General features: G+C 45.8%; 3 protein-coding genes, 2 long non-coding RNA genes and 2 pseudogenes across 23 annotated transcripts in view; 3 read left to right on the forward strand and 4 right to left on the reverse strand.

Annotated features, from left to right (window-relative positions):
• The first annotated feature begins 10,947 nt into the window (after positions 1–10,947).
• Positions 10,948–19,111, forward strand: LOC122217301 (zinc finger protein 501-like). 2 transcript variants are annotated; one of them, XM_042934127.1, is made up of 8 exons: positions 10,948–11,542; positions 12,334–12,420; positions 13,199–13,365; positions 14,090–14,216; positions 14,934–15,029; positions 15,552–15,634; positions 16,075–16,115; positions 18,912–19,111. In XM_042934127.1, exons 3-8 carry the CDS (start codon positions 13,228–13,230, stop codon positions 18,925–18,927), a joined length of 501 nt encoding a protein of 166 aa, XP_042790061.1. In that variant the 5' UTR covers positions 10,948–11,542; positions 12,334–12,420; positions 13,199–13,227; the 3' UTR covers positions 18,928–19,111. The 2 variants fall into 2 exon arrangements, with proteins under 2 accessions (XP_042790061.1, XP_042790060.1); XM_042934126.1 differs by having other exon boundaries at positions 16,075–19,111.
• A 14,597-nt stretch (positions 19,112–33,708) lies between these two features.
• On the forward strand, positions 33,709–35,308 carry LOC122217232 (annotated as a pseudogene).
• A 3,089-nt stretch (positions 35,309–38,397) lies between these two features.
• On the reverse strand, positions 38,398–48,758 carry LOC122217303. Of its 3 annotated transcripts, none has more exons than XR_006201390.1 (3): positions 48,671–48,758; positions 46,071–46,127; positions 38,398–41,332 (listed from the first exon to the last, which is right to left on the reverse strand). It is a non-coding gene; the product is annotated as an uncharacterized LOC122217303 (long non-coding RNA). The 3 variants fall into 3 exon arrangements; XR_006201389.1 differs by lacking the exon at positions 48,671–48,758 and adding an exon at positions 48,459–48,508; XR_006201388.1 differs by lacking the exon at positions 48,671–48,758 and having other exon boundaries at positions 46,071–46,499.
• Positions 48,759–57,148: 8,390 nt separating this feature from the next.
• On the reverse strand, positions 57,149–75,904 carry ZNF596 (zinc finger protein 596). Of its 3 annotated transcripts, XM_042934123.1 has the most exons (7): positions 75,653–75,899; positions 75,321–75,549; positions 66,675–66,735; positions 64,499–64,625; positions 63,673–63,768; positions 63,121–63,203; positions 60,360–62,686 (listed from the first exon to the last, which is right to left on the reverse strand). In XM_042934123.1, the coding sequence occupies exons 3-7, from the start codon at positions 66,708–66,710 to the stop codon at positions 61,442–61,444; spliced, it is 1,587 nt and encodes a 528-aa protein (XP_042790057.1). In that variant the 5' UTR covers positions 66,711–66,735; positions 75,321–75,549; positions 75,653–75,899; the 3' UTR covers positions 60,360–61,441. The 3 variants fall into 3 exon arrangements, with proteins under 3 accessions (XP_042790058.1, XP_042790057.1, XP_042790056.1); XM_042934124.1 differs by lacking the exons at positions 60,360–62,686; positions 63,121–63,203; positions 75,321–75,549 and adding exons at positions 57,149–57,215; positions 58,710–58,810 and having other exon boundaries at positions 75,653–75,904; XM_042934122.1 differs by lacking the exon at positions 75,321–75,549.
• A 7,735-nt stretch (positions 75,905–83,639) lies between these two features.
• Positions 83,640–112,038, forward strand: LOC122217302. 4 transcript variants are annotated; one of them, XR_006201387.1, is made up of 3 exons: positions 83,640–83,678; positions 103,211–103,267; positions 108,006–112,038. It is a non-coding gene; the product is annotated as an uncharacterized LOC122217302 (long non-coding RNA). The 4 variants fall into 4 exon arrangements; XR_006201384.1 differs by lacking the exon at positions 83,640–83,678 and adding an exon at positions 96,042–96,129; XR_006201386.1 differs by lacking the exon at positions 83,640–83,678 and adding an exon at positions 100,544–100,667.
• Positions 112,039–113,860: 1,822 nt separating this feature from the next.
• LOC122217233 lies at positions 113,861–115,455 on the reverse strand (annotated as a pseudogene).
• A 15,424-nt stretch (positions 115,456–130,879) lies between these two features.
• Positions 130,880–131,338, reverse strand: part of LOC122217299 (zinc finger protein 596-like) — a 17,907-nt gene continuing 17,448 nt past the window's right edge. For all 11 annotated transcript variants that reach the window (XM_042934117.1, XM_042934115.1, XM_042934119.1 and 8 more), the window contains one exon: positions 130,880–131,338. This exon is cut by the window's right edge. The gene's annotated coding sequence lies outside the window, so the exon portion shown is untranslated.

The following is a 131,338-nucleotide window of genomic DNA, read 5'->3' on the forward strand; positions in this document are numbered from 1 at the left end:
AGGATATTCATCACTCCCTTTCACTTACTCCGTCTTTCCAGGTCCATTAGACAACCTACATCCTGTATTTCAGCTTCTTTTTCCAGTGGGCCACGGGAACAGTGAAAACAGCAGCCAGGGCATTTTGACCCATCAGAGCCACGGGGGAAGGGGGGAGGATCTAAGTCAAGCCAGGAACCACTTTCTGTGGTTACTGTGGACCCCCGCGAACTTCACCTATGCTCTGCCTGACTCTGGAAATATTCTAAGTGGCCATGAGGACCCAAGAGCCACTAGTGTCTGCCTGGTAAGGTGGGAGACGGTGTCTATGCTACTGAATTCCTATCCAGAACTTCCTAGGTTACTTCAGGAGCACGGGAAATGCCACTGCCCCAAATGGGACTCTCAAGGGAAGCTTTCTAGGCCTGCCTGGAAAGGCTGCTGCAGGACTAGAAGCCGCTGAGAAGGTGATGCGCACACTGAAAAACGACAACAAATTTTCTAAGTCCTGAGGGGAGGGAGGGGGAGGCAGGGAACAACTTGTACCATCCCTGAACATTTGTACAAAAAGGACACAGGAAACTTGAAAATGCAGTTGGAAACCTTAGCTCACGGCCAGCTCAGTCAAAAGATGACAAGAACGACGAGAAGCTGTTAGACTAGTTCTGTTAATGTAACAAATGATCAATATCCTCACGGAGTGCACATGAATTGGTGTAAAATTACTTAGGACCCAACAATATTTTCAAAATGTAACGAAGGCTGGGAAAGCACGGAGACCTCTAGCATGACCCTCACACAACAAGGTTAAAAGGGAATGCATTTGGGATGTGCCCCCTGCTACCCACCCCACCCCACCCCCGCCCCTCCGCCAGCCCTCCGCTGCTCCCGCTGGGTCGAGCCCGGGCACTCCCGTCCACTAGGACCGTTTCCCGCAGTGCACAGGACCCCCCACGTGGCATCCTCTAGGCTGCTCATTTTACTCACTCTCCCTTCGCGGTCGCCCGGCGTCTCCCTCCCGGTCTTTCTTCCCTCAAGTCGCCGCCCACTCGGCACTCGGCGACCGAACGGATGCCGTCTACGTCCTAGCAGCTCACTTTCCAGTGGGATATCGGGAATGTAGGCACACTCTGGCAGGTACGGCCGGGGGAACAGGTTTGGGGACAGAACAGCACGAGGTGTCACACAACGGGGTCGTCCCCTTCCCCAGCCCGGGGCCCAGGGGCCTCGCCCACAAGGTGACCGCGAATGGAAGGCCTGGCCACGGCAGGGCCTCACTGCAGGAGGAAGAGAATGGCTCGGAGGTGGGTCTGGGAGAGGAATGGGGTCAGGCCAATATCAGGGCCAGGGGCGGAGGCGGCGGCCCCGGCGGTAGCAGGGCGTGGGGGGAACGTGAAGAGCAAGAACCCAGGTCCGAGGGAGGACATGGCGTGGGCGGGGACTAGGGAGGGTGAGCAGAGACCAGGAGGAGACGTCAGCGGAGGGGCGGGGCCGGTCAGGGCGTAACCAGCGTGGGGCGTGACTTAGGAAGGTGGGCAAAGACCAGGATGGGCGTCAGCTAAAGGAAGGGGCCATCTTGGGGCGTGGCTAGCGCGGGACAGGGACTAAGGAGGTGAGCAGAGGGAGGGGACGGAGACATCCACTGAGGGGCGGGGCTGCTGTAGGACGTGACGAACGTGGGGCGGGGCATAGGGAGGGTGAGCGGGAACGGGACAAAAGCCGAGGGGTAGGGCCGGGGAGGACGTGAGCAGCGTGAGGCGGGGACTAAGGAGGTTGAACAGAGACCAGAAGGGGACCTAAGCGGAGGGGCGGAGCCAATGCAAGAGGTGGGCAGAGCGAGGAGGGGCCTAAGGGAGGGTTAGAGGAACCAGGGCGTCAGCGGAGGGGCGGGGCGTGTCTAGGACCTGTCCAGCGTGGGGCGCGGCCTTGTGAAGTTGAGCGGGGACGGGGCGTCAGCAGCGGGGCGACGCCGGCCACCGACGTGGCCAGCGTTGGGCGGGTCGCAGGGAAGGTAAGCAGAGAGGGTACCGCAGGGGAACGGGGCGGCCGGTGTAGGACGTAGCCAGCGTGGGGCGGGGCCTAGGGAGAAAGAGCGGGGAAGGAGCGTTTGCCAAGGGGCCGGGCCGGCGTAAAACGTGTCCAGCATGGGGCGGGGCTTAGGGAAGGTGTGCGAAGAGCGAGAAAGGCACGTCATCTGAGGGGCGAGGCCAGTGCTGGACATGTCCCCATTGGGGCGGGGTCTTGGAAGGCGAGGAGCGTCCGGGCTGTTGGGGGAGGGGTCACCCCCCACCCCCGCTCCGCCCAACCCTCCGGACCCGCCCCTCCTTCCATCCCACACGCCAGTAGGTTGGTTGCACCTCTCGGTTTGGGGGTGTTTCCGGTCCGAGGGAGCTGGCTGTTACTTCCCTAACTGCCATGACTGTTTCGAGCAGTTCCAGGTGAGACTCCGAGTCCTGGAGCCTCTTGCACTGAACGCGCCGATGTGTCCCCGTTAGGGTGACAAGTGTGTGCATATCCCCTGTTGGCTGGACACACCGGGCTGCGAGCGCGGGTCTCGCGGGACCACGGCGGCCGCGGCGGCCTCACTTGGCGCGGGATAATGGAACGAGCAGGGCAGGCAGGGTCTATGCTAGTGGCGGAGATCCGGCGGGATAGGCTGGACGTGGCCCAGAGCAGAGGGTGCTCAACGGGAGGCTGAGTGTACGGGACTTGGGGAGAAGCGTGGTTGTCACCGAGAATCGCCTTAGGTCGTTAAGTCGTCGTTGTATTGCAGCTTCACGTTTTCTTGGGCGACTTCCAGAATTATCTGAAGATTTTTTTTTTTTTTGAGAAGTATGGGATATTCTTTTCTTTTTGTTGTATTTAGAGAGTGCAAGCGGGGGAGGGGCAGAGGGAGGGACAGAATCCCAAGGAGGCTGCACATCCAGCGCCGAACTATGCAGCTCTGGATGCCAGACCCTGGGATGATGACCTGAGTCAAAGTCAAGAGTCTGATGCTCAACCCTCTGAACCACCCAGGCGCCCCGAGGTGTATAGATATTCTAATCACTGTTTTTATTTTAATGTTTTAAGTCGTTGGGATAATTAATGAGGCTTGTATAATTGGTACCATTTAGGAAGCGTATTTTGCTTTCAACTAATGAAAAAGTAATTTTTCAATATGTGAGGACATTGGATATCTGAGGGATGTTTCTTGTTTGCCATTGTTAACCTTAAAAACAAAACTGCCACGGGGCACCTGGGTGGCTCAGTCAGTGAGTGTCGGACCCTGGATTTCAGCTCAGGCCTTGATGCTACTAGGGTCATGGGATTTAGCCACAGATCAGGCTCCACGATGAGCGTGGAGATTGCTTGGATTCTCTCTCTCCCTGTGCCCCTCTACCCTCCCCTGCGCGACAGCGAATGCTCGCTGGCTCTCTTTCTCCCTCTGTCTTAAAAAAAAAAAAAAAAAAAAAGTAGAACTGCCTGTTATTTTAGCAGCAACTGATGGGGTTATTTGGGAATGAATAAAAGAGAATTGCAATCCTGGACAAACAGGCTTTAGAAAAACTGTAGGGAACCATGGGAACCAAGGGGAGGCTTGCTTTTTTAAGGAGAAAAGGGGTAATTTGGGAAGGTTGCTGTGAACTAAAAGTCCATTGGAGTAAACAGAGTTTGAAGTGTGGTGGCTTCTCACTGGCTGAACTGTTGTTCTGGGGGCTGAGGAAAAGGTCTCTTCCTCCTGCTGGACTTGTTGAGTAGTATCCACGTGCAAGGCCAAGTCCCGGAAGGGTCCAGTCCCTCTTCCTGTTGGGTCTGCAATTGACTGTGTGTTCTAGGGTGTGAAAGTTTTCCCTGCCACATCTGCCCACTCCATTTTAGGGAGGTTTCCTATTACTAGGTTTCACACCATAAGCATTAAAAATCAGTAAGGAAATTAGATCTTCAAATTTCAGTATCTTCATTTATACCTTTTTAAAGTTTTTATTTATTTATTTTGAGAGAAAGCATGAGCAGAGAGAGGGAAACAGAATCCCACGCAGGCTCTGCTATGTCAGCACAGAACCCAATGTAGGTCTCGAACTCATCATGAACTGTGAGATCATGATCTGAGCCAAGAAATCAGGACTTGGATGCTCAAACCACGGAGCCCTCCACATGCCCCAATGTACACTCCATAAACTTTAACATGAAAGTTTAACATGAAAGCGTTAACATCTCTTTTTTATATTTCCTTTGGAAATGTGATCCTGGTTGGAATTTGGCAATACCTGATTCCAGCCACTCATGCTGCATAACTTCTCAAAGATTATTTACAAGAGAAGACACTCTTCTGGCTTTCTTAAAACTTTTTTTTTAATTGTTTTAATGTTTATTTTTGAGAGTGAGCCACAGGGGAGGGACAGAGAGAAAGACAGACAGGATGCAAAGCAGGCTCCATGCTGACATCAGAGAGCCCAACGTGGGGCTTAACCTCAGGAAACATGAGATCATGACCTGACCCGAAGTCAGATGCTTAGCCAACTGAGCCACCCAGGTGCCCTCTTTCTCAAAACTTTTAGGTTGATTTAATATTAGTATTTGAACTCAAATCAATTCAGAATTTGGAAGACATATTTCTTTTAGGTAACAGAACAGTAACCACTATGGAGTTCCTTAAAAAACGGGACCCAGTGCTCCTCCAAGTCTCCAAATCTCCATTCCCCCGAGCTCAGCTTACTCCACTCAGACCTGCTGGGAAGTGGACTCTGATTAAGCAGCCAGGACTTTACACCACTGGTGGCTAAGTGGCCTTGACAGTTGGACTCTCTGTTTGCTTTTCTTTATCCCTCTCTGCTTACCTAGGAGTCCAGTGATACAATTCTGTCTGTGACCCATCCAGCCTGCAGACCACCTTCTCCGTCAAATCTTCGATGTTTAGGTGTTTACATAATATGTACTTGAGAGTCCCCACATTAGATGGAGTGAGTTTTCTTGGGTCTATGTGGAGCACATATCCCTATGAGAAGCTGAGCCCATAAGGTAGGTATCTTGAGTAAAGCAAACTGTATACACAATGTCTTTGAGTCTCTGTTATCTTGTGTCCCTTTTTTTCCAGGAGAAAATTCAACCCTACACGAATAAGTATTGTTTATTATAATGGAAATATTCTTAAACCACTTTTCATTAAGGTTACAAATTATTTCACGGGGCACCTGGGTAGCTCAGTTGGTTGAGTGTGTGACTTTGGATCAGGTCATGATCTCGTGGTTCACAAGTTCAAGTCCCGCATCGGGCTCTGCTGACAGCTCAGAGCCTGGAGCCTGCTTCCAATTCTGTCTCCCTCTCTCTCTGCCCCTCCCCCACTCACACTCTGTCTCTCAAAAATAAATAAATGTTACAACCTTTTTAAAAAATTATTTCACATAACTATGTGAATTTTGACTTGTGCATTGGCTTTTTCATGTGTGAATCTGCATGTTATCAAAACTCTCTGAAGAAAGAGCTCTGAACACATGGCTACAGAGCATACACACACAAACCACTGGTAGCGTTTGCTGAAATGTAGTAGCTGGTCAGGCCTGGAGCTTTATTGATTATTGATCAATATTATTGATTAATATTGATTATTGATGCTTTAATGGCATGGAGAACAATGATGAGTGATGTCAGCTGATTCAACACATGACAAATCACATTGGTGATCTGTAAAGACTCAAAAGGATGACTGAACCTGATAGGTTGAAGATAGCATCTCCTCTCTCACCTGAATGACCATTGTCCTGTGACTGAATGTTAACACTCGACTGCATAACTGAGACAAAAATCAGGATGTCAGAACTTCAAATGACCCACCACTCCTGTACTGAAACCTTGAGCCACTCTGCCTCTTCCTGACACCGCGACATAGCAGCTGTCTCTCAGTCACATTGAGCTTCCATCAAGGAAGCTTGCCTTTTCCATTAGAAGCCCTGTACGTATCAAAGATGAATAAAACATTGCAACATAAGAACTAGGATATCCTGGGAAATCTTTGCGAATTATATATCAACAGGGCAGAGCCTAGGGATTTGATATTCTCTTATTGTTTTCCAGGTTGAACGCTGCTCATGTTCTGTCTGATAAACACTAATTATCTTGCACTGCTAAGTTAAAGGGCAGAAGGGGGGCGCCTGGGTGGCTCCGTCGGTTAAGTGTCCGACTTCGGCTCAGGTCATGATCTCGTGGTCTGTGAGTTCGAGCCCCGCGTCCGGCTCTGTGCTGACAGCTCAGAGCCTGGAGCCTGTTTCGGATTCTCTGTCTCCCTCTCTCTCTGCCCCTCCCCTGTTCACGCTCTGTCTCTCTCTGTCTCAAAAATAAATAAACGTTAAAAAAAAAAATTTAAAAGCGCAGAAGGAACCACCGGCTCCTGGGTGGCTCAGTCAATTGAGCATGCCACTTTGGCTCAGGTCAAGATCTCATGGTTCGTGAGTATGAGCCCCATGTTGGGCTCTGTGCTGACAGCTTGGACCCTGAAGCCTGCTTTGGATTCTGTGTCTCTGCCCTTACCCTGGTCCCACTCTCTCTCTCTCTCTCAAAATAAACAAATCATTAAATAGTAGTAATAATAATAATAATAATAATAATAATAATAATAAAAGGGATAGAAGGAACCAGCACTAGGAAGCCAACTATCAGACCCAATTTAAGTATGTCAGTCTTTTAACTTTAAGATTCGTGCCTGCCTTCTCCACTCTGCCTCAGGTATCATTGTATTGGGATAAATGCCAACCAGGCATATAAGGAGCTCTGTCTCAGTAATTGTATATTAATGCTTCTATCCATTTTCCTTTCAAAACAAGCTTCCATATTGTCTTTTGTTTCCTAAAAATTACACAAACTGATTCTAATACTTTTTGCCAGTGATGAATACAGCACAAAACAAATGATACTTAATATTAAAACTTACCTTTTACCTGTCACCCAAGGGGGGTTACTGTGACTCTCTATCCCAGTGCCAACATCCACTTGCTAATTACAGTCCTGTTTGGCTTGTCCCACCTCAGGGCATTTGCACTTGTCTTTCTCTGTATGACTCTTCCTCTGATCTCCTCATGAATGATTGCCACGATCATTTCTCTACTTTCTCAGAACCATATTCTCTGAACATGTTTTTAAAACAACTTTTGTTTTCTAACAACAGATATTTTCAGGATTTATTCAACTATGCCATATTTACAACTGTGCCTCGGGCCCCCTGGGTGGCTAAGCCAGTTAAGTGTCTGACTTCAGCTCAGGTCATGATCTCACAGTCTGTGAGTTCAAACCCCATGTTGGGCTGTGTGCTGACCGCTCAGAGCCTGGAGCCTCTTCCAATTCTGTGTCTCCCTCTCTCCCTGCCCGCCCTCTCTCTTTCTCTCTCTTTCACAAATAAATACACATTAACAAAAAAAAAAAGTGTGCCTACAAGTTAAAGAGGGGAAACTCTTCTGTTTTTAGATTTTTTTTCTTATAGAGATCTTTGTAAGTTTTTATTCCTGTATAATTTATCAACATTCTGGGTCTTGAATCCATATGTCTGACCCCACTGACCCTGCCATTCTGCAGAATGGATGTCGTGTTAGCAGGCATGAAAACTACAGTAATCTTATTGTCCATTTCCATCAGAACTCTTGGGTGACCAAATGCATTGTCAATGAGCAGTGATATTTTGAAAAGGATTTTTTTTCTGAGCAGTAGGTCTCAACAGTGGGCTTAAATACTCAGCAAACTACATTGTAAAGAGATGTGCTATCATCCAGCCTTTGTTGTCTGTTGATGGAGTTCAGCCAGGGTAGATTTAGTATAATTCTTAAGGGCCCCAGGATTTTCAGGATGGTACATGGGTGTTGGCTTCAACTTAGTCACCAGCCGCATTAGCTCCTAACAAGAGAGTCAGTCTGTCCTTTGCAGCTTTGAAACCACCCGCTGACTTCTCTCTGGCTATGAAAGTCCTGGATGGCATCTTCTTCTAACAGAAGGCTTCCAGTAGATTTTCCAACTTAAAAGCTGTTGGTCGGTGCAGCCACCAGCATGAATTTGTCTCAGCCAGATCCTCTGGATAACTGGCTGCAGCTTCTGTATCAACACTCGCTGCCTCACCTTGCAGTTTTACGTTATGGAGACGACTTCTTTTCCTTACTCCCACCAACCATCCTCTGCTCGCATCAGATGTTTTTCTGAAGTTTCTTCACCTCCCTCATCCTTCAGAGAATTAATTGAAGAGAGTCAGGGCCTTGCTCTGGATTAGGCTTTGGCTTCAGGAAATGGTGACCTTCTATACAGACCACACAAACCTTCTCCATATCTACAATAGGTCTGTTTCAGTTCACTGTCTTTTTTTTAATGTGTATTTATTTTTGAGATAGAGACAGATCATGAGCAGAGAGGGGCAGAGAGAGAGACACACACACAAAATCCTAAGCAGGCTCCAGACTCTGAGCTGTCAGCACAGAGCCCGACACAGGGCCGGATCCCATGAACCGTGAGATCGTGACCTGAGCCGAAGTCGGACGCTTAACCGACTGAGCCACCCAGGCTCCCCTCACTTCACATTCTTATCACCCATGTGTTCACTGGAGTTGCACTTTTAATTTCCTTCAAGGACTCTTCCTTTGCATTCACAGCTTGGCTGACTTTTTGGCACAAGACACCTAGCTTTCAGCCTGTCTCTGCTTTCAGCGTGCCTTTCTCACGAAGCTCATTCATTTCTAGCTCTTGATTTAACGTGACAGACCTTGAACACTTAGGAGGCCGGTGTAGGGCTGTCTCATGGAAAAGAGGCCCCAGGAGAGGAGAAGGGGGACAGCTGGTAGGTGGAGCAGTCAGAATACACACAACACTTACTGATTAAGGTAGCCCACACCTATGGGCACAGCTCGTGGCACCCCAAAACAATTGCAATAGTAACATCAAAGATCACTGAGCACAGACCACAGTAACAAATATGATAATGAAAATGTTTTAAATATTGTGAGAATTCCCAAACTGTGACACAGAGATAATGTGAGCAATTGCCCTTGGAAAAATGGCACCGAGCAACATGGCGTTGCCACACACCTTTGTGAAAAGCAGTATCTGTAAAGCACAATACAACAAAGTGTGCCTGCCTGTAGTTAAGACCTGGAGGAGAAGAGGTTCTCTATTCTTCTGGGCCCAGGCCACCACCTTCAGCAGCCCCCTCCTCTTCATCTCCAGGCAAGCAAATGAAATCCTAGAGCAGACCCTTCCTCTTCTCCAAGTCAGATTTAGTTGACATGCTACCGACTGCCATGCTCTACACGCACAAAATATGATAGGTTCCATGAATAAATTATACCTTCAATGTTCATTTCCCCATACATAGGATGTGTTTCAACTATTTTTGAATAATACGAAAAAGTATATACGTCTTAGGATCTGTCTTCATATATAAAAGAATAAATTACTTGTGAAGGAAAATCAGGCAATGTATTTTCATTTCAGGCACTGGCATTTGGTTCCCAAAAGAACAGTTTGTCCTTTTTTTCTTCTTAATGTGTTTGTATCAAATATAAAAGTGAACCTATAGTAACTCTCAAAAGGGAGCATAATTTTTACAGCGGGAATTTAAGGTAATCAGGTTCTCGTTTCCCTGGTTCTCGGACACGTTCCTGTCTTGCCAGCCTCGTCACACTGCACCATCCTTGAGGCAATGAGGGCTTCTGCTCATCAGAAAGGAGTGTCTGCGGTAGGAGACTGTGGACCAGGCTTGTGCCACACAGAGAGTGGAGCTCTATTAGAGAGTAAAAAGGATACGTGGTCAGATCCTGCGTTGTTTAAGGGCTCATTTAGAAGAGATCATTTAAAGAAATTTTTAAAAAACAAGAAAACTTTGTGTACAGAATCTCAAAGGATATATCTTTTAGGAAAACTTGTAGTAGAAAATACAGATGTTTTAGTCAGTTTCCTAAAAACTTATTTGAGCAAAGCCTTAGGACTCCCCATGGAGGTAGGCAGGAGCACTATTCGAGACTTTCCCCCCTCCCCTGGTAACAGAACTTGTGTAAAATTGCTGAGAGAAGCCAAACCATTTGTGTCCCAGGGGCTGAGAGCAAACTACAGTCGGGTGAGTTGGGTGGACTGGACGGGGAGGCAGGCTAGTGGATTTCTGAAGATGATGGCAGGTCTAAAGGTCCTACTTGTAAGGCCAGTGAGAAAGCAGGGAAGAAGTTAAAGCTGGAGAGTGTTAGGAATGAAATGTGTGCTTGTAAGTGATATTAGCCCCACCCAGCAGCCTCTGGAGAGGGGAGTGGTTGCTGGAGGTTGAGCTCTAGAAACACTCTTGAACACTGGAGACCAACCTGCAGGCTGGTGAGAGCTTCCATCTGCTGGAGGGTAATCCTGCCCACCTCCATGGGGACTGATGGATCCTGCCCTGGGGACCCTTCTGGACCTCACCCGTGTACCTCTTCATCTGACTGTTCATCCTTGTAATAAACCAGTAAAACTGAGTCAAGTGTTCTCCTAAATTCTAGGAGTCATTCTAGAAAATTGCCAAGCCTAATTTGAGGGATTGTGGGAACCCTTGAATCCACAATGCTCTCGGCAGAAAATGTGGGCGGTCTGGGCACTACATTTATGGTTGGCATCTGAAGTAGAGGAAGTCTCATGGGGCTAAGACTTTGAACTTGCGGAATCTGATGCTGACTCCAGGAAGATGGTATCCAGAATGAACTGAATCCTTGGACACCCAGGCAATGTCAGAACATTAGTTGTTGGGGTGAAGAAAACTATTTATACGAATTTTTAGATTTTGAGCAATCCATGACTGTTGTCTGTCACAGGGTGTTGGTCGGTAAGTGGGTGGAAGAAATGGACGTATAAGGGAGGTAAGAAGGCAGAACTAACAAAACAGGCTTTTTTGTCTCAGATGTTATTGAGCACGAGCCATGTAACCAGGCATTGGGATAGGTCCCGTGTATGCAGTTGGAATAAAGTTGCCTTTTTTTTTTTTTTTTTTTTTTGGTCCTGCATGCATGCAGAAAAGAGTGCATGGGGATTGAGGTGGGCAGTAAAAGGGATGGAATTAGGGGCTGATAGACTTTAAGTGGTGTCAGTGGATGAGCTGGAAAGAGAGAGGCTCTGATTGCTGGAGGGATCTCCGGTTCTTCATCTGACAGGGCATTCCTGGTAAGACCTGGCAGGGGGCTATACCTCTTAAGAGGACCATGTTTAGAAATCTGAGTTTGGGAAACAGAACACAACTGAAATCCTAGCTGTATCATTCCTTAGCCATGTACTTTCCTCATCTTGCTAAAGTTTCCTGAAACTGTGTCACGTGTCCATGTCATTCTGGGCTGCAATAATAAAATACCACACATTGGTGGCTTAAACAACCGACATTTGTTTTTCACAGTTCTGGAGCCTGGGAACTCCCAAGACCAAGGTGTCAGCAGATTCAGTATCCTTGCTGTGCCTGCCTTCTCACTGGGTCCTAACTTGGTAGAGAGAGAGAGAGAGAGAGCTGTGGTGTGTTCCTCTAAGAATTACTCCAGTCCCTTCATTGGAGACCTCCTCTCAAGACCTCATCTAAACCTAATTACCTCTCAGAACGCCCCACCTCCAGGTACCATCACATGGGGAGTTAGGGCTTTGACATACGGACTTGGGTGAGGCTGGAGGGGACATTGCCATCCGGTCCATAACAGTGACTGTACTGAAAACAGCAGGATCTATTCTGAGGATTAGTTAAGTGAATGTTCTTAAGTTTCCAAGCAGAGAGTCCTATTGTTAAACTTTGAATTTGTCTTCCTTATTTTTTGGACTCCAGGTGTAAGGAGGTGAGTTTTGTCTACTTTTGTTTGTGATACAATATCATTTTTCCGTGAAATACATTTAAGTACAAACAAAATTTTGTTAAGAATTCAGACTTTACCAATATGTTTAAATATACGATTTATGAAATGCTGGGGTCTCATTTGTGGTGATGACTGATATACGACAATATTCCAGTGACAACTTTACTAAAATGTCAGATTGAACAAATATATTCCCTCATAAAACAAAACCTCTGCATTGTACGTTTTCTAAGTCAGGCACTTTTAGGTTTGGGGTTCAGGGAGGGAATTAAATATCCCTATGAAAAGTTGGCAGTTAACTTAGAAATAATGATTTTCATTGCCTTGTCTGAAAATAAAAAAAGAATATTTCTATCTTATTGACGAGCAGCAGTAGCCAAAGCCTTGTCACTTCTGACCCAAGCAGAAGTGAGAGCTCCCGCAATTGTCTCAGGGCATGTGGCGTGTTCTTGTAGGGGGAGCTGGGGGGTTGCATGCAGGCACATCAGGGATTCATGACCAGGGGGTCTGGGCATTGTGGGTAAGACTGGAGTCTCTTGGCTTCTCTCTCCTTGCCCAGCTTTTCCTGCATACGGTTTGCATTCTCTGTGAGTGGAAATCCGGAGGAAGAGACGTGGTGGCCGAACTCTTGATGATGCAACTGCAGGTGGGTGGATATGCGATCCTTCTCCTGAATGATGCCTCTGTTGCCTGTGGCTGGGAAGGCTTCTCTTGGCCCAAGTCTTCGAAGTGCATCCAGGCAGTTTTCAAGGGTCTGGGTTCTAGTTCATTGTTGCCAGGACGCGCAGATACTTTTTGTTGGTCAGGGATGGATCAGGAAGGAGTCTCCTTTCCAGCATTTACACCAGTGCATCTCATGCTCCTTAAGGATGTCCTTGCAGAAAAGAAATATGCAGAGTTTTCCTTCCTCATGCAGTGTATGGGCTTGGTTGGGGGGTGATTTACCCGTGGGCCATGGTAGTGGCTGCAGTGACCTCGGCACGTGGTGACAGGTGCTAGAGATGAGCAGGACCAGCAGTTTACACTCCACTGAGGAGGCGGGCCTTTGAGCAGGTCAGCTCTGCAGTTTTCCAGAGAGTACAAGAAACTTTTGTGTGAGAGAAGAAATCAGCCATCATTTCTTTTCCCCTCAGTTTTAAGCTTACTAAAGGTTTGGTAACATACACTTGACTAATCTGGAAACTTCCAAAGATGACTAAATCCTCTTTACTACCCTTATCCCTTTTCACCCATTTTCCCCGTTATAATTAAACTTTTTAAAATTGGAAATCTGAAAACAGTGCCTAGGGAGTATTTTTCAAAAAATTAACTCTGTATTTGGCAGAATGTGGATAAAACTAGAGTCAAATTTAGAATCCTGTTGCAATTTTAGAAGGATTAGAGAGGCTACAAGTAATCGAGAGGATTCTATTGCCTTTCAACAGAAAAAACAGGATTACCATAGGGAGGATTGATGCAGTCATCATTGTTGTTAAGAATGGAGAGCTCACTGCAGGAGAGATCACTGTGGGGCCATCCTTCGGACGAGCCATCTCAGGAGCCCCTAACCGGACCGCAGGACCTGTCTGCCCTGATACCTTATAAAGAACAAGTGAGTTTTTAAGATGAGAGGTGTGACTTGTTGACCCCAAATTCTGCATGAGAGTTGTTCATCCTGCAGAATGCTGGGCATTGCTTCATAGGTGTCTACCTTTAATGTTTATATACCTACACTTGTACATATGAAGTGTTTGCTGTAAAAGAAGCAACTGCACATTACCTCATTGGAACTCTCAGTATATATATATATATATATATATATATATATATATATATATATGCGCGCATGTATATCTGCGTGTGTATATATATATATACATATATATACATATACACTTACATATACATATACACACAAATATATTTTTTTCTTTTTTTAGTAATTTCTACAGCGCGCATGGGGCACACACTCATGACCCTGAGGCCAAGAGTCACATGCTCTTCCAACTGAGCCAGCCAGGTGCTTCTCACTACTATTTACTATTTAACCTAGGTTATAACTGCCACCCAGGACATCAAAATTGCCATCTTACTGGAAAATTTCCAGGTTATTTCCTATTGACATTCCTTTATGATAAAGTAATTGTGTGTGTATTTCTGTTTGAATGTGTCTGAAGGGCAGGAGGCAGATCGGCACAGTAGAACATTTGATTTGAACCACAAATGGAGTCAGTTTTCTATACATACAGCTCCCCCATCTGCTATCACTATCGTGTGACAGCTGCCCCTAGGGATTGTTCAGCCTGGCCCTACTGAAACAATATCTGATATTTTAGGAATCTGTGACCTACAAAGATGTAGCTGTAGACTTTACCCAGGAAGAGTGGGCCCTGATGGACACATCCCAGAGAACGCTGTACAGAGATGTGACACTGGAAAACATTAGTCATCTGGTCTCTGTGGGTGAGTCGGTCACATGTGTTCATTCATCCATCCTTCCATACATCTGTCCATCTTTTTGTTTATTAACCTTGTATCCAGGAGAGCTTCCACATATTCTAATACAGCTGTCTGCTCTAACTGATTTTTTTTTGTAGCATTTCTGAATACTAGATGGAATTTGTAACTTTCTTTACTTTCATCATGTGTGTTACATGATAATTTGAATACAGACTTCTTGGCCACGAGTGTGTATCTACTGCACTTTCTCCAAGACCCAGAACAATGCTGGGAATACAGTGCATATTTTTTGAATGAATAAACATCCTAAATATTTTTCTCTCCTAAGCAGTGTGGGAATGGTGAGCATGGTAGAAAATATAACATCTTGTATCACTTTCCACATAAAACTCCACAGAATATTCTGGTGGAGCTTATGTGTATTGTATCCCTTTGAAAATAGTAATCCCCTTGTGAGAACATTTAATTCCTTCTGGATGCAAACACTAAGCCTTCTGCTCTCTCTCAGCTTGGGCAGGAGCATCAGCAACCAGAGATCATACTGTCTTTGGGTGCAGTGTCAGGCTGAGAGCCTTTATCAGTGTTTTTAGTGTTCAAGGTGTTATTCTCTGGGCTGTTCTTCCACACTCATGTTCTTCCTCAGCTGCCTGTACAGTAGAATATCAGGTGCTGTTCTCGACACGGAACTGCAAATTCACACACCATTCTCCATTGATATAGGGTGTCATTTCTTCAGATCAGATGTGATCTCCCCGTGGGAGCAAAGAGGGGAGCTGTGGAGGGAAGAAAGAGGACCTCCCCAAGGCTGGAGTCCAGGTGAGCTGCAGACATGCGCTCAGTGTGAGAAGGCTAGTGAGTAAGCAGGGTCTTATTGATGTCAGTGCAGATTTCCTTGAGTGAACGACAGCTTCAGAAACTGTGAGTGGCCAGTGAGACAGCATTCCTCAGATTGTGTCATTATTTCTCCCACATCAGTTTCTCTTCATATACCTGTACTTAACATTTCACCTCAGGCAAGCAATGTTCCTGTCCTCGTTGGAGGTGAAATTTCACATTGTGTTCTGTGTCATGATTTCTAGTGTCCTTCTTTTAGGATTTCCACTCTGATATTCTCTGCAACAGCCCATCATTATTTTATTTTTCTTTCACTTAAACATTGAGTTTTGTTCTAACTGATACTGTTCTAAAATGTATGTCTATTCACCAGTATTTTCCTCAATTTCACATTATTTGGTCATGTGTGCTTACCTGGTCTTGTGAGCTTGTCAACACTTTAATTCCCCTAGTCTACTCAAGGTGTTTCTCAGGTTTATTTCTTTTTTTCCTCGATTTTTTTAGGCATGAAAAAAAGCCATAACAAGCAAGAAATAATATCTATGCAAGATATCTACCTGAAGGACCCACCTAACTGCTGGACAATAGTAAGTGTCATGAGGAGGAACCTTGCCTATTCATGTTCAAAGACCTGGGTGGAGCCTAAGTCATCAGTTGTAGAATCACATAACAATTAGTATAAGTACCTTCTCACAGAATGTGATTGACAGTTTAAATCTGGGGAAGAAATTAGCCTGGATTTAAGCTATAATTGTTCTGAGAAATGGATAATTGCATAACCATGGTTTATTGGCATGACACATAATGATATCTTCAAAAACACTCAGCCCTCCAATAAAGATGCTACCAAGGGTAAAAATGTTTGTGCATGTCAGTGATGAACACCCCGTGTGCATGTAAGTGATCTGGGGAAGGTTTTAGTTGGAGATTACCACTGAATGGCCAGCCTGGAATTCGTAGGTAGAGAACTGGGTGTATGCATGTTTGGGAGAAGTCCTATAACAGTCTCTCATCTCTTTCCCAACAGCAGAAACGTCATGCAGGAGAAGACCTCTCTGTATATAGTGGGTATGAAGTTTTCATTCACACCTACACACTTACGCAACATATCTTAACTGACACTGGACACAAACCCTATAAGTGTAATGAATGTGGAAAACACTTCACCCGAAACGCCAACCTTCATACCCACAAAATAAGTCACACAGGAGAGAATCCATTTGTTTGTAATCAATGTGGGAGGCACTTCAGGTATTTTTCATCTTTAACTAGACATAAGCGAATTCATACTGGAGAGAAGCCTTATGAATGTCATCTATGTGGGAAAGCCTTTGTTCGTAGTTCCCTTAAACAACATCAGAGAACACACACTGGAGAGAAACCATATACATGTCCTCTATGTGGAAAAGGCTTCGTTACAAGGTCTAATCTTCGAGAACATGAGAGAACTCACAGTGGAGAGAAACCATATACATGTCATCATTGTGGAAAAGCCTTTGTTCAAAGCTCTTGTCTTAGAAAACATGAGAGAACTCACAGTGGAGAGAAACCATATAAATGTCATCTATGTGGAAAAGCCTTTGTTACAAGCTCTAATCTTCGAGACCACGAGAGGACTCACACTGGCGAGAAACCATATAAATGTCATCTGTGTGGAAAAGCCTTTGTTCAAAGCTCTTGTCTTAGAAAACATGAGAAAACTCACACTGGTGAGAAACCATATACATGTCATCTATGTGGAAAATCCTTTGTTCAAAACTCTTATCTTCGAGAACATGAGAGAACTCACACTGGAGAGAAACCATATAAATGTCATCTATGTGGGAAAGCCTTTGTTCGAAGCTCTTGTCTTAGAAGACATGAGAGAATTCACATTGGAGAGGACCCATATACATGTCATCTGTGTGGAAAAGCCTTTGTTACAAACTCTGATCTTAGTAAACACAAGAAAACTCACACTGGACAGAAACCGTATACATGTCGTCTATGTGGAAAAGCCTTTGATCATACCTCTTGTCTTAGAAGACACGAGAAAACTCACAGTGGTGAGAAACCATATACATGTCATCTATGTGGAAAAGCCTTTGTTCAAGGCTCTAATCTTCGAAAACATGAGAGAACACACTGGTGAGAAGACATATCATTGTCTTCTGTGTGAAAAAGCCTTTGTTCAAAGCTCTTGGTTTAGAACACATGAGAAAACACACTAGAGAGAAACCATAAACATGTCATCTATGTGGAAAAGTCTTTGATATAAGCTCTGATCTTAGAGACCATAATGGAATTCACTCTAATTCTAGTGAATGAATATGGAAGTGCCTTCAGCCACATTACTAATGTGAAACCAGCCAGAGGACTCAGGTGGGGGAAGTTCCATGGTCATATTCATTACAGAAATGCCTTCATTTTTAACTCCTCCTTACACAACATGAGTAAACTACATTTGGATGAACCCTATATTTATAATCAAGGATGAAGACACATTAGCTGGTCTCTGGTCATAGGTAGCACAAGAACATCCAGTATGAATACTAATCTAAGTATTAGATTAGTGGGAATTTTTAAGTGGGAATTTACACAGGAAAATCTTTACAGATGGAGGTCACTGTAGGAGAATAACAGAAAAATTAATGCTGGAGAAGTTATTCATTGTTACATGCATGGAAAAAAACTTGACTAGTAGAAAATCTATTGTAGGCAAGTGAAGCTTCACACTGTGTATTATAGTAAACGAATGGCAGCCTAAGTGATTTTTAATTCCTTAGTCAACATGTAGTTTCTCACACTGTATATATAGCATTACTAAAATCAGATGAAAGGTTAGACTTTGCATTAGAAATCCCTGAGTAGGAGAAACATTTATCAAGAAAGTCCTAGCACACAATTTAGACATTAATTTATAATTCTGCCTAACAGCCTATTATTATAAAAATGTAAGAAGGGTAGCATTGTGACATCATCTGGGAATTCTAAATTCAGAATTTTGTAACTTTTTTTTTTTGGTTCCTGGAACTGCATATGAAGCAAAGTTGTTGCTTAAAAAGCCATTATGTTGGTCAGGGTCCTATTTTTCATGCAGCAATAGTAATTATGATGATTGGATTCAACTAGAAAGTGTCTTTGAATATTAACTGAAAAACATAGAACACAAGATGATGCGTCATTACTACATATTGTTAACCACATATGTAGGTCGTAATGATGAATTAAAGATTCTTATATAGTTTGTGACTGAACCCTGTATAAATTTTCATTTTAAAATGCCATTATTGAAACAAAGAAGGGTATTACCTAACAATAAGGGGGTCCATTCAACAACAGGATATAACATCTGTAAATATTTATGCGCTCAACATAGGAGCACCTACATATATAAAACAAATACAAACAGATGTCAAGGGAGAGACAGTTATGCAGTAGAAGGGGGATGTTAATACACACTTTCATCAATGAATGAATCATTCGGACAAAAATCAGATAACATCTACCATAGGTGACACGTTAGATGAGATGGACTTCACAGAGGTACACCGCACACTTCATCCCAAAGCAGCAGAATAACATACTCTTGGCAAGTTTCCATGAGACATTCTCCAGAATTGGTCATAGTTACTGCCTGTTAGTAGCAATGAGTAATTTTTTTTTCTCTTTTACCCAAGCCATGTAATTGCCCCTCTTCCTCGCTCTCCTATAAAGCCCTTGCTTCACCCCACAGATAAGACACTTTTCTGTTTACTGCTGGAATTGCTGCTCCCCAAACTGCAAATCTTTAATTCCAAGTAAACACTCATCTGCCTCTCGTTGCAGCTCTTGTTTTCAGGTGGCAATGGGGACAAGTAATGTTTCTTTTCCTTTCTTGGCCAGGGGCTACAGAGCGTGACCTGGGAGAGCTGACTTTGGAAGGAACTCTATTCTGGCTCTCCCAGTTTTCAGGATCCAACCCGCAGCTCCAGAATGAGTGTGATCACTCTGCCACTGCCTCAAAACGTGCCATCATAGGCCACCAAACGATTGAAGAAAAATAATAGTTTAAAAAAAACTTTTAATATTTATTTATTTTGGAGAGGGAGAAGGGGAGAGAGCATGAGCAGGGGAGGGACAAGAGGGGGAGAGAGAAAATCCAAGCCAGGCTCTGCGCTGTCAGTGCAGAGCCCGATGTGAGGCTCAAACTCACGAACTGAGATCATGACCTAAGCCAAAATCAAGAGTCAGATGCTCACTCGACTGAGCCACCCAGGCGCCCCTCCATTACATGTTTTGATGACTGCCCCGCACCGGTGTGTTCGAACTCAACAACTCTGCCACTCACAGCCCCCATCACTGGTGCGCACAGATTTCCCCATCTCTGAACCATTCAGACCCTGGATTCCAGTTTCACACTGGTCAGGATCTGGCCTTTCCTTCACCACGGCCCTAACAAGTCTCACAGGCCTGATGCCACGATGCTACTTTCCCTTCTCCCAGGCTCCCCAGTGGCCTGTGGGCCTGTAGTGGACTCGCTGGTGCTCCGGGGTTTGACTGTTGCCAGGCAGACCTTGCTTTTCACCTCCTGCATGCACTGATCCCACGGTGAACAAAACGCCCTCGACACACACACACACAATCTGATAACATGTTCTGACAATCACATGTAGACCTTCCACCCTGACCACACTCTCAACGGACACAATTATGGCCAACACCCCCACAGTCAGACAACGCAGGGACACACAACTGTGTACAGATTATATGACTATATACTTTCTGACCACACAGAATTGGTGACACACATATAGTCATCATATAAAGGGAATCTGGCTGTGCATGTGTGTTTTGGTGTTGAGGCGTTTCACATGTTGCCATCAACATGACAACCCAGGGCTTAGAGGGGAGAGGCTCAAGGCACAGAATGTGTGCTGATGCCCATCAGAGCCTGGCAGTGCTCGTTCTTGGTATATTGTGTAAGAGGCAGGTGGAGCCTAAGGATCTGCATACTAAGTGTTTGATACAAACATACCAGCCAAAAAAATTTTTTTTGGTAGAAAAAAATGCAGAAAATTTAGCCAGGGTCCCGTGAGAATGCATGAAGGATTCAGTATGAGTCCAAACTGTCAGCTGAGGATTTTTCCTCAGAAGATTCATATTGCTCTTAAAACTTGCATATAAATGTTGTATACGTATAAACACTGAAGCATTCTTTGCGTTAAAATATTTCAAGTAGGGGTAACCTGGATGGCTCAGTCGGTTAAGTGTCCAACTTTGGCTCAGGTCATGATCTCACAGTTAGTGGGTTCGAGCCCCACATTGGGCTCTGCACTGGCAGTTTGGAGCCTGGAATCTGCTTCGGATTCTGTGTCTCCCTCTCTCTACCCCTCGCCTGCTTGTGCAGGCTTGCTCGCTCTCTCTCTCTCCCAAAAGTAAATTTAAAAAAAATAAAATATTTGGCGTGCCTGGGTGACTAAGTCGGTTAAGCGTCCGACTTCGGCTCGGGTCATGATCTCACGGTTCATGAGTTCGAGCCCCACTGACAACTCAGAGCCTGAAGCCTGCAGCCTGCTTTGAATTCTGCGTCTCCCTCTCTCTCTGCCCCACCCCCGCCTGTGCTCTGTCTCTCACAAATGAATAAACGTTAAAAAAAATTAAATAGAAATAAAAAATATTTGGAGTAAAAGAAGTTCAGTTTCTGCCATGACTGAGTAGATTTTATTGGTCTTACCCATAAAAAGCAACATCAAAACCTGATTAAAATATACAGATCTTTGAAGATTTGTCATGTTACCTGTTTAAACAGGAGTTTTTGAGGTACAATCCATGAGACTAGGGAAATCCAATGAGATGATTGGCACATCCACACTGGATTTTCTACTGAGGCAATTGAAAATTAGCGGGGTGGGAGAATGAAATTCCAGGAAAAAAGATGGAGCCTTTCTGGGCTTGGTAGAAATAAGTTTGAATTTTGTGCATGCAAAATATTGGGGCTTTTGCTTCCAGATAAGGTGTGAGTAGAGGTGGAATAACAGTAGAAATTAAATATTCACTTAAAAGGTGTATTTGTTAAAGTCTAAAACGTTGTGGAACCAGAAAGGATTACCTGAACTGAGATTCCACCCGGGGAAAAGCCTTCGTTAGTGGAGGTGAGATCACCAGACATTTCCACACCTGAAGAAATTGCTTAGTATGGACACTGACAGTCTCAGGGAGAAAGACATGACCAGGGAATAAAAACAAGCTGATAGGCACATAGACTGTCGTGGCAGCTTGAAATCAGCAAGAGTCCCCCCAAACGGGGCTGCTTTTCTTTACAGGCTATTAGGTCGGGACTGGCAAGAAAGGTGGTGTAATACAATCCCATGGTTTTGGGAGATTACTTCCAACAGCAGGAAGACATCCGCAGTGATTTTAGAAGAATGAACCTGAAGGCATGAAGGTCAGATTCACTCCAAATCAAAGTGGCAACACAGGCAGAGCGCATTCCGATTACAGAATGGGGAAAATGTGATGTGTCCCAATTCTATCTGCCTAAGGAAGGGGATAGTCACCATCTCTATGTAAAACAACATCAGTGCCAGCGTCTCCCTTTTAGAAGATCTCAGAGCAGCGCCCTGCCGGCTCAGTCGGTGGAGCATGCAACTCTTGATCTCGGGGTTGTGAGTTCAAGCCCCATGTTGGAAATCAAGATTACTTAAAAGTAAAGTCTTCAAAAAGAAGGAGAAAAAGGAGAAGGAGGAGGAGGAGAAGAAGAGGAAGAAGAAAATCTCAGGTATACAAGAAAAAAGTAAGGAAACGTAATGGGAGGTGGGAGTAAAGGACAAATATAGACAAGACCAAAAAACCCATGCATATTTTTAGATTGGAGTCACAAAGAAAGGAATTTACAATAATTATGTTAAATAGAGTAAAGTAATAAAAATATATTTAAATAGAGACAAGTGCAATGGCTCTGGTTTTAGCGAACTCTGGTCTATAAGTGAAATTAATGGAGGAGGTTAACAGGCTTTACATAGAAAACCAAATTAGTGGGGCGCATGGTGGCTCAGTCAGTTAAGTGCCCAACTCGGTTTTGGCTCAGGTCATGACTCACAGTTCGGGCTGATGGCGCAGAACCTACTCGGGATTCTGTCTGTCTCTTTCTCTGTCTCTCTGCCTATCTCTGCCCCTCCTCTGCTTATGCTCTCTCTCTCTCCCTCAAAATAACTTTCAAAAAGTTAAAAAAAAAAAAAATAGAAAACCAAATTAGTGAACTCGTGGATGTTTATATGAAATATTCACACAAAAGCCCAAGAGATAAAGTGGGGGAACTGAGAAAGACATTGTAATACCCTTCAAAAAGCACAGGATAATTAGATTCTCAGTGTTCCCACATATGAAAGAGGGATATTAGTCATTTCTAAATGAACAGTAGGAGCCAGTTACTGCCTTGTCCTCCTGAAAGAGGAGAAGCCCTCTCTCTCTCTCTCTTTCTCTCTCTCTCTCTCTCTCTCTCATCTCGGACTTCTACATGTATTTATGGGAGGGACTAATATGGGACTCATTCCCATTTAGTGATTTGGGGATTCATGGCTGTTGAGAAAAATCAGATTTTCATAGCTTCTTTCTGCGCTATGAGTTTTGCCAAACAGTATACAGCCTGTCACTAGAAGAGATGATGATTTTTTTACATGATTATTTAGATTCAAGTTAGTTGACATATAGTGCAGTACAGGTTTCAGGAACAGAATTTAGTGATTCATCACTTACATACAACACCCAGTGCTCAACACAAGTGCCCTCCTTAGTGCCTGTCACCCATCTAGCCCAACCCCCCACCCACGTGCCTCCATTCATCCTCAGTTTGTTCTCTTTATTTAAGATTCTCTAGGGGCACCTGGGTGGCTCAGTCAGTTGAGCGTCTGACTTCGGCTCAGGTCATGATCTCACGGTCCGTCAGTTCGAGCCCCGCATCGGGCTCTGTGCTGTCAGCAGAGTCTGGAGCCTGCTTCAGATTCTGTGTCTCCCTCTCTCTGCTCCTCCCCCCACCCATGCTCTGTCTCTCTCTCCCTGTCAAAAATAAATTTTAAAAAGATTCTCTTATGGTTTGCTTCCCTCTCTGTTTTTATCTTTTATTTCCTGTCCCTAGGCATACCTGTTTGGTTTCATAAATTCCACATATGAGTGAAATTATATGATGTTTGTGTTTCTCTGATGACTTATTTCGCTTAGCATAATACACTCTAGTTCCATCCACGTTGTTCCAAATGGCAAGATTTCATTCCTTTTGATTGCCGAGTAGTATTCCAGCGTGTGTGTGTGTGTGTGTGTGTGTGTGTGTGTGTGTGTACACACCAACTTCTCTTTTATCCACTCATCAGTCGATGGACCTTTGAGCTCTTTCCATAATTTGGCTATTCTTGATAGTGCGGCTATAAACATTGGAGTGCATGTTCCCCTTAGAATCAGCACTTTTGTACTGTTTGAATACCTAGTAGTGCAACTGCTGGGTTGTAGGGTGGCTCTATTTTTTAACTTTTTTGAGGAGCCTCCATAGGGTTTTCCACAGTAGCTGACAGTTGGCATTCCTTTCAATGATGCAAAAGGGTTCCCGGTTCTCCACCTCTGTGCCAGCACCTGCACCTGTTGTTTCGTGAGTTGTTAATTTCAGCCATTCTGACAGGTGTGAGGTGGCATCTCCTTGTGGTTTTGATTTGTACTTCCTTGATGATGAGTGACGTTGAGCATTTTTTCGTGTGTCTGTTACCCATGTGGATGTCTTCTTTGGAAAAGTGTCTATTCATGTCCTCTGCCCATCTCTTCACTGGATTAGTTGTTTGTTGGGTCTTGAGTTTGAGAAGTTCTTTATAGATTTTGGATACTAACCCTTTATCTGATATGTCATTTGCAAATATCTTCTCTCATTCCGTCGGTTGTCTTCTAGTTTTGCTGATTGTTTCCTTTGCCTTGCAGAAGCTTTTGATCTTGATGAGGGTCCAATAGCTCATTTTTGCTTTTGGTTCCTTTGCCTCCGGAGTCAAGTTGAGTAAGAAGTTGGTGCGGCCCAGGTCAAAGAGGCTGTTGACTGTCTTCTCCTCTAGGGTTTTGATGACTTCCTGTCTCACGTTTAGATCTTTTGTCCACTTTGAGTTTATTTTTGTGTATGGTGTTAAGAAAGTGGCCCAGGTTCATTCTTCTGCATGTCGCTGTCCAGTTTTCCCAACACCATTTGCTGAAGAGACTGTCTTTATTCCATTGGATGTTCTTTCCTGCTTTGTCAAAGATTAGTTGGCCATACGTTTGCGGGTCCATTTCAGGGTTCTCTATTCTGTTCCATTGATCTGAGTGTCTATTTTTGTGCCAGTACCATATTTTCTTGATGATTACAGCTTTGCAATACATCTTCAAGTCTGGAATTGTGATGCCTCTAGGCTTGGTTTTCTTTTTCAGGATTGTTTTTGACTATTAGGTCTTTTCTGCTTCCATACAAATTGTTTGTTCTAGCTCTGTGAAGAATGCTGGTGTTATTTTGATAGGGATTGCACTGTATATGTAGATTGCCTTGGGTAGTATCAACATTTTAACAATGTTTGTTCTTCCAATCCATGTCCATGGAATGTTCTTCCTGTGTGTGTGTGTGTGTGTGTGTGTGTGTGTGTGTGTGTGTGTGTCTTCTATTTCTTTCATAAGCTTTCTATAGTTTTCTGTGTATAGATTTTTCACCTGTTTGGTTAGGTTTATTCCTAGGTATTTTATGGGTTTTGGTGCAGTTGTAAATGGGATTGATTCCTTGGTTTCTCTTTCTGCTGCTTCATTATTAGTGTCTAGAAGTGCAACCGATTTCTGTGCATTGATTTTTGTCACAGACTATGAGTCTGGAGTTCTCTCTTGTGCAGCAGAAGAGTGGACACAGAAGTGAATACAAGAGAGGCTAATTCCAGGAGGAGACGAGAGCCCCAAGCAGGGGTTTCGTCTCCATATTTATTGAGCTCACGAGATATTACCCGTGCAGTGAACGTGAAGAAAACAAGATCTTACACACGTGAACCCAGAGCAAACAGTCACATAGTAATCATTAACTTGTGTGAGTAAGAAGCAAAGGGTCTGGGGGGCATGTGGAGTTTGTGATCAAGGTACATTGGCACCAGATGGAAAGTAATTTCCTTCAGGTGATATAACAAGTTTCCTTCGTGATCCCATTACAGTATCTCACTAGCTAACCTCGGGCGTTTTCGCCCCGTGGTGGTGGCTTTCCTCCCTAAGCATTTTTCTATCCCATTACGTAAATAGAATCTATTTCCCCAAGATTTTAAATCCTGCGACTTTGCGGAATTCATGGATCCGTTGTAGCAGGTTTTTGGTGCAGTCTTTTGGGTTTTCCACATAGAGTATCCTGTTGTCGGTGAAGAGTGACAATTTGACTTCCTCCTTGCTGATTTGGATGCCTTTTATTTCTTTGTGTTGTCTGATTGCTGAGGCTAGGACTTCCAACTCTATGTTGAATAACAGTGGCGAGACCTTAGGGAGAAAGCATTTCTGTCGCCTTCCTGACCTTAGGGGGAAAGCTGTCAGTTTTTCTCCCATGAGGGTAATATTAGCGGTGGGCCTTTCGTATATGGCTTTTATGATCTTGAGGTATGATCCTTCTATCCCTACTTTCTTGAGGGTTTTTTTTTTTTTTTTTTTTTTTTGGTCAAGAAAGGATGCTGTACTTTGTCAAATGCTTTCTCTGCATCTATTGAGAGGATCATGTGGTTCTTATTATTTCTTTTATTAATGTGATGTATCACATTGATTGATTTGTGGACGTTGAACGAGCCCTGCATCCCAGGTATAAATCCCACTTGATCCTGGTGAATAATTCTTTGAATGCCTGTTGGATCCGGTTGGCTAGTATCTTGTTGAGAACTTTTGCATCCATGTCCATCGTGGATATTGGACTGTAGTTCTCCTTTTTAGTGGGGTCTTTGGTTTTGGAAACAAGGTAATGCTGGTGTTGTAGAATGAGATTGGAAGTTTTCCTTCCATTTCTATTTGTTGGAACAGCTTCAAAAGAATAAGGGTTAACTCTTCTTTAAATGTTTGGTCGAATTCCCCTGGAAAGCCATCTGGCCCTGGACTCGATTTTTGGGAGATTTTTGATTACTAATTCAATTTCATTACTGGTTATGGGTCTGTTCAAACTTTCTATTTCTTTCTGTTTCAGTGTTGGTCACTTAGATATTCCTAGGAATTTGTCCACTTCTTCTGGATTGCCCAATTTACTGGCATATAACTGCTCATGATATTCTCTTACTTTTGTTTGTATTTCTGCAGTGTTGGTTGTGATCTCTCCTCTTTCACTCGAGATTTCATTTATTTGGGTCCTTATTCTTTTTGATCAATCTGGCTACGGGTTTGTCAACTTGTTAATTCTTTCAAAAAACCAGCTCCTGGTTTCATTGATCCGTTCTACTGGGTTTTGTTTTCATTGTTTTTTTTTTCCTTGATATCATTGATTTCTGCTCTAATCTGTATTCTTTCCCATCTTCTGCTGGTTTGGGGCTTTGTTTGCTGTTCTTTTTCCAGCTCTTTAAGGTGGCAGATTAGATTGTGTAGCTGAGACCTTTCTTCCTTCTTTAGGAAGGCCTGGATTGCTGTATACTTACGTTTTATGACTGCCTTTGCTGCATCCCAGAGGTTTTGGGCTGTCGTGTTATAATTTTCATTGGCTTCCATGTACCTTTTAAAAATGTTTGTTTATTTTTGAGAGAGAGTGCGAGTGGGAGAGGGGCAGAGACAGAGGGAGAGACAGAATCCCAAGCAGGGTCCAGGCTCTGAGCTATCAGCACCAAGCCCGACACAGGGCTCAAACTCACGGACCTGAGACGGTCACGTAACCGACTGAGCCACCCAGACACCCTGGCTTCCATGTACTTTTTAATTTCCTCTTTAATTTCTTGGTTAACCCATTCATTCTTCAGTAGGATGTTCATTAATCTCCGAGTATTTGTGGCCTTTCCAAATGTTTTCTTGTGGTTGATTTCAAGTTTCATATCATTGTGGTCTGAAAATACACACCGTATGACCTCGATCTCTTTGTACTTGTTGAGGGCTGATTTGTGTCCCAGTATGTGATGTCTTCTGGAGAATGTTCCATGTGCACTGGAGAAGAACGTATATTCTGCTGCTTTAGGACGAAATGTTCTGAATATATCTGTTAAGTACATCTGGTCCCATGTGTCATTCAAAGATATTGTTTCCTTGTTGATTTTATGCTTAGATGATCTCTCCATTGTTGTAAGTGGGGTGTTGAAGTCCCCTACTATTATGGCCTTATTATCAGTGAGTTTCATTATGCTTGTGATTATTTGATTTATATATTTGGGTGCTCCCAAACTGGCGGTATAAATGTTTACAATTGTGAGATCTTCTTGGTGGATACGCACCTTCACTATGATATAATGCCCTTCTTCATGTCTTGTTACAGTCTTTATTTTAAAATCTAGTTTGTCTGATATAAGTACGGCTACTCTGGGTTCCTTTGGCGACCATTAGCATGATAGATGGTTCTCCATTCCCTTACTTTCCATCTGAAGGTGGCTTTGCGTCTAAAATGGATCTCTTGTGGGGCACCTGGGTGACTCAGTCAGTTGAGCGTCCGACTTCGGCTCAGATCATGATCTCGCGGTCTGTGAGTTCGAGCCCTGCGTCGGGCTCTGTGCTGACAGCTCAGAGCTTGGAGTCTGCTTTGGATTCTGTGTCTCCCTCGCTCTCTCTGCCCCTCCCCCGCTCATGCTCTGTCTCTCTCTCTCTCTCTTTCTCTCTCTGGCAAAAATAAATAAACATTAAAGAAATTGAAAAAAAAATAAAATGGATCTCTTGTAAGCAGCCTATAGATGGATCTTGTTTTCTTATCCATTCTGATACCCTGTTTCTTTTGATTGGAGCGTTTAGTTCATTGACATTTAGAGTGACTACTGAAAGATATGAATCTATTGCCATTGTGTTGCCTGTAGAGTTTGGAGTTTCTGGTGATGTTCTCTGGTCCTTTCCAGTCTTTGTTACTTTTGGTCTATTTTGTTTTGTTTCATCCTTTCTCCCCTCAGAGAGTTCCCCTTAAAATTCCTTGCAGGGCTGGTTTAGTGGTCATGAACTCTTTTATTTTTTGTTTGTCTGGGAAATTCTATCTCCCTTCTATTTTGGATGACAGCCTTGCTGGAGAAAGGATTCTTGGCTCCATATTTTTCTGATTCAGCACATTGAATATGTCCTGCCACCCCTTTCTGGCCTGCCAAGTTTCTGTGGATAGGTCTGTTGAGAACCTGATCTGTCTTCCCATAGAGGTTAAGTGTCATAGACTCTGGGTCTGGAGTTCTCTCTTGTCCAGAAAGAGAGCGGATGCAGGATTACAATGAGAGACAGGCTAATGTTCGGGAGGAGACAAGAGCCCCGAGTAAGGTTCCTTGCTCCATTGTTGTCAGGATCAGAGGCTTACAAGCATGATGCATGTGCACAAAGGGACAATGAAATCGTGAACATTAACTCATGGGTGTGAGGGGAAGGGGATTTTGAAGATATGTGCTGTTAGGGGTTTGGGTCAATACGAAACAAAATCCTGGCACTGGCCAGAAGGTTGTTTACAGCAGATGTGAGGCACCACCTCTGTTTACCTAAACTGGCCTAGGGGATAAGAAAGACAGAGCATGCTACCTCAGGGTCAACAAGGCGTCTTTCTTTTGCTAATTAGCTCAGCTCTGGGCAATTTTGCCCTTCTGTGGTCTAAAGTCCTGTTTTCCTCTTTTTGTCCTTCCTTCCTTCCTTCCTTCCTTCCTTCCTTCCTTCCTTCATGTGAAAGCAGCTTTCTGCTATTGTACTAGATCAGGGGGCACTTCCGCCCTGAATACCTAACCTTATTTCCCCAATCTTGGATGTTTTCATCTTGAGATTTCCTATTCCTACACCTTTGTCCTATACTGGGGGCCTTTGCCCTGTTTACCTAATCTTGTTTACCTAATCTCAGAGGCGTTCATCCTGTGGCTTTCTATTTCTTTATGCCTTGTTAACCCATTGGTGTAAGATCAGGGAATTCCTAAGCTTATTCCCCACAGTTAAGGACTTTTTTCCCCTTGCTGCTTTCATCACTCTTTCCTTGTCTGTATATTATGTGAAGTTGACTATGATACACCTTGGTCATGGTCGGTTTTTGTTGAATCTAATGGGAGTTCTCTGTGCTTCTTGGATTTTGGTATGTCTTTCCCCAGATTAGGAATGTTTTCTGCTATAATTTGCTCACAAAAACCTACTACCCCTTATTCTTTCTCTTCATCATCGGGGACTCCTATGATTTGGGTGTTACTCCTGTAAAAAAATTTTTTTAACAGTTTATTTATTATTGAGAGACACAGAGAGACAGAGCATGAGCGGGGATGGGGGGCGGGTAGAGAGAGAGGGACATACAGAATCCAAAGCACGCTCCAGGCTATGAGCTGTCAGCACAGAGCCCAACGCGGGGCTACAACTCATGAACCGTGGGATCATGACCTGCCGACTGAGCAACCCAGGTGTCCCACGGTTATAGCATTTTTAATATCGTCCTTACTAGCTTTTACTTCTTTTACCCCTGCAGAAAAGGATTCTATGCTTTTTTTCAGCCCAGCTAGTATTCTTATTATCGTGGTTCTATATTCTAGTTCAGACATTTTGCTTATGTCTGTATTGATTAAGCCTCTGGCTGTCATTTCTTGCTCTTTCTTTTGGGGTGAATTCCTTCGTTTGTCATTTGGCAGGAAGAAAAAGAATTAATAAAATGGAAAAGTTAAAAATTAAAAACAACACAAAAAATCAAATAAAGGAATCTAGACCCTAGGTGTGTTTGGTCTGGTTGCTGAAAGAAGCTTGACAAAATAGAGATAAAAGGGAAAGAAAAAAAAAAAAGTAAGAAAAAGTTTAAAAACTACAAAAAGGATATAAAATAGAATAAAATGAAATGAAGAAAGAGAAAAAATTACCAAAACATAAAAAAGCATAGTAAAAAGAATTTCAAGAAAAATTTAAAGAAAAATGAAAAGGAGCTTTTCTCTTGCTTTATCCAAGAAAAAGAAAAGGGGGAAAAAATAGCAATTTAAACAAAAGCAGGAAAAAAAAACCACAAATAGACCAGTAAACAGAATGAAACCCAAATGAAGTTACCTCAGGTTTCCCCTAGGACTCAAACTATGAAGCACTCGATAGTCTGTACACTAAGCAGCGGGAGTGACTTCTGGTGGTCCATCAGGGCTTGGTCGGTGCAGTTGGGCGGGGCTCGGTGTAACTGCTCCGTTCTCCACTAGGAGGCGCTGCTTAGCTTACTGCTGCGGACCCGTGTGGTGCGTGTGCGCATGTATGCACATGCACAGGAGAGGTGTAAATGGCTTCACCCAGCCTCCTAGTTTCTGGCACAGGAACTCTACGCTCTCACCGACCCTCAATCAAACACCCCTTCTCTGTCTCCAGCTTCCGTCCACTCCCTGCTTCTATACTGCCCGTGTCCAAGCTGTCAGCCTGCCAGGCAGGACCTCCCTCCTGAGTTTTACCTCAGATGAGGCTGTGTTTCCAAACCCTTAACTCCTGAGGCCCCTGCAGCTTGGACCCACTCTGACTCTCTGGGGCAGGGTCTTGCAGAGCAATGGTCAGGTGCCACCTTGCCCCAGAGAACATTCGCGTGATTGCGCTGCAGCAGAGGTTCAGAGACTGTGGCCAGGTGCCTGCTTGCCCCAGAAAAAGTTCATGCAATCGCACAGCAGCAGAGGTTCAGAGATTATGGCAATTCACGACACACAGCCCGCACCAGGTTTTACTGAACTCTGGCATTTTTGTTCTAATACCAGCAAACGTGGCTGTTCTCCGGGGCTCACTGGGATCTTTGCCTGTGGGGAAGCCATATGGCCTCTACCACATGCCCTCCAAGCAGGGGAACTACTTCTCTCCTTGTGGCCCACAGACTCCTTGGAGTCAACTGCCTGTTCCTGGGGATTCACCCCTCCTCCCCACCAGAGCATGGCCAGGCACTGACCTCTGAAACCTCAGACTCTGCACGCCCCTGTCTATAGAGTCGTAATGGTATTAAAACACTCTCCTTTCTCCTTTTCTTGTTCAGTCCCTGGTGAGTGTTTCTACTCTTTTTCTCTAGCTACTTTTGGGTGGAGTGCTTTCCCTCTACACTCCCCCCACCCCCCGCCCCTTCTCTGTCCTCTCTCCACAAAAACAGCTCCCTACCCTCCGTGGCTTCTCTCTCCCCCAGTTCACCTCTCACACCAGGTACCCGCCAAGTTCTGTGGCTCAAGTTGTGCAGATTATTGTGTTAATCCTCAGATCAATTACCTATGTGCCCAAAATGGTTTGGTGCTGACCTAGCTGCATTTCAGGGATGAGAGAAGCTGAGAACTTCCATGCTGTTCCGCCATCTGGGAACATGAGGTTTAGTTCACTTAAGTGTGTGTGTGTGTGTGTGTGTGTGTGTGTCTGTGTGTGCGTGTGTGATGCCGATGTCAATTCAAGAAGAGAAGGTTGGATACCAATATTTCTACAGGTTGACTTATATTTGTGGATATTTCTGAAGCTATTTCCTTTATGGCTAATGTGCACTGCTCTGTGGGCATTTTCCCTAAGATTCTGCTCAATTTAGATAAAATAAAAAGTAAAACTAATTTCTTTTGATTAAGTCTTCAAGATCCAAAATCCATTTAGTCAATTTGAACTCTTTCAATTACAAAAATGAAATATCATGAAGGGTATTCCACTTAAGACATCTTATTGATCTCCAGAGGTCGTATAAGCAATTACCAAAAACTTGGTGGCTTCAAAGGAGAGAACGTTATTCTCTCACAGTCTGGAGATGAGAAGTCAAAATCAAGATGCTATTCAGGCCACATTCCCTCTGAGGCCAAGTCAGTGACAAGGGCCAGGCAAAGTGCTCCTATATTTCTTGGCCTCTATTTACCAAAGAGGAGAAACAGACTTTGGTGTCTTCTCTTCTTAAACTGTAGCTCCTCTTCCCAAGTGTTATGACTTCCAGATATGATATTTTTTTTTTGGTCATTGCAAATTACATGGTGCACCAGCATTACTCGTTTTCTAAAAGGACCTGATCATCGTAACATGTGTGAAAGAATTCTCTTGTCCACTCAAAAATATATCGAATTTAATAAACCAAACAGAAGAACACAGGGGAAGGGATGAGAGAGAAAGAGAGACAGAGAGACAGAGAGATAGAGACACACAGAGAGAAGCAAACCTTAAGAGGCTCTTAACTACAGGGAACAAACTTAACTGATGGAGGGCAGGTGAGGGGGGGTGGCGGTGGGCCAGATGGGTGATGGAAATTATGGAGGGCGCTTGTGATGAGCACTGGCTGTTGTATGTAAGTGATGAATCACTAAATTCTAATCCTGAGACCAATCTCACCCTACCTGTTAAGTAACTAGAATTTAAATAAAAACTTGAAGTCAAAAAGCAAACAAACAAGGGGAGCCTGGGGGGCTCAGTCAATCAAGCATCCAACTCTTTTGATTTCAGCTTAGGTCATGTTTTCACAGTTTATCAGTTTGAACCCCACGTTGGACTCTGCACTAACAGCATGGAGCTTGCTTGGGATTCTCTCTCTTTCTTCTCTGCCCCTCCTCGGCTTGCCCACGTGGGCTCTCTCTCTCTCTCTCTCAATAAACAAACAGTAAAAAAATAAAAACAAACAAACAATAGAGGGGGAAAAACACAATTTCGGTGGACCCTGCCGTTCTGACACCTGGTTGAGTGAGAGATACTGACACATTACAGCCACAGCTTAAATGAGGGCGCACTGTTCCCTGCATTTCCAAATTCCAACCTCAAACTGTGTATCAATGTCACAAATCCAAAACAAACGTGTCCTGAAACAAGTGAACCTAAAACTACCTTGCAGTGTAATGTCCCAGTAGTACCAGTTAAAATATGGCAAATAAACGATGGATATAGGATATGTACTCATATTGGGAAGGGAGCTAAAAAAAAAAAAAAAAAAAAGATTTTACAAAGCATGAAACCAGCCACAGGATGTCTCTTGTTAGCATTTCTAGGCCACACCTTGATAGACAAATAGGTTGATAAAAACCTTCATGATAGTTGTATATACGGACCATATGGAGAGAGTTCAGGAAGTTTAGAAGCACAGTGATGGACAGCAATCATCCCCAAAGAATTTGCTGGTGCCACACACATTCTGGCTGGTGGGGAAGAAGTCCTCCTACATGACACCCGAGCTCAATTGGCAAAATGATCTTCCACATCCTAGGAAAAATAATATCCATCAGTGCTTGACTCACTTGATATTACTCTGAAAGGAAAGTGGACACTCAAAAAGGACTTCCACGGGGAAGTTGGAAACTCTCAAGTCAGTCTGTCCAGAAAGGGAGCAATGGAAATGAGGGAGGTGGAGAAAGTGCTGAAATGTGTGTCTATCCATTGAGGGAGGCAGGGGAAGGAGACAGGCTGGGCTGAGTGGTCTCTCTGCAGAAGAGTGACCACACCTTAAAACCCTTAATCCCACCTCGAGCCTGTGGCTGATTGGATGACGTGTTCCTAGTCTCGTGGGTGGGGCGAGCAATAAAGGGGCTGGGGAGAGGGCCACAGCTATCATTCTGAGACAGGTCTCCTGAGAGAAGCATCGCTCTGCAACGTGAGGCTCCACATGGGAGATCCTATGAAAGCTCTTTCTGGAGACATGAGGGCTGTTTTGTCCTACTGCCAAGAAGAGTTTCAGTTCAACGTCTTTCCCAAACTCAAATCTTGCTGCTCAAATATAGGTGGTGCTGAAGTGCACAGGGGACCCACTCTACCTCAGAAGCCATCACCATCATCGCAGACACTCTGCAACCTGCCTAACGGTTGGGCTCCCATGTCAATAGGTCTGCCCCCCGCAAAGAAACCCGTGAGTTGGAGGAGACCTTCTGTGGTTGGGGCCGGCCTGCAGAACCTGGGGAACACGTGCTATGCGAATGCGGCGCTGCAGTGTCTGACGTACACACCACCCCTCGCCGGCTACATGCTGTCCCAGGAGCACTCCCGAAGCTGTGGGAGGCAGCCATTCTGCGTGCTGTGTGCTCTGCAGGCTCACGTGACCCGGGCCCTCTGCCGCCCTGGAGATGTGATCCGGCCCCGCCAGAACTGCTGGCTGCCTTCCACACACACAGGCAGGAGGATGCCCATGAGTTTCTGATGTTCACTCTGGATGCTATGCAGCAAGCACGCTTGCGTGAGGACAAGACTTCAAGAGCCCCTCTGTCTGAGGACCTCACCCTCATCTGGCAAATCTCTGGAGGGTACTGGAGGTCTCAAATCCAGTGTCTCCACTGCCCTGGCGTTTCCAGCACTTTTGACCCTTACCTGGATGGCAGGGCAGCTCAGAGTGTGAGCCAAGCTTTGCTCCAGTTGGTGAAGCCTGAAAAGTTGGATGGTGAAAACGCCTATCATTGTAGTACTTGCCTAGACAAGGTACCTGCTTCCAAGACGTTAACTTTGTACACTTGCCCCAAGGACCTAATGCTGGTATTGAAATAATTCTCAGATTCCACAGGCAGCAAACTGGCTAAGGAAGTGCAATATCCTGTGCGCCTTGACCTGCGACAGTGCGTGTCTGAGCAGAAGGTGGGATTGATAATTTACCTGCTCTATGCCGCGCCGGTGCATCCGGGGAGGAAATGTCACAGCGGACATCACTTCTGTTACATCAAAGCTGGGAATGGCCAGTGGTACAAAATGGATGACACCAGTGATGTGACTTCTGCCCTGAGCCAACATGCCTATGTCTTCTTTGACACCCAGACGAGTGAATTGGAAAGAGACCATGGGAGTGAACCAGGCAGTGGGGAGACCACATCACTCCAGGGTGACCATGCAGACATGGCTGTGGCCCAAGGGGGGGGTGTGGGGGGGGGGCTCACACAGACCCCAGCATCAAAGTTCCAGAGGTGGAGGACCACGTGGAAGAGACACCAGTGCAACCAATCACGTTGGACCAGTGGAGAGTCTTCCAAGAAAGCCACCATCCCAAGTCTGAATTCAACCTCAGGAAAACAGAATTTGTTCTTCCCGCCCAGGCAGTCCTAATTCACCAGTCCAAATACAGAGAGGAGACGGAAAAGGATCATCCTGAACAAAACATCTACCGGCTCAACAACTTAGCCAGGGACATCCCACCTCAGAGGGCAACCAACATCGGCAAAGTCCCTTGTCTCACAGGCAGAGCCCGAGCTTCCAAGAGGAAGAACAAGAAGGGACAGAGGTCTTGGGAAGCAGTCCAGGGATCTGAGTGCAGGCTTTAATGCACACACCTGCACACATACACACTCAGCCACAAACATTCCCTCACGGCCCCTTGTAGGACATTATGTGTGATCTGGACATGTGGAGGGGCCATCTATCTGGCTGTGTTCATGACATATGGCATTCAACTTGACCTGGAGAATACTGAGCTATAAGGCTGGCTGTCTATGATGATGTTATTGGAGAGTTTTAGGTTTGTTACTGGATATTGGGAGGATTTCTCTCCTCCGTCAGCACCAAGGAGCACTGGGGAGCTATCGGAGCCTGAAAGGGCCAGAGGAAGTGGCCAGTCGGGCATGAAGGGTGGAAACAAGGCTGAGCACCTGGAGACCCTGTGAAAATGCCTGATACTCACGGTTCTATCATCCCATCCCTTACTCTCTGTTTATTTCTAAAGTACATCTGCCCAAAGATATTCACGTGTGGACGCTAGGTAAAGATGCGTTTGGAAATATCCAAACATGCACCGACAGAAGAAGGAGTTTGAAACAAACTCAGTGCTTCCACACAGAGAAATGGCAAACGACCAAGAAACTGGATGAACTACAGCTCCAACTGAAGGCAGACAGACTTTTCAGGAAGTTTTTGTGTCAAAGGGGAGGAACAGAAGTAAACAGCAATTGATTAATTGTGCAAAGTTTTTACTTGCATAAATAATATATATTCTGTAAAGTCTACACATGTCAACGTGAACATTGGCTAATTGCTTGGAAATGGTAAGCAGCAAATAAATGCTTGTTTTTCAGGAGATAAGTGGGTGAAGCCTTATTGGCTCGTGTTGATTAAATTAGGCTCCCTTAACAATCACCCTCCCATGAGCCTGCAGAGAAGATGGTGGAAAGGAACCTTCTCCCACCTGTAATCGCTCAGCCACCAAGCAGCTGTATCCTGTCCCGCAGAGTTTGCTACCATCCCCCATCTGACAATCTCCTACACATGGGAGGAGGCACGGGGATTTCCGGTCGGTTCCATTACAATCTCGGTCCTCAGTTGTACACCTCAGAAAAACAGTCCCAAATGGACACCTAGGCAGCGATGTGGTATTCAAGGTCAGGGTATGGATGGATGTTCTAAGTCATAATTATATTTCTTGGGAGAGAGAATGACTAAATACGTTGTTGAATGGGAAATTAGTGCATGATCCTTAAATTCCTCCTATGTGAGTGGGGCCACATAGGAGCAATCTGGTCATTTGACAAGGGCATTGAAAGGTAAACACTTGCTTTGTTCAGTCTGTGTTAAACATAGAGATGTCACATTTATTAGAAACTAATGTCAGCAGTTGAACTTTGTACAGGAAATCCTATTTAATTCTAGATTCTCAAATATCATAGCTGACAAAGGTAAAAAGATACCCTTTTTTCTTTTACAATATATTGTAAAATTTTAAGTCCAAGTTAGTTAATAATTAGTGCAGTCTTGGTTTCGGGAGTAGAATTTAGTGATTCACTGGTTACATGTAACACCTAGTGCTAATCCCCACAAATGCCCTCCAGAAAGCTCATCATCCACTTACCCCATCCCCACACCCATTTTCCCTCTAGCAACCCTCTGTTTGTTCTCTATAGTTAAGAGCCTCCGGGGGCGCCTGGGTGGCTCAATCAGTTAAGCGTCTGACTTTGACTCAGGTCATGATCTTGGGGTTCATGAGTTCGAGCCCCGCATAGGGCTCTGTGCTGGCAGCTCAGAGCCTGGAGCCTGCTCAGATTCTGTGTCTCCCCACCTCTGCACATGCTCTCTCTCAAAAATAAACATTAAAAATTAAAAAGAAAACACAAAAAGAGTCTCCGATGGCTTGCCTCCCTCTCTGATTTTATCTTACTTTATTTTCCTTTCCTTTCCCCTATGTTCTTCTGTTTTATTTCACATATGAGTGATGCCGCTTCACTCTTTAATTAAAAGAGTTCAACTGGGCTAAATGGATGTTAGAGCCCGGATGACTTTAACCAATGAAATCCATTTTTACTTTTGATTTGACTCTTAATTGGGCAGAATCTTAGGTAAAATGCAAATAGTAGTGTATGTGCACCAGAGCCATAAAGGCAAAAGCCTCAGAAAACTAACCACTCTAGGTCAACCTGTGATTTTGGTATCCAACCTTCTCTTCCTGGATTGACCACTGCATCTCACACACACACACACACACACACACACACACACACACTTTGAGCTGGATCTCATGATGGCATCCATAAGCATCCTTTGAGCTCCCAGGACGACTATGGCCAGCTCCTCCTGGCTGACCTTCTGCCATGTGTTCCACCCACACCCGAGGAAGTCCGCACACCTGGCTTTGCAATTCACAGGGGAGGTCACAAGACAGAGTGTTGCACGGTGCTTTCTGACCAGAAGGGGGCGTCACTGGCCAGCACAGGCATTACATAGGCTTCCAGGAGGACCTGACATTGGACAGTTGCTCAGCCTGGCAGGTCTGAGTCTCTATGCCTTGCACTGCAGCCTGGGCATTCTCTGGGGCATAAAGGGTACCATGAACATTTACAGAAGGTCCGGTGGGCCCAGGATTCCCTCCTTGTGACTCTTAATTTTGGCCATGCTGGACTCTGGACTTTGAGCTAACGTAGAGAACACTGAGCTGCTCAGGCAGCTGGTGATATGTTTTCCCACTGTTACAGAAACTTTTCTTCCAAAACATAAATCCAATTCAGTCATGATATTAAATAATCAAAATGTTGACAATTAGCAAACTGAGGTTGCATATGGGAAAACCAGTAGGTGCCCTCACTTGAGAGGATGACGGGACAATTTCGGCAATAGGAACGCTGTTACTTGGCCTTGCCAAATCCAGCCAAACTAAACTTCTGGATTTCTCAGGGAAATCTTAATTCACAGATTCCACCCTTCAATTTATAAGGGTATTAATGAGGCTACAGAAAAAGCAGTATGTCTGTATTTTTACATGTTCATGTGAGCGCATACGCATCCCTAAAAACTATGCCTGAATAGCGAACATTTCATTGTTCGTGAGATTAAAATAAAATGATGTGTTTCCTAAAAAGTGCATCTTTGACATAGCTTTCAATCCGCAACTGAAACAAAATATTCAGAAGGAGAGAGCAAAAAACGGGTAAAAGAGTTAAACTACATTCTATTTTCAAAATTAATATAATCTGTCAAAGAATCCAGGATACAAACATAATGACAACCGTGAACTTAAAATATACTTAGAAAACTAAACAATTATGGGATGTGATCCACATTTACCTCAAAGGCATTTGAATTTACATATCACTAACAAAGTATGGAAGAGGATGGAACAATATAAGTAAGAGGAAGACACTCCGTAAGTAGACAATAGATACACGAGGAAGACAGGAGAGATAGATGATAGACACATAGATAGAGATGACAGAGAAATAGGTGGCGTAATGGTCCTTTTGAGGCAATTTGCCAGCCTGACAACCCACTTGGAAGATCCTGGGCTGGTCTGAGCTTTGGAGACTGTGGGGAAATAGGTTCCACTTACACAAACGCGTTAGAAAAAGGCTTAGAGCGGAAAGCTGCCACCACGGGGCGAAAACGCCCAAGGACAGCTGGAGAGATGGTGTAATGGAATCACAAAAAAAACTTTTATGTCACCTGCAGGAAATTGCTTTCCATCTGGAGCCAATGTACCTTGATCACAAACACCACTCGTCCCCCGGACCCTTTGCTTCTTACACACACAAGTTAATGATTACTGTCTGATGGTTTTCTCCACGTTCACATGCGTGAGATCTTGTTTTCTTCACGTTCACCACGTGGGTGATAGCTTGTGAGCTCAATAAATACGGCGACGAAACGAAAGCCCTGTTAGGGGCTCTTGTCTCCTCCCGACATTAGCGTCTCTCGTATTCGATTCTGCATCCCCACTCTTGCCAGACAAGAGGGAACTCCAGACTCATAGTCTGCGACAGGAGACCAGGAGAACCTGGGGTGTCATTCCAGTATGAAGGCCGGCAGTCTCAAGACCCAGGAGGAACGGACATGTCAGTACCAAAGCATTCAGACAGGAGCAGGTGTCTAGTCCTGGGAGATGGGTCAGCTTTCTGCTCCAGAAAGGCCTCGAATTGACTGGCTGAGGTCACTACACTGAGGAGGGCAATCTGTTACCCCAGTCTAATTATGTCAGAGATTCAAATAATGTCGAAAACTTTCCATTAAAACCCAGAAATTTTATAAGAAAAGAGGAAAGCCTAATGGAAACCGTAATCCTTGAGAAACCATGTCCAAACTTGCTGTGTGCCAATGGATATTTTAAGAAGAGCAAAACACGTGGTTTTTCCCTGGCCCCCACTGACCCCCCTGCTCCCCAGTATCAGCTCTGCTCTACTCTACTTGGGGAGAGGCCCTGAGAGTGAATGGTGCCACACTGGCCGGGTGGGAGGGGAGAGCCTGCCTGGGGGTGAGGTGCAGCCAGTTGAGGCATTAGGGGATTGGGAATGGGTGTGATGATGGGTGGGACAGGGAAAAGGATGGTGGGTATAAGGGTGTGGCAGTGGCCTCGTGCCTGGGAGACTGAGTGAGGCCGGGCTGAGGCTGGAGGAAGCTGTGGGCGGGGCTGGAAGGCACCAGGCTGGGACTGGGCCGTGGCTTTAGGGACATGGACAGAGGCCACGGGAGCAGCCTCCTGGGGAAGATAGGCGAGGCAGATTCAAAAGTCCATACGATGTCCAATACACACCAATCTTCAAGTAGGGAAACTACCCAGAGTGCCGACGGCATTGCAAATGGAGGCCCTCCACCTAGGCTAGTGGGGGCGGTTAATTGTTGGACAGCTCTGGAAGAAAGATGTTCGCATGGATTACAGTCAGGAATGCCCAGATGATAGGATTCCACCTTTCCACTGTGGACTGGCTCTTAAAGATCACAGAGACATCTGCCTGACACCGTCCATGGCTGATGGCAGGCCACAGGACATGGTGGAAATCACACCAATATGAAACAATGGGAGGAAAGGCTAAAAGGGAAAGTCCTAGTTGATGGCCAGGGATGGAAGAATGGATCCAAAACTAGGAGACTAGAAGACACAGAGCCCCACGGGTCAACGTGGGCACTGGCCGGAACAATGACTGGGTCACAAGACAAAGTGCCAAAGAAGCTAGTCCCAAGGGGGCACCTAGCACAGGATAACATTCCTCTGAATGTCCTAGCATAGTCAACATCTGAGAGACAGAAGGGGGAACATGGAGGGCAGGGTGTGTAGTGAAGGACACTGGAAATATGCCATGGTTTGACACATGGTTTCAAAATGAGAAGCCTGGACATGGAGGGTGCTGATGAGCTGACAACAGTGTGAATGTACATGATGCCAGGGGACCCCCACACTTCTGTGTAGGTAAACAAGGAAAACTAGGTTATGAATGAAACAGGCATACACAGACATGTCTCTTTTTCCTAGAGTAAATGAGCATTCTGAAAAGTCTATCTCCATATACACACTATTTAAAAATGCATGAGAACGCTAAAGCACAAGGATTAGTTCCTAGTGTCTACAAGTGAGGACCACAAAGCTGACTGGATTAAAGTGCCTGAGAGGTCACGTGACTTTGGGTCAGGGAGGGAGGGAAGTGTCCCTTACTGACCGTTCCTCGGGCACGCTGGACGCTGAGTCTCCTCCACTGGAGTCTGCCTGCTTCCCACCTGTCTGAGCCTCTACTGACAGACAGGAGGAGCACATGTGCGTTTCAGGCAGGTTTCTGGACAATGTGAGCCTCACATTTAGCCGTCACAGAAACAGGACAGTGAGGCAATTGATGCTGTGATGTGCGTTTACTCACCAGGTTAAGGACTCCTTAGTGCTGAACAGTATTCTGACAACAGAGGAGGATGAAAGGCATGGGCTCTAAATGTTCCTGATGACATGAGGCTCAAATTCCAAAGGAACGGAACCCCAGAGTCTGATTTGTGTGGAGTCATGAAGGAGCAGTGACAGCATCCAGCTCAGTTTCACTGTGGGGACTGAAAGCCTGAAGTATTAGCTCGTTTACTGGAAGTTAAGATCCTTGTGGGTTCAGAGTGGGGCCCTGAAAAGAAAACATTAAGTAAAAAGAGTTCAGACCCTCAGTTGGGAAGCTTCCAATTGAGTAGAGGAGAACCTAGGTTTTTGGAAGTAAATTTGTACTTGAAAATGGCTTCCTCTTGTGTCAAATGGGAAATTCAGATGTTGTTTTTAATTTTCTTTCCCATTTATTTATTTCTGAGAGACAGAGAGAGACAGAGCACGAACAGGGGAGGGGCAGAGAAGAGAGAGACACACAGAATCCGAAGCAGGCTCCAGGCTCTGAGCTGCCCGCACACAGCCCTACACGGGGCTCAAACTCACAAACCTCGAGATCATGACCTGAGCCGAAGTCAGACGCTTAACTGACTGAGCCACTCAGGCGCCCCAGAAATTCATCATACTTCCTTTTCCACATTCAACTCTGTGTGCCACAGAGGGTGTTGCCATAGCATCGATTCTGGTGTCCGTCGGGGTTAGGACTTTGTGTGACTTTGCTTCCGGAGTACATTGTGACAGGCTTCATGGAAGTCTCCCCAATGAGTCGTTCAAGACCACCTCACTTGCCTTGCCTGAGGGTGCCCTCCTGGGGTTGGGTCCTCGGGAGAGTGTGCAGGACAGGCAGGAAGGAGAGGTCACACAGGGCGAGGACTCTGTTTGACCTGGTGGTTATGGCTCCCCCTCACGCCTCCTGGGAGAAGAAGGCACATGAAGGAGTCCTGTGTCTGTGTGAATGACTGTCCTTTTTCATTAGACTCAGGAAATCCAGAAATCTGTATCCGAGGGAAGGCTGACGTGAACCTCCAAGGAGGTGGGGCAGATGGCGGGTGGTCACTGTGGACCAATTCTCCTAAAGTTCTTTGTGCGATCCCATTTCTCCATTCATAATTAAATGATGGTGCCACTCAGGAATCTGGTGCTTGGCAAGTGCTTGGATTTCAGCATAAGAAACCTCAGGGAAGGACAGCATCTCCTACAACACACATGCTTCTCTTCATCTGCGTCTGGGGATGAGCTCCTCTCCAGTTGATTCTGCTGAGATCCCCTCCCAGGGGGAGAAGACGGGAAAACCCTGAAAATGCTTGTCCAACTCTGACACAGTGCCCAGTGCTTTCCTGCCCCTAGCACTTGTCACTCTCCCTCCAGCCCAAGGGTCTATGAAAATGCCACACCTTTTGTTTGGGGTTTCCTCAACAGTGAGACCAAGCCCACATTTGTGTTCACCCGATCCGTGATCTGTACAACATCCCAGGTGATGAGGAATAGAACGGGGTGGGGGGTGGGGGAGTCAGAACTTCTGCGGCTAAGGCTCTTGCTTGTGCCACCACAGTAAGTCATTATAGGCTTAACTCTTTCATTTTTGACTTGAGGCTTTGTCTGCTACTCTGACACCTGGCAACTCAGATGTCTCTCCCCAAGGTCAGCTCAGCTCCTGCCAGGAGAAACACATGAACTGTCCTGGGCCGTGGGGATGAAGAGACGGTGAAATGAGTTCCATGATGGGACTGTGAAAAGGGATGAAGCATCACGTGGGCTGGCAGAGGGTGCAGGCACAGGGAACGCAGACTTTTGAGACTGTCAAGAACTGCTGGCAGAGGGATTAGAAAAACACCATGACGGACATGGGTCACGGGCACAGGGGTTGTAAATACACAGAGGAGGACAGGGCGTGGCGATACTGGAGAACAGATTTGGGCTGCGGGCACATGGGGTGGAGGCCCCGGAGGGCACACACGGCCGGCAGGCACAGGATTTGAGGAGACAAGAGGGAAGACGTAGGACTCAACTAAATCAGTGCTTAGGCGTCCATTTAGAGACTGACATGGACACGGCTGAATACAGGCAAGACTCAGATCCGTCATGTCGGTTTCCTTCTCAGGAAGTAAGAAAAAAAAAAATACAAACGCTGGAATAATACAGAAGTAAGAACATAATAAAGAGGATAAAATAATGACACAGAAAGAGACAATATGAAAATAAACAAGGGGGAAGTTGTTATGGTTAATAATAATATTCATAAACCGGTAGCAAACGTGCTAAGGAACAGAAATGGAGAGTAAACCAAACTACTGATACTAGGCAGTCCGGATATTCTCTACAGAGCCTACAGACATGGACAAGACCAGGACACATTCTGCCCATAACCAGCCCACTTCCCTGCAGGGTCCCTCTCATGGAGCACCGCTTCTTCCCAGGCCACAAGCCCAGGATCCCCACGTAAATGCGCAGTGAAAGGGCACACCCTTGCCAAGTTCCCCCATATCATGTTAAAATCTATCTACAACATGACTCTTTGATATACATACATATATACTGTGATGGATTCCCACAGTCAAGCTAATTAACACACAGACCACCAGTTGGAAATCCGAGGAGAACTTTTGACTTCCCCAAAACTGAGCTACTAATAGCCTAGTGTTGCCTGGAAGCCTTCCCGATAACATAATCGGTCAGTTATCACGTATTTGTAGGGTATGTGTGTTACACACTGTATTTTTACAACGAAGTAAGCTAGAGAAAAGAAATTGATATTGAGAAAACATAAGGAAAATATACTTACAACGTTTTACCGTATTGAAAAAAAGCCACGAATAAGTGGTCCCATGCAATTCAAACCTGTGTTGTTCAAGGGTCGACTGTGTGTGTGTACACACATACGTACACACATACATAGGTACATACACGTTTGCGTGTACGTGTGGGGTCTCCTCCCACAGCATCCAAACAGGCCTGTGCTTGTCTACGCAACCAAGAAGACATCTACCCTGGGCCCTATTCTCACAAGTCAGCTGCCGGGAAAGAAACCTGGTATGAGACCCATGCGCCCTACAGGGTCTCCCATCAAAAAACCTGAACTGAGCTTCACCTCACTTCAGGGACAAAAAAATAAGACAGGAAGTGGCTGTCACTGATGCCCTTCTGCCAGCATCCAAGCACTTTGGCCAGGATCCTGCCCTCATCATCATGCTGACACACAACAGGCCTCAAGTTTGCTCCCGTGACGTTCCCCTGGCTGCCTCTAAACCACGTAGCCTGAGCCAGTCCTAACCCAACAGACACAAATCAAGTGTCATAATATGCCCTCAACACTGAACTCCCATCCTGCTGCATGTATACGGGGCCAGGACTCTAAGCTCAGCCTCGAGGCATCCGGCAAGAGATTTGACCAGATGCCCGTCCAGACGCGCCTTAAGCCCCCAAATAAAGTAAGACACATTCCATGCCAGATCACCCAGGAGAGCACTCAGACACCTGATCTGGAGGCTGTCCAGACTCTCCAGTTTCTGTCCACTACAAATGGACTTGGACCAAAAGCAACACCCCACATGACCAGGAAGACACCAGCCCAGGTCCTGATCACTGACCTCTGGCCTCCAGGCAACAAGGCCTCCCCTTGAATGCTGTCTATACCTGTACCGTGCCTCCTCCTCCTTCACCACCCAGCCATGTTCTTGGCCGTCCCTCAGGATGGTCTTCACTGGATAAGACAACGGTTAATGGAGCTCCAGATTCAATGGCGGCTCTCATTCCATCCTCCTGGGAAGCAGGAGCCCTCAGTTTCTTGTTTGCAGACACTGTCCCTCTGTCCCCTCGAGGGTCCTCTGTGACGACCTCTGGTCTCCTCTCTGAGAAGGACTGGGAGCGAGTGACTCGAGGGGACTGTGAGCGAGTTGACAGGAGGAAGATCTACGAACAGCTGTTTCTGGTTGTTCAGTGCTTCCTCAGCTGCGGTATGTGTGCAAATGGCGGAACACTGCAGATGATGCTTGGGGGACACGCACACAGACACTGCATATTTAGTCACGTAAACTTAAATTGTATGTATGTAAACGGAACTTATTAAACTGGCATATAAGTTATTTTTAAATTAATGAATTTTATTAAAAATGAGTCAAGTTGTGTGAGTAGGGTTTCAGCTGTAATGTAAAGAGAACACTATGAAATTCACCTGCATGGGGTCTGCAAATGATTAAATTTTGATACAATCTGGGAAAAGGACCCATCTATATGGTGTGCATCTTTTCAGCAGTGTCCTCTCCAGAGACAAGAGTTTTTGACTCTGCTGAAGTGTTTCAGTGGAAACCATGGTGGGGAATACTCTACTGTCTGGTACATTTTGATTATTAAACACCATTGAAACTGTGTCTTTTAAAAGTTATTTCACTATCAATAAAATTCTTACAAATACGATACACTGTACAAGTATTTTAACTTTGAAGCATTGGAGATCATTTTGTAAATCATTTTCATTCATCAAAGTTTATTTATCTGAGAATAAAAAGGAGCTTGGTAGGACCTGTGTCTTATTAAAAACACTAAACCTTAGGCATAATTCAGCCCCAAGGCATCAAGATATGCATATAAACAATATCCCTAAGTGGATCTTACGTATATTAAATTGTGAAAAGCACTGTGTGCAAACCGACTGGCAGTTTTTCTCAAATTGCAAACAGTTGTTGGGTTTTAAAACTTTTTGTTCCCTAGGCACTGCCCTAAAGATACCAATCATTTGTTGTTGGTTTGTTTGTTGGTTTGTTTTGAGGCCTGGGCCTTGAGGTTTGAAGTCTCCACATGATGGTTCGGGCAGCAAAATTGGAGAACCACTGGAGTTGGTGGTGAAAATACTGCAGCACACGCATGCTGTCTATATTTTCTAACTTTGGAAAATCCCTAACGAGCATCAAGAAAAGTTGTATGGCTCTGGATGACAAGGATCTCCTTCTGAAGAGCAAGTAACTTCTTCCTCCCTGTCTAGCACTTACCTCAAAGGTGCTTTGGTCTTTGGACGGGAATCTTGTCCATCGAGTGCAGGCTGCCTCCTGTAGAACAAGAAAACGTCCGTGAAAAACACGGGCAAAGGAAAGAAACCCAAGGCTGGACCAGCCCCAAATCCACTGTAACCCATGCAATGGTCCAGTCCCCACGTTGCTTGGGTCACGGGCTGTCTATTTTTCGTGCTAGACCGTGCTCTCGTCGTCTAAATCCTGCCTCATTACCGTTTCGCAGCTTTTCGCAAAAACAAAGTAGCATGGCTCTTCATTTCGGGCAATAATGAAAGGGTCTGGAAAAGCACAGGAAATTCCTCTCCCTTCTGCAATCTTTTAACGACCACTGGAGTTAAAGCATTTTAGGGTCTGGTTGGCTCAGTCGGTTAAGCGTCTGACTTCAGCTCAGGTCATGATCTCACGACTCATAGGTCCGAGCCCTGCATCCGGCTCTGTGCTGACAGCTCAGAGCCTGGAGCCTGCTTTGGATTCTGTGTCTCCCTCTCTCTCTCTGCCCCTCCCCCACTCACACTCTGCCTCTCTCTTTCTCAAAAATAAATAAACATTAAAAAAAAACTTGAAGGGGCGCCTGGGTGGCTCAGTCGGTTAAGCGTCCGGCTTCGGCTCAGGTCATGATCTCACGGTTTGTGACTTCCAGCCGGGTGTCCGACTCTGTGCTGACAGCTCAGAGCCTGGAGCCTGCTTCCAATTCCGTGTCTCCCTCTCTCTCTGCCCCTCCCCCACTCATGCTCTGTCTCTCTCTGCCTCAGAAATGAATAAACATTGAAAAAATTTTAACAACAAAAAACAAAAAAACCTTGAAATGTTCATGTAAAAGAATAGACATCCATAACAACTATGCCTGAACTACTGAAAAGCTAATGTTTCCTTAGTTAACAACAGAGTGACTTATTTCCTGAAAAATACATACTTTCAATGTCTCCATACGAGACACACAATATTCAGAAATAGAGAAAAAATCATAAATATCTCATATATTTCAAATTATAATAATGCGAGCAAAGATATGAAAAGATTAAAATACTTCAGAACGGTTCAAGCAAATTGTGGAATGCCATCATCATTCCTCATTTAGAATTCACAAGTCACCTGTACAAGTTCTTTTTCAATACATTTTTTCTTTTTTTTAGTGTATTTTTGAGAGCGCTAGAGCGAGCTATGTGTGTGCACACACAAGTGGGGCAGGGGGAGAGGGAGAAGGAGAGGAGGATGGGGAGAGACAGAGAATCTCAACCAGACTCCGCACTATCAGCACAGAGCTCCATGAGGGTATCCAACCCACAAACGGAGAGGTCATGATTATCAGCTGAAATCAAGAGGCTGAAGCTTAACCAACTGAGCCACCCAAGCACCCCATCACCTGTACAAATTCTAAACAGGATAAAGCAAATGTAGAGAAGAAAGGAGTTCCAGGCCATGTAGGAGCCCCGGGCAGTGCTTCTGCCTCCTGCGTGGACACGGAGTCTGGTTCCACAGTCTCTCAGCCTGGGCTGCTGTCGGGAGGGTTGTTGGGGGGGGGGGGGGGGGGGGGGGGCGGGTGTGCTCACAAGCTGCCTTTTCCCACCCCCCCCCCCCTCCCGCTCTACCTGCTCCATCCCCTCGCCCACTGGCTGTGGCCACCAATGTCCCCCTGTTCTACCCCTGGTGCCCCCGTGGCCCAGGCCACAACCGACAGCCCTTTACGCTCTTCCTGCTGGATGCCCCTGTCCACCGGGGTCCCGAGCCACCACAGACCCCCTGCTTCTCCTGCTCCACGTCCCCACCCACCAGGGTCCCCGGCCCCCACAGCCCCCCTTCTCTCTACCGCTCCACGCCCCCGCCCTCCAGGGTCCCCGGGCCCCACAGCCCCCCTTCTCTCATCCGCTCCACGCCCCGCCCTCCAGGGTCCCCGGGCCCCACAGCCCCCCTTCTCTCATCCGCTTGACGCCCCCTCCCACCCGGGTCCCACGCCCCCACAGCCCCCCTTCTCTCATCCGCTCGACGCCCCCTCCCACCCGGGTCTCACGCCCCCACAGCCCCCCTTCTCTCGTCCACTCGACGCCCCACCCACCCGGGTCCCCGGTCCCCACAGCCCCCCTTCTCTCATCCGCTTGACGCCCCCACCCACCCGGGTCCCCGGTCCCCACAGCCCCCCTTCTCTCATCCGCTCGACGCCCCCGCCCATCAGGGTCCCCGACTACCAAACCCAGCTGCTCTCAACCCACTCGCAGCAAACACTTAGAAAAGGCAGTTTGTGACATAAACCCTTTCCAAGCGGTTGAGAAAGAAACATCTCAGCCCTTAGTACGTGTCCTCCTGACTGCACGCTTTGGCTTGAAAGTAGCTGAAGTACTTCACTTGCAGAACAGAAGCGGCCCGGCACACCTGCGTGGACGCCCTGAGACTCCCCGCGCGGGACGGGACGGGACGGGACGGACCGGAAATGCCGCGCCCGGAGCGGAAGGAAGTGCCGAGACCGCACGCACGGGCCCCGCCCCCTCAGCTCGCCCAGACCCGCGACCCCGCGACCCCGCGACCCCGCGACCCCGCGACCCCGCGACCCGGCGACCCGGAGGCGCTCTCTGGCAAGACCGCACCTGCTCGCGAGTGTGAGCTTGTAGCCTCTGGCTGAGCTCCGCGCTTCGCGGCCCCGTCCCGCCTGAGTCCTGGGCTGGGAGAGGCGAGGGTCCCGGATGCCTTGCCGCTGGTTATGCCTGCTAGGGTGTGTTTACGTTCCGGCCGGGAACACTCCCCTCGGGGGACTGTCTTGATTGTGTCCCTATGAACGCGGGGGTGGGGGCGGGACTGAGGGGACCGGGCGGGGGAGGGGGTATGGAGGGGTGACCGTCCCTGTGAGTGTGGTGACGCGCGCTGGAAAGGGAGGGGGTGGAGGAGGGGCGATGGGCCCCCGTGAACCTGAGGGCGGGGAACCGGGCGGGGGCGGGGGTGAAGAGGGGGGACGGGTCCCTGTGCACAGAGGGGTGGGCGCGCGCGGGGTCTGGGCCGGGGAGGGGGCGAAGAGGTGTGAAGGGTCCCTGTCAGCGCCGTGGTGTGCACGGGGAAGGGAGGATGGACGGCGTGGGGGTAATGAGGGGTGACAGGTTGCAGAGCATGCTGGTCCCCTGGTCTCGACAGCACACTTGGATAGCAAAGGGCAGGTGAAGTGAGCAAGAAGCAGTGGGTTCGGTGAGAACAGAAGGAAAGGGCATTGGCGTAGTCACGGAGTGGGGACACTAGGAGAAGGGGAGACGGAAGGAAAGGAAGATAGGTGCCAACATCTTTACAGTTTTTTACCTTCCACATTTACTGTGTCACACTCAGGTATGAGGCGTCAACAGTTACCTGCTCTTTCTGGTGAAAATGTTCTTTGGAACTTAATTTTACACTGTTTCAGTGTGCATGTGTTAAGGATAGTGACTTTTATATTTTTAGCTTTATTTATTTTTGTGTGAGAGAGAGCGCTTTCGTGACCAAGGGACAGGCAGAGAGAGAGGGAGAGAGAGAATCTCAAGCAGGTTCCAGGCTCAGTGCAGAGCCCGAATTGAGGCTTCATCCCACGATGGGGAGATTGTGACCGGAGCTGAAATCAGGAGTTGGAAGCATAACTGACGCGGCCAGCCAGGTGCCCCTAGTTTTTATTTTTGTATAAACAGTCAAAATTCTGTTTAACCAGCTTGTATAAGAAATTTCCTTCATGTGACCTTTTTAAAAATATATATATTGATTTAAATTCAAGTTCATTAACATACATTGTAGCCTTGGCTTCAGGAGTAGAATCCATTGATTACTCTCTTACATATAACACCCAGTGCTCATCCCAACAATTGTCCTCCTTAATGCCCATCCATGTATCCCATCCCTCCTCCCACCTCCCCTCCAGCAGACTTCAGTTTGTTCTCTTAATTTAGGAGTTTCTTATGGTTGCCTCCCTCTCTGTTTTTATCTTATTTTTCCTTTCTTCTTCTATGTTCACCTGTTTTGTTTCTTAAATTCCACATGTGAATGGAGTCATATAATATTTGTCTTTCTTTGACTTATTTCCCTTTGCATAATACATTCTAGCTCCATCCACATTGTTGCAAATGGCAAGATTCTTTTTGATGGCTGAGCAGTATTCCATTGTATGTATCTACCACATCTTCTTTATCCATTTGTCAGTTGATGGACATTATGCCTCTTTCCATACTTTGGCTATTGCTGTTAGCACTGCTATAAACTTTGGGGTGCACGTGCCCCTTCAAATCAGCATTTTTGTATCCTTTGGATAAGTACCGAGTAGTGCAGTTGGTGGGTCATAAGGTAGTTCTGTTTTAATTTTGTGCGGAACCTCCATATCGTTCTCCAGAGTGGCTGCACCAGTTTGCATTCCTACCAAAGGTGCAAAAGTGTTCCCCTTTCTCCACATTCTGACCAACTTTTGTGGTTTCTTGAACTGTTAATGTAGCCATTCTGATAGTGTGAGGTGGTATCATTGTGGTTTTGATTCGTATTTTCCTGATAATGAGTGACATTGAGTATCTTTTCATGTGGCTGTTGGCCAGCTGTATGTCTTCTTTGGAGAAACGTCTATTCATGTCTTCTGCCCATTTTTAACTGGATTATTTGTTTTGGAGGTGTTGTGTTTGATATGTTCTAAATTTTTTTTTTAAAGTTTTAATTTATTTTTGAGACAGAGAGAGAAAGAGCATGAACGAGGGAGAGGCAGAGAGAGAGGGAGACACAGAATCTGAAACAGGATCCAGGCTCTGAGCTGTCAGCACAGAGCCCGGCGCGGGGCTTGAACTCACGGACTGCGAGATCACGACCTGAGCTGAAGTCGGACACTTAACCGACTGAGCCACCCAGGCGCCCCGATATGTTTATAGATTTGGATACTAACTCATTTGCAAATATCTTCTCCCATTCCGTTGGTTGCCTTCTAGTTTTGCTGATTGTTTCCTTTGCTGTGCAGAAGATTTTGATCTTGTTGAGGTCCCTATAGTTCATTTTTGCTTTTGTTTCCCTTGTCTCCAGAGACATGTCTAGCAAAGAAATTGCTGGGGCTGAGGTCAAAGAGGTTGCTGCCTGTTTTCTCCTCTAGGATTTTGATGTTTTCCTGTCTCACAGTTAGGTCTGTCATCCATTTTGAATTTGTTTTTGTGTATGGTATAAGAAAGTGGTCCAGTTTCATTCTTCTGCATGTTGCTGTTCAATCTTCCCAACACCATTTGCTGAAGAAATTGTCTTTTTTTATCCTTTCCTGCTGTATTGATGATAGTTGACCATATAGCTGTAGGTCCATTTGTGGGTTCTCTATTCTGTTCCATTGATCCATGTGTCTGTTTTTGCACCAGTTTCATTCAGTCTTGATGACTACAGCTTTGTAACATAGCTTGAAGTCCAGAATTGTGGTACCTCCAGCTTTGGTTTTCTTTGTCCACATTACTTTGGCTATTTGGGGTCTTTCCTGGTTGCATACAAATTGTAGGATTGTTTGTTCTTGTGCCACAGCTGTGCTCCATCTTTTTCTTTGGTGTATGGCTGGGTTTCAAAACCCAGTCTTAAAGTACCTGGCACTCGCGTGGATCCACTCCCCTCCTCCACATTAGAGCCTCTCCATGATGCTTGATGAAAGGCCTTTGGCTGGCACCTGCAGGGTCTTTTTTCCTTAGGGAGGCAAAAAACCCTCTTCCCAAAATACTCCAGGAAGGGGACCATTTTCTCCTAGTGTACACCTGGATATCTCTACACCATGCTATATGCTCTGGGGCCAGCTCCCTTCTCTGCAGGAGTGCACAGCACAGCTATGCTCTGGAGAATGTTGCTCACTTCCAAAAACTTCGAGTTTGAGCTCCAAGCACAGTTTGGAAAAAAAAAAAAAAAAAAAAACAAAACCTGGGATGCTCAGCACTTTCTGCTCCCCATTCCATGGTCCAGAGAGGTTTCCTTCTTGTGCTAACTTGATACTGCACTTTTTAGCCCCTCTCTCTTTCTGTCCCTTTTGTCTCTCCTTACAGAGTGTTCCCTCCCTCTGTGACACCGCAGGTTTTCTCTCCCCCGATTCCCATCTATGCACTTCACATGTGCCATGCCATCTCCCTCAACTATGGAGATAAGCCAGACTGCAAATGTATTTACTGGGTGGTCCAAGTGATCAGACCTCAACAGAACTGTGTTTGAGGGATGAGGAAAACCCAGGGTCTCCCTACTTCTCCACCAGCTTAACTCCTTCTCCCCTTTATGTGATCTCTTAAATTTGTGGGCTGTGAATTAAAGTTTTCAACTAAGTATATGCTCCCTTTATCCTTCCTCTGCAAATGTAAAGCATGGTCTCAATTATACCTATGTTTTGTTCTATCAAAGCCCATCTGTTCAAGAATACCTCTTGTAGAGCTATTTACTTTGGTGGCTATCCTTTATGATTTCCAATGCTAAGAATTAGTTTTTAACTTCATATGTTCTGATGCTTTAATATGTTGTTTTAGAAAAAAAGAAATACTTGAGATCATTATGATTAAAACCATGAAAGAGAAGTTGCTTTTGCTGAGGAGTAAGAGTAAGGAGTAATCTTTGGAAGTAGGGGTGAGAAGAGAGAGCCTGTGCCCGTGGCATTCAGGTCACATTATTCCTGTTAGGGTAGTGCTGGTTGCATTCTGCTGGCTTTTACTGACCTCCTTGCATGTCCCAACACCTGTGAACAAGGTTCCAAGGCAGATGGGTAGGAGAGGACCAAGACTGTTTAAGCACAGAATGCAAGTGTCTGTCCCAAGAAGAGGAGCATCTGGCAATGTGAACTGGGCTTGGGCAAGGAAAAGAAGAGTGCTGAAAGGGATTGAAGAGCCTGGAATGGGTGGGACACTTGGAAGCCCTGAAATGGAGAAATTAAAATCTCTGCCCATCCTCACCTGGAGATCCTAAGCTCAGCATGTATTAGAAGTGTCTTTAGTGTCTGATTTCATGTGAAAGTCAGTTCCTATCATGTACCTACTGTTGCCAAGTGACATGTGGATTTAACTAGGGTAGGAAGCCTTTTTGAACAAATGAACAGAAACAACAAACTTTAGTTCTCCATGTTGAAGATTATTGTCCACATAGGAGTTCCTGTGGAGGATGTCCCAGTGTTTCAGTGGAAAGCAGAGGACTGCATATCCGATGGTGAATTCCTCCGTATGTGTATGCTTGAGGCACAAGAAGGGGCATATTGATTCCAAGACCTTAAAGGCATAGTCTCAACACTCAGTAGTGAGTTCAGAGTGATCTTGCCTGAGAAGGAAGCTCAGACAAGAAGGAAGATGAGCAGGAGTCAAGAATGCCTCTTTCTTAGGAAAAAAATATATTCTCTGTTGATATGTTCTCTCCCTCCTGAAATGCTTTTTTAGGACCTACTAATCTTCAATTCTCAGGTATCCTACCTAACAACATTTGCTTTCAATCATTCATGGTGTTTTCTGAGCCCTTTTCCATCTCCAGATAGATTCCATCTCACTATGAACCATTGACATCAAACTTTGGAAAGTATCTCCATTTGAGGGTGAATCAGTGGAAGGGCTTCAGGATATATCTATGAATAAGGATTAAAGAAACTGCACAGATAAGTTGTTTATTAATGTGCAGGAATTGCTGGAGAACCCTAAAAAAATAAGATTGATAATGGAAAACCCGAGCTCCTTGACTTTATAATGCATTCCAACATTAGCAAAGTGAGTCAGTGTGGGTCTAGCCTCAAAATAGTAATTATTTGGAATGAATTGGGAGAATGTAGAAACTGACTATGAAAATCAAGGTTGCATTTAATCCACATGATGGGATGGGTTTTATTCCACAATTTCTTTTTAAAAATGGAATCAACTTAAATGTCTTAGAGTAGGTGTTTTTAAAAAATAGCTCACAACACCTACATTCGAAAGAGACATTCGTGGATTTGTAAAGGATCTTCTAGTTGTTGCCTCTGAGCATGACTTCTCTGAAGATGTGTGCATGCTTCTATGCTTTGAGCAAGCTGGTTTGAAGTACGGTGCATTCATGTTTTGATAGATTCTGGCAAGATCGCCCCTGCTTAGAGTTGCAGTGATGTTCTTAACAACCACAATGTGGGCTTTTTACTCAACTGTAAACAGGACTCAATATTACATTCTTTATTTTTATGTATATAAGGAAAAATATGGGTCTTATTTATATCTCACTGATTACTAAATGTTGCTAATACAGTTGTGTTTCATAGACATGTCCCTGTCAATTAGTTTTCCTCCTTGGCTCATTTTTCATGTAATTTTACATATTTTATATTCTGTAGTTTTATCACGCACACAGTCATTTACACAAACATGTGCACTTTGATCTATTTTAGTTATAATTTTTATACACTGAAATATAAATCTTCATGTTATCACCTTTATCTTCCCCTGTTCTGTTATTATAAAATATTCTGTTGATTTTAGTCTGAGTATTATATCATTTAATATACTTACACGTTATATTTTCTTGATGAACTCATCTCTGTGTCGACACATAATAGTCTTGTTTCTTGTTACAGCTTTTGAGTTAAAGTCCATTTTATCTGATAAAAGTTAGCTACCTCTGCCGTCTCAGGATTTCTATTGACATGGACTATGTTTTTCTGTTTCACCACTTTGAGTCTGTGTGTGTCTTTAAAACTGAAGTGAATCTTTTGTAGGTAGCATATATTTGGATATTTTTTTAATGTTTATTTTGAAAGAGTGTGTGTGAGCACGAGTGGAGGAGGGGCAGAGAGAGAGGGAGAGAGAAAGAATCCCAACAGGCTCCATGCTGTCAGCACATAGCCCAATGTGGGGCTCCATCCGATGACCTCGTGACCTGAGCCCAAACCAAGAGTCAGATGGTTAACCGACTGGGCCACCCAGGCGCCCCTGGGAATTGTTTTTAATCCAGTCAGCCAGTATATGCCTTTTTATTGTAGAATTTAATCCACTCACATTTTAAATAATTATTATAGGCAAGGTTTACTAATGCCATCTTATTAGATCTTTTCTGGATGTTCTGCAGTTCTCTTGTTCCTTTCTTCCTGTCTTTGTGTACTGATGATTTTCTGTAGTGGTATGCTTTGATTCCTGCCTTTTTATCTTGTGTATTTATTGTTGCTGTGTGGTTACTGTAAGACTTACATAAAACATCATTTAGATGTAAGTCTAATGTAAGCTGATAAGCAACTTAACTTTCCCCCTCATGTTTTGTTTTCAGTATCATAATTTCTTTTCATATTGTGTGTCCTTAAAAAGTTATGGTAGCTATTGTTATTTTCAGAACTTTTGTCCTTTAACCTGTATGCTGGAAGTAAGTGGTTACTGAGTCACTGTATAACTGTATAACTGTATACAGTTAGAATTCTGTATTGTAGAGTTCTGCATTTAACTACATTATGTGCTTTTTTGCTTGTTTGTTTTTTGTTACTAGTGTCCTTTCCGTTTCAACTCCCTTCAGCGTTTCTTGTAGGGAAGTTCATGGGTGATGCATTGCCTCAGCTTTTGTATATCTGGGAATGTCTTTCTCTCTCTTTCATTTAGAAAGAGACCTTTGCTAGGTGAAATGTTAAGTTTGGCAGGTTTTTTTCCCCTCAGTACTTTGCGTATGTTAGTCTACCCCCTCCTGGCCTACAAGGTTTCTGCTGAGAAACTCTCACAGTCTTGCTGGGGCAGGGGCTGCCCCATTCAGTGATAAACTTCTTTTCTTGCTGCCTTCAATATTCTCTCTTTGCCTTTGATGTTTGGCGTCTTACTATAGGAGGTCTTAGAAATTTCTTTGGTTAGAATTTTTTTTTTTTTTTTTTTTTTTTAGGGATTTATGAGCTTCATGAACTTGGATGTCCTATTCTCTCCCTAGATTTGGGAAATTCTCTGTCATTATTTTCTTAAATAAGCTGTGTATCACTTTCTCCAACTCTTACTGTGGGACTTACATAAAGTCTTAATGGTACCCTGTGTTAATATATTCTTTCTTTACTCTTTTTCATTATTTTTGTTTGGTCTCCTCTCATTGGGTGATTTCAAATGACCTCTCTTCTACTCACAGATTCTTTCTTTTGCTAGATCCAGTCTGTTATTGCTGTACCCCATTGCATTTTTTATTTCGTTTATTGTATTCTTCTCCAACGTTTGTTTAGTTCTTAAAATTTCTGTCACTTTAACTTCCCAATTTGTTCATGTACTGATTTCTTCATTCTGTTGAATTGTTCTGTGTTTTCTTGTAGCTCACTGAGATTCCTTCAAACAACTGTTTTGAAGTCTTCTAATGGGAAACTTGCACATTTCCATTTCTTTGTGGTCGTTGCTGGAAAACTATTGTGTGACTTTGGGAGTTTCATGTTTCCTTCATTTTTTATGTTCTTTTACATCTTGTATTTGCTATATCCTTTCTCATACCTTTTCTGTGTATAGTCCTGCACTGCATTTCTTGTCCCCTGTTGTGGGAGCGGGGGTGGAATTCCTGATTGTATGCCTTCTCTTGATACTGCAAAGCCAGGTCACGTGCAGAGAGCCTCCCTGTTGCTTTCCCTAGTATGGTGCTAAATGCTTTAGTTTGTGTTGACTCACAACCCCATAGAGTTGGGCCAGTCTTGTCTGCTTGCTCACTAGTCATCTGCAAGTGCTCACTCTGGACACAGTTGGGAGTGCACTCAAGGTAGTTAACCACATGGTTTGGAGATGTGTACTGAGCACTGGGGGGAACTCTTATATCAACTGGGGTGTCTAGAAGTGCAGTGTCCCTGGCAGCTTGTGGACATGCTTCCTGATAGAGTCTGCTATGGAGTTAGTAGGGTCCACACCTCTTTGAGGTCCTCAAAGAGCTCCATGTGCTCTTCTCACAGGTGCTTCCCAGTTCCAAGTCATGCAGCACATCCCAGTACTGTAGAAAGAACTGGGTTTCTTTGGCAGCATCCCACACAGCTAGAGGAGCACGTCACTCACATGCTGTCCCTTTCCCCCATGGGAGAAGACATGGGCCAGGATGGCCTCTTGGCCACTGAGATGTGCCATCCTGGGGAAGGGTGAAACTTTGGGCTCTTGTCCTTTTTAATGCATCCAGTCTTCTTTTTTCTTGCTCCAACAGTGTGCTGGAGCTTCTCCGCTGGACTCCTGGATTTCCACACAGGCCCTCTCATCCATGGATGATTGTCCAATCAGTGTTCTTTAAGAGGAAGACAATAGAAAATTATTCTGGCATATTGATGAAGTCTGTTTTCTCAGAAAGTAATATCTCATAACAACAAAATAGGGAGTCCTTTCACAGGAAGGCAAAAAAAGAGGGTACGAAGGAAAGTTTTTATGTTTGCATAAAATTATAAGTAAAAGATCCAGGAAACCCTGAAAAGTCTGCTACAGAAGTGACTTTATGCAATCCATTAATCATGTTGAATGTTGAGCTTACTGTTTATTAAGTCCGAAGATCCCATAAGGAGAGGAAGGATGGTGCTGAATATTAGAGTAACTGGTTAAACAAGGTTTTACTGATTTATATAAAAAATCTAATATCCTTACACCCTGTATATTGAAATGATGCAAAATTGTTTAACAAGGACTGAAGAATATTTCCAGTATATTATACTGAAAAACACTGAGTGCTTTTCATATGTGACACAATAAATTTTGAGGGAGAAGTAATTTAGAACAATTTTTAAAATGTAATGATTATGGCATCCGCCCCCTTTGTCCCCTGTGCTGCTGTTGTTTAAGGCCTGCTTCTATTCTGTCCTCTTCTATCTCTGTTCTTCCCATTTTTACCTATTTTCATTTATCCCGCTGATTCTTGTCCATATCACTTATTTTTTTTTTAATGTTTATTTATTTTTGAGAGAGGCAGAGCACGAGTGGGGGAGGGACAGAGAGAGAGAGAGAGGGAGACAGAATCCAAAGCAGGCTCCAGGTTGCTGTGCTGTCAGCACAGAGCCCGATGTGGGGCTTGAACCCACGAACTGCAAGATCATGACCTGAGCCAAAGTCGAACACCCAACTGACTGAGCCACCCAGCTGCCCCATCCAGATCACTTATTTTGCTCCCATTATATCTTCATGAGTTCATTGGACCCACTCTCCCCCACCACCCAACCTTTATTTTACTCTTTCATTCCACCTCACTTTCTCTGACTTATTCTGTCTCACTTGTTTTCCCTCTTTGATATGTTCTTTCTTCCTTATCCTCACATGCAACTCAGACATCTGTATGGATGTACTAAAGATGCCCACCTCCTGGGAAGAGTTCACTTTCCAGTGAAACACTGGGAATGTAAACACACCATGCCAGGCACAGCAAGGAAGGTGAAGTTTGGGACAGGACATGGGATGTCAGGAGAGGTTGGTGACCTCCCCTATCCAAGGCTCAGGGACCTCCTTTAAGGTAGACTGAAGGGAGGGCCTAAGAAGCAGCCGGGTGCAGCTCCCAAGAAAAAAGGGGTCTCAGGAGAGGACTGGGGTCTGCAGAATCCTAAGGCTGGGGTTGGCATGGCATCTGGGGGGTGGTCTTAAGTGCCAACAGGTTTGATGGGTGGTGAAGGGCAATAATCCATTTCCCTTAATTGTGACCTGACATTGATTGGGACAGGAGTCCATGAAAAGCCGAAAGGCAGAAAGTGCAGACAGGGATAGCTTCCCATTACTTCTTAACCAGAAACAAAATGAGTCCTACCTGGCAGCAGAATGACCAGTATCCTGAGCCTCTCAGGATGATGTGGGCCTCTCTGATGATGGTATGGACAGGTACATGGACTGTGATGTCTGCAGGGACCCCTGCAACCAGATGTGGAGAATGGGTGGGGAGGGGGCCAATGGATGCAGGATTTGAATCTCAAAGACAGGAGCACCTGGTCCACCCCACTAGAGTGGCACCTTTGCTCCAGGAAATCTGCTTCTAGCTCAGCAGGAAACTGTAGGGCAGGTGGTGTTGGTCAAAGAGGGGTGTGGCCAAAGATCCCTCCTCACCCAGGAAGGGGCAGGGACTGTGAGGCTTGGGTCAGGTGGTGCTGGGCCTTGAGAAACAAATGGCCAGTGTCAGCAGTCCATGCCTCATCTATCCTACTCTCAGGTGTTTCTGTACCTCCTCCTCCTTCCTCTAACACATATCACCTCACATTTTCACCTTGGGATTGTTGCCTCAAAGTGGCCTTGGTCCTTTCCCCTGGTGGAGAGTTTAGGATCTTTGATCCCCCAACCTATAGGCTTTCCACCACATATCTTCATAACTCAGTCCCCAACGTTGTGTCCAAACTCAACAACCCTCCCACTCACAGCCCCCATCACAAGTGCACACAGGTTTCCCCAGCTCTGAACCATTCAGATCCTGGATTCTAGTTTTTCACTGGTCAGGATCTGGCCTTCCCTTCACCACGGCCCCAGTAAGTTTCACAGGCCTGCTGCCACAATGCTAGTTTCACTTTGTTTAAGCAAAATATTGAGGCTTCTGCTTCCAGGTAAGATGTGTGAGTAGAGAGACAAGACACACAAGAGGAAATTAAAGATTCAAATAAAAGTTATATTGTTCCAAATTCAGAGATTTGTGGAATCAGAGAGGGCTGTAAGAACCACAATTCTAGGAAGAGAAGAGGTCATCTGATTTCCACACCTGGGTGAATTTGCTTAGTACACACAGTGAAACTCACAGGCAGAAGTTCACTACCAGGGAATAACAAGTAGATCGATATGTAAACATGTGGGCTGGCATAGGCTGATTGAAATATAGAGAATGTCCAATACTGGGATCCTTTTCCCCATAGATTTTTTAGGTGGGGATACAGAGGAAAAGAAAGCATTTTAGCTTCTCAGTTGATAGTACTTAAGTAGGTGTCTTCAATAAGTTTAGAAGAATGACCTAAAAGGCATGGATGTTTGAATAAAATCAAAGCTGTAACCTAACCTGAGTGTAATTTTTAAGTTTATTTTGAGAGAGAGCGAGCGAGCGAGCATGAATAGGGGAGGAGCAGAAGAGAGAGAATCCAACCAGGCTCCATGCAGTCAGCACAAAGCCCGATGTGGGGCTCAAACTCACAAACTGAGATTATGACCTGAGCTGAAACTGAGTTGCATGCTTAACCAGCTGAGCCACCCAGGTGCCCCGTTTTTATGACTATTTCAATTCCTGAATGAAAGAAATGATGTAAGAGAATAATAAACTTCTCTAGGTAAAACAATATCAACTTCAGCCCCTTCCTTTTTTTAAGACCACGTGTGAAATCAATCAAACAAAAAAACAACAAAAAAACAGATCATTGCAAAACAGGAAAGGTAATGGAAAAATAAAAAAGACAAAATGAACAAATCCACATGTATCTTGAGACTGGAGTTAGGAAAATGTTATATTACACTAAAAAGAAGTTATAAGAAATATGAAAAGATGGAGAAATTTAGTAGTTCTAGGTTTCAGAAACTATGTCCTCCAACATTAATGGAGTTTAATAGACTTTACACACTGAAAACAAAAGTCAGTTTGAGGACACAACAATAATATATAATATTCAAACCAAAGAACAGAAATAAAGTGGGGGATTGAAAAGGGCATTGCATACTCCCTCATAATAATGTTATAAATTAATAATAAGCATCTACATTCTCTTTTTGCCACTTGTGAAGCAGGATTACTAATCATGTTCAAATGAATACTAATGACTTGGCCTTCTCTTGTTATCCTGGCAGTAGAGAAGCACCAACTACTTTCCTAGCTTTCTGCATTTGCATGTGGGAGGTGCTGGGACTCCCAGGTCTCATTCTTACTTGGTGATTTGTGGATTTGTAGCTGTTGTGATGGGGATATAGGCAAGGTCAGATTGTCTTTGCTTCTGCTTTCAGCTTTGCCAGTGTTTTTTGTCACTACAGAGATTATTGTAAGTATATGAGGCACTCAGGAAATAGGATACTCCAAAATGTCTTCAGCCACTTTCATGTCCTACTTCTCACTGAACAAAACCCTTTGGCAACAAAATTCTCGTCTTCCCAGTAATGATTCTTTCCCACTTATTTCTTGTTTTAGCAGATACACATCACTGAGTTTTCTTCTGCATGCAAGTGTGCCGCTCAATTGAATGAGTACAAAGTGATTACTGATCTAGAATCTTTCCTGTGCAATTTATTTAAAGGATAAATGAAAAGTATTTCTACATTGATTACTGACATAGATTTATCTCTGACATGTGACTTCTCCACTTTAACAGAACTGTGGATGAAAATTCTTCCACACTCACTTCATTTACATTCTCCCAGGTCATATATTGACTCCCAGGTCAGTCCATTATCGAAAGGCTTCGTCATACAGATGGCCCATATATGGATTCTCTCCCGTTTTGGATTAACTTCAGTTGAGTGAAGTCATAAGGATGAATAAAGGCTCTCCCATACGTATTACAAAGTGTTTCTTAGGTGTTTGGGCCCTCAAGTGTGTTTATAGTTTGAAGCTATAGGTGGTGAATCTTCTGCATTTATTACCTTTACATGTGTTTTCTCGTGTTGTCTAAGGTTAAAATATTTACTGAAGGCTTTCCCACATACATAACATTTATATGGTTTTTCTCCAGTGTGGATTCTCTTATGCAGTCTAAAGTTATAGCTTCTATTGAAGGCTTTCCCACATACATTGCATTCGTATGGTTTCTCACCAGTGTGAGTTCTCTCATGTCGTCTAAGGACAGAAGAGTGATTGAAAGCTTTCCCACATAGGTGACATTCATATGGTTTCTCCCCAGTGTGAGTTCTCTCATGTCGTTTAAGGACAGATGAGTCAGTGAAGGCTTTCCAACACAGATGACATTCATACGGTTTCTCTCCAGTGTGGGTTCTCTCATGTCGTCTAAGGACAGAAGATTCAGTGAAGGCTTTCCCACATAGATGACATTCATACGGTTTCTCTCCAGTGTGAGTTCTCTCATGTTTTCTAAGGTGAGAACAATGAGTGAATGCCTTCCCACAGAGGTGACATTCATACGGTTTCTGTCCATTATGAGTTCGCTCATGTTGTCTAAGGTAAGATGTTTTACTGAATGTCTTCCCACATAGATGGCATCCATATGGTTTCTCTCCAAAGTGAGTTCTTTCATGTTTGTTAAGGTCAGAACAATGAGTGAAGGCTTTCCCACATAGATGACATTCATGAGGTTTTTTTCTAGTGTGAATCATCTCATGTCGTCTAAGGTTATAACTCTTACTGAAGGCTTTCCCACACAGATGACATCCATATGATTTCTCTCCAGTGTGAATTCTCTCATGTTTTCTAAGGTCAGAACAATGAGTGAAGGCTTTCCCACATAGATGACATCCATGCGGTTTCACTCCAGTGTGAATCAGCTCATGTCGCCTAAGGTTAGAACTTTTTCCAAAAGCTTTCCCACATTCATGACATTCAAATGTTTTCTCTCCATTTTGAGTATTATTGGGTTGTCTAAGGGCAGAGCTTTGAATAAAGGCATTCCCACCTTGATGACATTCATATGGTTTACTTGTAGCATGACTCTGCTTATGTATATTAATGGATGTCAAATAACTGCTGTCTTGTCCACATTTGTTGCCGATATAGGGATTCTTTCCCATTTTAGGTACCACATATTGAGTCCACGTTAATATTTCAGTAAAATTTTCTCCAAAATCATTGCATTCAAAAGGATCTTCTTGGGTGTGAGATTTCTGGTTTTTGAAAGGAAATGAGAGACTGTTAAAAATTTGCTCATATTTATTCCTTCCTTCATTTCATCTACATATAAATTCTACAGTCATCATTCAGTGACAGTCCTACAAAACTTTTTATATTAGTTACGTAAACACAGGGTACTGCATTCCAGCAAGCAAAGAGATTTTTGTAGCATCCCAAATGCACAGATATCATTATTAGGTTTCAACTGTTAGGTATAAGTCATGATTATGCAGCTATCTCTTTACAAGAACTCAAGTATGGTTTTGACCTCAGATTAATTTCTTCCCTAAAATCAAACTAACCAAAACTTCCTACTGTGAAAGCCCTTGATTCCAATCTCAATTATGGTTGCGTAACTATGCCCAATTCCTTAGTTATTCAATACCCAGATCATTTGTAAGAACAGGTCCACACCCTTAAAGCTTACCATTGCACTGATTAATGTCGTGTCCTTCTTGTAGATATGTTGCATGAATATTATTTCTTGTTTTTTAAGATCATCTTCCCTATCTGAAAAGATTGGGGAAAAAATTGCCACAGTGACATTGAGGGAATTAAAATGCTGAAGACACTAAATGCTCATTTGAATAGGTTTCAAATACTAACAGAGATGGGAAGGAAAAATGCCAAATTAAGGAATACTTTAAGAAGAAACAATTATAGGACATCAGCAGTTGACATTTTCAGGACTGAAATATGAGAAACATAAGATGGAGATGACAATTTGGGAATGAAAAGAGAGGGAAAATCTTCATAGAAGAAAGAAACAGGGACATTTTTGTGAATTGTAACCAGTAAGTACATAACTATTACCCTCCCCAAGCCAAAGACAGAATAGAAATTGACACCTATAAAGTATAATGTCAACATCTGAAGAAATTTCCCCCATCACATTGTCTATCTTAAAAAAGTCACTAAATTTCATTTCATGATTCTTAGGGCCTGCTCACTCACTGACTAGGTTCTTCATGTAGCTCACCTAGACTCTGGCATTGCAGCAAACCTATCCCTTCTGTGGAAAGTTGCTCTCCTTGTTCCAAGTGGAAAATTGTATCTGATTTGTAGAGTTGTTTGCCTGTTAGTAGAAAAAAGATAATCAAATTTTGGGTTTTGTGCCCCAAACAGTACATGATCATCAATATAGGGCCAACTAATGAGAAAGAATAAGGTAACCTCTAAAAGTCATCCCAGGGAAGAATATGTTGGAAACAACATGGATAGTCCTTCACCAACAAAAGCTTAACTCTTCACTTGTTCCCAAAGACATTAAGGACCTATGACTGACACCCAACCAAGTTCAAAGACAAACCGTGCAATCTTCGATATTTTAATACAGTGAGAAGATACAAGTTCTCACAGTGTTTGAATACTGTATCCCAAACAAATCCAACAAATAATAACTCCACCAGAAACATCTAGATTCTATGTGGAAAAGTTTTTTGTTTTGTTTTGTTTTTTTTAATACTGTGGTCTGATCTAACCACAGCCCCCACAGGAAAAAAATTCTTTTTTAAAAAGTCAATACATTTAGCTATCAATTCAAAAATAATGAGTTCTCACCACTGTTTGAGTGTTCTGGAGATTAAGTAGCAAGAATGGCATGAAATTGTGTGAGGAAGATTACATTCTAGTGGGATGACAAATTAAAGTAAAACGTGAAGAAGACTGCTGTAAGGTAGTTGTGAGAGTTAAGAAAGAATCAAGACAATCTGCGGTGAGAAATGAGGAAGCTCTTCTACATGGCTGTTGAATGAATGAGTGAATGGATAAACGTATACATACATGATAAATAGTAAGAGACTCACCAACTGAGACTAGATGACTTATGTTCTCCAGCATCACATCTCTGAAGAGTTTTCTCTGGGACCAGTCCAGTAGGGTCCACTCGTCCTGGGTAAAGTCTACAGCTACATCCTCAAAGGTCACTGATTCCTAGAGCATTATGGACATTGTTTTCAGACAGGGCCATTTCTGCCAATATTCAGGGGAGGGTGGTATATGTAACAGCACTAAGGAAGTGGGGGCTGCAGGTACAGAACATTCAAATAGGATGCTGGGTTCGGTCATCATTTGCAGTGCACACCTGGACATCTGACTTTCAGATAGACCCACAGGCATACACATTCTAAATACATAACTTTCATTATAAAGAGATATCAAATGAGATGTGGCATAATATAACCTGAGAATTTCCCAATAAACTTGTAATTAAGACTTCCAGTTCGGGTTACCCAGGTGGCTCAGTTGGTTAAGTGTCTGACTCTTGGTTATGACCTCACAGTTTTGTGAGTTTGAGCCCTGCATCAGGCTCTGCGCTGACAGTGTGAAGCCTGCTTGGGATTCTCAATCTCTCCCTCTCTCTCTTCCCCTACCCCACTTGTGCTGCTTCTCTCTGTCTCAAAATAAACTTTATTTAAAAAAAAAAAAAAAAGGCCTTCACATCATGAGTATAAAAGTTTCTCCTGAAAACTTAAAACACTATTCTCCACCAATTTCAAAAAAATCTATGGACTCATTATATACAACCTGCCACTTTTTAAGTACTATGATTAGATTATTCCTCTTTATGACTTCAGTTTCATCATCCATGAAATGGTGTAGTGACCTTTTACGAGTTCTTAAAGATCCAATGACATAGCAAACTGCTAATGAACAAACATTTCTTTTTTTTAATTTTTAGAAAATTTTAAATGCTTTTGAGAGAGCATGTGCATGCACACATACGCAGGTGAGTGAGTGTGGGAGAGGCAGAGAGAAAGAGAGAGAGAGACCAAAGTGTGGAGCCTAAACTCTGGTCTGTAAGATCATGACCTGAGCTGAAATCAAGAGGTGGATGCTCAAGTGACTGAGCTACCCAGGCACCCCTAGCAAATATTTCACTAAACACAACTTCTAGTTTTATTATTCAATAAATGTCAGATGATATTGAAGCACTGTCCATAATTCTGCAAAACTGAAAAGAATTCATACAAGATGGGAGATCAGCAGGCACATCCTTTAACCTTCACATAACTACATTGTTCATTATAAAGTATAAAGCTAAATGGTTCATGAGCACAAGCCAGAGGCTCTGAGACTTGTGTAATGAAAGATGGTATTTCCTGACCCTTCCTATGGCCTGAGTCCTCCCAATAGCAGTTAACACTGTTTTTTGTTTCTTTATCTTGTGTCTCAGTTCAAGCATACTTAAAGCCAGTATTGTTCTTGTCTCTTCAACTCATCAAAAGTTGCCAGAGGTCCTTAAATTTTATTTTACCTCCTATGCTTTTACTGAATTACAGCCAAAACTAAGAAAACCATACTCCCTATACATCGTTTCCAGTTACCAAATCTGAACAGAGGGAAATTACAAAGAGGGGAAAAGTAGGATTTGGTACATGAGAAGTAATGAGAATTTGTTTTCTCTTTCATAAATTTCAAAAAGTACAAATACATTCTATCAAAACTTTTACAAGGTTTAAATTTGGGGGAAAAAAAGAGAATGACTCCTCATTGACTTCTCCAGCATGACCACCATTCATCTTCCCTCAATATTGATTAGCACTCCCTGCAGCAAGCACATAGGATACTGCATTGGAGCTCACCTGTGGGAACAGCTGCCTCCCTATTGGGCTGTAAGGTTTTGCTCTTAATCATCTTTATCACCTGCACTGACCTCAATCCTAAGCCCAATATAGTCAATAAAATGGTTAATGAGTGTATTTTTGGTGCCAAGAAGGCCATGGGATGGATATGGAAAAAGAAAATCTCTGATACCTGTCTTGTAAATACCCGGCATTAAACTAGGCTGATATCTTAGTGTAACATTGGGAAGGAAATTACCACATGAAGAATCCTTAATTTCATAGTTCTTGGAAAACTTCAAGTTCAGATTCTTGAAAAACTTGAGTGTACTTAGAACATGAATGCTTGTAGGAGATACATAGCCATATGATGGCAATGGACATGATATTTCAGTAGAAAGAATAATTCCCTACTCACTTGTGATTCCATTCTGTCTTCTGGGTTTTCACTCATATAGTCCAAGCAACAGGAGGCAAAGCTGAGGAAGGAGAAAGGAGCCATGAAACTCCAGTTGCCCACATTTTCCATACCCACTTGTTATGAAGCCCCAGTTCTTTACCTGCAAGTGATCCCCAGCACAAACGACAGAAACATGCACTGTACTCCAAAGGAAATGGGGTTGCAGGGGGATGGCTCTCCACTACCAGGGGAAAAGTTAAGGCTCTGACTCTTGTTGCTTGGAGAGAAGATAGAAGTACCCTCAATTTAGGAAGAATGTGAAAACCCACTTCCTCCTGATTCCAAAATAGGATTTCTGGCATATGTGGAACCCTTGTGAAAGTTCTCAGGCTGAGGTATTAGTTTGTGTACTGACCAGCACTTTCCTTGGCTCCTCAGCCCTCTGGTATCTCACTCCATTCCTATTCTTCCCTGCCCTCAGCCCTCTGAATTCCGTATCAATCATGGTCTCCTCCAAGAAGGGTCTCCAGCAATATCACTCCCTCAACATTTACCTTTCGATTTGTTCTGAATGGGTTTGGTTATGAAACAACAGAATTAAGAATGCATTTTATGGTAAGGTTAATCAATTCAGTGACTTACTTCATTTTGAGGATCAATGACACCCATGCCACATATTTAACCCTTAAAATCCCCTGCATCAGAAAACTGTAGGCACATGTGGGTTATGGCATTATTGTCATGTCTAACAATCTTTACAGGGTAGTACTCCCAGAAATTATACAATGAAAGGATTTTAGGAGGGCATTTATTTACTCCAACTAAAGTTTTAGAAAATTGTTCACTGAAATCTGCATTAGATACAACTTTCCTGAATTTCATGGTTTGATTTTCTGTATGTGTAGATCTCTGAAAACATTTATAAATTGTAAATCCTCCCCCTAAAACATCCATAGTAAGTATATTTCATGGAGAAATGATAATAATAAGTCATAAACATAAGTGGGTTCAACTCACCCATTTGTATCTCACATCAAGACAAGATAACAATAGTTTTAGTTTATGTGACTTTGTGCTTGGAAATTTACATACAGTTGTTCATTTATTTCTCAAAATAATTGTGCTAGTTATGGTTTTGTTATTAATTTATTAATCAATGCCATCATCATCAGTCCAGGAAACTTTAGTCATAGGACACAACTACACACACACCAGCATATACATACACATAAGCATATGTTAGAAAGTGGTATAGGTAGAATTTGAATTTTCCTTTCCTGCCTCCTAATATCAGATTCTTTAAGGGTTACACATCCCACCCAGATTTTACCTGGAATAGTACCCCTAACATTAACGATCAGAGGTGCCACCCTGTTTTTATCTTACTGTTTTTTTCATAAAATTTGTCCCTGTGTCCATGTTTTCTACCACGTAAGAACCATGGCACTGCCAGAATTCCTAAATGTTAGCCTCCAGCCCTCCTCATTGTTACTGCCCAGTTTAATTCTGTCACCCATTTCGATAGATATTTGCCCAGACTAACGTCATTTATGTCTTTTTCATTATATCTGCTAATCAAGGCCCCAACAGAAAGGAACTCCAAATACCTGCCTGTTCCATGACTGTATCTGGCAGCACAGCATTAGAATACTGACCCTTCTCTATATGTGAAGTCACAACTCACAGTGGCATCCACATATATCTGGCAACACTGTTCTTGTTTGGTAACTAGTAAGTCTTCCATGTTCCTTAAATATTTCAAATCTTCTCCATGCCTTTGAACTCTTTGATTTCTCCCCTCACTTTCCAAAAATGAGATTTTTCCACTAAGTAAATGAATTATATAACTTGATGTTTTATTTCCAGAGTGAACAATCACTGTAAGAATTGATTTTACTATAAGTAGGATATTTTTCTATTTTATTTTATTGTGGTAAAATTCATACAACATTTACCATTCTAATCATGGTTTTTTAAGATTTTTAAACAATCTTTACACCCAACGTGGGGCTTGAACTTACAACCCTGAGATCAAGAGTCACACGTTCCACTGACTGAGCTCTGCTCCAGTCCAAGTGCCCCTCATTCTAATCATTTTCAAGTGTATGATCCAGTGGTGTTAAATACATTCATAATGTTGTGTAACATCACCACCATCTATCTCCACAACTCTTTCCATCTTCTAAACCTGAAACCTTCTTCCCATTAAACCACTCCCATTCCTCTTCCCCACCTTCACCCTCTGACAACCATGGAATTTCTACTGTCTCTAAATAGTATATATTTTAAACTGATGGCAAAGGAATAAAAATTTTAAGATATTAAGACATTCCTAATAGAATATATTATTTTGGAGGAAAAATCATACAATGTGTTTTCCTTTCAGGGAGGATGCCATAAGAAATACTTTGTTGTAGGGGCGCCTGGGTGGCTCAGTCGGTTGAGCGCCCGACTTCAGCCCAGGTCATGATCCTGCACTTCGTGGGTTCAAGCCCCACGTTGGGCTTTGTGCTGACAGCTGGGAGCCTGGAGCCTGCTTCGGATTCTGTGTCTCCCTCTCTCTCTGCCCCTCCCCTGCTTGTACTCTGTCTCCCCAAAATAAATAAACATTAAAAAAAATTAAGAAAAGAAATACTTTGTGGTTGTCTAAACATTTTAATCTTCTGACAGCAAAAGATCTTTAGTATACATTATTTTAGTAGAAAACCATTAGTTGACGAATGTTTTGATTTTCATGTATCTTTGATATGTTCTGTCTTTTCAACCTATTTACTGCAACATCTGAATCTTTGAGAAAAAAGTGATGATCTCCTTTTGTCATTAATAAATATGTTTCAAGGGGCACCTGGGTGGCTCAGTCAGTTAAGCATCCAGCTTTCGCTCAGATCATGATCTCACAGTTTGTGAGTTCGAGCCCTGCGTCCAGCTCTGTGCTGACATCTCAGAGCCTGGAGTCTGCCTCAGATTCTTTGTCTCCCTCTCTCTCTGCCCCTCCCCCACTCATGCTGTCTCTCTCTCTTTCAAAATAACTAAACATTAAAAATTTTTTAAATAAATATGTTTCAAGTCAAAGACTATACCAAACAATGAAATTACATGGACGAATAAAGCAGAGAGATCATCTGTTCTTGAGGAGTTGTCTAGTTTAGAACTAGAGATTTTTAAAGAAATAATGACAAGGATATTCTATATACATATACTAAAACATTTCATTTGCGGAAGTGGGGAAACACTCTTAAAATGCACATATCATTTATCTGATACCTTAAAATTTTACTTGGGAAAGCATTAGAAAGTTCAGCAGAGATACAAATAAGCTCACCCCTGTACCTGCACCCTCCCCACCCTCATGAGGGAGCAAGCGTAACACTGTAGACACACTGCAGTGCCCAGGGTGCCCAGGGAAGGAGAACATACTGGCAGGCAGCTGAGTAATGGGATGAACCTGAGATGGTGGCAGGCAGGTGGATTTCAGGGCCCAAAGGTCATTGTAATTGGACTCTTCTTTCAATTTTTAAAGCTAATGGGAAGCCACTGGAGAATTGCAAGCAAGAAATAGGAACAGATATTTGTTTGCAAATTAGTCTTTGCTGAAGAATGCAGTAAAGCAATTAGGAAGGGTTTGATTAATTTTCATACTTAGGTATTTGTCTGGCATAGGGTGTTGACAGTGAAAGCAGTGGAAGCATATGAGAACAAAAGAAAAGGAAGTATAAAAATAATACATTTTTAAGTTTGTCAGTTATTATCGATCGCTAATTATGAGTCAGACTTTGTGTTAATCATGAGTCAGGCTGTGTATGTACTTAAAAAAAATGTTCCTCCTTGAATGCATTTAAAATACATAAGGACATAAATATTAAGTTGCAACACTATGTTACCATATAACCTGAAGATATTTTCTTAGAGATGTAACCTTTGCATTTGGTTGGCCACAGTGTAAAGCAAGCAAGAATTGCTGTACATTTTAAGCCTCTGGAGAAGAGTTAAAGCCAAAACCTTCAGTGAGTTTAAAAACACTTATAAACCAAGAGAAGAAAAAGGAAAGAAGACTTTTCAGTTTTCAGATGTTCACAAATAAACCACATATTTATAAAAGAAGAATAAAAAGAGTAAATAAAGAATGAAATGAAAAAAACAAATTTGACAGGAATTAATAAAAAGTCTGCACAGTGAAATCAAGCAATTACAAAGGACTTATGAAAAAAATAACATTGGCAAATAAAATAGACCATGTATTCATTTAAAAGCAGTAACTTAAATGTAAGAAAAACAGGAATTATATTGTTATTGTAAATATAGGAGAAATTGGTTAATTTCCAAGAAAATGTTATGAATATTCATTCACAAAGAAGAACAATGCCATCAGCCAATTTTAATACATAAACTATATATATCAGATTCCATCCATACAATGGATTTGTGATTTCTCCCAAAGCACTTATACATTGTCAAGTGTAGTTTATTGCAATAATGAATGCTTCAATACTAGAAAACATATTACCTTCATTAAATAATTTTAAATACCCCAATAATTAGATCACATCAATAGACCCTTAGAAAAACATATGACCTTTCAAAATAATTTCAAATCTTTAAAAATCATGTCAAATAGGGGGGAATAATTCTTGCTAATCAAGAAAAGCTCAGCAAACATATTCAGCAGCAGAGAAAGAAGCAGTCTCACTAAAGTGAAGGCTGAGAAAGGAGGGCTGGTGAGGGCTGCAGCCATTCACCACTGCACAGGACGCTGGATTCAGGGCAAGTAAAAGAGAAAGAGAAGAGCCAAAGAACCAGAACAGGAGCTGTTCTTTGAAGACAGGATTTCAAATTCCAAAAAACAGAAGTCTTTTTAATGATCATACTTAATACAAATATTTTAAAAAGTAGACAAAGCTATTCTTAATATACTGAAATCAATACTGCTTAGTTAATATAATTTAAAAACTAAGCAAACACACACACACACACACACACACACACACACACACACAGTCTACTTACAACAGCAAAATATTATGGCTTCCATTTGAAATAATTTTGTAGACCCACATAAAAATGTCTTGAAAACTTTTTGAGGACATAATATGACAGGAGTAAAGCTGCCAAACCAATTCTTAGCCTAGAGGACATCATGACATAAAAACCTCAGTGACTACAGAAATTCGGTGCAATCTAAATGTAAAAGTTTTAAACTTTTAAAAATTTACATTTTTAAATTTAAATTTAAATTTTATGTATTCACATACAAACTGAGAATTATCTTAAAAGTCAATTTTGTGTCAATTTTGATTTTGGGTGGGGCTATAGCCAAAACAATTTGGAACAGAAAAAACATGAAAGTAGGTCAAATTCTATCTGAAAATACATTATCTGAAACTTTAATGTTTATTTTTGAGAGAAACACAGAACATGAACAGGGGAGGGGCAAAGAGAGAAAGACACACAGAATCTGAAGCAGGTTACAGTCTCTGAGCTGTCAGCACAGAGTGGGGCTCAAACTCACCAGCTGCAAGATCGTGACCTGAACCAAAGTCAGACGCTTAACCAACTGAGCCATCCAGGCATTGCTACATTATCTGAAACTTTAACACAATTGAAATGAAGTACTTAAAATAAACAATATTCAATGATATATTACAACTGAATGGGACATAACACTTTGAAATGTGAAATAGGTGATGCCTTCCACAGGAAAAATAAAAAGCATGAAGAAAGGATTTTGGCTTCACCACAAAAACATAATACCAAAGTGTGTAAGTGCCTGTGTGTATATCGTTAAACCACAAAATAAAAAATAGTATGTAAATGCACATCAAAAATGAATTAGAGGGGTGCCTAGGTGGCTCGGTCGAAGTGTCTAACTCCTGATTTCAGCTCAGGTCATGATTTCATCCTTTGTGAGAGTGAGCCCCACATCAGGCTGTGCTGACAGCATGGAACCTGCTTAGGACTCTCTCTCTCCTCTCTTTCTGCCCCATCCCCTGCTTGTGCTCTTTCTCTCTCTCTCTCAAAATAAATAAAGAATTGGAAAAACAATTAATTATACATAGGTCTACAAAAACGAAAAAAAAATTACACACGTCTAGTGAAACGAAAATAAAAACAAAGGGCTGTCATTTCATCCAAATCTGTATGTATGTATGCACGTAATGTATATATGTAATTAATTCCTGGGTTTTGCAGGGGGGGATGCCTCAAGAGTTGGTCACTGATAAAGATTTCCTTGCAGTTTGGGGGGGGGGGGGGGGGAGTCACTGGGCCAGAATCTGTCACAACGTGAAAGGTGCTACTTCTTGGCCCAGCAAACTCCTACTTACCCAGAGTGTAGAAACCCTCAGCCATCTGCAGAGACGTTGATTCTTTACAGATCCTTGAACACTAAATCTCACTGGGATGGATGTGCTGTTAACAATTTAAAACCCTCTTTATGTCAGACATTTAGGTTGATTTTAAATAACAATTAGTGAATAAAGCACTCATCATGTGTGAAGTGCCGCAGAATTTGGTCATGGCTATTGGTTTGTAATCTCTGCCTTCTACTGCAAATTGTTAATAGTTTTAGCTCAAATGCACACATGCACTTTGTTAAACTTCAAATACATTACACAACTGGGTGCAACAAATTTCCCCTTATTGGTATTCTTTTCCAGGATTTTTCAGGCACTCCTGAGATTCACTACTCATGTGTGCACTTTCTTTAATCCTGGTGTGTAAAGAGCTAACAGTACATCCAGATTTGGTGCACAATATGTATTGGCAAACCTCACTGATACCATGGTGTCCAGTCCTTTCCCTACTTGATGTCTGGGCATGAAGCACTTCTCCCAAAGACCCCCTAAACACAGCCACTTCACAAGTTCTAGGTCACTGGCTCACAGAGAGACGGAACTGGTCTGGAGTGGGGAGAATTCAGAGGGAAAGTCGTGGGTGAGTGAGGAAATGTGTCAGGCAGGATACCTGAGGGTCAGAGATCAGAATGTCCTAAGAACACCATTTCAGGAAGGAGAGGGTAATAATCGGATAAATGAATTTTCCAGTTTGGAAAATATGCCAATCAGGTCTTTGAATAACTTGTCCCATTCCTGGGCTACGAGCACTCAAGTGGGGAGGAAAATCAGCACGTGGAACAGATGGTCCTCTTCTCCCTACTAAGCCACCAGGGAACAGGGAAAATAAACTTGTAAATGGAGAGGAGCACACGTTACCTTGTGCTTCACAATGCCCTGAATCCTGGTGAAGCCCACACGCCACGTGGTAGCCGTGGGAATGGGAGTCTTTGTGTCCCATTCAAGTCACAGTCCTTGCACTCTTGTAGTGTATGCGGAACACAGGACCACCACGGAAGGATGTGCAGGCTTCTCCTTTTCTCCAGCCTCTGAGCTTCCCAGCTCCCTTCCATCCATTAACATCCCAAGTGCTTTGCCTTTCCATCACAGAGCCAAGCCTTACCTCCTCACTAGAGAGATACCTTTGCTCAGCGATTATTTATAAGATTCTTGGGCTTTCCCTCCCCAGCTTCCCTGTGCTGTGTGTGTTTTGGGCCAGGCAGAGATGTGAACAGGAGGCCAGTGGAGGTAACCATTACCGGCCTTATACACGAGTCGGATTGCATTTGATAGTGGTAAGGCTTGCCCTTCTCACCCCTGCTCCTGAAAATTCCTGCCCCTATTTCTCCTGAGCAAGAGCAGCTCCTCTATTTCATGGTTTTACTCATACTGATTAAAAGCTTTTAACTTCTCCTTTTACCAGAACATCACATTATACATCAAGACTGGAATATTAAGACCTAATTATTGGCATGAGGAAACATACAAGGTCAGGCAGGTATGGAAGTACCTTGGAGCAATGTATTTATCACGATGACACAAGTTAGAACAAAGGTTCCAGGACTATGCAGCCCATCCCACGATATTTGGTGAAAGAATAACAACAAAAAAGGGCAAAGGGAATTCAAAGAAATCACAAACTTAGTTGGAAACCTTAGCTCTCAGACCATATAATTAAAATATCGAGAAAAAGGAAGATGTTGAGTATTAGAATACCTGTTTAAACTTTGTTTTGAATGTCAAGACAAAAATCATCAGTATCTCCAACAACTGCACACAGACATATTGTAAAATTATTTACTAATCAGCAAAACACTTTCAGTATATAGCGGACAGGAAAAGCACTGTGGCCTCATAGTTTGAATGTGACAAATAATTTAATAGGGAAAGCAATTTAGAAATTAAAAAAAAAATTAATGAGACTGCAATCCAACCTCCTATCGCCCAATGCTACTGTTGGTCAAAGTCTGAGTACATACTCTGTCCCTATTTCCGTACTGATCTGTCTCTTTTCACATACTGAACTATTTTCTCCCCAGGTCACTTTCTTTCTCACTGTCACTGTTCCTGTGAAAGTCCATTGTAACCACCCACCTCCCACCCTCCACTTGACTCTCCCTTACTCCCTCCATCTCTATATTGTGCCTCTTGTATCCTCATCCTGCGGACACAACTGGACATTCAAAGGGATGGGATCACGGTTGATCTCTGCCCAGGAAGAGCTCCCTTTTCCAGTGGGATGTGGACAGGGCAAACACAGCGTCAGACACAGCCAGCGGGAGCAGGATTGGGGCGTTAAGTACACGGGGGTTCCTAGCACGGGATCGGTCTCTACCGTCAGGCCGGGGCCCACGGGCGTCGCTGAGGCGGTGACCGTGCTTCCGGCCGCGGGAGGACGAGGATGGCGAGGGTTTCAGAAGAGGACTGGGTTCTGTGGGAGGCCTCCGAACGACTTCAACCGGAAACGGACACGGACCAGAGGACCGAGGAGCGGAGGGATCGACGTCCTGAGCGTCTCAGGGCGACGCCGAACTCCCCCCGCGACTGACGGGCGGCTACGGGGCCTGAGGCGGGGACCAGTAAGTGGCAGGAATCCGTGGGCCCCGGGTATGGAGAATGGGGCCGGGAAGGGGCTGAGGTAAACCTCTAACACCACAATTCACTTACCGAGCGATACCTGCTCTTCCGGAAATCCGCTTCCGGGTTAGTGAGAAATTACGCGAAGGGCGTGGCCTGGGGAGGAAGAGAGGGGGCCGGACGTCTGCGGAGGGGCGGGCCAGCGTGGGGCCGCACTGAGAGAGGGTGAGCGGAGAGCGGGGACCACACAACAGTGGAGGGGCAGGGCCGGTGTAGGACGAGGCTAGCGTGGGGAGGAGCTTAGGGAGGGTGAGCGGAGAGTGGACGGAACGTCACGAGGACCGTGTAGGACGAGACCAGCGTGGGGCGGGGCCTAGGGAGGGTGAGTGGGGTGGGGGTGGGGCCGGTGCCGGACGTGGCCAGCCTGAGGCGGGGCCCAGTGAGGTTGAACTGAGACCGAAAGGGGCACAAGCGGAGGGGTGGGGCCCGTGTAGGGAGGAAGAGCAAAGACCAGAAGGAGACGTAAGCGGTGGGGCGGGTTCGGTGCAGGACCTGGCCGCGTGATTCGGGGCCTAGGTAGGGGGGACAGGGAGGGTGCGTCTCCGGAGGGGCGGGGTCGGTGTTGGACGTGGCGAGGGTGGGGCGGGGCCGGGTTGTGGTGTGGTCGCGTCCCCCTCCCTCCCGCCTTTCCGGTCCTGCTCCTTACGTCCCACAGGACGCGGGCTGCGTGTTCAGGTGAGTTTGGGGGTGTTTGGTGTCCGAGGAGCCCGCTGCCTGCAGTGACTGTTTCGGGCAGATCCAGGTGAGACTTAGAGCCCCGAGGCCTCTTACACTGTACGCGCCAGTATGTCCGCGCTACGGTGACGGGTTTGTGCACAGCCCCGGTTGACTGGACACGCCGGGCTGGAGGCACGGGTGTCGCGGGACCCCGGCGGCCGCGCTTGGCGCTAGTTAGTGGGCCGATCAGGACAGGCGGGGTCTGTGCTGTTGGCGGAGAGCCGGCGGGAGAGGCGGGACGTGGCCCAGAGCAGGGGGTGCTCAGCGGGAGGCTGAGTGTCCAGGATTTGGGGAGAAGCGTGGGTGCCACCGAGAATCGCTTTGGGTCGTTAAGTCGTCGGTGTTGCAGCTTCACGTTTTCCCGGGGAGACTCCCAGAGCTATCTCGAAGTGTGTAATTGTTTAAGAAAAAAATCAATGACGTTTGTTAAAGCACAGTTACGGATACTTTTTTCAGGCAGCGGGGCTGTCTCCACAAGTGGGATTTTGTAGTGCAGAGGGGGAAATTGGACTCAATTCTGAATACAGCCTGGCGGTGTAGCTAAGGAGCAAAGGCAGGGCGTCAGTGGGTAGAAAATAAATAAGATGAAATATGAGGGTTAAGGGGGATTGTGACAACAATGACTAATAGGTTTCTTGCTGAAGAGCGTCCAGGGCGATCATACATCAGCTGTGGGTTAGTGGAGGATACGGGATCTGGCCAGATGTTGTGGGGGCTAGGGGCAGCCTGCTCCAAAATGTACCACAATAACATATTGATTATTTTAAGTAAAAATCCCTTTTTTAAAAAGCTTATTTATTTTGAGAGAGAGTGCGAGCAGGGGAGGGGCAGAGAGAGAGGGGGAGGGAGAGAGGGAGAAATCCAAACTGGCTCCATGCTGTCAGCACAGAGCCTGATGCAGGGCTCAAGCTCATGAATGGTGAGATCATGACCTGAGCTGAAATCAAGAGTTGGATGCTCAACTGACTGAGCCACCCAGGTGCTCCTTAAATAAGAATTACTTAGGAGACAGGCTATGCTAGGACACTCAGACCCTCCTCTTTCTCCCTGGAGGCAGGAATTAAATCTGGTATGCGAAAGGTATCATCGTACTGATGAGACGAAAACTTTCTAAAGGGCTAATATACAAAGGAAACCATTTTAGATTTCTTTCTAGGTCAGCATAACTGTACACAAACTTGTTCAAACCCCAACCCTGATTCCACCACACATGGCCTGTACATCTGCTTTGCGAACGTGGCCTAAAGCCTAAAGGAAAACCTTCTTGTCCTTGCGATATGGATCAACACTTCCTACTCCCTGCATTCCATTACGATAAAACTTGTGATTCCTATCTATGTGTTCATCTTTAATCTGTTGACCTTGTATAAGATGTAAAAAGTGTCTAAACCTGTAAAAACTGTTCATTCTCTGGAGCTCTTTCTTCCCTGTGAAGAGTGTGTTTCCCGGGTAGCTGTCCTAACTTGGGCTGGAATAAAACTCTTTCTTCTAGAGATTCTAATCGGTGTGTTCACTTTGCATCCACATTTCTTGTAGTCAGCAGGGTACGGCGCTTGATTCCAACCCAGGCCTTTTGTGCCCTTCTAACTTCTCTGCACCTCATGGGCTTATCAAGTGAGTTCTCATGATATCCCAACCTCCTCAATTTAGATTGAGGGTCCTGACTCGTATTCCAGTTGTTGAAGGTGGCCAGTAGTGTTCTTTAGGTAGGAATAACCTAGAGAGATTGGAGTTGATGGGTTGGTTGTTTTACTTTGGCATTATACTAATTGATGATATAAGGCTTAAGGAAGTTTTCTGGCTAGAAATATGAGTGACTGAATCATTCAGCTCAGAAGAGAAGGGACATTTGCTCCTTCTGGTCAAATGACACTTTGAGGAGCCCAGCAAAGAGAGACACCTGGGAGACTTTGACTGCTGAAGAAGCCCCGGACCCCACAGAGGCAGCCAGTCCCCAAAAGGACTGACAGTATCAGATGAAGCCTCAGAAAGCCATTCAGAGTGCCCGCCCGTCACCCTGCAGGCTGTGCAGGTGAACAGGTTAGGCCAGACCTTCATAGGCCTGGAACATCCCTGGCAGCGAACCTATCGCGTGTCCTGTCTAAAGGGTGAGTGACTGTGGCCAGTTGAAGGTTGCCGCCTCAGAAAGATTTTCAGTGTGTGGGCTCCCTCTACCTGGGGATTGGACAGATAGACGTGGACTGTTAGTGTTGTGGAGGTTTTTCAGTATCGGCCCCCAAATCTCCCGAATTCATATTTCTGTGTTAGAAAAATGCACGCATTTCATTCCAGAATGTATTGCTAAAAATGTGTGGACTGCCTTTTCTGTGCAGGACTATGTGGCTGCAAGGTATTCTTCACTATGACACCTGGGGGACTTGATTCTTGGTAAGCCAGTGACCCCATTAGTAGCCACTGAGTTGAAGTACGGACTGCCTCCGAAGAAGCACTCTGGGGTAGGAGGGCTCTCTGCCCTGGTGGCTGTTGGGGTGGTTCCAGAGCGAATCGTGGCTCCAGTGGCCTGGAGGGTCTTAACTGGCCCCACTGCCCTCAAGCGGTCGAAGAAGGGCTGTACCGTGCATCCACGAGCACAAAACCCAGCAAAGCCGGCAATGTGAGCCAGCTGTTGAAGTTGGCCCATTAGGAGGAGAAAGCTGCCTCATTTTAATCACTCATCAGAACCACTGAGCATATTTTCCCTGAGGGCACAGGTGGAGGAATCTAGGCAGCTCTGTTCAGGTTGGGGGGTGTGGGATGTTCTCAGGGACCCTACAAACAGACCCCTGGGAGCCACGGGTGTTAGAGGATCCTGGGGCCCAATCAGGCATCCAGTCCGAAAGGGCTCTGTGTATGGCCGGTTTCAAGCTGCCACCTTTGAAAGCATTTCAGGGAGTAACCAGTCTGGACCATGGTGGTACGTAGGTGTGGGGCACCAAACTGAGCCCAACAGCCCATGAGGTTACCAGCAGACAAAAGCAAGGTGGTAGTGAGGGGCTTGACTGTGCACCCTCAGGCTGAGCCTGATCGTCGGGGCCCCACGATGAGAGATGTCTGACAGGGCATGAATAGGAGGCCCAGGCCTGAGGGACTGTGTGGAGCCGAAAAGACGAATAGGAGGGAGGGAGAGTCTGGGCCCTGGAGCAGGCTGTGGATTGACCCCCTCTGACCTCAAGACAGACCCCAGGGAGCACTGGTTGTGTGAGAAGCCTTGGGACCCACGAAGCCGCCAGTTCCAAAAGGGTCTGTCTGTGCCAGCCTGAAGCTGCTGCCTTTGGAAGAATTTCAAGGAGTAACCCCTCTCCACCCTCGGATGGTGCAGTTTGGGACACAGGCCCAAGCCCAACATTCCCGGAGGGGCTCAGCTGAAAGAGTTGGTAGGGCAGGTAAATGAGGAGGGCTGGCTATACACGCAGAGGCCGCTCAGGCCTGAGGGGAAGCCTGGACCTGAGTTGGGAGACCACAGACCCAGCCCCAGAGCAGGCTTCTAGGGGGCCAGTCTGATCCCAACAGCCCAGCATGGCCCTGACCAGCAGGGTGGCCTTGGAGGCCAGTGACGGGGGCGGAGCACACATGGCCGCTACATGGCTGCCACAGGACCCACGTGGCCTGGACCTTAAAGAAACAGCCATAAGCAGAGCCTAGGCCTGGGACCAAGCTCTCAGTGGCTCGTGGCATCTGCGGAATCCAAGCCACATCCTAGACAATTGCATGTGTCGCCCCTGAAGCAGAGCTGGAGGAATCTGGGCTGACTTGACAGGGAAGAGGCCAGGTCACAGGTGCCCCTGATACCAGTCTCACTGGAAGCCTTAGCTGACATGGACGTACGTATCTCCTCCCCTGGAGGCCAAGCTATAAGCAATTGCACTGCCTTATCAATACACCAGCTGGCTGGGGTATGCTTCCACAGAAGACCCTTGGGGACCTCGATTGCTGGTGAAGCTGGGGACTCCATCTGGCAGGCAGACAGGCTACATGGGGACTGACTGCCACCTCTGGAAACTTCTGAGGGTTGGCTCAGTATTGTGACCTCAGGGTTGGGATCCTGCCGCCCAGGAGGCTATGTGGGTGCTTTGGGTGTGGGCAGAGCTCCACAGGCAGAGATCCGGCTTCCTCAAAACAGGTGAAAGCGTGGCTAGTGTGCGTGATGAGACGTGCAGGTGCAGGCAGCCAGGGACCGGCAGAGGCAAGCGTGTGGAGAGATTGGGTGTTGTGGGTAGACCTTTGGCTGTCCAAGTCCTCTGCCTGATTCCCAGCTTTGTGCTCCATAGGTGAGCATACTTTTCCTCCCAAAGGTAAAGCCAGTGGAGCGTGGACTGCCTTGGCCAGACAGGGCCGGTCTGTCTGGGCCTGGGAACCCGGATTCCTGGTAAGCCCAGAGCCCCATCAGGGAGGCGGCCAGTTGCGTGGGTACTGACTGTTGGCTCATAAACATTTTGTAGGGGGGTATCTTCTGCCCTGGAGGGTGTTCAGGTGGTTTGAGAGCCACTTGAGGCCCCAGAGGCCTCAGGCAGGCCTGTCTGGTGTTGTCTGGGGGACCCACCAAACACAGACCCCTGGAAGCCCTGGGGCCAGCCAAGTGTGCAGTGCAAGAGGAGTCTGTCTGGCCAGTTTCAAGCTGCCACATCAGAAAGAATTTGGGAGAGGAAGCTCTCTGGACCCTGGGATGTACAGGTCTAGGCAAACTGACCAAGCCCAACAGGCCAAGGGGAAATTAGCAGACTTCTGGGTGTCCTTCACAGGTGGGCCTACCGGGCCTCACTATCCTGCCCAGGGGGGATTTGAAGAGACCGGGCAGGTAAGGACCTTTTTTAGGGGCAGGTTTGAGCAGGAGAACATGTTTCTTTTCTGAGAAACGATATCTGTTATTTCAGAGTGAAGTAAATTTTGCCCCCAGAGGTCCACCCTAGGACCCCAGGATGTGACCTCATTCAGGAGTAGGACCTTTGCAGATGTAAGTAGGTAATAGGAGTCATTAGAGTGGCCCTAATCCTGCATGACTTATGTCCTTGTAGGAAGAGGAAAAGCCATTTAAAGACAGTGATGGAAGGGACACAGCCAAAGAATACCTGGAGTCCCCAGAAGCTGGAAGAATCCAGAAGGACCCTCTTCTGGAGCCTCAGCACTTTCACAGCTGGGAGTTGTGGGTGGGCCTCAGTGGAGGGCAGCGCTGTGGTCCCTGACAGTTCCATGTCCATGTACAGTGGCCGTGGAGCAGCTCCCAGAGCCTGCTGACCAGCCAACTGGTTTCCTGGGAAACTAGGGTGCTGCATATCTACACTTGGCTCGGCCATCACAGCCTTCCTCCCAGGGCTCCGGTCTGCACAGGACTTGGGGCCAAGCGGATCTGGGCTTTCAGCCTCCACACAGGGGCCTCCAGGGGCCCAGTAATAGTGCCAAGTGTTTCTGCCAGGATGATGGAAAGTACACTTCCATCCGTGTGGAATGGGAGCTGGGAGTTCTCCTTACTTACTAAATTGAAAGCAGAGAGGGTGCATAGTATTCAGCTATAAATAGGAGTAGGGTGGACACATGTGCTCAGTGAGAGAAACCAGACCTAAAAGGCCACGAAATGTCCAGGACAGGCAGGTCCACAGATGGAAAGCACCCTAGTGGTCCCTGGGGGCTGGGGAATGAGAGGTGGCCACCTAAGTTAGGTAGGATAATGGGGATTTGGACTGTGGCGATGGTTGTACCACTCTGTGACTCTACAAAACAACACTGAGGTTTACAGTTTATTTTTAATATTTTATTATTTTTTTAAGATTTTTTTTTAAGTAATCTGTACACCCAGCACGGGGCTCGAACTCACAACCTGAGATCAAGGGTTGCACGCCCTACCAACTGAGCCAGCCAGGTGCCCCTGAGGTTTATATTTTAAGTGAGTTGGTTGTATGGTATGTGAATTATATCTCAATAAAGTTGTCGTCAGGCAGCAACAGCTAGGGGATTCCAGCTGCACGTCCAGAATCTGTCACAGGAGTTGAGAATGTGGCAGAACCTGCCCGGACCGCTGAAGGTCCTTACAAAATCCCTGCAACATGAAACACGTGGGGCCACAGCGTGTTTAGACCTCAGCCACCAAGGCTGGATTCTGTGGACTTGCTGTCCTCCCTTACAGACAAGGCATCGCCCCCCAGGAGAAGGTGAGGGGCTTGAACAGCCCTTCTTTCTTGGGTACATTTCTTCTTTCCCTCCCAGGGATGGTGGCAGCCGAACTTAGAGCAGCCAAGGCAAAAGTGTGATGCACAAAACAACCGAGAAGTTTGACCAGGTGTGGTGGGCTCCACGGAGTCCAGGAGCCCAGGGCCTGAGGTCACAGGAGCTTCCTTCTCAGCATCATTGCCCTGTACCCCCAAGTATGGGGCATTTGCTGACATACTTGAGGGTTGAAGCAGCCAAGGCATTATGATTTCACTGGTAGAAGCCATCCTACTTCTGGCACTTTGTTTAGGAAGACCACTTTTTAAAAAACAAATAACCTTATATGTTAGAAATTATGTTGTATATGTGGGAAATATAATCATAAAATTGTAATTATGGAGCCGTCATCCAGATCAAGAAATAGAGCATAGATGGTAAGTGCCCAGAGGTGCACGGCCCTCTTAAGCTCCTCCCTGCCATGAGATAACTATTGCCCTGAACTTGGTGGTGACAGTATTGTGGTGCTTGTGGCACGCCCCACATATGCACCCATAAATAAGAAACCCAGCTCTGCCTGGTTTCACCTGTGTGTGTGGGAGGTACTAGTGCGGTCTGATTTATCCTTGCCATTGGCTCAGTATTGTGTCTGTGACATTCTTCTACGTAGATACAATCTTTAAAATAACTTTTGTGGGGTACCTGGGTGGCTCAGTCGATTGAGCATCTGACTTCGGCTCAGGTCACGATCTCATGGTCTGTGAGTTTGAACCCCGCGTTGTGCTCTGTGCCGACAGCTCGGATCCTGGAGCCTCTTTCGGATTCTGTGTCTCCCTCTCTCTCTCTGACCCTCCCCCATTCATGCTCTGTCTCTCTCTGTCTCAAAAATAAATAAATAAACGTTAAATAAAATAAAATAAAATAACTTTTTTGAATTTTAATGTGAAGTTAAAATTTATTTTATTGCTGTGGAATATTCCATCACAGGCATGTGCTTAATTCATGTCTCTGTTCTGCTTCTGGTTTGTTTTTTTTTACAGAGTGAGTGTGCATGAACTGGGAGAGAGACAGAGGGAAAGAGAATCCCAAGCAGGCTGCACACTCAGCACGGAGCCTGACACGGGGCTTGATGCCACCACCCTGGGATCATGACCTGAGCCGAAATTGAGAGTCAGATGCCCAATGGACTGAGCCCCCCCAGGTACCCCTCCATTGTGTTTCTGATGGCGTTCAGATTGGTTCCAGATTTTGTCTCTTTGTACTGAGAATGTCCGTGTTTGTGTGTCCTAGTGTGTGTGTTCTTGTGTTTGTGTATAACTGAAGGTCAGAGTATGTGCATGTTTTACTTTACTATGTAATGCCGAATTGTTTTCTTTTTTTCTTTTTTAAATTTACGTTTTAGATAACAATATTGGTTTCAGGAGTAGAATTCAGTGATTCATCACTTACATGTGACACCCAGTGCTCATCACAAGTGTCCTCCTTTTTTTTTTAAATTTTTTTAACGTTTATTCATCTTTGAGAGACAACAGAGAGACAGGGTGTGAATGGGGGAGGGGCAGAGAGAGAGGGAGACACAGAGGCTGAAGCAGGCTCCATGTTCTGAGCTGTCAGCACAGAGCCTGACTCCAGGCTCGAACTTACGAACATGAGATCATGACCCAAGCTGAAGTCAGCCACCTAACCGACTGAGCCACCCAGGTGCCCCACAAGTGTCTTCCTTAATGCCCATAACCCATCTCCCCATCTTCCTCCATCAACCTTCAGTTTGTTCTCTGTCGTTAAAGAGTCTCTTGTGGTTTGTTTCCCTCTGTTCTTTCCCCCACATATGTTCATCTGTTTTATTAAATTCCACATATGAGTAAAATCATGTGGTACTTGTCTTTCTCTGATTGACTTACTTCAGTTAGCATCATACACTTTAGTTCCATTCACATTGTTGCAGATGGCAAGATTTTGTTCTTTTTGATCACCGAGTAGCATTCCATTGTATATATATACCACATCTTCTTCATCCATTCATCAGTCAATAGACATTTGGGCTCTTTCCATCTCTTGGTCATTGTTAAGAATACTGCTATAAACATCAGGGTGCATGTATCCCTTTGAGTCTGTAATTTTGTATCCTTTGGGTAAAATACCTGATTGTGCAATTGCCTGATCATAGGGTAGTTCTATTTTTTTTTAATGTGGTAAAATAAACATAACAAAGAATGTACCATTTTAGGGGAGCGTCAGTGGCTCAGTTGGTTAAGCGTCCGACTTCGGCTCAGGTCATGATCTCATGGTTCGTGAGTTCGAGCCCTGTGTTGGGCTCTGTGCTGGCAGCTCTCACTCTGTTTCTCTCTCACAAATAAATAGACATTAAACATTTTTTTAAAAAGAATGTGTCATTTTAATCATTTTTAAGTGGACTATTCAGTGGCATGAAACACATTCACATTCTTATGCAACTGTCCCCACCATCATCTCCAGAACTTTTTTCCGGTTTTGTAAAACTGAAACTCTGTCTCTATTAAATAGTCCTCTCATCTCCAGCCACTGGCATCCACCATCTTGTCTCTATGGACCTGTCTACTCGAGGGACCTCCTATGAGTGGAATCATACAGTATTTGTTCGTTTTGGGGCTGCCTTCTTTCATTCAGCATCATGTCCTCAAGTCTCATCCATGTTGTAGCAGGTGTCAGAATATCCTTCCTTCTCAACACTGAGTATTCTTGCATTGTCTGGATGGACCACAGTTAGCTGATCCACTCATCTATTGATGGGCAGATGTATTATCTACATTAAATTCTCATATCTTAAAATATTTGAATATCTTCAGAAAGTCCTGTGAATCAGGTCTTTTACCATTAACTTTTGTCTATAACTTTTTATTTTTTAATTAAAAAAATTTTTTTTAATTTTTTTTTTTTTTTTGAGAGAGAGGGAGACACAGGATCTAAAGCAGGCTCTAGGCTCTGAGCTATCAGCACAGAGCCCAATGTGGGACTCAGACCCACGAACCATTAGATCATGACCTGAGCCGAAGTCAGATGCTTAACTGACTGAGCCACCCAGGTGCCCCTTAACTTTTTATTTTGAAAACCATCAAACAGGAAAAGGTAGAATTCAAAAACTTCACCTGCATTCAGCAATCAATGCTTTGCCGCATTCACTTTATTCTCTGCATGCGTGTGCATGCGTGTTTACCGGAACCACTTGCAAGGTGGCTGCAAACTGCAGTGGGCCCTCATGCGTCACTGGGATTGCTCCTGTGTGACCGTGCTACAGTCATTGCTCTCCGGAACTTGAAGTGGCTGGAAGACAACATCCCAGTGAAGAATCTGTGTGGATTGCCATGCGTGTCTCAGGAATGCCCTTCACACTTTCTTTTTGTCCCATTCAGAGTCCAACTAAGGACCATGTTACATTTAGCTGTCCTGTGCATGGGTTCACTTTAAGCCACAAGCTTGGTGGGTTGGAGAGCCCAGGCTTGTCGTATGGAAGACACCCCTGCTGTGCTTCTGGTCTCCATGTCCCTGAACTTAGTTCCTTCCTTGGGGTCACTCAGCATGACCCTACTCGGACTGGCCCTCTTTCTACAGACAGTCCTCATCACCAGGTTGGGGTCCTGCTCACCCTCTCCCGACTTTAGAATCAGCAGTAGGGGCTTTGCCAGCCCTCCAGCCCATCTCCCTCATGGGAGACCCTGTACTTTCAAAGAGCATGAACCTGGACATGTCTGTTTGGAAGTCTCCTGGAGTGCAGGGCCCACAGCAGGCAAGGTGACACGCATGGCCATGGCAGTAGCCTTGCGGAGGTGTGGCAAGTTCAAACATTTCCAGGTTCTCTGCTCAGAGCGGCTTCTGTGTCATGACCTCTTCACGTCCCTGCCTTCAAAGACGACACAGTGCGTGTCCTGAGTGTCAGCCGTGTATACACAGTGGCCAAACGCCACAGAAGTAGTCTATCAGTGCTCTGTCCCAAGGGCACTGATGTGAAGGTGGACATGGGCCCCTGCCACAGAGGCAGGGTGTGCATGCTTTTGGCTGCCCCAAGCAGTCATAGGCCCTGGCCCCCAGGGTGGATGGACACCAGCACCTGGTGCCCCGTGCTGGGCCAGCCTGGGCCGGTCCCTGCTGAGTGCCCAGTACATACAGCAGGTGGGAACACTTCACATCACAGCCACCTCTCTGTGCAGGAGCCCGGTCTGTGCTACTGCAAGTTTCTGGCGTCCCCCTGGATCCTGACCATCAGGTGGCCAGAGACATTGGTAATACTTTGAAATGTTTAAAAATGGGATGGTTCTGTGTATTTTCCTGGTGAGGGTGTGTGTGGGTTGAACCTCAGTGTAGTTTATATCCTCCTTCCCAGCTCACGGTGAGCTCCCTGATCATCTAAGAGGAACCATGTGCTCCTTGAGAGAGCAGTGCTAGGCTCGCTTACCTGACCACGTTCTGCAGACATGGTACATGGAGAGCCCACCGTGTCCTGTCTACACTGGGACATTTAGTTCTGACTATGTTCTGTCTTCACAAGACTTGTAGACCTGATTGTGTTCTCTCTATTCAGTATATTTAGACCTGGCCATGCTCTGTCTACACTGAATATATGTAGACCTGCCCAGCGCTGTCTACACTGGGACATTTAGACGTGTGTGTTCTGTCTACAATGTGTCATGTAGGCCAGTGTTCGGTCTACACTGGGCATTTAGTCCTGATTGTGTTCTCTATGTTGTCTATCCTGGTACCTTTACATTTGACCATGTCCTCTGTGCATTAGCCTCTAAACGTCGTTTTGATGATCACAGTTGAAATGACCACAAAGGGTTTCTATAGCTCTTTAAATCCTGCGTGGACATGAGTTAGAACAGAGACTGTTCTAGAGCCCTGGGAAGCTGGCTCCAGCACAACAGCTGCACGTGTCACGGAAGTTGGTGACTCTGTAGGTGACCCTCATATCATTAATTCCCTAACATCTCACAAGTCCAAATCATCTTAACAGTGAAGGCGTACAGAGGTTTTCCTCACAAAGTGCACTGAAAGTTTGGAGATTGAGAACAGGCCTTGGAATTGGTTAGACACATGGTTTAACCTCAGTATGGGGAGTTGCACAACCATGGCCTATGTTCAGATTTTAGTGCTTTGAGGTCTGGGGTGCACAACTGAGACTGCCTTGTTTGGGTAGCCTTGCTAAGACCCCAAGTGTGGTCATGGGTCCTGGCGAGGGTGTGAGGTGCACGGGGGTCTTGGCACATGGTGGGGGCTGGGAGGACAGTGAGGTGTGGGGGCCTGGTGCATGGGGGATGGATGCAGGGCATAGGGGTCTCTGTGCACAAGGCAGAGGTGTCCCAAATGCAGCACTGCAAAGATGGGAACTTGCAGGGGTATAGAGGGCTGCACATGGGGATAACAGCATGGGGTATTAGCAGAGCACATGGGGCACAATGTCAGGTGGGCACCTGCTCCACAGACATCCCCTGGGCACCCTGGGTCTGCAAGCTGCCCTGGACCCACCTTCTGGGTTAGCACCTCCAGCTTTGAACTCCCTATGGGGTTCACCTTCCTTTGGGGTCTCCTGCAGACTTTGTGACCACAGGTGCAGTGTCTGGGACATCTGGGGGTCTCCCTGTGTCGGTATGGGTGATGGTCCCAGATGCAGGGTGAATGTGGATGTGTGATCACCCCAGCTCAGGGTCTGGGGAACTTGGGTCCCCCTCTGTCAATAAGGATGAATGATCCTACGTGCAGGGTCTGGGAGATATGGGGTCACTCTGGTAAGTGTGGACGTGTGACCTCCCCAGCTCAGGGTCAGGGAGATTTGGGGGTCCTCCTGTGTCAGGATGGTTTAGTGACCACAGGTGCAGTGTCTGAGACATTTGTGAGTCCCTGTGTGACACTATGGATGAGTATCCCCAGTTGTGGTGTCTGGGAGAGGTTGGGTCACCCTAGTAAGTGTGGACCTGTGACCACCTCAGCTCATGATCTGGGAGATTTGGGAGCCCTCCTGTGTCAGTATGGGTGAGTGAAGTCAGGTGCAGCATCAGGGAGACTTGGGGGGGTCTCCCTTGTCATTATGGGTGAGTGATCCCAATTGAAGCATCTGGGAAATTGGGGGTCCCTCTGTGTCAGTTTAGATGAGTGACCCCAGGTGCACGTTCTGGGACAAGTGGGGCCACCCTGGTGCCTGTGGATGTGTAACCACTCCAGCTCAGGTTTACTGAGGTTTGGGGGTCCACTGTTCTAGCATGAATTAGTGACCGCAGGTGAGGCACTTGGTACAGTAGAGGTCACCATGGTGTGTGTAACTGTGACCACCCTACCTAGGGGTTTGGAAGATTTGGGGGTCTCCCTGTGTCAGTATGGATGAGTGACCCTAGGTGCAGCATCTGGTAGAGGTGGGGTCACCCTGGTGAATATGAACGTGTGTCCACCTGAGTTCATGGTGTGCAAATTCGGGAGGCCCACTTTATCAGCATGTTTGAGTGACACCAGGTGCAGAGTCTGGGAGAGGTGGGATCACCCATTCTCAGGGCCTGGCAGTTTTGGGGGTCCCCCTGTGTAAGTACTAATGAGTGACCCCAGGTGGAGTGTCTGGGAGATACGCAGGCCCCTCTGTTTCAGTATGGATGAATGACAGGAGTTACAGGGTCTAGGAAAGATGGGGGTCACCCTGGTGAGTGTGGACATGTGACATCCCAGATCAGGGTCTGGAAGATTAAGGCTCCCTGTTTGTTATTATGGTTGAGTGACCCTAGATGTAGGTCTGGGAGGTTTGGGGGTCCCCCCATTTCAGTATGGATGTGATCCTTGGTGCAGATTCTGGGAGAGGTGGGGTCACCTTGGTTAAGTGTGGACGTTTTACCACTCTAGCACAGGTTTTGGGAGTTTTGGGGATCCCCTGTGTAAGTATAAATGATTGGTTGCAGTTGCAGTGTCCTGGAGATGTGGGGTCACCCTGGTGAGTTTAGATGTGTGACCACCCCAGCTCAGAGTTGGGAGATTTGGTGGTCCCCCTGTGTCAGTATGAATGAGTTATCCCAGGTGCAAGGTCTGTGAGAGGTGGGGCACTCTGGTGAGTGTCACTGTGTGACCACCCCAACTCAAGTTCTGTGATATTTTAGGGTCTCCTCTTTCAGTATGAATGAGTGACCCCAGGTGCGGTGTCTGGGAAAGATGAGGTCACCGTGGTGAGTGTAGATGTGTGAGCACCCCAAATCAGGATCTTGGAGACTGGGGGGTCCCCCGGGTCAGTACAAATGTGTTACACCAGGTGCAGGATCTGGGAGACGTTGGGTTACCCTGGTGAGTGCGGACATGTGATCACATCTACTCAGGGCCTGTGAGATTTGGGGGTCCTTTTGTGTAAAGTTGAATAATTTACTCCAGGTACAGGGAATGGGAGAGTTTGGGTCACCCTGGTGAGTGCGGATGTGTGACCACCCCAGCTCAGGGTCTGGCAGATTTGGGGGTCCCCCTTTGTCAGAAAGAGTGAGTGACCCCAGGTGCAAGGTCTGTGATACTTGTGGATCTCCCTGTGTCGGTATGGATGAATGACCCCCGTGGCAGAATGGTGGGTTCACCCTTGTGTGTAGACATGTGACTACCCCATCTCAGTGTCTGGGAAATTTGGGAGTCCTTCTGTGCTAGGCTGGATGAGTGACCCCAGATGCCGTGTCTGGGATAATATGTGGCTCCCTTTGTGTCACTATGGATAAGTAACCCAAGGGGCACAGTCTCAGAGATTTGGGGGTCTCCTGTGTCACTTTGGTTCAGTGGTACAGGGTATAGGGTCTGGGAAATTTGGTGGTCACCCTGTGTAAGTATGAATGAGTTGCCCCAAGTGTAGGCTCTGGGAGAGGTGAGTTCACCCTGGTGAGTGTGGTTGTGTGAACCACACCAGCTCAGGGTCTTGGAGATTAGGCTGTACTCATATGTAAATATGTATGAGTACCCCAGGTGCAGAGTCTGGGACATTCTGGCGTACCCCTGTGTCAATATGGATGAGTGACCTCAGCTACTGGGTTGGGGAGAGGTGAGGTGACACTGGTGCATGTGGATGTGTGACCACCTTGCTCATAGCCTGGGAGATTTGTGGGTCCTTGTCTGTTAGTATGGATGAGTGATCCCACGTGCAGTGTCTGAGAGATTTGGTGTTCCTTCTGTGTCAGTATGGATGAGTGACCCCAGGTTCAGGGTATGAGAATTTTGGGGGTCCCCCTATCAGTATGGATGAGTGACCCCAGGTGAAAACTCTGGAAGAGGTGGGTCACCCTGGTGATTGTGGGTGTGTGATAACCCCAGCTCAAGTTCTGGGAGTTTGGGGCATCCCTCTTTGTTAGTATGGATGAGTAACTCACTTTAATGATCTGGGAGATTTGGGGGGTCCCTCTGAAGCCGTATAGATGAGTGACCCCAGGTTCAGGGTCTGGGAGATTGGGCATTCCCCCATGTCATTATGGGTGAATGACTACAGTTGTAGGTCTGGGAGATTTGGAGGTCCCCCTTTGTCATTATGGATGAGTGACCCCAGGTGGAGTGTCTGCGATATGTGGGGTCACCCTGGTGAGAGAAGATGTATGACCACCCCCTATAAGTATGTGGGAGATTCGGGGGTCCTCCTGTGTCAACATGGGTGGGTAACACCATTTGCAGTGTTTGGTAGATTTGGGGGAGCCCTATATCAGTATGAATTTTTATCACAGGTTCAGGATCTGAGAGACATGGAGTCACCCTGGTGAGTGTGGACATACGACCACTGCAGCTCTAGGTCTGGAAATTTGGTGGTCCCCCTTTGTCAGTATGGTTGAGTGACCCCAAGTGCAGGGCCTGGGAGAGGTGGGGTCACTCTGGTGAGTGTGAACATGTGACCACCCCAGATCAAGGTCTTAGAGAAATGGGAGTTATTCTCTGTTAGTGTGGATTATTGACACCAGGTGCCAGGGTCTGGAAGATTTGGAAGTCCCCCTTTATCAGAGTCAATGAGTGTCCACAGGTGCAGGGTCTGGGAAAGGTGGGGTCACCCTGATGACCTTGATAAGTATGGACCTGTGACCTTCCCAGATCAAGTTCTGGTAGATATGGGGGCCCCCTTTGTCAGTAGGGATAAGGGACCCAGGGTAGGATATGGCATATTTGGGGGTCACCCTGTGTCAGTGTGGATGAGGGACCCCAGGGGCATGGTCTGGAAGATTAGGAGTCCCAGAGTGTCATTGAATGAGTACCAAGATGGAGGGTCTGGGAGATTAGGGGATCCCCAGTGTCCTTATGGATTAGTGACTCCAGAGGCAGTGTGTTGGGGAGATGCTGGGTCACCCTTGATAGTGTGGGTGTGTAATGACCCTAGCTCATGATTTGGAAGATTTAGGAGTCTCCCTTTGTCAGTTATGGATGAGTGACCCTAGATGCAAGGGCTTGGAGATTACAGGGTCCTCCTGTGTCATTATGGATGAGTGACCCTAGGTGCAGTTTCTCAGATAGGTGGGGTTAACCTGGTGAGTGTGGGCGTGTGACCATCCCAAGTCAAGCTTTGGGATAGTTGGTGATCCTCTTTTGTCAGTATGGATGAGTGATCTCAGGCAGAGTGTCTGGGACATTAAGGGTCCTTCTGTGTCAGTATGAATGAGTGATCCAATTTGAAAATCTGGGAGATGTGGGGTCACCCTGGTGTATGTGGACATGTGACCACCCTGCTCGAGGTCTAGGAGATTTGGGGGTCCTCTTGTGTCAGTATGGATGAGGGACTCCAGGTGAAGGCTCTGGGAGAGGTGGGTCACCCTGGTGAGTGTGGATGTATGACCACCTCAGTTCTATTCTGGGAGATTTGGGTGGCCCCATTTGTCATTATGGATGAGTGACCCAGGTTAAGGATATGGGAGATTTGGGGGTCCCTCTGTGTCAATATGGATGAGGGACTCCAGGTGCAAGTTTTGGGATTTGGGCTCCCCTGTATCAGTATGGATGAGTGACCACACAGGCAGGTGCTCAGAGATTTGGAGTTCCCTGTGTTAGTAGTGTTGTGTGACTTCATACGAGGGTCGGGAAGAGGTTGGGTCACCCTGGTGAGTGTGGACCTGTGAGGACCACAGCTCAGGGACTGGGAGATTTTGGGGTCACCCTTTGTCAGTATAGGTGTTTGACAACCTCCTAGACTCTGGGAGATTTTGGGGCCCCCCCTTGTCATTATAGATGAGTGATGCCAGGTGCAGGTTCTGGGAGGGGTGGGGTCAGCCTGATGAGTGTGAACATGTGACCACCACCACTCAGGGTCTGGGAGATCTCAGGGTTCCTCTTTGTCAGTATGGATGAATGACCCTATCCAGTGTCTGGGAGAGGTGGGGTCACTGTGGCGAGTGTGGATGAGTAACCACCCCATCTCAGTGTCCGAAAGATCTGGGGGTCCCCTGTATCAATATGAAGAGAGACCCTAGTTGCCATGTCTGTGAGATTTGGTGGTTCCCTTGTGTCAGTATGGATGTGTGAACCCAGTTGCAGGGCCTGGGAGATTAGGGGGTCACCCTGTGTCAATATGGATGAGTGACCCCCGGTGCAGAATCTGGGAGAGATAGGGTCACTCTGGTGAGTTTGGATGTGTGACCACCCCAGCTCAAGCTTAAGGAGGATTGCAGGTCCTGTGAGTAAGTATGGCTGGATGACCCCAGGTGCAGGCACTATGAGAGGAGTATTCACCCTGGTGAGTGTGGACATGTGACCACCCAGGCTCAAGTTCTGGGAGATTTCAGGTTCCCCCATGTCAGTGTAGAGGGATGACCCCAGGTGCAAGGTCTAGGAGGTTTGGACTTCCCCACGTGGAATATGGATGAGTGTCCCCAGGTCTGGGAGAGTTGCGGTCACACCAGTGTGGATGTGGGATCACCTGTCATCCAGGCCCCGTGTGCCCTCTGAGGTCATTTTCCACCTCATTGATAAGTGCCAGCTGTGGTTTACTGGAGTGATTTCACAGCTGGGAAGGCCCTGGGGCATGCACAATGCTGTCCAGATGCTGAGATGTGTTCTCAGATGTTGGATAATTGATTAGGTGATCTCACTGTGCACAGTTGTGACTTGGAAGTGACGTGACACATGTCAGCTCTTGTAGGCCCTAGCGCCTTAGCCCATTTTCAGCCACTAGTCACCCTATGTCTCCTGCCTTGAATGACCACTCCAAGGGAGATTCCCTGTGAGCACTGGTGTCCAGCCCTGTGGTCACAGCCATGTACTGCTTGTGGCCATGAAGCTGCTGAAAGCGCTGGTGAGTGAGCCAGGACACCTGCATAGGTAGGCTCACAGCCCAACAGCTGTAAGAGATCGAGCATCCCAAAACTCTAGGGCAGATGCAAGTACTACCTGGAGCTTCTAGGCCTGTGGAGGTACCAGGTGTAAGAAAGGTGGGTGTGGGTGGAAGAACACACAGGGACACTGTTGGAGGGAGTGCCCATGAGAAGAAGAGAGGAATCAGGATGTCACTGTGTGCAGGGAAGGAAGAGAGGGTCCACCTGATGAGGGGGGAGGATGCAGGTATGAAGAATTACAATGTCAGGGGAGGGAGTGTCCACAATAAGGTGGAGGGTAATTTAGGGTGGTATAAAGACATCACTGGGTACTGGGAGGGAGGGTACCAGGAGATGAGGAGAAGGGACGCAGGTATGAGAACGTCACTCTATGGAGGGAAGGTCCACCTGAGATGAGGGGAGGGGATGAAGGTAAGAGGGTATCAATCTATGGACATCTGAAATGAGGGGAAGTGATGAATATATGAGGATATCACTCTATGGTAGAAGGTCCACCTGAGATGAGGGGAGGGGACACAGGTATGAGGACATCACTCTATGGAGGGAACATCCACCTGTGATGAGGTGGAGACGCAAGTGTGAGGGCATCACTCTGGAGGAAAGGTCCACCTGAGATGAGGGGAAGGGATGCAGTTATGAGGACCTCACTCTATGGAGGGGGTCCACCTGAGAAGAAGGTACGCAGAGGTATGAGGACATCGCTGTATGAAGGGGTTGTCGACAGAGATTAGCGGTGTTGACCCAGGCATAAGGACATTACTCTATGGAGGGAGGATTCACCAATGATTAGGGGAACGAAGGCAGGTATGAGCACAGAACACTATAGAGGATGGTACACCTCTATAGAGATGTAGGGGAGATGAGGCAGTTATGAGGAGTCACACTATGAATGGAGCTGAGTGGAGGGGACTTAGGTATGAGGAATTCACTCAATGGAGGGAGGGTCCACCTGCGATGAGGGGAGAGGAGGCAGGTACAAGGACATCACTATATGGATGGAGGGTCCACTTGAGGGGAGAAGATGCAGTTATAAGGACATCAGTGTATGTACACCTGAGATAAAGGGAAGTTATGCAAGTATGAGGACATCACCCTGTGGAGGGAGCATAATCTGAGATAAGGGGAGGGGAGGCCAGTGTGAAAATATCACTTTATGGAGGGAGGGTCTACTGGCAATGAGGAGAAGGGACGCAGTTATGATGACATCACTTAATGGATGTAGGGTGCACTCGAGGTGAAGGGAGGGGACCCAGGTGTGAGGACATCACTGTATGGACAAAGGGCCCACCTGCATTGAGAGGAGGGGACACAGGTAGGAGGACTCCACTCTAAGGTGGGAGGGCCCACCTGAGATTAGAGGAAGAGATGCAGATAGGAGAACATCACTCTATGGAGGGAGGGTCGACCTGAGGTGAGGGGAAGGGATGTAGGTATGAGGAGTCACTAAATGGAGCAATGGTCCACCTGAGATGTGGTGAAGGGATGCACACTCACCGTGTGGTGGAACGGTTCACCTGAGATTAGGGGAGTAGACCCATGTGGAGGACATCACTCTATTTTTTAAAATTAAAAAAAAAAAAAGTTTAATTTTTGAGAGAGACAGAGTGTAAGCAGGGGAGAGGCAAAGAGAGAGGGAGACAGAATCCAAAGTAGGCTTTAGGCTCTGAGTTGTTAGCACAGAGCCCAATGTAGAGTTTGAACCCATGAACTGCGAGATCATGACCTAAGTCACGTACTTAACTGAGCCACCCAGGCATCCCAGAACATCCCTCTTGAGAGAAGGTTCACCTGAGATGAGGGGAGAGGACGCAAGTATGAGGACATCACTCTATGGAGGGAGGTCCACTTCAGAGAGGAAGGGTCTCATGTATGAGTACATCACTCTATGGAACAAGGGTCCACCTGAGATGAGGTCAGGGGACACAGGTATGAGTAGTCACTCTATGGAGGGCAGATCCACCTGAATGGAGTGGAGGGAAAGAAGGTATGAGGATATCCCTCAGTGGAGGTAGGGTCCACCTGAGATGAGGAGAGGGGACAGGTATGGAAAGTCACTGTGTGGAGGGAGCAGAGGGGAGAGAAGGGGACGCAGGTATGAGAATACAGTCTATCAAGTGAGGGTCCACCTGAGATTAGCAGAGGGCACGCTGGTATGAGGACATCACACTATGGAGGGTGTGTTCACCTGAGACGAGGGGACACAGATAGGAGGACATCATTCAATGGAGGGTGGGTCCATATGAGGTGAAGTTGGGGTATGTAGGTATGAGGACATCAGTCTATGGAAAAGGGGTCCACCTGAATTGAGGGGAAGGGAAGCAGTTATGAGGATGTCACTGTTTGGAGGGATGCCACCTGAGATGAAAGGAGTGGATGCAAGTATGAGGACAACACTCTGGGGTGTCTACCTGAGATAAAGAGTGGGGACACAGGAGTCACTGTGTGGAGGGAGCTTTGGGGAGGGGAGGAGAAAAAGGTATGAGGAAGTCACCCTGTGGAGGGAGGTCCACCTGAGATGAGGTGAGGTGACACTTATATGAGGAGTCACTGTGTGCAGGGAGAGGAGGGGAGGGGACACAGGTATGAGGACATCACTAAAGAGACAGGCTACTGAGATGAGGGGTGTGGAAGCAGGTATGAGGAAATCACTCTATGGAGGGAGGGTCCACTGAGATGAGGGAAGGGGATGCAGGTTTGAGGACATCACACTACAGAGGGAGGATCCACCTTAGAGGAGTGTAAAGGACATAGATAGGTATGAGTACATCTCTCTATGGAGGGAGGTCCACCTGAGATGAGGGGATGTGACAAGTATGAGTCACTGGGTTGAGGGAGTGGAGGGGAAGGGGCACAGTTATGAGGACATCACTCTGGGTGAAGGGTACACCTGCGATGACAAAAGTGGACACAGGTATGAGATCACTCTTTGGAGAGTGGGTCCATAGGAGATGGGGGGAGGGTACACAGTTATGGGGAAATTCCTCTAAGGAGGGTTAGGGTTTAGGGTTAGGCTTAGTGTTACGGGTTAGGTCCCAGGAGGCACCCGGGGATGAACCCCCAGCCATGCAGTGGTCTCCCCCGAGGGCTGCAGTAGGGCGCATGTTAGGGTGCGGGTCAGGCTTAAGTCTTTGGGTTCAAGGCCCAGCCTATGGTGTAGGCTAAGCTTAGGTTGGACCTCAGGATTCCCACCTTGTTCAGCTCCATCCCTGCTTTGCAAATGGCATGGCGATTTTCCAAATTCCATGGTGAATAATCCTGTACCGCTTATAGGCTCCAAATCTGTTCTGTTCTCAGACCTAGGAATTAGGCGCCCATAGGGAAAAAGCTGTGGCTAGGGTTAGGGTTGGGTCCCAGGAGGTTTCAGGGGTTGAACCATGATCACTAGTGCAATGGTCTCCCTGGAGGACTGAATTGAGGGCAACTGTTAGGATGCGGGACAGGCATAGGGTTTGGATGCAGTGGACAGCTGATTGCGTGTTCCAGGCTGAGGTTTGTGTCCTGGATCCACTTCTGAAGCTCTGTTCATGCCCTCTAAATATCATGGTCAATTCTGGGTTTCTCACTAAATATTTTGGCACCCTGCATGGGCCCCTGGTGGTCTGTTCTTTTCTCAGACCTAGGAGGTGGGTCCCCTTTGAACCAGAGCCATGGGTAGGGGTAGGTTTGGCAACAAGTAAGTGCCAGGGGCAGAACCACCAACAGTGCAGTGATCTCCCGGGAGGGCTGAGTGAAGGGCACATGTTCAAGTGTGGGTCAGGCGTAGGGTTTGGATTCAGGAGCCAAAAGATGGTGTGGGCCAGGGTTAGGCAAGGTCGCAGGATCCCCTCCTGCAGCACCATCCTGGCCATGGAAATGTCATGGTGAAATTCTGGCTTCCATGCTGACATATTCCGTGTTGGTCATTGGTCCCAAATCCATTCTTTCCCAGACCTCAATAGTGGGCCCCCCGTAGGGCCAGAATCCAGGCTAGGGTTCGGGTTAGGTCCTGAGAGGCACCAAGGGCTGAACCACTAACAGCACAGTCCTGGAGGACTGAATTGAGGGTGTGTGCTATGGTGTGGGTCAGTCTTGGGCTTTGGCTTATTGGGCCAGCCAATCGTGTGGGCCAGGCTTCCATCCCTGCCTTGGAAATGTTATCGTGTCTGGGTTCCTTGCAGATTAATCCTGCGCCAGTCATGGGCCCCAGCTGTGTTCTTTCCTCAGACCTAGCAGGTGGGCCATGTGAGGAAAGCCCTGTGCTAGGATTAGGGTTAGGTCCCTGGAGGTGCCAGGGCATGAAGTAACACCAGTTCAGTGATGTCCCTGGAGGCCTGAGTTGAGGGCGCCTGTTAGGGTGTAGGACACCCTTAGGATGTGTGGCGAGGGGGTGGCTGGTATGTTCCAGGCTTCGATTTTGGTCCTGGATCCCCTTCAGCAGCTCCATTCTTACCCTGGAAATGTCATGGCCGACTCCTGGGTTCCTTGCTGAATAATTGTGCACCGCTCATAGGTCCCAAAGATTTTTCCCCTGTCATAGGATGTGGGCCCCCTTCGAGAAAGAGCCTGAGCTAGGGTTAGGGTTAGATCCCCAGAGGTGTCAGGGGCAGAGTCACTGGCAGTGCAGTGATCTCCCTGGAGGGTTGGGTGGAGGGCGCATGGTAGGCAGCAATTCACGGTTAGAGTTTGGGTTCAGGAGCCAGAAGACTGTGTGGGAGAGGGTTAGGTTGCAGCTCAGAATCCCCTCCTGCACCTCCATCCTGGCCATGGAAATGTCATGGAGAAATTCGGGCATCCATGCTGAAAAACACACTGGTTTTTGGCCCCAAATCCATTCTTTCCTCAGACCTCAATGGTGGGCTGCCTTAAGTCCAGAGCCCTGGGTAGGGTTACAGTTAGGTCCCAAGAGGTGCCAGGCGCTGAAATTGCAGCAGCTCAGAGGTCTCAGAGGGCTGAGTTGAGGGTGCATGTTAGGGTGCAGGTCAGGCGTAGTCTTTAGGTTCAAGTGCCAGCCTATGGAGTGGGCCAAGCTTATGTTTGGCCTCATCATCCCCATTGCGCAGCTTCATTCCTCCTTTGGAAATGGTATGGCAACTTTCCATGTTCCATGCTGAATAATGCTGCACCAGTTATAGGCTCCTATGGACATTTGGGCTCTTTCCTGCATTGGTGAATGGATAAAGAAGACGTGGTAGATACACACAGTGGAATACTGCTCAGCAATCTAAAAGGATAAAATCTTGCCATTTGGAACAATGTGGATGGAGGCAGAATGTATTATGCTAAGGAAAATAAGTCATTCAGAAAAGATAAATATCATAAGATTTCACTCATAAGTGGAATTTAAAAAACAAAACAGATGAACATAGGGGAAGGGCAGGAAAAATAAGATACAAAGAAAGGCAGGCAAAACATCATAGACTCTAAAACACAGAGGGTTGCTGGAGTGAAGGTGGGTGGAGGGATGACCTAAATGGTTGATGGGCATTAAAGAGGGCACTTCTTGGGATGAGCAGTGGATGTTATATGTAAGAGATTAGTCATCGGATTATAGTCCTGAAGCCAAGACTACATTGTATGTCAACAAATTTGAATTCAAATTTTTAAATGTTTTTATCTTTGAGAGATAATAGACACAAGGCGAGCAGGAGTGGGGCAGAAAGAGAGAGAGTGACACAAGATCTGAAGCAGGTTCCAGTCTCTGAACTTTCAGCACAGAGCATGACACAGGGCTGGAACCCAGGAACAGGAAGATCATGACCTGAGCCAAACTTGGATGTTTAAATGACTGTGCCACCCAGGAGCCCCCCTTAACTTACTTAGGTCACGTGAAGGAAATTTCTTATACAAGCTGGTTAAACAGAATTTTGACTGTTTATACAAAAATAAAAACTAGGGGCACCTGGCTGGCCGCGTCAGTTATGCTTCCAACTCCTGATTTCAGCTCCGGTCACAATCTCCCCATCGTGGGATGAAGCCTCAATTCGGGCTCTGCACTGAGCCTGGAACCTGCTTGAGATTCTCTCTCTCCCTCTCTCTCTGCCTGTCCCTTGGTCACGAAAGCGCTCTCTCTCACACAAAAATAAATAAAGCTAAAAATATAAAAGTCACTATCCTTAACACATGCACACTGAAACAGTGTAAAATTAAGTTCCAAAGAACATTTTCACCAGAAAGAGCAGGTAACTGTTGACGCCTCATACCTGAGTATGACACAGTAAATGTGGAAGGTAAAAAACTGTAAAGATGTTGGCACCTATCTTCCTTTCCTTCCGTCTCCCCTTCTCCTAGTGTCCCCACTCCGTGACTACGCCAATGCCCTTTCCTTCTGTTCTCACCGAACCCACTGCTTCTTGCTCACTTCACCTGCCCTTTGCTATCCAAGTGTGCTGTCGAGACCAGGGGACCAGCATGCTCTGCAACCTGTCACCCCTCATTACCCCCACGCCGTCCATCCTCCCTTCCCCGTGCACACCACGGCGCTGACAGGGACCCTTCACACCTCTTCGCCCCCTCCCCGGCCCAGACCCCGCGCGCGCCCACCCCTCTGTGCACAGGGACCCGTCCCCCCTCTTCACCCCCGCCCCCGCCCGGTTCCCCGCCCTCAGGTTCACGGGGGCCCATCGCCCCTCCTCCACCCCCTCCCCCATCCATCCTCCCTTTCCAGCGCGCGTCACCACACTCACAGGGACGGTCACCCCTCCATACCCCCTCCCCCGCCCGGTCCCCTCAGTCCCGCCCCCACCCCCGCGTTCATAGGGACACAATCAAGACAGTCCCCCGAGGGGAGTGTTCCCGGCCGGAACGTAAACACACCCTAGCAGGCATAACCAGCGGCAAGGCATCCGGGACCCTCGCCTCTCCCAGCCCAGGACTCAGGCGGGACGGGGCCGCGAAGCGCGGAGCTCAGCCAGAGGCTACAAGCTCACACTCGCGAGCAGGTGCGGTCTTGCCAGAGAGCGCCTCCGGGTCGCCGGGTCGCGGGGTCGCGGGGTCGCGGGGTCGCGGGGTCGCGGGGTCGCGGGTCTGGGCGAGCTGAGGGGGCGGGGCCCGTGCGTGCGGTCTCGGCACTTCCTTCCGCTCCGGGCGCGGCATTTCCGGTCCGTCCCGTCCCGTCCCGTCCCGCGCGGGGAGTCTCAGGGCGTCCACGCAGGTGTGCCGGGCCGCTTCTGTTCTGCAAGTGAAGTACTTCAGCTACTTTCAAGCCAAAGCGTGCAGTCAGGAGGACACGTACTAAGGGCTGAGATGTTTCTTTCTCAACCGCTTGGAAAGGGTTTATGTCACAAACTGCCTTTTCTAAGTGTTTGCTGCGAGTGGGTTGAGAGCAGCTGGGTTTGGTAGTCGGGGACCCTGATGGGCGGGGGCGTCGAGCGGATGAGAGAAGGGGGGCTGTGGGGACCGGGGACCCGGGTGGGTGGGGGCGTCAAGCGGATGAGAGAAGGGGGGCTGTGGGGACCGGGGACCCGGGTGGGTGGGGCGTCGAGTGGACGAGAGAAGGGGGGCTGTGGGGGCGTGAGACCCGGGTGGGAGGGGGCGTCGAGCGGATGAGAGAAGGGGGGCTGTGGGGGCGTGGGACCCGGGTGGGAGGGGGCGTCAAGCGGATGAGAGAAGGGGGGCTGTGGGGCCCGGGGACCCTGGAGGGCGGGGCGTGGAGCGGATGAGAGAAGGGGGGCTGTGGGGCCCGGGGACCCTGGAGGGCGGGGGCGTGGAGCGGTAGAGAGAAGGGGGGCTGTGGGGGCCGGGGACCCTGGTGGGTGGGGACGTGGAGCAGGAGAAGCAGGGGGTCTGTGGTGGCTCGGGACCCCGGTGGACAGGGGCATCCAGCAGGAAGAGCGTAAAGGGCTGTCGGTTGTGGCCTGGGCCACGGGGGCACCAGGGGTAGAACAGGGGGACATTGGTGGCCACAGCCAGTGGGCGAGGGGATGGAGCAGGTAGAGCGGGAGGGGGGGGGTGGGTGGGAAAAGGCAGCTTGTGAGCACACCCGCCCCTCCCCCCCCCCCCCCCCCCAACAACCCTCCCGACGGCAGCCCAGGCTGAGAGACTGTGGAACCAGACTCCGTGTCCACGCAGGAGGCAGAAGCACTGCCCGGGGCTCCTACATGGCCTGGAACTCCTTTCTTCTCTACATTTGCTTTATCCTGTTTAGAATTTGTACAGGTGATGGGGTGCTTGGGTGGCTCAGTTGGTTAAGCTTCAGCCTCTTGATTTCAGCTGATAATCATGACCTCTCCGTTTGTGGGTTGGATACCCTCATGGAGCTCTGTGCTGATAGTGCGGAGTCTGGTTGAGATTCTCTGTCTCTCCCCATCCTCCTCTCCTTCTCCCTCTCCCCCTGCCCCACTTGTGTGTGCACACACATAGCTCGCTCTAGCGCTCTCAAAAATACACTAAAAAAAAGAAAAAATGTATTGAAAAAGAACTTGTACAGGTGACTTGTGAATTCTAAATGAGGAATGATGATGGCATTCCACAATTTGCTTGAACCGTTCTGAAGTATTTTAATCTTTTCATATCTTTGCTCGCATTATTATAATTTGAAATATATGAGATATTTATGATTTTTTCTCTATTTCTGAATATTGTGTGTCTCGTATGGAGACATTGAAAGTATGTATTTTTCAGGAAATAAGTCACTCTGTTGTTAACTAAGGAAACATTAGCTTTTCAGTAGTTCAGGCATAGTTGTTATGGATGTCTATTCTTTTACATGAACATTTCAAGGTTTTTTTGTTTTTTGTTGTTAAAATTTTTTCAATGTTTATTCATTTCTGAGGCAGAGAGAGACAGAGCATGAGTGGGGGAGGGGCAGAGAGAGAGGGAGACACGGAATTGGAAGCAGGCTCCAGGCTCTGAGCTGTCAGCACAGAGTCGGACACCCGGCTGGAAGTCACAAACCGTGAGATCATGACCTGAGCCGAAGCCGGACGCTTAACCGACTGAGCCACCCAGGCGCCCCTTCAAGTTTTTTTTTAATGTTTATTTATTTTTGAGAAAGAGAGAGGCAGAGTGTGAGTGGGGGAGGGGCAGAGAGAGAGAGGGAGACACAGAATCCAAAGCAGGCTCCAGGCTCTGAGCTGTCAGCACAGAGCCGGATGCAGGGCTCGGACCTATGAGTCGTGAGATCATGACCTGAGCTGAAGTCAGACGCTTAACCGACTGAGCCAACCAGACCCTAAAATGCTTTAACTCCAGTGGTCGTTAAAAGATTGCAGAAGGGAGAGGAATTTCCTGTGCTTTTCCAGACCCTTTCATTATTGCCCGAAATGAAGAGCCATGCTACTTTGTTTTTGCGAAAAGCTGCGAAACGGTAATGAGGCAGGATTTAGACGACGAGAGCACGGTCTAGCACGAAAAATAGACAGCCCGTGACCCAAGCAACGTGGGGACTGGACCATTGCATGGGTTACAGTGGATTTGGGGCTGGTCCAGCCTTGGGTTTCTTTCCTTTGCCCGTGTTTTTCACGGACGTTTTCTTGTTCTACAGGAGGCAGCCTGCACTCGATGGACAAGATTCCCGTCCAAAGACCAAAGCACCTTTGAGGTAAGTGCTAGACAGGGAGGAAGAAGTTACTTGCTCTTCAGAAGGAGATCCTTGTCATCCAGAGCCATACAACTTTTCTTGATGCTCGTTAGGGATTTTCCAAAGTTAGAAAATATAGACAGCATGCGTGTGCTGCAGTATTTTCACCACCAACTCCAGTGGTTCTCCAATTTTGCTGCCCGAACCAACATGTGGAGACTTCAAACCTCAAGGCCCAGGCCTCAAAACAAACCAACAAACAAACCAACAACAAATGATTGGTATCTTTAGGGCAGTGCCTAGGGAACAAAAAGTTTTAAAACCCAACAACTGTTTGCAATTTGAGAAAAACTGCCAGTCGGTTTGCACACAGTGCTTTTCACAATTTAATATACGTAAGATCCACTTAGGGATATTGTTTATATGCATATCTTGATGCCTTGGGGCTGAATTATGCCTAAGGTTTAGTGTTTTTAATAAGACACAGGTCCTACCAAGCTCCTTTTTATTCTCAGATAAATAAACTTTGATGAATGAAAATGATTTACAAAATGATCTCCAATGCTTCAAAGTTAAAATACTTGTACAGTGTATCGTATTTGTAAGAATTTTATTGATAGTGAAATAACTTTTAAAAGACACAGTTTCAATGGTGTTTAATAATCAAAATGTACCAGACAGTAGAGTATTCCCCACCATGGTTTCCACTGAAACACTTCAGCAGAGTCAAAAACTCTTGTCTCTGGAGAGGACACTGCTGAAAAGATGCACACCATATAGATGGGTCCTTTTCCCAGATTGTATCAAAATTTAATCATTTGCAGACCCCATGCAGGTGAATTTCATAGTGTTCTCTTTACATTACAGCTGAAACCCTACTCACACAACTTGACTCATTTTTAATAAAATTCATTAATTTAAAAATAACTTATATGCCAGTTTAATAAGTTCCGTTTACATACATACAATTTAAGTTTACGTGACTAAATATGCAGTGTCTGTGTGCGTGTCCCCCAAGCATCATCTGCAGTGTTCCGCCATTTGCACACATACCGCAGCTGAGGAAGCACTGAACAACCAGAAACAGCTGTTCGTAGATCTTCCTCCTGTCAACTCGCTCACAGTCCCCTCGAGTCACTCGCTCCCAGTCCTTCTCAGAGAGGAGACCAGAGGTCGTCACAGAGGACCCTCGAGGGGACAGAGGGACAGTGTCTGCAAACAAGAAACTGAGGGCTCCTGCTTCCCAGGAGGATGGAATGAGAGCCGCCATTGAATCTGGAGCTCCATTAACCGTTGTCTTATCCAGTGAAGACCATCCTGAGGGACGGCCAAGAACATGGCTGGGTGGTGAAGGAGGAGGAGGCACGGTACAGGTATAGACAGCATTCAAGGGGAGGCCTTGTTGCCTGGAGGCCAGAGGTCAGTGATCAGGACCTGGGCTGGTGTCTTCCTGGTCATGTGGGGTGTTGCTTTTGGTCCAAGTCCATTTGTAGTGGACAGAAACTGGAGAGTCTGGACAGCCTCCAGATCAGGTGTCTGAGTGCTCTCCTGGGTGATCTGGCATGGAATGTGTCTTACTTTATTTGGGGGCTTAAGGCGCGTCTGGACGGGCATCTGGTCAAATCTCTTGCCGGATGCCTCGAGGCTGAGCTTAGAGTCCTGGCCCCGTATACATGCAGCAGGATGGGAGTTCAGTGTTGAGGGCATATTATGACACTTGATTTGTGTCTGTTGGGTTAGGACTGGCTCAGGCTACGTGGTTTAGAGGCAGCCAGGGGAACGTCACGGGAGCAAACTTGAGGCCTGTTGTGTGTCAGCATGATGATGAGGGCAGGATCCTGGCCAAAGTGCTTGGATGCTGGCAGAAGGGCATCAGTGACAGCCACTTCCTGTCTTATTTTTTTGTCCCTGAAGTGAGGTGAAGCTCAGTTCAGGTTTTTTGATGGGAGACCCTGTAGGGCGCATGGGTCTCATACCAGGTTTCTTTCCCGGCAGCTGACTTGTGAGAATAGGGCCCAGGGTAGATGTCTTCTTGGTTGCGTAGACAAGCACAGGCCTGTTTGGATGCTGTGGGAGGAGACCCCACACGTACACGCAAACGTGTATGTACCTATGTATGTGTGTACGTATGTGTGTACACACACACAGTCGACCCTTGAACAACACAGGTTTGAATTGCATGGGACCACTTATTCGTGGCTTTTTTTCAATACGGTAAAACGTTGTAAGTATATTTTCCTTATGTTTTCTCAATATCAATTTCTTTTCTCTAGCTTACTTCGTTGTAAAAATACAGTGTGTAACACACATACCCTACAAATACGTGATAACTGACCGATTATGTTATCGGGAAGGCTTCCAGGCAACACTAGGCTATTAGTAGCTCAGTTTTGGGGAAGTCAAAAGTTCTCCTCGGATTTCCAACTGGTGGTCTGTGTGTTAATTAGCTTGACTGTGGGAATCCATCACAGTATATATGTATGTATATCAAAGAGTCATGTTGTAGATAGATTTTAACATGATATGGGGGAACTTGGCAAGGGTGTGCCCTTTCACTGCGCATTTACGTGGGGATCCTGGGCTTGTGGCCTGGGAAGAAGCGGTGCTCCATGAGAGGGACCCTGCAGGGAAGTGGGCTGGTTATGGGCAGAATGTGTCCTGGTCTTGTCCATGTCTGTAGGCTCTGTAGAGAATATCCGGACTGCCTAGTATCAGTAGTTTGGTTTACTCTCCATTTCTGTTCCTTAGCACGTTTGCTACCGGTTTATGAATATTATTATTAACCATAACAACTTCCCCCTTGTTTATTTTCATATTGTCTCTTTCTGTGTCATTATTTTATCCTCTTTATTATGTTCTTACTTCTGTATTATTCCAGCGTTTGTATTTTTTTTTTTCTTACTTCCTGAGAAGGAAACCGACATGACGGATCTGAGTCTTGCCTGTATTCAGCCGTGTCCATGTCAGTCTCTAAATGGACGCCTAAGCACTGATTTAGTTGAGTCCTACGTCTTCCCTCTTGTCTCCTCAAATCCTGTGCCTGCCGGCCGTGTGTGCCCTCCGGGGCCTCCACCCCATGTGCCCGCAGCCCAAATCTGTTCTCCAGTATCGCCACGCCCTGTCCTCCTCTGTGTATTTACAACCCCTGTGCCCGTGACCCATGTCCGTCATGGTGTTTTTCTAATCCCTCTGCCAGCAGTTCTTGACAGTCTCAAAAGTCTGCGTTCCCTGTGCCTGCACCCTCTGCCAGCCCACGTGATGCTTCATCCCTTTTCACAGTCCCATCATGGAACTCATTTCACCGTCTCTTCATCCCCACGGCCCAGGACAGTTCATGTGTTTCTCCTGGCAGGAGCTGAGCTGACCTTGGGGAGAGACATCTGAGTTGCCAGGTGTCAGAGTAGCAGACAAAGCCTCAAGTCAAAAATGAAAGAGTTAAGCCTATAATGACTTACTGTGGTGGCACAAGCAAGAGCCTTAGCCGCAGAAGTTCTGACTCCCCCACCCCCCACCCCGTTCTATTCCTCATCACCTGGGATGTTGTACAGATCACGGATCGGGTGAACACAAATGTGGGCTTGGTCTCACTGTTGAGGAAACCCCAAACAAAAGGTGTGGCATTTTCATAGACCCTTGGGCTGGAGGGAGAGTGACAAGTGCTAGGGGCAGGAAAGCACTGGGCACTGTGTCAGAGTTGGACAAGCATTTTCAGGGTTTTCCCGTCTTCTCCCCCTGGGAGGGGATCTCAGCAGAATCAACTGGAGAGGAGCTCATCCCCAGACGCAGATGAAGAGAAGCATGTGTGTTGTAGGAGATGCTGTCCTTCCCTGAGGTTTCTTATGCTGAAATCCAAGCACTTGCCAAGCACCAGATTCCTGAGTGGCACCATCATTTAATTATGAATGGAGAAATGGGATCGCACAAAGAACTTTAGGAGAATTGGTCCACAGTGACCACCCGCCATCTGCCCCACCTCCTTGGAGGTTCACGTCAGCCTTCCCTCGGATACAGATTTCTGGATTTCCTGAGTCTAATGAAAAAGGACAGTCATTCACACAGACACAGGACTCCTTCATGTGCCTTCTTCTCCCAGGAGGCGTGAGGGGGAGCCATAACCACCAGGTCAAACAGAGTCCTCGCCCTGTGTGACCTCTCCTTCCTGCCTGTCCTGCACACTCTCCCGAGGACCCAACCCCAGGAGGGCACCCTCAGGCAAGGCAAGTGAGGTGGTCTTGAACGACTCATTGGGGAGACTTCCATGAAGCCTGTCACAATGTACTCCGGAAGCAAAGTCACACAAAGTCCTAACCCCGACGGACACCAGAATCGATGCTATGGCAACACCCTCTGTGGCACACAGAGTTGAATGTGGAAAAGGAAGTATGATGAATTTCTGGGGCGCCTGAGTGGCTCAGTCAGTTAAGCGTCTGACTTCGGCTCAGGTCATGATCTCGAGGTTTGTGAGTTTGAGCCCCGTGTAGGGCTGTGTGCGGGCAGCTCAGAGCCTGGAGCCTGCTTCGGATTCTGTGTGTCTCTCTCTTCTCTGCCCCTCCCCTGTTCGTGCTCTGTCTCTCTCTGTCTCTCAGAAATAAATAAATGGGAAAGAAAATTAAAAACAACATCTGAATTTCCCATTTGACACAAGAGGAAGCCATTTTCAAGTACAAATTTACTTCCAAAAACCTAGGTTCTCCTCTACTCAATTGGAAGCTTCCCAACTGAGGGTCTGAACTCTTTTTACTTAATGTTTTCTTTTCAGGGCCCCACTCTGAACCCACAAGGATCTTAACTTCCAGTAAACGAGCTAATACTTCAGGCTTTCAGTCCCCACAGTGAAACTGAGCTGGATGCTGTCACTGCTCCTTCATGACTCCACACAAATCAGACTCTGGGGTTCCGTTCCTTTGGAATTTGAGCCTCATGTCATCAGGAACATTTAGAGCCCATGCCTTTCATCCTCCTCTGTTGTCAGAATACTGTTCAGCACTAAGGAGTCCTTAACCTGGTGAGTAAACGCACATCACAGCATCAATTGCCTCACTGTCCTGTTTCTGTGACGGCTAAATGTGAGGCTCACATTGTCCAGAAACCTGCCTGAAACGCACATGTGCTCCTCCTGTCTGTCAGTAGAGGCTCAGACAGGTGGGAAGCAGGCAGACTCCAGTGGAGGAGACTCAGCGTCCAGCGTGCCCGAGGAACGGTCAGTAAGGGACACTTCCCTCCCTCCCTGACCCAAAGTCACGTGACCTCTCAGGCACTTTAATCCAGTCAGCTTTGTGGTCCTCACTTGTAGACACTAGGAACTAATCCTTGTGCTTTAGCGTTTTCATGCATTTTTAAATAGTGTGTATATGGAGATAGACTTTTCAGAATGCTCATTTACTCTAGGAAAAAGAGACATGTCTGTGTATGCCTGTTTCATTCATAACCTAGTTTTCCTTGTTTACCTACACAGAAGTGTGCGGGTCCCCTGGCATCATGTACATTCACACTGTTGTCAGCTCATCAGCATCCTCCATGTCCAGGCTTCTCATTTTGAAACCATGTGTCAAACCATGGCGTATTTCCAGTGTCCTTCACTACACACCCTGCCCTCCATGTTCCCCCTTCTGTCTCTCAGATGTTGACTATGCTAGGACATTCAGAGGAATGTTATCCTATGCTAGGTGCCCCCTTGGGACTAGCTTCTTTGGCACTTTGTCTTGTGACCCAGTCATTGTTCCGGCCAGTGCCCACGTTGACCCGTGGGGCTCTGTGTCTTCTAGTCTCCTAGTTTTGGATCCATTCTTCCATCCCTGGCCATCAACTAGGACTTTCCCTTTTAGCCTTTCCTCCCATTGTTTCATATTGGTGTGATTTCCACCATGTCCTGTGGCCTGCCATCAGCCATGGACGGTGTCAGGCAGATGTCTCTGTGATCTTTAAGAGCCAGTCCACAGTGGAAAGGTGGAATCCTATCATCTGGGCATTCCTGACTGTAATCCATGCGAACATCTTTCTTCCAGAGCTGTCCAACAATTAACCGCCCCCACTAGCCTAGGTGGAGGGCCTCCATTTGCAATGCCGTCGGCACTCTGGGTAGTTTCCCTACTTGAAGATTGGTGTGTATTGGACATCGTATGGACTTTTGAATCTGCCTCGCCTATCTTCCCCAGGAGGCTGCTCCCGTGGCCTCTGTCCATGTCCCTAAAGCCACGGCCCAGTCCCAGCCTGGTGCCTTCCAGCCCCGCCCACAGCTTCCTCCAGCCTCAGCCCGGCCTCACTCAGTCTCCCAGGCACGAGGCCACTGCCACACCCTTACACCCACCATCCTTTTCCCTGTCCCACCCATCATCACACCCATTCCCAATCCCCTAATGCCTCAACTGGCTGCACCTCACCCCCAGGCAGGCTCTCCCCTCCCACCCGGCCAGTGTGGCACCATTCACTCTCAGGGCCTCTCCCCAAGTAGAGTAGAGCAGAGCTGATACTGGGGAGCAGGGGGGTCAGTGGGGGCCAGGGAAAAACCACGTGTTTCGCTGTTCTTAAAATATCCATTGGCACACAGCAAGTTTGGACATGGTTTTTCAAGGATTACAGTTTCCATTAGACTTTCCTCTTTTATAAAATTTCTGGGTTTTAATGGAAAGTTTTCGACATTATTTGAATCTCTGACATAGACTGGGGTAACAGATTGCCCTCCTCAGTGTAGTGACCTCAGCCAGTCAATTCGAGGCCTTTCTGGAGCAGAAAGCTGACCCATCTCCCAGGACTAGACACCTGCTCCTGTCTGAATGCTTTGGTACTGACATGTCCGTTCCTCCTGGGTCTTGAGACTGCCGGCCTTCATACTGGAATGACACCCCAGGTTCTCCTGGTCTCCTGTCGCAGACTATGAGTCTGGAGTTCCCTCTTGTCTGGCAAGAGTGGGGATGCAGAATCGAATACGAGAGACGCTAATGTCGGGAGGAGACAAGAGCCCCTAACAGGGCTTTCGTTTTGTCGCCGTATTTACTGAGCTCACAAGCTATCACCCACGTGGTGAACGTGAAGAAAACAAGATCTCACGCACGTGAACGTGGAGAAAACAATCAGACAGTAATCGTTAACTTGTGTGTGTAAGAAGGAAGGGTCCGGGGGGCGAGTGGTGTTTGTGATCAAGGTACATTGGCGCCAGATGGAAAGTAATTTCCTGCAGGTGACATAAAAGTTTTTTTTGTGATTCCATTACACCATCTCTCCAGCTGTCCTTGGGCGTTTTCGCCCCGTGGTGGCAGCTTTCCGCTCTAAGCCTTTTTCTAACGCGTTTGTGTAAGTGGAACCTATTTCCCCACAGTCTCCAAAGCTCAGACCAGCCCAGGATCTTCCAAGTGGGTTGTCAGGCTGGCAAATTGCCTCAAAAGGACCATTTATGCCACCTATTTCTCTGTCATCTCTATCTGCCTATGTGTCTATCATCTATCTCTCCTGTCTTCCTCGTGTATCTATTGTCTACTTACGGAGTGTCTTCCTCTTATATTGTTCCATCCTCTTCCATACTTTGTTAGTGATATATAAATTCAGATGCCTTTGAGGTAAATGTGGATCACATCCCTTAATTGTTTAGTTTTCTAAGTATATTTTAAGTTCACGGTTGTCATGTTTGTATCCTGGATTCTTTGACAGATTATATTAATTTTGAAAATAGAATGTAGTTTAACTCTTTTACCTGTTTTTTGCTCTCTCCTTCTGAATATTTTGTTTCAATTGCGGATTGAAAGCTATGTCAAAGATGCACGTTTTAGGAAACACATCATTTTATTTTAATCTCACGAACAATGAAATGTCATTGAAATGTTTGAAATGTCATTGAAATGACATTGAAATGTTTCCCGTCATCCTCTCAAGTGAGGGCACCTACTGGTTTTCCCATATGCAACCTCAGTTTGCTAATTGTCAACATTTTGATTATTTAATATCATGACTGAATTGGATTTATGTTTTGGAAGAAAAGTTTCTGTAACAGTGGGAAAACATATCACCAGCTGCCTGAGCAGCTCAGTGTTCTCTACGTTAGCTCAAAGTCCAGAGTCCAGCATGGCCAAAATTAAGAGTCACAAGGAGGGAATCCTGGGCCCACCGGACCTTCTGTAAATGTTCATGGTACCCTTTATGCCCCAGAGAATGCCCAGGCTGCAGTGCAAGGCATAGAGACTCAGACCTGCGAGGCTGAGCAACTGTCCAATGTCAGGTCCTCCTGGAAGCCTATGTAATGCCTGTGCTGGCCAGTGACGCCCCCTTCTGGTCAGAAAGCACCGTGCAACACTCTGTCTTGTGACCTCCCCTGTGAATTGCAAAGCCAGGTGTGCGGACTTCCTCGGGTGTGGGTGGAACACATGGCAGAAGGTCAGCCAGGAGGAGCTGGCCATAGTCGTCCTGGGAGCTCAAAGGATGCTTATGGATGCCATCATGAGATCCAGCTCAAAGTGTGTGTGTGTGTGTGTGTGTGTGTGTGTGTGTGTGTGATGCAGTGGTCAATCCAGGAAGAGAAGGTTGGATACCAAAATCACAGGTTGACCTAGAGTGGTTAGTTTTCTGAGGCTTTTGCCTTTATGGCTCTGGTGCACATACACTACTATTTGCATTTTACCTAAGATTCTGCCCAATTAAGAGTCAAATCAAAAGTAAAAATGGATTTCATTGGTTAAAGTCATCCGGGCTCTAACATCCATTTAGCCCAGTTGAACTCTTTTAATTAAAGAGTGAAGCGGCATCACTCATATGTGAAATAAAACAGAAGAACATAGGGGAAAGGAAAGGAAAATAAAGTAAGATAAAATCAGAGAGGGAGGCAAGCCATCGGAGACTCTTTTTGTGTTTTCTTTTTAATTTTTAATGTTTATTTTTGAGAGAGAGCGTGTGCAGAGGTGGGGAGACACAGAATCTGAGTAGGCTCCAGGCTCTGAGCTGCCAGCACAGAGCCCTATGCGGGGCTCGAACCCATGAACCCCAAGATCATGAACTGAGCCAAAGTCAGACGCTTAACTGATTGAGCCACCCAGGCGCCCCCGGAGGCTCTTAACTATAGAGAACAAACAGAGGGTTGCTAGAGGGAAAATGGGTGTGGGGATGGGGTAAGTGGATGATGAGCTTTCTGGAGGGCATTTGTGGGGATTAGCACTAGGTGTTACATGTAACCAGTGAATCACTAAATTCTACTCCCAAAACCAAGACTGCACTAATTATTAACTAACTTGGACTTAAAATTTTACAATATATTATAAAAAAGAAAAAAGGGTATCTTTTTACCTTTGTCAGCTATGATATTTGAGAATCTAGAATTAAATAGGATTTCCTGTACAAAGTTCAACTGCTGACATTAGTTTCTAATAAATGTGACATCTCTATGTTTAACACAGACTGAACAAAGCAAGTGTTTACCTTTCAATGCCCTTGTCAAATGACCAGATTGCTCCTATGTGGCCCCACTCACATAGGAGGAATTTAAGGATCATGCACTAATTTCCCATTCAACAACGTATTTAGTCATTCTCTCTCCCAAGAAATATAATTATGACTTAGAACATCCATCCATACCCTGACCTTGAATACCACATCGCTGCCTAGGTGTCCATTTGGGACTGTTTTTCTGAGGTGTACAAGGACCGAGGACCGAGATTGTAATGGAACCGACCGGAAATCCCCGTGCCTCCTCCCATGTGTAGGAGATTGTCAGATGGGGGATGGTAGCAAACTCTGCGGGACAGGATACAGCTGCTTGGTGGCTGAGCGATTACAGGTGGGAGAAGGTTCCTTTCCACCATCTTCTCTGCAGGCTCATGGGAGGGTGATTGTTAAGGGAGCGTAATTTAATCAACACGAGCCAATAAGGCTTCACCCACTTATCTCCTGAAAAACAAGCATTTATTTGCTGCTTACCATTTCCAAGCAATTAGCCAATGTTCACGTTGACATGTGTAGACTTTACAGAATATATATTATTTATGCAAGTAAAAACTTTGCACAATTAACCAATTGCTGTTTACTTCTGTTCCTCCCCTTTGACACAAAAACTTCCTGAAAAGTCTGTCTGCCTTCAGTTGGAGCTGTAGTTCATCCAGTTTCTTGGTCGTTTGCCATTTCTCTGTGTGGAAGCACTGAGTTTGTTTCAAACTCCTTCTTCTGTCGGTGCATGTTTGGATATTTCCAAACGCATCTTTACCTAGCGTCCACACGTGAATATCTTTGGGCAGATGTACTTTAGAAATAAACAGAGAGTAAGGGATGGGATGATAGAACCGTGAGTATCAGGCATTTTCACAGGGTCTCCAGGTGCTCAGCCTTGTTTCCACCCTTCATGCCCGACTGGCCACTTCCTCTGGCCCTTTCAGGCTCCGATAGCTCCCCAGTGCTCCTTGGTGCTGACGGAGGAGAGAAATCCTCCCAATATCCAGTAACAAACCTAAAACTCTCCAATAACATCATCATAGACAGCCAGCCTTATAGCTCAGTATTCTCCAGGTCAAGTTGAATGCCATATGTCATGAACACAGCCAGATAGATGGCCCCTCCACATGTCCAGATCACACATAATGTCCTACAAGGGGCCGTGAGGGAATGTTTGTGGCTGAGTGTGTATGTGTGCAGGTGTGTGCATTAAAGCCTGCACTCAGATCCCTGGACTGCTTCCCAAGACCTCTGTCCCTTCTTGTTCTTCCTCTTGGAAGCTCGGGCTCTGCCTGTGAGACAAGGGACTTTGCCGATGTTGGTTGCCCTCTGAGGTGGGATGTCCCTGGCTAAGTTGTTGAGCCGGTAGATGTTTTGTTCAGGATGATCCTTTTCCATCTCCTCTCTGTATTTGGACTGGTGAATTAGGACTGCCTGGGCGGGAAGAACAAATTCTGTTTTCCTGAGGTTGAATTCAGACTTAGGATGGTGGCTTTCTTGGAAGACTCTCCACTGGTCTAACGTGATTGGTTGCACTGGTGTCTCTTCCACGTGGTCCTCCACCTCTGGAACTTTGATGCTGGGGTCTGTGTGAGCCCCCCCCCCACCCCCCCTTGGGCCACAGCCATGTCTGCATGGTCACCCTGGAGTGATGTGGTCTCCCCACTGCCTGGTTCACTCCCATGGTCTCTTTCCAATTCACTCGTCTGGGTGTCAAAGAAGACATAGGCATGTTGGCTCAGGGCAGAAGTCACATCACTGGTGTCATCCATTTTGTACCACTGGCCATTCCCAGCTTTGATGTAACAGAAGTGATGTCCGCTGTGACATTTCCTCCCCGGATGCACCGGCGCGGCATAGAGCAGGTAAATTATCAATCCCGCCTTCTGCTCCGACACGCACTGTCGCAGGTCAAGGCGCACAGGATATTGCACTTCCTTAGCCAGTTTGCTGCCTGTGGAATCTGAGAATTATTTCAATACCAGCATTAGGTCCTTGGGGCAAGTGTACAAAGTTAACGTCTTGGAAGCAGGTACCTTGTCTAGGCAAGTACTACAATGATAGGCATTTTCACCATCCAACTTTTCAGGCTTCACCAACTGGAGCAAGGCTTGGCTCACACTCTGAGCTGCCCTGCCATCCAGGTAAGGGTCAAAAGTGCTGGAAACGCCAGGGCAGTGGAGACACTGGATTTGAGACCTCCAGTACCCTCCAAAGATTTGCCAGATGAGGGTGAGGTCCTCAGAGGGGCTCTTGAAGTCTTGTCCTCACGCAAGCGCGCTTGCTGCATTGGATCCAGAGTGAATATCAGAAACTCATGGGTATCTTCCTGCTTGTGTGTGTGTGGAAGGCAGCCAGCAGTTCTGGCGGGGCCGGATCACATCTCCAGGGCGGCAGAGGGCCCGGGTCACGTGAGCCTGCAGAGCACACAGCACGCAGAATGGCTGCCTCCCACAGCTTCGGGAGTGCTCCTGGGACAGCATGTAGCCGGCGAGGGGTGGTGTGTACGTCAGACACTGCAGGGCCGCATTCGCATAGCACGTGTTCCCCAGGTTCTGCAGGCCGGCCCCAACCACAGAAGGTCTCCTCCAACTCACGGGTTTCTTTGCGGGGGGCAGACCTATTGACATGGGAGCCCAACCGTTAGGCAGGTTGCAGAGTGTCTGCGATGATGGTGATGGCTTCTGAGGTAGAGTGGGTCCCCTGTGCACTTCAGCACCACCTATATTTGAGCAGCAAGATTTGAGTTTGGGAAAGACGTTGAACTGAAACTCTTCTTGGCAGTAGGACAAAACAGCCCTCATGTCTCCAGAAAGAGCTTTCATAGGATCTCCCATGTGGAGCCTCACGTTGCAGAGCGATGCTTCTCTCAGGAGACCTGTCTCAGAATGATAGCTGTGGCCCTCTCCCCAGCCCCTTTATTGCTCGCCCCACCCACGAGACTAGGAACACGTCATCCAATCAGCCACAGGCTCGAGGTGGGATTAAGGGTTTTAAGGTGTGGTCACTCTTCTGCAGAGAGACCACTCAGCCCAGCCTGTCTCCTTCCCCTGCCTCCCTCAATGGATAGACACACATTTCAGCACTTTCTCCACCTCCCTCATTTCCATTGCTCCCTTTCTGGACAGACTGACTTGAGAGTTTCCAACTTCCCCGTGGAAGTCCTTTTTGAGTGTCCACTTTCCTTTCAGAGTAATATCAAGTGAGTCAAGCACTGATGGATATTATTTTTCCTAGGATGTGGAAGATCATTTTGCCAATTGAGCTCGGGTGTCATGTAGGAGGACTTCTTCCCCACCAGCCAGAATGTGTGTGGCACCAGCAAATTCTTTGGGGATGATTGCTGTCCATCACTGTGCTTCTAAACTTCCTGAACTCTCTCCATATGGTCCGTATATACAACTATCATGAAGGTTTTTATCAACCTATTTGTCTATCAAGGTGTGGCCTAGAAATGCTAACAAGAGACATCCTGTGGCTGGTTTCATGCTTTGTAAAATCTTTTTTTTTTTTTTTTTTTAGCTCCCTTCCCAATATGAGTACATATCCTATATCCATCGTTTATTTGCCATATTTTAACTGGTACTACTGGGACATTACACTGCAAGGTAGTTTTAGGTTCACTTGTTTCAGGACACGTTTGTTTTGGATTTGTGACATTGATACACAGTTTGAGGTTGGAATTTGGAAATGCAGGGAACAGTGCGCCCTCATTTAAGCTGTGGCTGTAATGTGTCAGTATCTCTCACTCAACCAGGTGTCAGAACGGCAGGGTCCACCGAAATTGTGTTTTTCCCCCTCTATTGTTTGTTTGTTTTTATTTTTTTACTGTTTGTTTATTGAGAGAGAGCCCACGTGGGCAAGCCGAGGAGGGGCAGAGAAGAAAGAGAGAGAATCCCAAGCAAGCTCCATGCTGTTAGTGCAGAGCCCAACGTGGGGTTCAAACTGATAAACTGTGAAAACATGACCTAAGCTGAAATCAAAAGAGTTGGATGCTTAATTGACTGAGCCCTCCAGGCTCCCCTTGTTTGTTTGCTTTTTGACTTCAAGTTTTTATTTAAATTCTAGTTACTTAACATGTAGGGTGAGATTGGTCTCAGGATTAGAATTTAGTGATTCATCACTTACATACAACAGCCAGTGCTCATCACAAGCGCCCTCCATAATTTCCATCACCCATCTAGCCCACCGCCCCCCCCCCCCGCCCACCTGCCCTCCATCAGTTAAGTTTGTTCCCTGTAGTTAAGAGCCTCTTAAGGTTTGCTTCTCTCTGTGTGTCTCTATCTCTCTGTCTCTCTGTCTCTCTTTCTCTCTCATCCCTTCCCCTGTGTTCTTCTGTTTGGTTTATTAAATTCGATATATTTTTGAGTGGACAAGAGAATTCTTTCACACATGTTACGATGATCAGGTCCTTTTAGAAAACGAGTAATGCTGGTGCACCATGTAATTTGCAATGACCAAAAAAAAAAAAAAAATCATATCTGGAAGTCATAACACTTGGGAAGAGGAGCTACAGTTTAAGAAGAGAAGACACCAAAGTCTGTTTCTCCTCTTTGGTAAATAGAGGCCAAGAAATATAGGAGCACTTTGCCTGGCCCTTGTCACTGACTTGGCCTCAGAGGGAATGTGGCCTGAATAGCATCTTGATTTTGACTTCTCATCTCCAGACTGTGAGAGAATAACGTTCTCTCCTTTGAAGCCACCAAGTTTTTGGTAATTGCTTATACAACCTCTGGAGATCAATAAGATGTCTTAAGTGGAATACCCTTCATGATATTTCATTTTTGTAATTGAAAGAGTTCAAATTGACTAAATGGATTTTGGATCTTGAAGACTTAATCAAAAGAAATTAGTTTTACTTTTTATTTTATCTAAATTGAGCAGAATCTTAGGGAAAATGCCCACAGAGCAGTGCACATTAGCCATAAAGGAAATAGCTTCAGAAATATCCACAAATATGAGTCAACCTGTAGAAATATTGGTATCCAACCTTCTCTTCCTGAATTGACATTGGCATCACACACACACACACACACACACACACACACACACTCTTAAGTGAACTAAACCTCATGCTCCCAGATGATGGAACAGCATGGAAGTTCTCAGCTTCTCTCATCCCTGAAATGCAGCTAGGTCAGCACCAAACCATTTTGGGCACATAGGTAATTGATCTGAGGATTAACACAATAATCTGCACAACTTGAGCCACAGAACTTGGCGGGTACCTGGTGTGAGAGGTGAACTGGGGGAGAGAGAAGCCACGGAGGGTAGGGAGCTGTTTTTGTGGAGAGAGGACAGAGAAGGGGCGGGGGATGGGGGGAAGGTAGAGGGAAAGCACTCCACCCAAAAGTAGCTAGAGAAAAAGAGTAGAAACACTCACCAGTGACTGAACAAGAAAAGGAGAAAGGAGAGGGTTTTAATACCATTACGACTCTATAAACAGGGGCGTGCAGAGTCTGAGGTTTCAGAGGTCAGTGCCTGGCCATGCTCTGGTGGGGAGGAGGGGCGAATCCCCAGGAACAGGCAGTTGGCTCCAAGGAGTCTGTGGGCCACAAGGGGAGAAGTAGTTCCCCTGCTTGGAGGGCATGTGGTAGAGGCCATATGGCTTCCCCACAGGCAAAGATCCCAGTGAGCCCCGGAGAACAGCCACGTTTGCTGGTATTAGAACAAAAATGCCAGAGTTCAGTAAAACCTGGTGCGGGCTGTGTGTCGTGAATTGCCACAATCTCTGAACCTCTGCTGCTGTGCGATTGCATGAACTTTTTCTGGGGCACGCAGGCACCTGGCCACAGTCTCTGAACCTCTGCTGCAGCGCAATCACACGAATGTTCTCTGGGGCAAGGTGGCACCTGACCATTGCTCTGCAAGACCCTGCCCCAGAGAGTCAGAGTGGGTCCAAGCTGCAGGGGCCTCAGGAGTTAAGGGTTTGGAAACACAGCCTCATCTGAGGTAAAACTCAGGAGGGAGGTCCTGCCTGGCAGGCTGACAGCTTGGACACGGGCAGTATAGAAGCAGGGAGTGGACGGAAGCTGGAGACAGAGAAGGGGTGTTTGATTGAGGGTCGGTGAGAGCGTAGAGTTCCTGTGCCAGAAACTAGGAGGCTGGGTGAAGCCATTTACACCTCTCCTGTGCATGTGCATACATGCGCACACGCACCACACGGGTCCGCAGCAGTAAGCTAAGCAGCGCCTCCTAGTGGAGAAAGGAGCAGTTACACCGAGCCCCACACAACTGCACCGACCAAGCCCTGGAAGACCACCAGAAGTCACTCCCGCTGCTTAGTGTACGGACTATAGAGTGCTTCATAGTTTGAGTCCTAGGGGAAACGTGAGGTAACTTCATTCGGGTTTCATTCTGTTTACTGGTCCGTCTATTTGTGGTTTTTTTTTCCTGCTTTTGTTTAAATTGCTATTTTTTCCCCCTTTTCTTTTTCTTGGATAAAGCAAGAGAAAAGCTTCTTTTCATTTTTCTTTAAATTTTTCTTGAAATTCTTTTTACTATGCTTTTTTATTTTTTGGTAATTTTTTCTCTTTCTTCATTTCATTTTATTCTATTTTATATCCTTTTTGTAGTTTTTAAACTTTTTCTTACTTTTTTTTTCTTTCCCTTTTATCTCTATTTTGTCAAGCTTCTTTAAGCAACCAGACGAAACACACCTAGGGGCTAGATTCCTTTATTTGATTTTTTGTGTTGTTTTTAATTTTTAACTTTTCCATTTTATTAATTCTTTTTCTTCCTGCAAAATGACAAACGAAGGAATTCACCCCAAAAGAAAGAGCAAGAAATGACAGCCAGAGGCTTAATCAATACAGACGTAAGCAAAATGTCTGAACTAGAATATAGAACCACGATAATAAGAATACTAGCTGGGCTGAAAAAAAGCATAGAATCCTTTTCTGCAGGGGTAAAAGAAGTAAAAGCTAGTAAGGACGATATTAAAAATGCTATAACCGTGGGGCACCTGGGTTGCTCAGTCGGCAGCTCATGATCCCACGGTTCATGAGTTGGAGCCCCGCGTTGGGCTCTGTGCCGACAGCTCATAGCCTGGAGCGTGCTTTGGATTCTGTATGTCCCTCTCTCTCTACCTGCCCCCCATCCCCGCTCATGCTCTGTCTCTCTGTGTCTCTCAATAATAAATAAACTGTTAAAAAAATTTTTTTACAGGAGTAACACCCAAATCATAGGAGTCCCCGATGATGAAGAGAAAGAATAAGGGGTAGTAGGTTTTTGTGAGCAAATTATAGCAGAAAACATTCCTAATCTGGGGAAAGACATATCAAAATCCAAGAAGCACAGAGAACTCCCATTAGATTCAACAAAAACCGACCATGACCAAGGTGTATCATAGTCAACTTCACATAATATACAGACAAGGAAAGAGTGATGAAAGCAGCAAGGGGAAAAAAGTCCTTAACTGTGGGGAATAAGCTTAGGAATTCCCTGAGCTTACACCAATGGGTTAACAAGGCATAAAGAAATAGAAAGCCACAGGATGAACGCCTCCGAGATTAGGTAAACAAGATTAGGTAAACAGGGCAAAGGCCCCCAGTATAGGACAAAGGTGTAGGAATAGGAAATCTCAAGATGAAAACATCCAAGATTAGGTAAATAAGGTTAGGTATTCAGGGCGGAAGCGCCCCCTGATCTAGTACAATAGCAGAAAGCTGCTTTCACATGAAGGAAGGAAGGAAGGAAGGAAGGAAGGAAGGAAGGAGGGAAGGAGGGAAGGAAAGGAAGGACAAAAAGAGGAAAACAGGACTTTAGACCACAGAAGGGCAAAATTGCCCAGAGCTGAGCTAATTAGCAAAAGAAAGACGCCTTGTTGACCCTGAGGTAGCATACTCTGTCTTTCTTATCCCCTAGGCCAGTTTAGGTAAACAGAGGTGGTGCCTCACGTCTGCTGTAAACAACCTTCTGGTCAGTGCCAGGATTTTGTTTCGTATTGACCCAAACCCCTAACAGCACATATCTTCAAAATCCCCTTCCCCTCACACCCATGAGTTAATGTTCACGATTTCATTGTCCCTTTGTGCACATCCATCATGCTTGTAAGCCTCTGATCCTGACAACAATGGAGCAAGGACCCTTACTCGGGGCTCTTGTCTCCTCCCGAACATTAGCCTCTCTCTCATTGTAATCCTGCATCCGCTCTCTTTCTGGACAAGAGAGAACTCCAGACCCAGAGTCTATGACACTTAACCTCTATGGGAAGACACATCAGGTTCTCAACAGACCTATCCACAGAAACTTGGCAGGCCAGAAAGGGGTGGCAGGACATATACAATGTGCTGAATCAGAAAAATATGGAGCCAAGAATCCTTTGTCCAGCAAGGCTGTCATCCAAAATAGAAGGGAGATAGAATTTCCCAGACAAACAAAAAATAAAAGAGTTCATGACCACTAAACCAGCCCTGCAAGGAATTTTAAGGGGAACTCTCTGAGGGGAGAAAGGATGAAACAAAACAAAATAGACCAAAAGCAACAAAGACTGGAAAGGACCTGAGAACATCACCAGAAACTCCAAACTCTACAGGCAACACAATGGCAATAGATTCATATCTTTCAGTAGTCACTCTAAATGTCAATGAACTAAACGCTCCAATCAAAAGAAACAGGGTATCAGAATGGATAAGAAAACAAGATCCATCTATAGGCTGCTTACAAGAGATCCATTTTATTTTTTTTTTCAATTTCTTTAATGTTTATTTATTTTTGCCAGAGAGAGAGAGAGAGAGAGACAGAGCATGAGCGGGGGAGGGGCAGAGAGAGCGAGGGAGACACAGAATCCAAAGCAGGCTTCAAGCTCTGAGCTGTCAGCACAGAGCCCGACGCAGGGCTCGAACTCACAGACCGCGAGATCATGATCTGAGCTGAAGTCGGACGCTCAACTGACTGAGTCACCCAGGTGCCCCACAAGAGATCCATTTTAGACCCAAAGCCACCTTCAGATGGAAAGTAAGGGAATGGAGAACCATCTATCATGCTAATGGTCGCCAAAGGAACCCAGAGTAGCCGTACTTATATCAGACAAACTAGATTTTAAAATAAAGACTGTAACAAGACATGAAGAAGGGCATTATATCACAGTCAAGGTGCCTATCCACCAAGAAGATCTCACAATTGTAAACATTTATGCCGCCAGTTTGGGAGCACCCAAATATATAAATCAAATAATCACAAGCATAATGAAACTCACTGATAATAAAGCCATAATAGTAGGGGACTTCAACACCCCACTTACAACAATGGACAGATCATCTAAGCATAAAATCAACAAGTAAACAATATCTTTGAATGACACATGGGACCAGATGTACTTAACAGATATATTCAGAACATTTCGTCCTAAAGCAGCAGAATATACGTTCTTCTCCAGTGCACATGGAACATTCTCCAGAAGACATCACATACTGGGATACAAATCAGCCCTCAACAAGTACAAAGAGATCGAGATCATACGGTGTGTATTTTCAGACCACAATGATATGAAACTTGAAATCAACCACAAGAAAACATTTGGAAAGGCCACAAATACTCGGAGATTAATGAACATCCTACTGAAGAATGAATGGGTTAACCAAGAAATTAAAGAGGAAATTAAAAAGTACATGGAAGCCGGGGTGTCTGGGTGGCTCAGTCGGTTACGTGACCGTCTCAGGTCCGTGAGTTTGAGCCCTGTGTCGGGCTTGGTGCTGATAGCTCAGAGCCTGGACCCTGCTTGGGATTCTGTCTCCCCCTCTGTCTCTGCCCCTCTCCCACTCGCACTCTCTCTCAAAAATAAACAAACATTTTTAAAAAGTACATGGAAGCCAATGAAAATTATAACACGACAGCCCAAAACCTCTGGGATGCAGCAAAGGCAGTCATAAGAGGTAAGTATACAGCAATCCAGGCCTTCCTAAAGAAGGAAGAAAGGTCTCAGCTACACAATCTAATCTGCCACCTTAAAGAGCTGGAAAAAGAACAGCAAACAAAGCCCCAAACCAGCAGAAGATGGGAAAGAATACAGATTAGAGCAGAAATCAATGATATCGAGGGAAAAAAAACAACGAAAACAAAACCCAGTAGAACGGATCAATGAAACCAGGAGCTGGTTTTTTGAAAGAATTAACAAGTTGACAAACCCGTAGCCAGATTGATCAAAAAGAATAAGGACCCAAATAAATGAAATCTCGAGTGAAAGAGGAGAGATCACAACCAACACTGCAGAAATACAAACAAAAGTAAGAGAATATCATGAGCAGTTATATGCCAGTAAATTGGGCAATCCAGAAGAAGTGGACAAATTCCTAGGAATATCTAAGTGACCAACACTGAAACAGAAAGAAATAGAAAGTTTGAACAGACCCATAACCAGTAATGAAATTGAATTAGTAATCAAAAATCTCCCAAAAATCGAGTCCAGGGCCAGATGGCTTTCCAGGGGAATTCGACCAAACATTTAAAGAAGAGTTAACCCTTATTCTTTTGAAGCTGTTCCAACAAATAGAAATGGAAGGAAAACTTCCAATCTCATTCTACAACACCAGCATTACCTTGTTTCCAAAACCAAAGACCCCACTAAAAAGGAGAACTACAGTCCAATATCCACGATGGACATGGATGCAAAAGTTCTCAACAAGATACTAGCCAACCGGATCCAACAGGCATTCAAAGAATTATTCACCAGGATCAAGTGGGATTTATACCTGGGATGCAGGGCTCGTTCAACGTCCACAAATCAATGTGATACATCACATTAATAAAAGAAATAATAAGAACCACATGATCCTCTCAATAGATGCAGAGAAAGCATTTGACAAAGTACAGCATCCTTTCTTGACCAAAAAAAAAAAAAAAAAAAAAAACCCTCAAGAAAGTAGGGATAGAAGGATCATACCTCAAGATCATAAAAGCCATATACGAAAGGCCCACCGCTAATATTACCCTCATGGGAGAAAAACTGACAGCTTTCCCCCTAAGGTCAGGAAGGCGACAGAAACGCTTTCTCCCTAAGGTCTCGCCACTGTTATTCAACATAGAGTTGGAAGTCCTAGCCTCAGCAATCAGACAACACAAAGAAATAAAAGGCATCCAAATCAGCAAGGAGGAAGTCAAATTGTCACTCTTCACCGACAACAGGATACTCTATGTGGAAAACCCAAAAGACTGCACCAAAAACCTGCTACAACGGATCCATGAATTCCGCAAAGTCGCAGGATTTAAAATCTTGGGGAAATAGATTCTATTTACGTAATGGGATAGAAAAATGCTTAGGGAGGAAAGCCACCACCACGGGGCGAAAACGCCCGAGGTTAGCTAGTGAGATACTGTAATGGGATCACGAAGGAAACTTGTTATATCACCTGAAGGAAATTACTTTCCATCTGGTGCCAATGTACCTTGATCACAAACTCCACATGCCCCCCAGACCCTTTGCTTCTTACTCACACAAGTTAATGATTACTATGTGACTGTTTGCTCTGGGTTCACGTGTGTAAGATCTTGTTTTCTTCACGTTCACTACACGGGTAATATCTCGTGAGCTCAATAAATATGGAGACGAAACCCCTGCTTGGGGCTCTCGTCTCCTCCTGGACATTAGCCTCTCTTGTATTCACTTCTGTGTCCACTCTTCTGCTGCACAAGAGAGAACTCCAGACTCATAGTCTGTGACAAAAATCAATGCACAGAAATCGGTTGCACTTCTAGACACTAATAATGAAGCAGCAGAAAGAGAAACCAAGGAATCAATCCCATTTACAACTGCACCAAAACCCATAAAATACCTAGGAATAAACCTAACCAAACAGGTGAAAAATCTATACACAGAAAACTATAGAAAGCTTATGAAAGAAATAGAAGACACACACACACACACACACACACACACACACACACAGGAAGAACATTCCATGGACATGGATTGGAAGAACAAACATTGTTAAAATGTTGATACTACCCAAGGCAATCTACATATTCAGTGCAATCCCTATCAAAATAACACCAGCATTCTTCACAGAGCTAGAACAAACAATTTGTATGGAAGCAGAAAAGACCTAATAGTCAAAAACAATCCTGAAAAAGAAAACCAAGCCTAGAGGCATCACAATTCCAGACTTGAAGATGTATTGCAAAGCTGTAATCATCAAGAAAATATGGTACTGGCACAAAAATAGACACTCAGATCAATGGAACAGAATAGAGAACCCTGAAATGGACCCGCAAACGTATGGCCAACTAATCTTTGACAAAGCAGGAAAGAACATCCAATGGAATAAAGACAGTCTCTTCAGCAAATGGTGTTGGGAAAACTGGACAGCGACATGCAGAAGAATGAACCTGGGCCACTTTCTTAACACCATACACAAAAATAAACTCAAAGTGGACAAAAGATCTAAACGTGAGACAGGAAGTCATCAAAACCCTAGAGGAGAAGACAGTCAACAGCCTCTTTGACCTGGGCCGCACCAACTTCTTACTCAACTTGACTCCGGAGGCAAAGGAACCAAAAGCAAAAATGAGCTATTGGACCCTCATCAAGATCAAAAGCTTCTGCAAGGCAAAGGAAACAATCAGCAAAACTAGAAGACAACCGACGGAATGAGAGAAGATATTTGCAAATGACATATCAGATAAAGGGTTAGTATCCAAAATCTATAAAGAACTTCTCAAACTCAAGACCCAACAAACAACTAATCCAGTGAAGAGATGGGCAGAGGACATGAATAGACACTTTTCCAAAGAAGACATCCACATGGGTAACAGACACACGAAAAAATGCTCAACGTCACTCATCATCAAGGAAGTACAAATCAAAACCACAAGGAGATGCCACCTCACACCTGTCAGAATGGCTGAAATTAACAACTCACGAAACAACAGGTGCAGGTGCTGGCACAGAGGTGGAGAACCGGGAACCCTTTTGCATCATTGAAAGGAATGCCAACTGTCAGCTACTGTGGAAAACCCTATGGAGGCTCCTCAAAAAAGTTAAAAAATAGAGCCACCCTACAACCCAGCAGTTGCACTACTAGGTATTCAAACAGTACAAAAGTGCTGATTCTAAGGGGAACATGCACTCCAATGTTTATAGCCGCACTATCAAGAATAGCCAAATTATGGAAAGAGCTCAAAGGTCCATCGACTGATGAGTGGATAAAAGAGAAGTTGGTGTGTACACACACACACACACACACACACACACACACACACACACGCTGGAATACTACTCGGCAATCAAAAGGAATGAAATCTTGCCATTTGGAACAACGTGGATGGAACTAGAGTGTATTATGCTAAGCGAAATAAGTCATCAGAGAAACACAAACATCATATAATTTCACTCATATGTGGAATTTATGAAACCAAACAGGTATGCCTAGGGACAGGAAATAAAAGATAAAAACAGAGAGGGAAGCAAACCATAAGAGAATCTTTTTAAAGTTTATTTTTCACAGGGAGAGAGAGACAGAGCATGGGTGGGGGGAGGAGCAGAGAGAGGGAGACACAGAATCTGAAGCAGGCTCCAGACTCTGCTGACAGCACAGAGTCCGATGCGGGGCTCGAACTGACGGACCGTGAGATCATGACCTGAGCCGAAGTCAGACGCTCAACTGACTGAGCCACCCAGGTGCCCCTAGAGAATCTTAAATAAAGAGAACAAACTGAGGATGAATGGAGGCACGTGGGTGGGGGGTTGGGCTAGATGGGTGACAGGCACTAAGGAGGGCACTTGTGTTGAGCACTGGGTGTTGTATGTAAGTGATGAATCACTAAATTCTGTTCCTGAAACCTGTACTGCACTATATGTCAACTAACTTGAATCTAAATAATCATGTAAAAAAATCATCATCTCTTCTAGTGACAGGCTGTATACTGTTTGGCAAAACTCGTAGCGCAGAAAGAAGCTATGAAAATCTGATTTTTCTCAACAGCCATGAATCCCCAAATCACTAAATGGGAATGAGTCCCATATTAGTCCCTCCCATAAATACATGTAGAAGTCCGAGATGAGAGAGAGAGAGAGAGAGAGAGAGAGAGAGAGAGAGGGCTTCTCCTCTTTCAGGAGGACAAGGCAGTAACTGGCTCCTACTGTTCATTTAGAAATGACTAATATCCCTCTTTCATATGTGGGAACACTGAGAATCTAATTATCCTGTGCTTTTTGAAGGGTATTACAATGTCTTTCTCAGTTCCCCCACTTTATCTCTTGGGCTTTTGTGTGAATATTTCATATAAACATCCACGAGTTCACTAATTTGGTTTTCTATTTTTTTTTTTTTTAACTTTTTGAAAGTTATTTTGAGGGAGAGAGAGAGAGCATAAGCAGAGGAGGGGCAGAGATAGGCAGAGAGACAGAGAAAGAGACAGACAGAATCCCGAGTAGGTTCTGCGCCATCAGCCCGAACTGTGAGTCATGACCTGAGCCAAAACCGAGTTGGGCACTTAACTGACTGAGCCACCATGCGCCCCACTAATTTGGTTTTCTATGTAAAGCCTGTTAACCTCCTCCATTAATTTCACTTATAGACCAGAGTTCGCTAAAACCAGAGCCATTGCACTTGTCTCTATTTAAATATATTTTTATTACTTTACTCTATTTAACATAATTATTGTAAATTCCTTTCTTTGTGACTCCAATCTAAAAATATGCATGGGTTTTTTGGTCTTGTCTATATTTGTCCTTTACTCCCACCTCCCATCACGTTTCCTTACTTTTTTCTTGTATACCTGAGATTTTCTTCTTCCTCTTCTTCTCCTCCTCCTCCTTCTCCTTTTTCTCCTTCTTTTTGAAGACTTTACTTTTAAGTAATCTTGATTTCCAACATGGGGCTTGAACTCACAACCCCGAGATCAAGAGTTGCATGCTCCACCGACTGAGCCGGCAGGGCGCTGCTCTGAGATCTTCTAAAAGGGAGACGCTGGCACTGATGTTGTTTTACATAGAGATGGTGACTATCCCCTTCCTTAGGCAGATAGAATTGGGACACATCACATTTTCCCCATTCTGTAATCGGAATGCGCTCTGCCTGTGTTGCCACTTTGATTTGGAGTGAATCTGACCTTCATGCCTTCAGGTTCATTCTTCTAAAATCACTGCGGATGTCTTCCTGCTGTTGGAAGTAATCTCCCAAAACCATGGGATTGTATTACACCACCTTTCTTGCCAGTCCCGACCTAATAGCCTGTAAAGAAAAGCAGCCCCGTTTGGGGGGACTCTTGCTGATTTCAAGCTGCCACGACAGTCTATGTGCCTATCAGCTTGTTTTTATTCCCTGGTCATGTCTTTCTCCCTGAGACTGTCAGTGTCCATACTAAGCAATTTCTTCAGGTGTGGAAATGTCTGGTGATCTCACCTCCACTAACGAAGGCTTTTCCCCGGGTGGAATCTCAGTTCAGGTAATCCTTTCTGGTTCCACAACGTTTTAGACTTTAACAAATACACCTTTTAAGTGAATATTTAATTTCTACTGTTATTCCACCTCTACTCACACCTTATCTGGAAGCAAAAGCCCCAATATTTTGCATGCACAAAATTCAAACTTATTTCTACCAAGCCCAGAAAGGCTCCATCTTTTTTCCTGGAATTTCATTCTCCCACCCCGCTAATTTTCAATTGCCTCAGTAGAAAATCCAGTGTGGATGTGCCAATCATCTCATTGGATTTCCCTAGTCTCATGGATTGTACCTCAAAAACTCCTGTTTAAACAGGTAACATGACAAATCTTCAAAGATCTGTATATTTTAATCAGGTTTTGATGTTGCTTTTTATGGGTAAGACCAATAAAATCTACTCAGTCATGGCAGAAACTGAACTTCTTTTACTCCAAATATTTTTTATTTCTATTTAATTTTTTTTAACGTTTATTCATTTGTGAGAGACAGAGCACAGGCGGGGGTGGGGCAGAGAGAGAGGGAGACGCAGAATTCAAAGCAGGCTGCAGGCTTCAGGCTCTGAGTTGTCAGTGGGGCTCGAACTCATGAACCGTGAGATCATGACCTGAGCCGAAGTCGGACGCTTAACCGACTTAGTCACCCAGGAACGCCAAATATTTTATTTTTTTTAAATTTACTTTTGGGAGAGAGAGAGAGCGAGCAAGCCTGCACAAGCAGGCGAGGGGTAGAGAGAGGGAGACACAGAATCCAAAGCAGATTCCAGGCTCCAAACTGCCAGTGCAGAGCCCAATGGGGGCTCGAACCCACTAACTGTGAGATCATGACCTGAGCCAAAGTTGGACACTTAACTGACTGAGCCATCCAGGTTACCCCTACTTGAAGTATTTTAACGCAAAGAATGCTTCAGTGTTTATATGTATACAACATCTATATGCAAGTTTTAAGAGCAATATGAATCTTCTGAGGAAAAATCCTCAGCTGACAGTTTGGACTCATACTGAATCCTTCATGCATTCTCACGGGACCCTGGCTAAATTTTCTGCATTTTTTTCTACCAAAAAAATTTTTTTTGGCTGGTATGTTTGTATCAAACACTTAGTATGCAGATCCTTAGGCTCCACCTGCCTCTTACACAATATACCAAGAACGAGCACTGCCAGGCTCTGATGGGCATCAGCACACATTCTGTGCCTTGAGCCTCTCCCCTCTAAGCCCTGGGTTGTCATGTTGATGGCAACATGTGAAACGCCTCAACACCAAAACACACATGCACAGCCAGATTCCCTTTATATGATGACTATATGTGTGTCACCAATTCTGTGTGGTCAGAAAGTATATAGTCATATGATCTGTACACAGTTGTGTGTCCCTGCGTTGTCTGACTGTGGGGGTGTTGGCCATTATTGTGTCTGTTGAGAGTGTGGTCAGGGTGGAAGGTCTACATGTGATTGTCAGAACATGTTATCAGATTGTGTGTGTGTGTGTCGAGGGCGTTTTGTTCACCGTGGGATCAGTGCATGCAGGAGGTGAAAAGCAAGGTCTGCCTGGCAACAGTCAAACCCCGGAGCACCAGCGAGTCCACTACAGGCCCACAGGCCACTGGGGAGCCTGGGAGAAGGGAAAGTAGCATCGTGGCATCAGGCCTGTGAGACTTGTTAGGGCCGTGGTGAAGGAAAGGCCAGATCCTGACCAGTGTGAAACTGGAATCCAGGGTCTGAATGGTTCAGAGATGGGGAAATCTGTGCGCACCAGTGATGGGGGCTGTGAGTGGCAGAGTTGTTGAGTTCGAACACACCGGTGCGGGGCAGTCATCAAAACATGTAATGGAGGGGCGCCTGGGTGGCTCAGTCGAGTGAGCATCTGACTCTTGATTTTGGCTTAGGTCATGATCTCAGTTCGTGAGTTTGAGCCTCACATCGGGCTCTGCACTGACAGCGCAGAGCCTGGCTTGGATTTTCTCTCTCCCCCTCTTGTCCCTCCCCTGCTCATGCTCTCTCTCCTTCTCCCTCTCCAAAATAAATAAATATTAAAAGTTTTTTTTAAACTATTATTTTTCTTCAATCGTTTGGTGGCCTATGATGGCACGTTTTGAGGCAGTGGCAGAGTGATCACACTCATTCTGGAGCTGCGGGTTGGATCCTGAAAACTGGGAGAGCCAGAATAGAGTTCCTTCCAAAGTCAGCTCTCCCAGGTCACGCTCTGTAGCGCCTGGCCAAGAAAGGAAAAGAAACATTACTTGTCCCCATTGCCACCTGAAAACAAGAGCTGCAACGAGAGGCAGATGAGTGTTTACTTGGAATTAAAGATTTGCAGTTTGGGGAGCAGCAATTCCAGCAGTAAACAGAAAAGTGTCTTATCTGTGGGGTGAAGCAAGGGCTTTATAGGAGAGCGAGGAAGAGGGGCAATTACATGGCTTGGGTAAAAGAGAAAAAAAAATTACTCATTGCTACTAACAGGCAGTAACTATGACCAATTCTGGAGAATGTCTCATGGAAACTTGCCAAGAGTATGTTATTCTGCTGCTTTGGGATGAAGTGTGCGGTGTACCTCTGTGAAGTCCATCTCATCTAACGTGTCACCTATGGTAGATGTTATCTGATTTTTGTCCGAATGATTCGTTCATTGATGAAAGTGTGTATTAACATCCCCCTTTTACTGCATAACTGTCTCCCTTGACATCTGTTTGTATTTGTTTTATATATGTAGGTGCTCCTATGTTGAGCGCATAAATATTTACAGATGTTATATCCTGTTGTTGAATGGACCCCCTTATTGTTAGGTAATACCCTTCTTTGTTTCAATAATGGCATTTTAAAATGAAAATTTATACAGGGTTCAGTCACAAACTATCTATATAAGAATCTTTAATTCATCATTACGACCTACATACGTGGTTAACAATATGTAGTAATGACGCATCATCTTGTGTTCTATGTTTTTCAGTTAATATTCAAAGACACTTTCTAGTTGAATCCAATCATCATAATTACTATTGCTGCATGAAAAATAGGACCCTGACCAACATAATGGATTTTTCAGCAACAAGTTTGCCTCATATGCAGTTCCAAGAACTACTGCAAAAAAATTATTGTTACAAAATACTGAATTTAGAATTCCCAGATGATGTCACAATTCTACATATCTTTCTTATATTTTTATAAGAGGCTGTTAGGCAAAATTACAATTTAATGACTAAACTCTATTAAGACATTCTTGATAAATGTTTTTCCTAGTCAGGGATTTCTAATGCAAAGTCTAACCTTTCATCTGATTCTATCAATGTATATATACAGTGTGAGAAACTAC

The sequence above is a fragment of the Panthera leo genome, chromosome B1, assembly GCF_018350215.1.
Source record: "Panthera leo isolate Ple1 chromosome B1, P.leo_Ple1_pat1.1, whole genome shotgun sequence".
Lineage (NCBI taxonomy): Eukaryota > Metazoa > Chordata > Mammalia > Carnivora > Felidae > Panthera > Panthera leo.

Coding starts and splice junctions, on each gene's coding strand:
- LOC122217301 (XM_042934126.1), top strand. CDS start 13,228: ATGCAGTCATCATTGTTGTTAAGAATGGAGAGCTCACTGCAGGAGAGA. Junction 13,366..14,089: donor TGATACCTTATAAAGAACAA/GTGAGTTTTTAA, acceptor CTGATATTTTAG/GAATCTGTGACCTACAAAGA. Junction 15,030..15,551: donor TCCCCAAGGCTGGAGTCCAG/GTGAGCTGCAGA, acceptor CGATTTTTTTAG/GCATGAAAAAAAGCCATAAC.
- ZNF596 (XM_042934122.1), bottom strand. CDS start 66,710: ATGAGTGAAAACCCAGAAGACAGAATGGAATCACAA. Junction 63,204..63,672: donor GCTGCAATGCCAGAGTCTAG/GTGAGCTACATG, acceptor CAATCTTTTCAG/ATAGGGAAGATGATCTTAAA. Junction 62,687..63,120: donor CGACATTAATCAGTGCAATG/GTAAGCTTTAAG, acceptor TTCAAAAACCAG/AAATCTCACACCCAAGAAGA.